This window comes from Zingiber officinale, chromosome 3A (assembly GCF_018446385.1).
Source record: "Zingiber officinale cultivar Zhangliang chromosome 3A, Zo_v1.1, whole genome shotgun sequence".
Taxonomy (NCBI): domain Eukaryota; kingdom Viridiplantae; phylum Streptophyta; class Magnoliopsida; order Zingiberales; family Zingiberaceae; genus Zingiber; species Zingiber officinale.
The window spans coordinates 2,991,567-3,132,216 of NC_055990.1; the positions used below are offsets into that span (position 1 = coordinate 2,991,567).

At 40.2% G+C, this 140,650-nt stretch overlaps 7 protein-coding genes across 16 annotated transcripts; 5 read left to right on the top strand and 2 right to left on the bottom strand.

Moving 5' to 3' along the window:
* The first annotated feature begins 37,899 nt into the window (after window positions 1-37,899).
* Window positions 37,900-44,522, top strand: LOC122051039 (crooked neck-like protein 1). 3 transcript variants are annotated; one of them, XM_042611951.1, is made up of 3 exons: window positions 37,900-38,083; window positions 38,168-38,244; window positions 43,203-44,522. In XM_042611951.1, exon 3 carries the CDS (start codon window positions 43,230-43,232, stop codon window positions 44,331-44,333), a length of 1,104 nt encoding a protein of 367 aa, XP_042467885.1. In that variant the 5' UTR covers window positions 37,900-38,083; window positions 38,168-38,244; window positions 43,203-43,229; the 3' UTR covers window positions 44,334-44,522. The 3 variants fall into 3 exon arrangements, 2 of the variants coding, with proteins under 2 accessions (XP_042467885.1, XP_042467886.1); XM_042611952.1 differs by having other exon boundaries at window positions 43,228-44,522; XR_006131303.1 differs by lacking the exon at window positions 43,203-44,522 and adding an exon at window positions 41,191-41,530 and having other exon boundaries at window positions 37,914-38,083.
* Window positions 44,523-46,831: 2,309 nt separating this feature from the next.
* LOC122053511 lies at window positions 46,832-47,938 on the top strand. Its single transcript, XM_042615567.1, has one exon. The coding sequence runs from the start codon at window positions 46,841-46,843 to the stop codon at window positions 47,648-47,650; it is 810 nt and encodes a 269-aa protein (XP_042471501.1). The 5' UTR covers window positions 46,832-46,840; the 3' UTR covers window positions 47,651-47,938.
* Window positions 47,939-49,896: 1,958 nt separating this feature from the next.
* LOC122053467 (synaptotagmin-3-like) lies at window positions 49,897-55,231 on the top strand. Its single transcript, XM_042615521.1, has 9 exons — window positions 49,897-50,007; window positions 50,809-50,907; window positions 53,519-53,569; window positions 53,685-53,808; window positions 54,523-54,641; window positions 54,713-54,814; window positions 54,900-54,974; window positions 55,021-55,080; window positions 55,145-55,231. The coding sequence occupies exons 1-9, from the start codon at window positions 49,897-49,899 to the stop codon at window positions 55,229-55,231; spliced, it is 828 nt and encodes a 275-aa protein (XP_042471455.1).
* LOC122051040 (synaptotagmin-3-like) lies at window positions 50,002-57,389 on the top strand. Of its 6 annotated transcripts, XM_042611957.1 has the most exons (7): window positions 50,002-50,907; window positions 53,237-53,413; window positions 53,519-53,569; window positions 53,685-54,814; window positions 54,900-54,974; window positions 55,145-56,250; window positions 57,216-57,389. In XM_042611957.1, exons 6-7 carry the CDS (start codon window positions 55,679-55,681, stop codon window positions 57,217-57,219), a joined length of 576 nt encoding a protein of 191 aa, XP_042467891.1. In that variant the 5' UTR covers window positions 50,002-50,907; window positions 53,237-53,413; window positions 53,519-53,569; window positions 53,685-54,814; window positions 54,900-54,974; window positions 55,145-55,678; the 3' UTR covers window positions 57,220-57,389. The 6 variants fall into 6 exon arrangements, 5 of the variants coding, with proteins under 5 accessions (XP_042467891.1, XP_042467889.1, XP_042467890.1 ...); XR_006131304.1 differs by adding an exon at window positions 56,872-57,028 and having other exon boundaries at window positions 53,685-56,250; XM_042611955.1 differs by having other exon boundaries at window positions 53,685-54,974.
* Window positions 57,390-58,187: 798 nt separating this feature from the next.
* On the top strand, window positions 58,188-60,825 carry LOC122051041 (ubiquitin-like protein 5). Of its 2 annotated transcripts, none has more exons than XM_042611959.1 (2): window positions 58,188-58,533; window positions 60,574-60,825. In XM_042611959.1, exon 1 carries the CDS (start codon window positions 58,300-58,302, stop codon window positions 58,519-58,521), a length of 222 nt encoding a protein of 73 aa, XP_042467893.1. In that variant the 5' UTR covers window positions 58,188-58,299; the 3' UTR covers window positions 58,522-58,533; window positions 60,574-60,825. The 2 variants fall into 2 exon arrangements, with proteins under 2 accessions (XP_042467893.1, XP_042467892.1); XM_042611958.1 differs by having other exon boundaries at window positions 58,189-58,527.
* A 12,662-nt stretch (window positions 60,826-73,487) lies between these two features.
* Window positions 73,488-78,372, bottom strand: LOC122051044 (auxin response factor 18-like). Of its 2 annotated transcripts, XM_042611960.1 has the most exons (7): window positions 78,105-78,372; window positions 77,886-77,999; window positions 77,614-77,661; window positions 76,325-77,473; window positions 74,681-75,591; window positions 74,152-74,217; window positions 73,488-73,826 (listed from the first exon to the last, which is right to left on the bottom strand). In XM_042611960.1, the coding sequence occupies exons 4-7, from the start codon at window positions 77,441-77,443 to the stop codon at window positions 73,778-73,780; spliced, it is 2,145 nt and encodes a 714-aa protein (XP_042467894.1). In that variant the 5' UTR covers window positions 77,444-77,473; window positions 77,614-77,661; window positions 77,886-77,999; window positions 78,105-78,372; the 3' UTR covers window positions 73,488-73,777. The 2 variants fall into 2 exon arrangements, with proteins under 2 accessions (XP_042467894.1, XP_042467895.1); XM_042611961.1 differs by lacking the exon at window positions 77,614-77,661.
* A 42,994-nt stretch (window positions 78,373-121,366) lies between these two features.
* On the bottom strand, window positions 121,367-125,360 carry LOC122053512 (beta-galactosidase 6-like). The gene is made up of 18 exons (XM_042615568.1): window positions 125,184-125,360; window positions 125,008-125,103; window positions 124,813-124,925; window positions 124,671-124,737; window positions 124,489-124,581; window positions 124,258-124,401; window positions 124,098-124,186; window positions 123,899-124,004; window positions 123,742-123,829; window positions 123,550-123,668; window positions 123,301-123,465; window positions 123,047-123,234; window positions 122,866-122,975; window positions 122,565-122,782; window positions 122,384-122,488; window positions 122,116-122,324; window positions 121,714-122,035; window positions 121,367-121,637 (listed from the first exon to the last, which is right to left on the bottom strand). Exons 1-18 carry the CDS (start codon window positions 125,358-125,360, stop codon window positions 121,530-121,532), a joined length of 2,517 nt encoding a protein of 838 aa, XP_042471502.1. The 3' UTR covers window positions 121,367-121,529.
* Between the last annotated feature and the right edge of the window lie 15,290 nt (window positions 125,361-140,650).

The window sequence follows — 140,650 nt, forward strand, 5'->3', positions numbered from 1 at the left end:
GTTAATCATTCCTAGTCGAGTATTAACATTCAGGGACAATTTTAATGCAATAAGACTAGCATGTGGGTCAACTCGATGACTTGATTTCACAAGTCATGGATATAGAGATATCAAGTTGACACATGGGTATGCATTGGAGAATGTATACTGAATAACCCGCCATGAGAAAGTATCATGGATCGTTATATGAGTGTCATATACTTTCTAATGTGGCTATTAGTATGACTATTAGTCCTTAGACCTGAAGTCACCATGGTTCCCTACATAAGGAGTTATGTACTTTGGTTTCGTCAAACGTCACCCGTAACTGGGTGGACTATAAAGGAAATTACTGGGTATGTAACAAATTATACGGAGGGATGTAAGTGATGTAGATGGGATCTATCCCTCCTATATGACGGGAGAGACATCGATATTCTTGATAGAGTGAGACCACGAAGTGCATGGTCATGCCCAAATGAGTCAATATAGGATATTGAGCTCATTTGATTTAGTGAGTCTACTTGGAGTTCAAGATTTAGATTGATTAGAGAATGACACGGTCTATGCCTCGTATTGATCAATCTAGATGTCTAGGATAGAAGGACACTTGTCATATATTGTGAGGAGTCACAATTAGTAGTCACAAGGTGATGTTGGATCTCAACATTCTTGTAACTTGGGTAGTAATGATGTGTTGCTAGATACCGCTCATTACTTATGCTCCTAAATGAGTTTAGGGGCATTGCCAACGTTACAAGAACCTATAGGGTCACACACTAAGGACAATTAGATGGAGATTAGGTTCATATGATGAATCAAGAGGATTAGATTCATTTGATGAATCAAATTGGATTAAGAGTAATCCTAATTGGGTTAATTGAGTTGGACTCAAGTTGATTCATGTGTTTAATGAGTCTAATTTAGATTATGACTCATTGAATCAATTTAATTAAATGAATTAGATTCATTATATTAAATTGGCTTGAATTAAATGGTTGGATTAGATCAACCATGAGAGAGATTAAGTCAAGTTTGACTTGACTTGAGAGGAAGATGAAGAGTCAAGTTTGACTTGACTTTATGCCACCTCATTGGTGAGTTGACATTAAGTGACCAATGATGAAGTGTCACATCATCATGTTTAGCACATGTGTGTGCCACCTTATGGAGGTTACAAATCTCTTAATGGCCACACTTAATGCAAAAATGGGGGTTACACTTTGGGAAAGTGGCCGACCACTTTTGTTGTGAATGAGAATTCATTTTCTCATTCAAGGCACATTCACTTCATCTCCTTCCTCTAGCTCTCCCTCTCCCTCTCCTCCTCAACTTGGCTGAATCATCAAAAGGTGCTAGCACATCTTTTGTGTGATTTTTCCATCTACGTGTTCGTGTGGATATGTATAGAGAGTTGTCTACGTTGACAACTTCGAGATCCGGCACCGTTTGGACGAGCGGGATACGCGAAGGGCGCGCATCAAGGGTAATAAATCTCTTCATGTAGATCTAGGAGTAGATCTAGGTAGAAACTCGTACTCGTATGTTTTTCAAAATTTTCTTCGCACGGATCCGTTGGCTAGGGAGTTTCGGGGTTTCCGCGATGCGAAAAAGCGGTTTTCGCAGGCCGAAAAACCCAACACTAAGGGCGCAAGGCTGATGAAAGATGTTTGGAGGCATAAAGTCTGAGCTAAGGAGATAATCTAAGTATGTAAATGTGATGTAAAACTCAAGCTGTAAAATTGATGTAATTCTAAAAACTATAAGGTACCAGTCGACTGGTACCCACACCAGTCGACTGGTACTAGGTAAACAAAACATACAGAAAGGAGCAGCGGGATTGCAATCGAGTACCAGTCGACTGATAAGTGACCGTTGCAGTATGACGACAGATAATCTTACGAAATCTTAAGTGTCGTTGAAGCGCATCAGTCGACTGATGTGCACATCAGTCGACTGATGTCGGAAAAAACTATAAAAATAATTCTTGGAGCTGGAATAAAAGATAGAACTACTGTGCTAACAAAAGTACTCCAAAGTGACTCCTAAGCTGCCAGATTTTCAGTCTCCTCCTTCAAAGCTCAACTCTTATTTTGTAAAAGGAAGAAACAATCGTGTAAAGGTTTCTCCACCTTCGCTCTTGTTTCGAAAAGGAGAAAGTCTTAGTGAAGCTTGATAGTGTGGGTGTGTGCCTTGGATTAGTCACCTCAAGGAGGTGGAGACCAAGTAAATCAAGAAGTTAGCATTGTTCTCTTTGTTTTTAATTATTTTTATTCTACTCTATTTGCTTCCACTAACAAGTTGTAGGTGAAAATCAAAGAAAGGCTATTCACCCCCCCTCTAGCCAAACACAAAGGTCCTATCAATTGGTATCAGAGCTAAGTTTGCATCGAACACACCGTCAACCGAAGCATCAAGATGACATTTCAAGAGGGATCTAGTACCGCTAAACCATCTTTCTTTGATGGAAACGATTTCGCATATTGGAAAGGTAGAATAGAATATTACTTAATGAATGATATTGAAAATTGGTTTAGTGTTGTAGATGGATTTGAGAAGTCAAAAGATGGGTCGGGGGCATCTCTTCCAACTAAGGATTGGACAAAAGAAATGGCAAAGAAGGCCCAAGCAAATGCAAAGGCTATAACAACCCTACAATGTGGACTTTCAAAGGAACAATTGAGTAAAGTAGGACCATTCAATTCCGCCAAAGAGCTTTGGAAAAAGCCCATTGAGTTAAATGAAGGATCAAGCGAATCAAAGAGGGCTAAGAGAGATCTTTTGTTGGGGCAACTTCAAACCTTTACCATGAAGACCAATGAGTCCGTAAGTCAAATGCATGGTAGATTCAAGGAGATAGTCAATGGGCTTCATGTAATAGGTGAAAAAATTGATAATCAGGATCTAATAGGGTATGTTCTTCAATCCTTTTCTAGAACCACCTTATGGGCATCAATGATTGATGCATGTAAGGTTTCTAGATATCTTTCCTTAGTCAAGCTTAATGAATTATTTTGCGAGTTTGAACTTCATGAACAAGCTAATATGTCTTCAAAAGAGAAGGATATAACTCTCATTGTAGAAAGGAAGGAGAAGAAAAAAAAGAAAGAAAAGAAAGTAGAATCCTCATCATCCGAATCCGAGCAAGAGTCATCAGATAGTGATGATGAGTTATTCAAAATTACCAAATTCGTATTGGGGATACGCTCTGGAAATGACAGCGCATATTCTGAACTTAGTACCTTCTAAATCAGTATCTTCTACTCCCACAGAATTGTGGAATGGACGAAACCCCAGTCTAAGACATATTCGAATTTGGGGTAGTCCAGCACATGTGCTGAAACAAGATGTTGATAAGTTAGAATCTCGTACAGAAGTTCGCGTGTTTGTGGGTTATCCCAGAGGAACGAAAGGTGGTTTATTTTATAGTCCTAAAGACCAGAAGGTCATTGTTAGCACCAATGCCAATTTTTTAGAAGAAGACTATATAATGGATCATAAGCCCAGTAGCAAAATTATTTTAGAAGAACTTAGAGAGGACACGTCTACTTTAGTACCAACAGTACAAGATGAAGTACCACAAGAGACTGCAAAACGTGTCACACATGATACACAACCACAGACTGTGCCTCGTCGTAGTGGGAGAGTTGTGAGGGAACCTGAGAGATTCTTGTTCTTAGGAGAGTCTTCGGACTTGATCCCAGGTAAACATGAACCTGATCCCCGAACATATGACGAAACACTCCAAGATATAGATACAGTATCTTGGCAAAAGGCAATGAATTCTGAAATAGAGTCTATCTACTCTAATAAGGTCTGGGAGCTAGTAGAACCACCTGATGGTGTAAAAGCCATTGGATGCAAGTGGATCTACAAGAGGAAAAGAGGGATAGACGGGAAGGTAGAAACTTTCAAAGCAAGGCTTGTTGTGAAAAGGTACACTCAAAAAGAGAGAATCGATTATGAGAAAACCTTTTCACCGGTAGCCATGCTTAAGTCTATTCAGATACTCTTGTCCATTGCTGCTCATATGGATTATGAGATTTGACAAATGGATGTCAAGACAACTTTTCTTAATGGAAGTCTTGAAGAAAACATCATATGAAGCAACCAGAAGGGTTCATTGAAAAAGACAAAGAGCATCTAGTGTGCAAGCTCAATCGGTCTATTTATGGACTGAAACAAGCTTCAAGGTCTTGGAACATCCGGTTTAATGAAGTAATCCAGTCATATGGATTTATTCAGTGTCCGGATGAGTCTTGTGTATACAAGAAGTGTAATGGAAACGTGGTGGCATTTCTTGTACTATACGTAGATGATATTTTGTTAATTAGCAATAATGTCAAGGTATTGTCGGACGTAATGGTATGGTTGTCAAAACAATTTGATATGAAGGACTTAGAAGATTGTGCACACATTTTTGGGATCAAAGTTATAAAGGATTGTAAGAAAAGAATGTTGTGTCTGTCCCAAGCTTTATATATAGACACAATCTTTGCTCGTTTTAGCATGCAGAATTCCAAGAAAGGTTTCTTACCTTTTAGGCATGGAGTAGCTCTATCTAAAGAGATGTCTCCGAAGACATCAAAGGAGATAGAGGACATGAAAGAAATTCCTTATACTTCGGCTGTAGAAAGCCTTATATATGCAATGCTGTGTACGAGACCTAATATCTGTTTTGTCGTAGGCATGGTTAGCAGATATCAGAGTAACCCTGGACAAGGACATTTGACTGCGGTAAAGCATATATTAAAGTACCTGAGAAGGACTAGAGATTATATGCTAGTTTACCAAGCAGATGATTTGCTCCCTGTGAGTTACACAGATTCAGATTTCCAATCGGATAGGGACAACAGTAAGTCTACGTCAGGCTATGTGTTTACTTTAGGAGGTGGAGTCATTGCATGGAGGAGTGTTAAGCAGAAATGCGTTTCGGACTCAACTATGGAAGCTGAGTATATAGCAGCCTCTGAGGCAGCTAAAGAAGCAGTATGACTTAGGAACTTTCTAATGGACTTAGATGTGATTCCTGGTTAGCACAAAATCATCACAATTTATTGTGATAATAGCGGTGCAGTTGCAAACTCGAAGGAACCACGAGCTCATAAGGCAAGTAAACATATAGAGCGCAAGTACCACCTGATACGAGATATCGTGAAGTGAGGAGAACTTGTCATCGCCAAGATTGCATCAGCAGATAACCTGGCATATCCTTTCACTAAGGCTTTTTCAGCAAAAGCTTTTGATCGGCATGTGGAGGGGATGAGAATCAGATGTATGGCAGCAGATATGACAGCTTAATCATTAGTATAAGTGGGAGATAGAGCATTGTTAGAGTGTATTCTGAAAGCCTAAGCTTTTGTAAACATTTATTTTGAATATAGAATCACATTTGGTCAAATTATCTACATTTGTTTGTAGTTGTTCAATTAGTTTATATTGTAGATAACATAGTATGTGGTATCACATACAGAAGATAATGTTATCAGTACCTTATAAATTATAAACAGTAGCTCATGACCAAAATGGAAAGGAACAAACCATTGGAAGGTCATAGTGTAATTAGGTATTAGTTTATCTTAACTATATAATTACACTAGTACACTTAGAGTGTATTGAGTAGGACCATCAGAGGTCGTTTCTTTTATACTGATTTTATAAAGGAACAAAGACCTCAATTATTATGGAAGTGTGTGCTCTTAATCCTAATATAATAACAAGCACATATATTTGATATTTATTTCTTTAATTTATCAATGGGTGAGATTTAGTTTGATAAATCAATAAGCCCGATAAGTTGGGAAATGATGTCACTTATAGTGTGTGTTGCTGATTATAAAAGGAAACTGTGCCTAGTGATCTAGGTTGATAATATCCCCAAGAGGAGCTCATAAGGATTGTCATGTTAAACCCTGCAGGTGTACTTAGTCCGACATGACGATAAGGTTGAGTGGTACTACTCTTGGACTAAGATATTAATTAAATGAGTTGTCAGTAACTCACTTAATTAGTGGGCATTCGACATCTTAAACACAGGGAGACTAACACACTCATAATAAGAAGGAGCTCAAAAATGTAATTTGGGATTGGTGCGGTAGTTCAATAATAGTTCTCTAGTGGAATGAATTATTATTGATAAAATTAAGTTGTGTGTTCGGGGCGAACACGGGATGCTTAATTTTATCGGGAGACCAAAATCAATTCCTCCTCTCGGTCCCTATCGTAGCCTCTTAATTATAAAGTACTATACCCACCTATACCCACCTTCATACCCATGTTGTAGGGGCCGACCAAGCTAGCTTGAGAACCAAGCTAGGGCCGACCAAGCCTTGGTCCATGGGTGGTCGGCCCTAGCTTGAACCCAAGTCTAGGTGGCTGGCCATTAAAAATACAAAAGGAATTTTAAATTTAAATTTTTTCTTATGTGGAATACATGATTTAAAAGAGAGTTTAAAAATTAAAATATTTTCTTTTATAAGATTCTACAAAAGATTAAGAGAAGAGTTAAATCTCTTTCCTTATTTGTAGATTAAAAGGATGTTTTTAATTTTGATAAAAACTTTACTTATTTATCATCCACATGTTGAAAAGTTAAAATTATAGAAATTTCTTTTTATAGCATCAATCATGAAGGGATTATTAAAGAGAAATTTTATTTTAAAATTTCTCCGAAAACAAATTAGAAAGCTTTAATTTTTATAGTGAAAAATTTCCTTGTTTGCTTCCTTGGTGTGGCCGGTCATATACACTAAGAAAAGAATTTTAATTTTAATTAATTAAAATTTTCCTTTTCAATGACAATAGAATTAAGGAAGGTTTTATTAAATTTTTCTTATTTGCCAAGGCTAAAGGATTATAAAAGAGGGGGTTTTGGGTGCTTTTGTGACACAACCTTTATTCTATTTCTCCCTCTTTTCTTCCTTGGTGTGGCCGGTTCTTCCCTTTCTCTTCTCTCCATCCTTGTGGTTGAAACTCTCTTCTCTCTTGGAGATCAAGTGGTGGCCGGATCTTAGCTTGGAGAATGAGAGAAAGCTTGCATCCCTTGGAGCTTGGTTGGTGGAAAAAGATCTTCATCCTTTGGAAGTCTTGCTTGGCCGAAACTTGAAGGAAGAAGAAGAAGGTGCTAGGTGGTTCTCGTCTCGGAAGATCGTTGCCCACACAACACCCGAGATTAGAAGAGGAATACGGTAGAAGATCAATAAGTCATTTTCTACTAAGAAAGGTATAACTAATGTTGTTTTTCCGCATCATGTTAGTTTTATCTCCATGTAAAAATACCAAATACAAGAGACATGTGATTCTAGTATTTCGAATTAGTTTTCGATGTTGTGTTCTTTTATTTTTCTTTTCCTTGTGATTCAATTGTTCCTTTTGGTTGACCTAGAGTTATTTAAGGAAATTAAATATTAGCTTTCCTTAAAAGGCTTTGTCTAAGCGGTGGTGGTTGCTCCCATATCCAAGAAGGTCATGTGCCTCGCCATGCACCTCGCCATGCAGTCCTGGAAGCCAATTTTAGAAATTAATATTTAATAGAATTAATAACATAGGTAGATTTGGATCAAACGTGTTAAGTTCCGCAGGAGATCCAAGTCTAAACCTAAAAGAACAAATAAGTTAAATTTTGGATCAAACGTGTAAAGTTCCGCAGACGATCCAAGTTTAATTTAAAAGAACACATGATAACTAGGAAAAAGTTCAGACTTTTGTACAAAAATTTTTGTACAGTGGAATCGTTAGGCTTTCCGAGTAGCAACCAACAATTGGTATCAGAGCTAGGGTTTTGCCTCTGTGTATTTGGTATTAGTTTAATTATGCACATGTCATACATAATTTAGGCAGAATAATAGTAGGATATGCTAACTTTGTGGATGCAGGATCCAACTATTATGGCTTATAGTTATTATGTGTGTGATTGGACCCTTGGACATGTCAAGGGCATTTATTGTGTGTGCATGATTGTATTATAAAATACAGCAGGAGCTGTATTTAGTTTTATTAGGAAATATATGCTGCTGGAACCCTAAGTTGCTGCCTTCCTTACCGTTTCAGGCAGTGAAGCTTGGAGCTTTGGCTGGAAATCAAGGAACGTGATGAATGCTCGGAAAGACCCAAACTCAAATCCCTATTGAGACGCCATTGCTTTCTTCACCGTGTCCGACAGCAGCTCGATCAAAAGGGGGAAAGCTCGGAAGGAAGAAATAAACCAAAGGATGAAAGCTCTAGTTGGTGCAAGGAGAGGAAGTGGTGTCGAAGGAGAACCGAAGCTCGCTGCCCATCGGTGAGTCGGTGCCTTCTTCACCGTGCCCGACAGGGATCCTGACTGGAATGCGAGATGGATGAAGGACTGCGCTGAAGATACCACACTGACATTGTCCGATGATCGCCGTCTCTTCAGCTTCGCTAGCAGTGCCACCGTCGTCCTCGTGTCTTCGATCGGGAGAAGTAGAATCGGGGGCGTCGGGGGAGAAGAAACACAAACCCTAGCCGCCCCTCATTGTTCATCCGCGTGAAGGTTGAAGAGAAGGATTCTTAACGGGTTCGAGTTTTGGTTTTGGGTAAAGGAAAAGGGATCCGATCCGAATCCAATAAGAAAAGGAGAAATTGGGTTATGAAATTGGGCTTCAAGTTTGGGCTTTAAAAGTGGGCTTTAAGGATTGAGCTTCTCTCTTTGAAATGAAATGAATCTCAACTTTAGCTTTGGGTCCAATTAATTTGACTTAGCTCATGTTTATGTCATCTCTTTAATTCCCTACAAAATCATGAAATAATGCCAAAATTAGAGAGAAATTATAATAAGCTCACAAATATATCCTAACTTATGAATCATGATATAAAACAAAATTTAAATGAATGAGAGGATAAAAATACTAAGTATGAGAGCTAAAATATCACATAAAAATACCCATTATCAACTCCCCCACACTTATTCTTGCTCGTCTCGAGCAAGTAAAATAGAAAAAAAAAATAACTAAGACGCATTCCCCTAGCAATTCTCAACCATACATAGAAAATAGTGAAAAGAGAGTTATCTAAGATTGTCAAATTCAAATGACCAAAGCATTCATGTATTCAATTCATACACTAATTAACAAACATGATAACTTCAATCATAATCAATAAATTGAGGATGATAACAAATTAACCTCACAAGGCAAGTAATAGTGGCTCTCTTATCATATACATGTAATAGTGGAGCTCACTCAAGCTACTCATGATGTATGCACTACCATAAGTTTGCTTTACTTTTAATATCCACCACTATATACATAAGAGTGCACAATAAAATAATGAAGGCATTATTGAAATGTATGTTGGTTGCTATTCGGAAAACCTATAGGTTCCACTGTACAAAAATTTTGTACAAAGGTCTGAACCTTTTCCTAGCTACCATGTGTTCTTTTAAATTAAATTTTGGATCGCCTGCGGAACTTAACACGTTTGATCCAAAACTTAATCTATTTGTTCTTTTAGGTTTTGACTTGGATCTCCTGAGGAACTTTACACGTTCGACCCAAGTCTCCTTAAGTTATTAATTCCATTAAATATTAATTTCCATAATTGGTTCCCAGTACTGACATGGCGAGGCACATGGCCTTCTTGGATATGGGAGCAACCACCACCGACTAGACAAAACCTTTTATAGAAAGCTAATATTTAATTTCCTAAAATAACTTTAGGTTAACCAAAGAGAACAATCAAATCACAAGGAAAAGAAAAAATAAAAGAACACAATATCAAAAAACATATTTGAAATTCTAGAACGTAAGCCTCTTGTATTTGGTATTATTTCCATAAATAACTAGAATGATGCGGAAATAAAAATTACTAGTTATATCTTGTAGAAAAACCTCTTGATCTTCTACCGTATTCCTCTTCTAACCTCGGACGTTGTGTGGGCAACGATCTACCGAGATGAGAAACCACCAACCACCTTCTTCTCCTCCAAGCAAGGTTCGGCCACAAAGGAAGAACTTCACCAAAGAAGAAAACCAAAATACTAACCAAGCTCCAAGAGATGCTAGCTTCCTCTCCTTCTTCTTCTTCTTCTCCAAGTAGTATCCGGCCACCACAAGAGCTCCAAGGAAGGGAGAGAGGTTCGGCCACCACAAGAGGAAGAGAGGAAGAGGATGGCCGGCCACACCAAGAAACAAAAAGGGGAGAAAAAATAATAGAGGTTGTGTCTTATGAAGGCACCCTCACCCCTTCTTTTATATTCCTTGGCCTAGGCAAATTAGGAAATTTAATTACAATAAAATTTCCTTAATTTTCCTTGACATGAATTAATAAAATAAAATTTCCCAATCAACTTGTGATGGCCGGCCACAATCAAAAGAGCAAATTAGGAGAGTTTCAATCAACAAATTAAAACTTCCTAATTTGTTTCCGGAAATTTTAAAAAATAAAATTTCTCTTTAAAAATCTCTTCATGGTTAATAAAAGGAAATTTCTATAATTTTAATTTTATCAACATGTGAATAATTTTTAAAGAGAAAATAAAACATCTCTCCAATCTACAAATAAGGAAAGAGATCTAATCTCTTTCTTTAATCTTTTGTAGATCTTTTACAAGAGAGATATTTTAATTTTAATTCTCTTTAAATTATATCTTCCACATAATAATAAAAATTAAAATTAATTTTTTTTTTAATTTAATTTGGCCGGCCCTACTAGCTTGGGTTCAAGCTAGGGCCGGCCACCTAGGCCGGCCCTAGCTTGTTCCCAAGCTAGCTTGGCCGGCCCCAATTGGGTGGGAATAGAAGGTGGGTATAGGTGGGTATAGAACTCTACAAATAAGAGGCTACGATAGGGACCGAGAGGAGGAATTGGTTTTGCTCTCCCGATAAAATTAAGCATCCCGTGTTCGCCCCGAACACACAACTTAATTTTATCAATGATAATTCATTCCACTAGAGAACTATCATTGAACTACTGCACCAATCCCAAATTACATTTTTGGGCTCCTTCTTATTATGAGTGTGTTAGTCTCCCTGTGTTTAAGATATCGAATGTCCACTAATTAAGTGAGTTACTGACAACTCATTTAATTAATATCTTAGTCCAAGAGTAGTACCACTCAACCTTATCGTCATGTCGGACTAAGTCCACCTGCAGGGTTTAACATGACAATCCTTATGAGCTCCTCTTGGGGACATTCTCAACCTAGTATCTCTAGGACACAGTTTTCTTCTATAATCAACAACACACACTATAAGTGATACCATTTCCCAACTTATCGGGCTTATTGATTCATCGAACTAAATCTCACCCATTGATAAATTAAAGAAATAAATATCAAATATATGTGCTTGTTATTATATTAGGATTAAGAGCACACACTTCCATAATAATTGAGGTCTTTGTTCCTTTATAAAGTCAGTATAAAAGAAACGACCTCTGATGGTCCTACTCAATACACTCTAAGTGTACTAGTGTAATTATACAGTCAAGATAAACTGATACCTAATTACACTACGACCTTCTAATGGTTTGTTCCTTTCCATTTTGGTCGTGAGCTACTGTTTATAATTTATAAGGTACTGATAACATTATCTTCTGCATATGACACCACATGCTATGTTATCTACAATATAAATTAATTGAATAACTACAAACAAATGTAGACAATTTGACCAAATGTGATTCTTAATTCATAATGAATGTTTACAAAGCTTAGGCTTTCAGTATACACTCCAACAATCTCCCACTTATACTAATGACTAAGCTGCCATATCTTCTACCATACATCTGATTCCCATTCCCTCCACATGCCGATCGAAAGATTTCGCCGGAAGGGCCTTAGTGAAAGGATCTGCCAGGTTATCCGCTGATGCAATATTGGCGATGACAAGTTCTCCTCACTTCACGATATCTCGTATCAGGTGGTACTTGCGCTCTATATGTTTACTTGCCTTATGAGCTCGTGGTTCCTTCGAGTTTGCAACTGCACCGCTATTATCACAATAAATTGTGATGATTTTGGGCAAACCAGGAATCACATCTAAGTCCATTAGAAAGTTCCTGAGCCATACTGCTTCTTTAGCTGCCTCAGAGGTGCCACATACTCACTTCCATGGTTGAGTCGAAACATTTCCGCTTAACACTCCTCCATGAAATGGCTCCACCTCCTAAAGTAAACACATAGCTGATGTGACTTACTGTTATCCCTATCCGATTGGAAATCAAAATCTACCACAGGGAGTAGATCGTCTGCTGGTAAACTAGCATATAATCTCTAGTCCTTCTCGGTACTTCAATATATGCTTTACTGCATCCAATGTCCTTGTCCGGTTACTCGATATCTGTCAACATGCCCACGACAAAACAAATATCGGTCTCGTACATAGCATTGCATACATTAGGCTTCCTACAAAGGAAGAGGAACTGCTTTCATGTCCTCTATCTCTTTCGACGCTCTTTGGAGACATCTCTTTAGATAGAGCTACCCCATGTCTAAAAGGTAAGAAACCTTTCTTGGAATCCTGCATGCTAAAACGAGCAAGGATTGTATCTATATATGAAGCTTGGGATGACACAACATTCTTTTCTTACGATCCCTTATAACTTTGATCCCAAGAATGTATGCACAATCTCCTAAGTCCTTCATATCAAATTGTTTGGACAACCATACCCTTACGTCGATAATACCTTGACATTGTTGCCAATTAACAAAATATCATCTACGATAGTACAAGAAATACCACCACGTTTCCGTTACACTTCTTATATACACAAGACTCATCCGGACTTTGAATAAATCCATATTACCGGATTACTTCATTAAACCGGATGTTCCAAGACCTTGAAGCTTGCTTCACCATAAATAGACCGATTGAGCTTGCACACTAGATGCTCTTTGCCTTTTTCAATGAACCCTTCGGTTGCTTCATATGGATGTTCTCTTCAAGACTTCCATTAAGGAAAGTCTTGACATCCATTTGCCAAATCTCATAATCCATATGAGCAGAATGGATAAGAGTATCCGGATAGACTTAAGCATGGCTACGGTGAAAAGGTTTCCTCATAATCGATTCCCTCTTTCGAGTGTACCCTTTCGCAACAAGCCTAGCTTTGAAGGTTTCTACCTTCCGTCATCCCTCTTTTCCTTTTGTAGATTCACTTACATCCAACGGCTTTTACACCATCGTGGTTCTACAAGCTCCCGGACCTTATTAGAGTACATTGACTCTATTTCGTAATTCATCGCCTTTTGCCAAGACGCCGATCAGTATCTTGGAGTGCTTCGTCATATGTCCGGGATCGGTTTATGTTTACAGGATCAAATCCAAGACTCTCCCAAAAACATGAATCTTTCAGGTTGCCTTACAACCTCCCACTACGACGAGGCACGTCCGTGGTTGTGTATCATGTGTGACACGTGTTGCGGTCTCTTGTGGTACTTCATCTTGTCCTGAAGTAGACGTGTCCTCTAAGTTCTTCTAAAACAACTTTGCTCGGGCTTGTGATCCATTATATAGTCTTCTTCTAAAAACGGGCATTGGTGCTAACAATGACCTTCCGGTCTTAGGACTATAAAATAAACCACCTTCGTTCCTTTGGGATATCCTACAAACACGCCAACTTCAGACGGATTCTAACTTATCAAGATCTGGTTTCAGCACATGTGCTGGACTACCCCAAATCGAATATGTCTTAGATCGGGCTTTCGCCCATTCCACAATTCTATGGGAGTAGAAGAAACTGATTTAGAAGGTACTAAGTTCGGAACATACTCTGCTGTTTCCGGCATATCCCCAAAACGAATTTGGTAATTCTGAATAACTCATCATTGATCTAACCATCTCCATAAGAGTCCTATTCCTTCATTCTGCTACACCATTCTGTTGGGGTGTTCCAGGTGCAGACAATTGTGATTGAATCCCAGCCTCTGATAAGTAATTCCTAAACTCTCCTAAGAGGTATTCGCCACCACGATCTGACCGTAGTGTCTTGATACTTTTACCTAGTCGTTTCTCCACATCAGCCTTGTATTCTTTGAACTTATCAAAGCACTCGGACTTGCAGCGCATTAGGTAAATGTATCCATATCTTGAATAATCGTCTATGAAAGAGACAAAATATTCAAAACCTCCTCTTGCCTGGACAGACATAGGACCACACAAATCAGAGTGAACCAATTCTAACACTTCTTTGGCTCTATACCCCTTGGCCTTGAATGGCCTCTTGGTCATTTTACCTTCCAAGCAAGATTCACAAGTTGAAAAATTTTCCAACTCAAATGAACTCAAAAGTCCATCGGCTATAAGCCTCTGAATCCTACTTAAGTTAATATGACCAAGCCTTAGATGCCAAAGATATGCTTGGTTCATTTCCGAAGGTTCTTTTCTCTTATTAGAGTTAGAAGATGAGTTATAAATTTCCATGTTTTGCTTTGTGGAAGAAATTGGATTTAAAGTATACAAATTGCCAACTAATGCACCAGAACAGATAATCACTTTATTTCTTTTAATAACTACATCGTTACTGAAAGAAACTGAATATCCATCTAAAAACAGTTTTGAAACTGAAATTAAATTCTTTCTAAAACTGGGTACATAAAGACAATTTCTTAAAATCAAATTTCTATTTCTACTAAAAGATAAGTAGAGCGTCTCCCCGCAATTTGTCACCTTAGTAGCAAGCCCATGTGAGCGTAATTTCTCCTTCGAGATAGTCGTCGGGTTTCTGGAACCCTGCAAGGAATTGCAGACATGATCGATGGCTCCCGTATCTACACACCAGGTTTTGGTAGATAACACCGCTAAACATGTTTCAACAACTAGAGTATGAGATATACCTTTGTTTTGGTTCCTACGAGGACGGTCAGCCTTCCAATGTCCCCTACTTACAGATGAAGCACTTGCCCTTCTTCTTCTTAAATCCCGTAGACTGAGATTTATTCACTTTCTTTCCTAACCGACTTGTTTCTTCTTCTTCTTTCCTTTCGGTTTAGAAGTAGAACCATTTTCAAGATAGTGAATTTGAGCATTGTGACGAAATAATCCTTCTGCGCTTGAAGTTCCATCAGGAGTTCCGCTAATGAATAAACCCTCTTATTCATATTATAGTTCAAGCGAAACTGCTCAAAACTTCTAGGTAGCGTTTGGAGGATCATATCGATCTGGGTTTCCCCATCAATTTCTCCTCCAAGGATCTGTATCTCGTTCAGATAAGTCATCATCTTTAGGATATGATCCCTTACAGGAGTACCCTCTTGCATGGTGGCTGTCATTATCTTTCTCATGGCTTCTTGCCTAGAAGCCCTATCCTGATGACCAAAGAGTTCCTTGAGATTGTTCATAATATCATAGGCTGTTGGTAAATCTTGATGCTGATGTTGCAATACATTTGACATTGAAGCCAAAATGTAACACCGCGCCATCTCATCTGCTTTTACCCATTTCCTATGATATTCAATCTCCTCTTGGGTAGATTCACCAGTAGGTGCATCAGGGCAACGCTCAGTCAGTACATATTTATAGCTTTCAGCCGTAAGAACAATGTCCAGGTTTCTTTTCCAATCTATGTAGTTTGGTAAGTCTATTCTGTCAAGTATGATGGACAGTGGGTTGAAAGACATCCTAAGAATCACAAATAACTTTTGGTCAGAACTCTAAATTTAGAATAATATTGATTCCTCAAACAATACTATTTTAAATTAACCAACACCTTATAACACCGTGAATTTTGTATGCCACGTTAGTGTGGACGTATACAAAATCAACATTTGTAAAAGGAGGGTTTTTAACCCATTAATTTTATTATCTTGTCAACCTAACTTTTTGACAAATAAAATTAATAGTTGGTATCATTTGGTCACACAAATAATAGCAGTGACTCCGTTGGGGAGGATACTATTAGATGTGTCTAAGTGTATACCATTACTTGACACTAAGTCCATTAATAAGATTATGCCCCTTCCGTTGGGGAAGATCACACGCTCTTAATTAACTTCCTATAGTCATCCAAAAATGGAAGTCTGTTCTAGTGATTCGCAAACAAGCTCATCCGTTATGGAGGAAGGCACTCAGAGCCAACGCGCAAGCTTGTTTGCATCACTTACAAACCAGTAATGGAGACCATGGGATTTTTAAAAATCCCTCTCCCACTTAGTTATTTATAAATGAGGAATTTTAACTATGCTAGCCTACTTTACTTGTAAACTAACATGCACACACAGATAATATAAAAGCAATAGAAAACTAATTTTCAACTATTATGGCTTTTATCTCTAGTTGTCCTCCGTGTTGTCATCCCAAGCTTTGCCATATTTGGCCACCGCCACCGGGTCTAGCTGTCGCATCCATCTTGCTCCTTGTTCCATGCGCCTCTGGTCCTTAGAAGGTTCCACGCTTTGCAAGATTCGATCCACGACATAAATAGAATTTTACATTTTGATCCTATATTCCATAAAAGAAATGTACATGTATCTAGATCAAAAATAAAATCCTAATAAAACTAAATACAGCTCCTGCTGTATTTGAATACAATCATGCACACACATATAAATGCCCTTGACATGTCCAAGGGTCCAATCACACACATAATAACTAAAAGCCATAATAGTTGGATCCTGCATCCACAAAGTTAGCACATCCTACTATTAACCTGCCTAAATTATGTATGACATGTGCATAATTAAACTAATACCAAATACACAGAGGCAAAACCCTAGCTCTGATACCAATTGTTGGTTGCTACTCGGAAAACCTATAGGTTCCACTGTACAAAAATTTTGTACAAAGGTCTGAACCTTTTCCTAGCTACCATGTGTTCTTTTAAATTAAATTTTGGATCGCCTACGGAACTTAACACGTTTGATCCAAAACTTAATCTATTTGTTCTTTTAGGTTTTGACTTGGATCTCCTGCGGAACTTTACACGTTCGACCCAAGTCTCCTTAAGTTATTAATTCCATTAAATATTAATTTCCATAATTGGTTCCCAGTACTGACGTGGCGAGGCACATGACCTTCTTGGATATGGGAGCAACCACCACCGACTAGACAAAACCTTTTATAGAAAGCTAATATTTAATTTCCTAAAATAACTTTAGGTTAACCAAAGAGAACAATCAAATCACAAGGAAAAGAAAAAAATAAAAGAACACAATATCGAAAAACATATTCGAAATTCTAGAACGTAAGCCTCTTGTATTTGGTATTATTTCCATAAATAACTAGCATGATGCGGAAATAAAAATTACTAGTTATACCTTGTAGAAAAACCTCTTGATCTTCTACCGTATTCCTCTTCTAACCTCGGACGTTGTGTGGGCAACGATCTACCGAGATGAGAAACCACCAACCACCTTCTTCTCCTCCAAGCAAGGTTCGGCCACAAAGGAAGAACTTCACCAAAGAAGAAAACCAAAATACTAACCAAGCTCCAAGAGATGCTAGTTTCCTCTCCTTCTTCTGCTTCTTCTTCTTCTCCAAGTAGTATCCGGCCACCACAAGAGCTCCAAGGAAGGGAGAGAGGTTTGGCCACCACAAGAGGAAGAGAGGAAGAGGATGGCCGGCCACACCAAGAAACAAAAAGGGGAGAGAAAATAATAGAGGTTGTGTCTCATGAAGGCACCCTCACCCCTTCTTTTATATTCCTTGGCCTAGGCAAATTAGGAAATTTAATTACAATAAAATTTCCTTAATTTTTCTTGACATGAATTAATAAAATAAAATTTCCCAATCAACTTGTGATGACCGGCCACAATCAAAAGAGCAAATTAGGAGAGTTTCAATCAACAAATTAAAACTTCCTAATTTGTTTCCGGAAATTTTAAAAAATAAAATTTCTCTTTAAAAATCTCTTCATGGTTAATAAAAGGAAATTTCTATAATTTTAATTTTATCAACATGTGAATAATTTTTAAAGAGAAAATAAAACATCTCTCCAATCTACAAATAAGGAAAGAGATCTAATCTCTTTCTTTAATCTTTTGTAGATCTTTTACAAGAGAGATATTTTAATTTTAATTCTCTTTAAATTATATCTTCCACATAATAATAAAAATTAAAATTAAAATTTTTTTTTAATTTAATTTGGCCGGCCCCCACTAGCTTGGGTTCAAGCTAGGGCCGGCCACCCAAATTCATACCTAGGCCGACCCTAGCTTGTTCCCAAGCTAGCTTGGCCGGCCCCAATTGGGTGGAAATAGAAGGTGGGTATAGGTGGGTATAGAACTCTACAAATAAGAGGCTACGATAGGGACCGAGAGGAGGAATTGGTTTTGCTCTCCCGATAAAATTAAGCATCCCGTGTTCGCCCCGAACACACAACTTATAATTCATTCCACTAGAGAACTATCATTGAACTATCGCACCAATCCCAAATTACATTTTTGGGCTCCTTCTTATTATGAGTGTGTTAGTCTCCCTGTGTTTAAGATATCGAATGTCCACTAATTAAGTGAGTTACTGACAACTCATTTAATTAATATCTTAGTCCAAGAGTAGTACCACTCAACCTTATCGTCATGTCGGACTAAGTCCACTGCAGGGTTTAACATGACAATCCTTATGAGCTCCTCTTGGGGACATTCTCAACCTAGTATCTCTAGGACACTTTTTTCTATAATCAACAACACACACTATAAGTGATACCATTTCCCAACTTATCGGGCTTATTGATTCATCGAACTAAATCTCACCCATTGATAAATTAAAGAAATAAATATCAAATATATGTGCTTGTTATTATATTAGGATTAAGAGCACACACTTCCATAATAACCGAGGTCTTTGTTTCTTTATAAAATCAGTATAAAAGAAACGACCTCAAATGGTCCTACTCAATACACTCTAAGTGTACTAGTGTAATTATACAGTCAAGATAAACTGATACCTAATTACACTACGACCTTCTAATGGTTTGTTCCTTTCCATTTTGGTCGTGAGCTACTGTTTATAATTTATAAGGTACTGATAACATTATCTTCTGCATATGACACCACATGCTATGTTATCTACAATATAAATTAATTGAACAACTACAAACAAATGTAGACAATTTGACCAAATATGATTCTTAATTCATAATGAATGTTTACAAAGCTTAGGCTTTCAGTATATACTCCAACAATGTAAGGGAAATATAATCAAGGCAAATGATAGTGGTAAGAAAAGAAATGAAGAAGATAAAGCAAGATTATGGTGGAAGACATGGATATATTGGAATGTTACATAGATGAGTACAAGAAAACAATGCTCAAAAATATATCTCATCCAAACTTCCAAGTTAGCTCTAAAAACTCAATAAAAATGTGAACAATCTCTACGATAGCTTTTCAATACACATTCACTCATGATCTACAATAAAATCCAAATTTTGCTACTATAAAGATTGTTACTTACAAAAAATTCTATCACCTTTCACCAATACAATAAAAATGTGAACAACTTCTACTCTAGCATTTCACACTAAAAATCTACACATGGTATACAATAATATCTCAATATCGCTAAAGTAAAAATTATCACTCACAAAAATTATACCACAAATGAATACAAAATATCACATGTCAAAGTTTTTCTTATAAATCCAATAAACATATAGACAATCTCTACTATAGCTTTTCAATGAAAATATAGTAATGATATGCAATAAAATTTCAATGCCACTATAATAAAGATTATCACTAACAAAAAGTTCTACCACATATGAATAAAAAATAACACAACATGTCAAAGCTCTTTTTTTTTTCTTTTCTATTCATGTTTTTTTTTCCAACATGTTGTGCATCACTATACAACATCAACAATAGCTCAAATACAATGATAAATAACATGGTTTACCTATGGTGATCAAGCATGGTTCACCTATGCTTCCACTAAGCTATTTCTCTCCTCCACACTTAAACTTTTGACCGTCCCGGGCAAAACACTCATTATGCAACATCCAAAAATATCCACATCCATAAGAAGGTAATAGAAGGAAATAAATGGAAGAGAGAAAGAATGAAATGACAAATGATATGAATTTATTCAAGAAGCATGTGATAATAAAAGGGATGAATAAAAACAAGTGAGATAGATAACCTTCATAAAAATCATGCAAACCTATGATAATGTGGTCTAAAAAGAATTAAACAAGTTCTAGAATAGCATTAATCACAAGTGCATTACACATCAATAGGAATAATAGGCTTAAAAATATCCTCACTAGGTATATAAAATTATCATCTCAATCTACCAACATGAAATCCATTACCAAGTTGTCACCACATGCAATCCAAGAATCCAATCATGACAATAAATCATCAAACTTGACAATCAAATTTAACTGACTTTCACAATTTCTAAGATGATAAAAAGAATGCATAGGGAATTTATTATGAAAGATGACTAGACAAGCTAAAAATGAACTACCTAGCAAAAACAAACCAAGCAAACACAACAAAGAAATAGATACAAGCAGAAAGATAAAGAAAAAATGAGATGGAACAGACTCCCCTGAAATTTTGGAGGTCGGAGTCGATTCAGTTTAACAGCCAATCTGGAAGTGGTAAGAGATGGTTCATTTGAAATATCCATTCCAGAAGCTTGCTTATTGCATAGAGAGTTAGAGCTTTCTTCAAGTGGTAGAATGCATCCTTGCATGATTGACTATAAATAAAATATCTGAAGAAATCCTGTGCAATAAAAAGAGGATGCAAATCCTGCACACATGCTGAGTAAGATATACTAGAAATAATAACAAAATCAACAGAGCATGAATCACAAAATGTATCACATCCACTACAATTAAATAGAATTATCTCCATGGAATTTTCTAAGAATTCAGAAGAAATATTTTCCTTACCATCCTGAAAGGTACATGGAGAGTCGAGATTAGTGAATGTGGCATCATCTTGGTCAGGTAAAAGTACTGGCTCTGGATCAGGTTCAATCAACGGAAGTGATTCTTGAGACGTCCCTACACTTCCATTGTCACTGAGTAGAATAACAGGCTCAACTGGTGGTAGAATAATCAAAGGAAGCGATTCTTGGGTTTCCCCTACACTTCCATAATCATCAATAATACTTGCAACATCAAGAATATCTGGAACAAGAACATCATCAACAATAATATTATCAGAATCAACAACAACATCACGATATAAAAAACTAGAAGAGTCAAGTAGAGTAGCTGAAACAAGGTTAGGAATATCACAAACTCTACAATCCATCTTCTCAGAAGTTGATGTAGTAGGTTGATCTGATTGCAACTGTAATTGTGTCGATGATCGTGTTCTTTCCTGGAATTATGTTTCTTGATGTTGTCCAAATTATTGCAACTGCTCCCTAAAATGTTGCTCAGGCTGATGCTGAAGATATGACTGATAATGTTGAGACCACTCATAATTCCTTTGTTATGTGCTCCTATACTCGAATCCTGCTATTGAATTATACCTATCCTGCTGATGGATCTGATAAAACTGAGGATCAGGCTAATAATACTGGTTCCTGGTAAGGAGTACACTAGCAAAGGAATGAACATCCTCGGTAATCGTCGGTCTAGTCTCATATTGCTGATAATTTACAGACATAATCTCAATAAGTTCTCTGGCTTGAGCAGATGTCTTGTTAACTAGAGCCCCTCCACTAGCTGCATCAACCATACTCCTGCCCATGGGAAGCAATCCCTCATAGAAGTATACAATCAGTAGTTGATCGCTAATATGGTGTTGAGGGCAATTAGCAACAAGTCTTTTAAACCTATCCCAATATTCTTGAAATGGTTCTCCTGTGAATTGTTGGATTCCACAAATACTTCTCTAAATAGCTACAATCCTAGAAGCAGGAGAGAACCTCGCCAGAAATAATTTCTTCATCTCGATCCAGCTGGTGATTGAATTAGGTGGAAGACAGTACAACCAATCCTTTGTTGAATCCGCCAATGAGAATGGAAATGCTCTAAGCTTGACATCTTCATCTGATATGCCACATGGATTCCATGTAGAGCAAATCATATCCAATTCTTGCAAATGTCTGTTGGGATCTTCACCAGATAGTCCACGAAACTTCGGTAATAAATGTGTAATTTTCCATAACTCGAAGTCCGCGTCCAAATCAGAATAATGAATGCAAAAAGAATCCTTTGACAAATCTGGTGCCCAAAGGTCTCTCAGAGTCTTTTCAGTGTTGTTCTCCATATTACTTAATAGATCTGAAGTCCGGAACACACTGAAACTGATGACACAAAAAAAGATTCCCTGGTCTAACCTGAAACACTTATGCAAAGAATATCAAAAGACACAGGAAAATATACAAGATAACACACATACATACAAGCAATGAATAATGAAGCTCTAACAACATTTTTAAATTTTTGCAACCACCAAAGAAATAGAAATAAGAGAGAATAAAATCGGAAAAAAAAATTGAAATGCAAAATATAGAAAAATTGAAATGGTGGTCTAAATGATGAAATTGACCAAAATAGGTCTTTATTTACAGTGTAACTGCTAGTATTCTCCCCTTACCCTTTTCCTTCAACCTACAAAGTTCAAGAGCAAAAGAGAGATATTGGTCGTTACATCGAAAGAAAAATAAAATAACAAAGTAGAAAACCAAGAACAAGATAAAGATAAAACTATGTACAGTCTAAAAACAAACGAACATCACTAGATTCCCCGGCAACGACGCCAAAATTTGGTAGCGAGTCTGTCACACCCACAAATCAAATTAATTCATTTATAAACAACCAAACCCCTTAACCTACACTAAGGTAGTATAGTAGAGGACCGGGTCATCTCTCCAGGGAACTAATGGCAGGACATTTGTTTTCAGACAAAATCGAACCAAGGTGTTTGTTTGGGGGGTTTTGTTCTCTAAACCTAATGCAATAATTGAAATCCTAATTAACCAGCAAAGATGAACCTATAGGGCAGTGTCACTCTACGCTACGAGCTACACCTTGTACAGGCATACTGCATAAAAGAACTAACATTGCATAAATGAAAACTAACAAGTGACATAAAACATGCATAAATGAAAGAGTATCATCTAAGCAACAAAATTAAGCATGAAAACAAAGTAGATCCTAATTATCCAACTCAAATATGAGAAAACAACTACAAACTCAAACATGAACAAATAAAACCTAATTAACCAATCCACTTCTCCACAATCAAACACACAAAGTATTCTGTCTGTCACTACAAAATCATCGAGGAAGAAGACCGCTGTCACTCGGAAATCCCCTGAATTCGGTGGACGATAACGCTGCTAGTCGGAACTACAAGTGACGTCCGTGGAAGCGCGAAATCCTCGAAGAAATCTCTCCTTGGAAAGCTACTGGAAACGAAGGAAATCTTCCAAGAACTGTCAACCCTACGCTGCCATCTTCACCGTGTCCGGCAGGTACGAGTTGTGTGGTATCAGAGCTTGGAAGAAGTCCGGTTGGAAATTCTCCGGCGAAGGGGAAATATATGCTGCTGGAACCCTAAGTCGCTGCCTTCCTCACCGTTTCAGGCAGTGAAGCTTGGAGTTCTGGCTGGAAATCAAGGAACGTGATGAATGCTCGGAAAGACCCAAACTCGAATCCCTATTGAGACGACACTGCTTTCTTCACCGTGTTCGACAGCAGCTCTATCAAAAGGGGGAAAGCTCGGAAGGAAGAAATAAACCAAAGGGTGAAAGCTCTAGTTGGTGCAAGGAGAGGAAATGGTGCCGGAGGAGAACCGAAGCTCCCTGCTCGTCGGTGAGTCACTGCCTTCTTCACCGTGCCCGGCAGGGATCCTGACTAGAATGCGAGATGGATGAAGGACTGCGCCGAAGATACCACACCGACGTTGTCCGATGATCGCTGTCTCTTCAGCTTCGCCAGCAGTGCCACCGTCGTCCTCGTGTCTTCGATCGGGAGAAGTAGAATTGGGGGCGTCAGGGGAGAAGAAATGCAAACCCTAGCCGCCCCTCACTGTTCATCCGCGTGAAGGTTGAAGAGAAGGATTCTTAACGGGTTCGGGTTTTGGTTTTGGGTAAAGGAAAAGGGATCCGATCCGAATCCAATAAGAAAAGGAGAAATTGGGTTATGAAATTGGGCTTCAAGTTTGGGCTTTAAAAGTGGGCTTTGAGGATTGAGCTTCTCTCTTTGAAATGAAATGAATCTCAACTTTAGCTTTGGGTCTAATTAATTTGACTTAGCTCATGTTTATGTCATCTCTTTAATTCCCTACAAAATCATGAAATAATGCCAAAATTAGAGAGAAATTATAATAAGCTCGCAAATATATCCTAACTCATGAATCATGATATAAAACAAAATTTAAATGAATGAGAGGATAAAAATACTAAGTATGAGAGCTAAAATATCACATAAAAATACCCATTATCACCGACCCATCGCCTTGGCCGACCCATTGCCTCGGTTCGACATCGATCCAACGCCCTTGCCCTTAGGTTCGATGCCATTCTAGCCCCCGATCCATGTTGTCATGCGCTGTTGATACGATCCAACCTCCCCTGAGCTACCGCCGTAGTGCACCTTGCTATTGTGTTCAAGTTTCGTGCCAATGTGGTGTTTCAGCCTTCGTGTCATTATTACTATCCGACCTGTGTGTCGTTATTATATTTTGGCCTATGTGCCGTTGTCACAGCTGGCCCTGCGTGCCGCATCATCTCCCAACCTGCGTACCGATATCATATCCCGGTCTGCGTGTCATCTTCTAGATCTAGGTCATGCTAAACTATGTGTTGTTGGATCTAGCTCTTCAGCCTGCTTAGAGTCATCTACTCTTCCGGGTCATGACAACTCGAGTAGCGTCCCGACCAAATCACCGACCCGCCAGAGGGTGCCCTCTGAGCCAACGTACGTTACCATACCTGTTGGTGTAATATCCCTAGGTCAAGGTTGACCTAGTTGACTAAGCTTGGGTTGGCTCAAACTTGAGTCTTGATGTTTAAGTTTCGATGTTTGACAATATATGGAGATTGCAGATGCAATCATCCGATTAGGGAAATTGTTGATACAATTCCCCTCTGGTCAATGACCAGTTAGATATGAAGAATGTTAGGACCAAAAGTAGCTAGAGGGGGGGGGTGAATAGCTCGTTGCGTTCGCTCGGTGCTTGGCGTTGCTCGGCGTTGATTGTTTCTTCAAGGATATGCAGCGGAAAATATAGAAACAAACAACGAACGCTAACACGGTTGGTTTTACTTGGTATCCACCTCCAAAGGAGGTGACTAATCCAAGGATCCACACCACGCACACACCCTCCACTAAATAAAACTCTCCTTTATGGTAACTACCAAGGGCGGAGAAGCCCTACAAGACTCAATACAAGAAGAGAGGGAAAGGATACAAGAAATACAAGCTTACAAGCTTACAATGAGTATAAACCCTAACCCTAGCTTCTCTTCTTGACTTTGATCCGCCTCTTGACTTGGAAACCTTCCAAGATCCTTCAAGAACTGGCGATCTGAGCTTTGTGAGTGTTGTGGAGGAGCTGGCGAGAAATCTGGAGTGAATCGGAGAAGAGATGCCGAAGGAAATGAACGCCTGCGGCCTTTATCGACGCCAACGGTCGGATCCCGATCGATTCGAATGTTCCCAATCGACGGGAGGCTTGGATCGATCCACGGATCGATCCGAGCCTTGTGCGAAAGCGCTGGATCGATCCACGGATCGATCCAGCTTATCGAGCAACAGCGTCCCAATCGATCCACCGATCGATTGGAACATCGGATCGATCCAGGGATCAGACTCCTGGTCGCTTAGAAAGCTCGATCGATCCACCGATCGATTGCCTCTGGATCGATCCAGCGATCGATCCAACACTTGGTTTTTGCCCAAAACCAAGTTCCAAGCCTCTCAAACCAACATCCGGTCAACCTTGACCTGTTGGTACATCATGCCTAGCATCCGGTCCTCCTTTGACCCGCTAGGACTTCCCACCAAGTGTCCGGTCAACCTTTGACCCACTTAGACTTTTCTATTCATGCCAAGTATCCGTCACTCCCTTGACCTACTTGGACTTCCATCGATGTCCGGTCAATCCTTTGACCCACTCATATTTCCTCGTGCAAGTATCGAGTCAATCCTTCGACCTACTTGGACTTCCCAACACCGGATGTCCGATCATCCTCGATCCATCTGGATTTTCCCTTGCCCGGCTTCACTCACGGGACTTTCACCCAGCTTCACTCACTAGGGTTTTCCATCTGCCTAGCTTCACTCACTAGGGCTTTCACCTGGCTTCACTCACCAGGACTTTCACCTAGCTTCACTCACTAGGGTTTTCCTTCTGCCTAGCTTCACTCACTAGGGCTTTCACCTGGCTTCACTCACCAGGACTTTCATCTAGCTTCACTCACTAGGGTTTTCACCTGGTTTCACTCACCAGGACTTTCACCTAGCTTCACTCACTAGGACTTTCACCTAGCTTCACTCACTAGGGTTTTCCTTCTGCCTGGCTTCACTCACCAGGACTTCCTTGTCAAGTATCCGGTCAACCTTGACCTACTTGACTCTTCTTCAATCAATTTCTTATTGTCAAACATCTAAACTCAAACCAAGACTCAGCTTGGTCACCCAGGTCAACCTTGACCTGAGGGATATTGCACCAACAATCTCCCCCTTTTTGATGTTTGACAATACCACAATAACACTTACAATACCACATGTAAGTTAGGCTAATTCTATAGCCTCAATCTTCATGCCACTAGGTAATGAACATATAAATTAAGCTCTTCATTCTCCCCCTACGAGGGCACACTCCCTCTAGGTAATGAAAGCCTAACTTACACCCATTCATAGGTCCTTTCATTCTCCCCCTATTGGCACACATCAACCCATTTTTGGGCACACATCAAGCCATGCCCCAATTTTGGGTACACATCAACAAATCCATTTGTTGACGACTCTCCCCCTGAAGAGTTACTCATCATTGTTCACAACATCACTCGTTGTGATCAACACGATAATGAAGGTCCCATACCCTTCATTTATCCTTAACTTCTCCCTCAATGTAGACAAATACCCAACCTTGAGCATTATCTAACCACTTGAGTTCCCACTTGAAATAATGAGGATATCCACTCCTTATTTCAAGTTCAAAAGCTCATACATGAGCATTTTCTTTAAAGAAGGTTAACCACCTTCCAAGGTTCATGAAAAGTAAATGTTCATGTCTTTAAAGAGTCCCTCCCCCTAAAGACATGGCGGTGACTTCTGTCATTGCACCAACAATGACTTGGAATCCCTAAACCTTTAGGAAACCCAAATTTAGAAGTTTTGAGGTTCAAATACTCAAAATTTGAAACAAACCTCAACCTAAACTTCAATGAAGCCTTCCTTAACCAATCCATCCTTGTTTTCACATGAAAACACCCTTTGAATGTATACAAATGTATTTTAGGGGTTTGGAATGGTTACCTAGACTCAAAGAGGTTCAAAGATGCTGAAATCAAGCCTTCCCAGCCAAAATCAGCAACTTGGATCGATTGGAGTTGGGTTCCAATCGATTGAACCTTTCTGAATCGATCCACTGATCGATTCAGACTACCTGGATCGATCGGCTGATCAATCCAGCGAGCTTCTGCTCGCGGGAGACTTGCCTTCTGAATCGATCCACGGATCGTTTCGGGCACTCTAATCGATCCATGGATCGATCTGAGCTCTGATAGTTGCTGAAATTCCATTTCAGTCAACTTCAGAAACCCCTAGAAAATTCTACAAAAATCCAAAAATCCAAAAATCATGAAATTTCGTGTAGACATTATTTAGTGCATATACTATCAAAGAAAAATAGTTTTCTATGAAAATACATCATATTTTCAAAGATTGACACAAACTTGAAAACTTACAAAAACTTTAGTGTTTTTCTTCAAGTTTGTGTCTAACTATTCAATGGTGATTACTATCAAAAGATAGCCTTCACCAAGGTTTTCCAAAAACATTTTAAAAATATTTTCAAAACCAATATCCCATCATGTTCCTTGGGCATAATGCACATGACTTGTACATTAGCTTTCCCAATGATGGGAAAACACATAACTATGTGTTTTGATGAACCTAAAAACTCAAAAGAATGCACTAAATCAACATTTTGAGTTTTGTTCATCATCCTAACATCTCACTTGTATCTAATGTGCACTAATCACATACAAGTCACCTTATAGTCTTTGTGAGATGTAGATTTTGGTTTTTGCCCTAATCTAGGGATCATGCATATCTATCTAAGCATTCTAGAGATATTAGACATCCACCTAGGATGTCACTTGTCAATAAGTGTCGTTAAATGCCATTCGTCCTTAATTACAAGGAATTAAACTTAATGCATGATTATGTTATGACATACATCAAAAGAAAATAATTTTCAAAAGAAAATATCCTATTACTACATGATGTATGAATGTCATGACATGATATTTTTGGATTTTCATAATAAGGTATGAGTGCAAAAATAAACATGATGTCATGACATATAATGGGCAAATAATCATGGCAAGGTTTAGCATAAGTAAAATATACCTAGATTACCTATCTAAGTATCCTTAACCACTTAGCTAACCCAAAATATATCACTTGTTTTAACTTAAAATGTTAAACCTAGATTGCCCTAAATGCTTTAAAGAAACGTCAAAACCTAAATTGACATTTCTATTTCTCTTGATTTGTTTATGCCACTTAAACATTAAGCATATCCTCAAATGTTGGCATATTCTATTTTTCCTCAAGAATAACCACATAAATCAAGGCCCAGATTGTCTTAAATTTCTAAGAGAATACCAAAATCCCAACTTGGTATTTCTCTAGGTTTTCCCAATTTGTGCCATTTTTAAGATAAAATCAATTTTTCCACCATTAGGCACATTTTACTCTTCCATAAGAGTAAATAATAATTCCATTTCATTTTCAAAGGTTAACAAAAACCTTGAAAATGCTCCTTGAGTGTCAATTTCCTCAAAGTTGGGTTAACTACCCTTCTAATCGGAGTTGACACTCTCTAACCCATCTATGGGGTAGAGAAGATGCTCCTAGGAACCCAAAACCTATTGGTGCTCCTTTGATGCTCTAGGTATTCACTAGGGATAACTTCCCTAGATACCTTCCTAGTGACCTTGTTGGGCTTCTTAGAAGACTTGGTCACATTTTCTAGGTCAACTCTAGGGATAACCTCCCTTGTGACCTTGTTTGTGACTTTCTTAGACTTCTTAGAAGTCTTAGTCACATTTATTGCAAAAATACTCTTAGGGATGACTTCCCTAGTATTTTTGGCTTGACCACTAGACCTAGGGTTTGTTCCATAACTATATGGAACTCTATGGTAAGAGGGCACATCCTTCTTAGCCTTTGGTTTGTATCCCAAACCTCTATGGCCATTGGATGGCTTTTGTACCCCTAAACCTAGGTTATGCTCATTTTGCCCTAATAGGATATTTTCCATCCTTTTTAGGGTCTTTTCCATTTTATCAAGTCTTGACCTCAAGACTTGATTTTCTATCACTAATTCCTTAGTTTTAGATTTTTCATTTGATTCATGAACATATTTGTTCTTGGGCTTGTATCTAAAATCTTTAGAGTTATTGCCCAAGTGTCTATCTACCTTCCTAACCTTAGGTTGGGTAGTTTTGGCATGTAGGGCCACATGTTTTTCCTTAAAGCCCTCATGCTTTCTATTCTTATGGTAAATTACATTAAAATGATAAAAGTTAGAACTATCATGCTTTTCACCATAATGTAAGGGGGTAGGCTCAATAAATGTTACATTCTTCTTTACTTTGGAGGCTCCCCCTTGACGAATGCCTCCTTGAGCCTTGACCATCTTCTTCCCCTTGAGGCATTGACTTCGGTAATGCCCTTTTTGATTGCAAGAGAAGCACACAATGTGCTCCTTGTTCTTCTTTGTTCCGGGGATGGTCTCCTTGAGCTTCTCCTTTCCTTTTTGTGCCATTTGGCCCTTTTTCTTGGCCAATTTGGGGCACTTGCTCTTGTAGTGCCCATGTTCCCTACATTCAAAGCATATAATATGATTTTTATTATTAATTGAAATGTTTATACCTTCGCTTGTAGAGATGGCATCTTTTCCTTTTGATCCGGAGGTGGAAGCTTCCTCTTGATCGAACCTTGATCCCCCTCCATTTGATTTTTCTTGACTTGTGGAGGTAGAAGCTTCTTCATCCTCTTCTTCTCTTGACCCGGATGTAGAGGATTCTCCTTCTTCTTGATCCGGCGTCACCAAGGATTGCTCCCCCTCAATCCTAGAGGTGGAGGCTTCATCATCTTGAATATGAAACAAGGAGTATGCACCCTCCTTGTTCCCTTCGTTGCATTCCCTTGAGGATGAAGCTTCTTGGATTTCTTCTTCTTCGGAGGTTGAGCATCTCTCAACCTTGGAGTCCTCCTCTTGATCTTGCTCCAAAGAGTCACCCTCTCCGGATTCTTCATGATCTTGTACAGTGGAGGGGATCTCTTCATGAAGCTTGGCCAATTTGCTCCATAGTTCCTTTGCATCTTCAAATTCTCCAATTTTGCAAAGGATGGTGCTTGACAATAAGTTGACCAAAAGCTTGGTCACTTTGTCATTGGCCTCACACCTTTGGACTTGCTCTTGGCTCCACTTGCTCCTTTTGAGAACTTTGCCCTTTGAGTTTGTTGGAGTCTTGAAGCCTTCCATAAGAGCAAACCATTGCTCTATCTCCATCATAAGAAAATTTTCGATTCTTGATTTCCAAGAATCGAAGCTCGTGGAAGTGTATGGAGGAGCCACCCTCGTGTCGAATCCGAGCCCATTTCGGAATTCCATTGTAGAAGTTGAGCTTTTGAATTTCTTTGACTTTGACAACTTTGCTTCAACTTCTTCACCCTCTAGCTCTTCTTGTTATGCTTGACCCTTCCGGCGATGATTCCGGTGAAGAGCGGCCTGACTCTGATACCACTTGTTAGAACCAAAAGTAGCTAGAGGGGGGGGTGAATAGCTCGTCGCGTTCGCTCGGTGCTTGGCGTTGCTCGGCGTTGATTGTTTCTTCAAGAATATGCAGCGGAAAATACAGAAACAAACAACGAACGCTAACACGGTTGGTTTTACTTGGTATCCACCTCCAAAGGAGGTGACTAATCCAAGGATCCACACCACGCACACACCCTCCACTAAATAAAACTCTCCTTTATGGTAACTACCAAGGGCGGAGAAGCCCTACAAGACTCAATACAAGAAGAGAGGGAAAAGATACAAGAAATACAAGCTTACAATGAGTATAAACCCTAACCCTAGCTTCTCTTCTTGACTTTGATCCGCCTCTTGACTTGGAAACCTTCCAAGATCCTTCAAGAACTGGCGATCTGAGCTTTGTGAGTGTTGTGGAGGAGCTGGCGAGAAATCTGGAGTGAATCGGAGAAGAAATGCCGAAGGAAATGAACGCCTGCGGCCTTTATCGACGCCAACGGTCGGATCCCGATCGATTCGAATGTTCCCAATCGATCGGGGAGGCTTTGGATCGATCCACGGATCGATCCAGAGCGCCTCTGTGCTCTAGAAAAGCGCCTGGATCGATCCACGGATCGATCCAGCACTTATCGCGCGAAGCAGCCGCGTCCCAATCGATCCACTGATCGATTGGAACATCTGGATCGATCCACGGATCGATCCAGAGGCTCTCTGTTCGCTTAGGAGAAGCCTGGATCGATCCACTGATCGATCCAGCTCCTGGATTGATTCACTGATCGATCCAACACTTGGTTTTTGCCCAAACCAAGTTCCAAGCCTCTCAAACCAACATCCGGTCAACCTTGACCTATTGGTACATCATGCCTAGCATCCGGTCACCCTTGACCTGCTAGGACTTCCCACCAAGTGTCTGGTCAATCCCTTTGACCCACTTAGACTTTTCTATTCATGCCAAGTATCTGGTCACTCCCTTGACCTACTTGGACTTCCATCAGATGTCTGGTCAATCCCTTTGACCTATCTGTATTTCCTCGTGCCAAGTATCGAGTCAATCCTTTGACCTACTTGGACTTCCCAACACCAGATGTCCGATCATCCTTGATCCATCTGGATTTTCCCTTGCCTGGCTTCACTCACCAGGACTTTCACCTAGCTTCACTCACTAGGGTTTTCCATCTGCCTAGCTTCACTCACTAGGGCTTTCACCTGGCTTCACTCACCAGGACTTTCACCTAGCTTCACTCACTAGGGTTTTCCTTCTGCCTAGCTTCACTCACTAGGGCTTTCACCTGGCTTCACTCACCAGGACTTTCACCTAGCTTCACTCACTAGGGTTTTCACCTGGTTTCACTCACCAGGACTTTCACCTAGCTTCACTCACTAGGACTTTCACCTAGCTTCACTCACTAGGGTTTTCCTTCTGCCTGGCTTCACTCACCAGGACTTCCTTGTCAAGTATCCGGTCAACCTTGACCTACTTGACTCTTCTTCAATCAATTTCTTATTGTCAAACATCTAAACTCAAACCAAGACTCAGCTTGGTCACCCAGGTCAACCTTGACTTGAGGGATATTGCACCAACAAAGAAGAGTCAAGTGTAACGCCCAAAAATTCTCAAAACTATTTTAGAAATATTCTATGATTTTTCTGGAATTTTAGGATATTTTTATGGAATTTTTAGAATAGCGGAAGTAGCAAAAATAAATAGAGAACGAAAATAGCCTACGCGGGAATTGAACCCGAGACCTATTGGGTCCTACGACTTATAGATAGCTTTAGTAACCAGATGAACCCAGCAGGGTCGTGCTAAAAGGAAAGGGAAACAATTTTATTTAAATTAGAGTAGGGGGAATTAATCCCTTAATATAAATAGGAATTAATAAATGGGGAGATAGGATTTTAATCAGCAACTTCTCTTTTCCTCACCCTAGCCACGCCGCAACCCTCCCTTCTCCTCTCCTTCTCTCGGCGCCAACCACAAGAACAAGCAAGGGTTCCGTCCCAAGGGTTCCAAGGGCAAATTCCGACGACGACTTCGACACGTGGACGCTCCCCTCCGCGAGAGGAACACATAGACACGAGAAGATCGTCGAAAGGATCGTCTCCTCCGAAAATCTAGCGATTAGAATCGTAAGAAAATCCGAACAGGAGGTAAGAAACCCCTCACCTGCAGTATAAGTAGCTTTCGTGTGAATTCCATGTCTTAGTTTAGTAATATGTAGACTATCGACACAAAGGATGCGAACTAGCGCATACCAAGTGTCTGATTAAATGTTTAGCACAGAAAAATACAATTTAGACATTTTAGTAACTTAGATAAATGCAATAGAAGCATTTTATAGCTTATTTAGTCTTGCTCCAGCTTTTACAGGACTAGATGTCCAATGGGTGGGCTCCCACAGTCGCCTCTAGGTTTAGATAACCTAGTTCTGGGTTTAGACAACCTAGTAAAAGCAAGACAAGAATTTATTAGCTTATGTTCAGTATTTTACTTTTCAGTGGCACTGTACTGGATTAGATATCCTTTGGGTTGGGCTCCCACAGTCGTCCCTAGGTTCAGATAACCTAGTAAACCCTACTAAATTCGAGACTTGCAAACCCGGGTTTAGTTAGGGATGCGCGCATAGCACGTACAGTTGTCGGGCCCAAACAGCAGCATGATTATGTATTTTCACCTATTATATGTATATAGTTTTCAGACTCTCACCAAATAGCTAGGTGAATTCAGTACAGCTTTAGTATTAGTTTAGTTTAACTCAGTTCATGCTTCAGCTCAGCTCACTTTTATGATTATGTATGATAGCTCTATGTTCAGTTCATGTTACACATGCTTTAGATGATAGTATGCCATGACTAGCTTTTGATTGCTATGTATTGTATGATAGCATGCCATGTTTTAGTTCAATCAGTACATGTTTTAAATAGCATGTTTTCAAAGCATGATTTGCATCGATTGCATGTTTTAGTGAGATAGATGGTTTCTTACTAAGCGAAAGCTTACAGATACTTTCTTTTCCTTATACTGCAGATAAAGGTAAAGGAAAGATGGACTAGCGGAGGCTGAAGGGAAATGCTACGAAGATGTGTGTGGATGGAACTTGGAATAAGGATCTAGGGAACTTCAGCAAGCTTGTTTTAAGCATTAGAACTTTTAGCTTTTCGATATTTTGCACTTCAGTATCTTAAATGTTATGAATTAGTTAACCATGCATCCTGTCATGTTTAGAACACCATTTTGTGATGTTAGAATGTTTTGTATTTGGTTTAGAATTGTTATAGGTGATTTTGGCACGAACAAGTGCTGAAATCAGACCTTTGGTCGAAATCAGAAACTCGAATCGATCAGCTGATCGATTCGAGGGTTCCCAATCGATCAGCTGATCGATTGGGCCAATTGTTCCGCGAACAGTAGGCTTCTGGATCGATCAGTCGATCGATCCAGCAATTTCTGTCGCGAACAGAAGACTCTGGGATCGATCACTGGATTGATTGGCCAGTCTGGATCGATCAGCTGATCGATCCAGAATATCGTCCCGGGCACAGTAGCGTGCTGGATCGATCACTGGATCGATCCAACCTATGTCCCGCATACAGTAGCCGGCTGAATCGATCACTGGATCGATCCGACTATTCCAATCGATCTGTGGATCGATTGGGAGGTCTGATAACAGCTGGAAAATATTTATTTCAGTTCCGTGACCATAGGGGACGTAGTATATGCTAGGTATGCTTTAGATGACACCCCTTAGCACATATAGAATAAAGAGATGATAATAGTTTAGCAAGATTTTGATTAGTACAGCTTCCGCATCTAGATTTAATGATGGTCATGGATTAGTTAGCACAACATAATGTGATGATCGACCTTACAGCCTAGTTAGTAGAAGGCGGGTCATTACATCAAGTATGTCAAAGGGTTGACCGGATACTTGACTGGGAAAGTCCTAGCTGGAAGTTAGATAAGGAGAAGTCCTAGTGAGTAAAACCATACAGTTGAAAATTCTGGTGAGTGAAGCCAAGTGAAAGGCCTAGTGAGTGAAGCTAGGCAGTTGGAAAATCCTGGTATATGAAGCCAGGTGAAAGACCTAGTGAGTGAAACTAGGCAGGTGAAAGTCCATGTGAGTGAAGCCGGGCAATGGAAAAATCCTAATGAGTGAAGGTAGGTGAAAGTCCTGGTGAGTGAATCCAGGCAAATGGAAAGTCCTGGTGAGTGAAGCCAGACAGATGAAAATCCTAGTGAGTGAAGCTAAGTGAAAGTACTAGTGAGTGAAGTCAGGCAGATGGAAAGTCTTGGTGAGTGAAGCCAGGCAAATGGAAAGACCTGGTCAGTGAAGCCAGACACGTGAAGATCTAGGTGGGTCAAGGTTGACTGGACACCTGGTGTTGGGAATCCCAAGTAGGTCAAAGGATTAACCGGATACTTGGCATAAGGAAATCCAGATGGGTCAAGGGTGACCGGATATTTGGTGGAAGTCCAAGTGGGTTATGGAGGACCGAACACTTGGCACAAGATGATAAGTCCAAGTGGGTCAAGGTTGATCGAACACTTGGCACGAGGAGAAAAGTCCAAGTGGGTTAAAGGTTTGACCGGGCACTTGGCGAAGAAGTCCCGGCATGTTAAGGTTGACCTGATGCTAGACATGAGGAGTTCCAACAGGTCACGGTTGATCAGATGTTGGATTAGGGGACCTTAGACTTGGTTCAAGCAAGTCAAAGGGAAGTTAATCGATCAATCGATCAATTGAACTGTGATTCAATCGATCAGCCGATCAATTGAAGGTGTGCCGCGAGTGAAGGCTAGTTCAATCGATCAACCGATCGATTAAGAGCCTGAATCACGGGCACAGAAGCTTCCTCAATCGATCAGCCGATCGATTGGGCACCGCCAATCGAGGCCGATCAATTGGCAACTGGAAATTACGCGCGACGCGATGAAGGTTGAATCGGTCAGGCGATCGATTGAAGCCTTTTCCGGTAGAGCACAGAGGTGATCTGAATCGATAGATTGATCAGTTCAAACCTCCCCAATCGATTAGTCAATTGATTGAGATGTGACCATTGCAAAAGAAGCGTCGAGTTTAATGCCGTCTTCTTTATAGCGATTCAACATCTCTTCCTCTCTACTTCTTACGATCGTTCTCACAGGTTCACGCCAGTTCTTGAAACTTTCTTGGAGAAAAGTGTTGTTGCACTTCCAAAGTCAAGAGACGTTTCATACAAGAAAGAGAAGCAAGCTAGGGTTTTGCATATCTTGTAAGATTTGATATTGTATTAGCTTGTTTTTTGTTCCTCTTGTATATCTATGTGTGTAAGTTTGTATAAGGCTTCTCTGCCTTCGGTAGTTATCATAAATGAGTGTTTTCATAGTGGATGAGTGAGTGAGGGTCAGATCCTTGGACTAGTCATCTCTTCTCAAGGTGGATACCAAATAAATTCATATTGTTAGCATTGGAGCTTGCTTCAAGAGTATTCCGCTACGCATCATCATCATGAAGCAAGTCCACGAAGCGCGATGAGCTATTCATCCTCCCTCTAGCTACAAATCGACCCTAACAGTACCCACTCTACATTTATTTCATCATTTTACTATTAGTCTGTTTTTTATATATTCATTGGATCTGCCTTGAGTATCGAGGTACCAGAGACCGGGGTAACCTGGTTGTTGGCTGCAGGTAGCGTTGACCAGAGGACTTCTGACGATTTGTTCAACATAGAAGTCATCTCAGCATACCCTCCCTCTAGGTCATAATGATTCGATTAACATTCCATTCACCTCACCCGATAGTTCGTCTGATGACTCAGTTTCCATATATGATCAATTACAATATGTAAAAGCTATTTAGTAGTTGTCACAATATATTTAGGGTAAATTTAAAATTTAGGATTTACAATTTACATCGCGTAGAAGTTATCAAATAACTGTTACCATTTATAGGAGTTACCCAATAGTTGTCACAATAAGTTTAGAGTTGTAGTAGCTACATGATATCTTCCACAACCATTCTAAAGTGATTTTAATGAACCTTAAATAATTTTCATCACGTTGATAAATAATATTTTGACACAATAGTATTTAGATTTTAAATCCTAAATACAATCTAAACATATTGTAGTACCTATTAGCTAACTTATATATATTATAATAGCTACTAGATAGCTTCTATACGATAGAAAATCCTAAATTTTTCATAAACAAGTTATAGCAACTTTATCGTAACTTTTACAATAATTATGGCTAATCGTGACATTTATAGTCATATTTTTTTTAAAAAAATTATAGTTATGTTAATAAGTTTTTATTTTTAAGATTTAAAGGTTAAGTTATAGTGTTAAGTATATTTTTTTAAAAATAAAAAAAATTGAATGGGTACAAGGTGTGCTATATATTAAATAATAAATAAATTCTTAGAACATCTATATCAATTTCTTTATTACTATATCTAAAATTTAGGATAAATGATCAACTTTATTAAATTTAGATAATCATTTTTCACTACACATTACATCAAATACCATAAAATTTCTATCATCCTTAATTTTTTATTATTTTATTCTCTTTTTTTCTATTTTTTATTATTATATTTATGAAATCAGTGAAAGGAGAGAGATTATATTGATGGGAAGAAGAAAGATTAGAAAGAAATATTATTTTATTTTTAGGATATAGATTTATTCTCTAAATTTAGAGAATCATTATTTATCAAATCTAAATTTAAGGAATATAATTGATATAGAAAATTTTTAATTAATCTATCTAAAATTTATAAATTTTTTGAATAAAATAATTGATACGGATGTTCTTCACAGTTAAATCTTTAATTCATTTACGGCCGACTTTACTTGGACTTTCATTTTTTTGTCACTTTCTTGAGGTGGTTCCGTAAATTCTACTATTCTTTTTTAGTCCAACTTTTTTTTAAAGTATTTTTTTGTCACTTTCTTGAGGTGGTTCCGTAAATTCTACTATTCTTTTTTTTTTATTATTAATTTGCTAAAAGTATTTTTTTTACCAAAAAAAATTATTTAAAATTTATTTTACTATCAGAGGGGTACGGCGGTGAGCATGACCATAAACGAGCCCTTGTTTCCCCTCCCCCTCCTCACTCTCTGTTCTATTATTTCTATCGGTTTCTCCTTTCCATGCCGAGCCATCAGCAGCCGATCCCGCGGCCGTGGTTCCTCGATTTGATCCTCCCTGCTCTTGTCGTTCTCCTCATCACCTCCCATGTCTTGGCTTTGGTATGCCCTCCGTTTCCTTCTCTTATCTTCTGTCACTCTCTTTCGATCTTTTCCTGAGATTGTTTCTTTCCCATGTTCCTTTAGGTCTATTGGATCTACAGATTAGCCACCGAAAAGCAACCGCAGGTTGGCACGCAGAGGAGCAAGGCCCATTGATCTCCGTAAGTTTGCTCACTCCATGTCTGACGATCACGATATTTGTTTTTCTCTTCCTTTCTTTTTGATATACAGTGGAACTTTAATTTTTTGATTTTGTACATAGATGAGCTGATCATTTATGTACATGTTTTGCGTCTTAAGAAATGCTTTCTTTTGAGGATGCCGGTTCGCAGAAGTGAATTTTGCTACCTACTTTGCAATTAGAATAAAATTTAGCAAGTTACATATGATTGAGTTATTTGAGTTGTTAGCTGTTCCAAAAAGTCAGTCAAATTGTTTACGTCTTTAGGTATCCTTGTTCACCCATGCATGTGGCTTAGGGAGAATTTAACCTTAGATCATAGTTATAAAGATAGAACTGGCTCAGCTTTAGTCGAATCATTGGATCAATTGGTCGAACCACATGTGGACTTATACTCAGCTGAGTTCATTAGCCATACCGATCTAGATCCACTAGTTAAACCTCAAATTTATTGTTTTTTTTTTTAATTTTGAACTATAAATTTAGATGATAAAAATCTATCACATGAATAAATTTCACATCACCAAGAAACACATTTTTTTATCATATTATAATTTTATTCGTATTAATAAAAATATCTGAAAATTAATCTAGTCAAGCTCCATATTGTTACTAGTATATATAGCAGACATAATATAAACTATATAATTTATTAACACATACAAAGTAATTGTTCATGTAAAATTAAAATAATGAGCTTATATTTTAAATGGATGATTATATATATAAAGTGTTTCTAGATTATGCAAGAAGTTGGATATAGATAGTATTCATACTCTAGCTTGAGGGAGTGCAGTGAAGAAAAATAAAATATAGCCTAATCTAAGGCATAACTAGTCTTACACCAATGTTTTAGATGGAATTAGTTATTTAGATAGTGGTATCTATGTTTATGATTTTTATGATAAGTACCTATGTGAATGGCTTCTAATACATTTCATTCCATTCTTCTACCTTACCTCCATTCCCAAGTAAATGGTGGTAGGATTTTTTTTAAAAACTTTTTCTAAGTAAACAATATGATATGTAATTGCATTCTGTTCATTATTATCTTTCTCTTTTCTAAAGTTAATTCCTTTGTTTGCTTTTTTTGTTCTTTCCGAGTAATTAGATAAGAGCATAAGTACCTTCTTAGCAAAATTCTTACTAGTGTGTTTTGGCACTCTGTGCTTGTTGATAGTTAGACCTTTTCAAATTTTAGTTTGTTTCATCAAAGTGTAAGTTTTCCCGATAATGAAGATAAGAAAAAAATAAATTCTGAAAGAAATATAAGTGGTTAAATGACCTAATATAAATTGACTAATGTGACCGATAGATAAAAGTGTCCTTATGACAGACCCTTGGTGAATTGAAAATGGTGCTTCAAAATAGCAACGTGGGCATTGCACTAAAACTCTGACGATGGATCAATAGTTATACATAATGAATACAACAAATTAGAGTGTCCTTATGACAACACATTCTTACATAGAGGCTCTTATCCTGGCTCAGTAAAGAAAAGACAGGTCCAAATGTGAATTTATCTTAACTTGCTCACTAAAATATATAAGATAACATGCACGAAATTGTCTATTTGAATTGTATGACAATAAAAAGATACATAAATATATTTTAAAACTTCTGTGCATGTTAAACCATGCATTGATCAACCAATTTCCTCAGTGGAGTTAAGAATAACTTACAGAAAAATCACTCCAAAATAGCCATTGCTCTATATGATCACTTAAAGCAGTTGGTAAGTCAGTCGCTCCAAGAACAACAGCAGTCAGAGGTGGTTCATGTTGCCCACTTTCCAATTCCCATAGGTAATAGTTTGGGCAAATGTTTTCCTTCCTTTTTCCACTGAAAAGAGCACAAATCTGATGCTGCTGATCTATGCACTTACTCGATTGGACCCACTGTGAGGATGCATTAATGAATTAAGCATTAGTGAATTGGTATAAAAAAAAGGAAAACTAGTTTTGATCAATAAAAAAAGGGAAAAGTTGTAAACTATTAAAAAGGAAAGATCCTTACTGACTCAGATTGAGCATCTGTTTTAGCATAATTTAACTTCCTCTCCTAATTAGTCTTTTGAATAGTCTCCTTCACAACTTTGATTCTCCCACAGGAGGCAGCAAAGCACTTGGCACAGGAAGAGATCTTTTCACTGCACTCATGCTTTGTACTACTCGAACTGCTCATGACATAGTAAATTCCTTTAGGATTGATTTCCTCATCACATGAGGAGCAATATCTAGGTGGAACATAAAAAAAAGCTTCCCCATCCCACACAAACTGCATGTGCTCTTTTCTGTTTCATATCGTGAGGGGAATGCTTGTTTGCTTCCTCCCAAGTAAGAAGGAACATTTGCAGGATTATATGAGGAAATTTGGATCTAAGAAAACAAAGGTGATAGATGTAACTTCAATCAAAATACTGCTCATGCAATGGCTCTAGATTAACTACTTATACTAGTCAATTATAAAGCACAATATGTCATTTCATGCAAAATGAAACAACTAGACAAATTGTAAGATACACTTGGCAGAATATATGTGCCAAATTGTGAATTGTTAGAGTAAAAAAGAAATGTTTAAATTATAGTAGAAGCCTCGATGTGGAAATTAGGTATTCTGAAAATAACATGAATTTGCTAAGTGGTTTTCGAGAGGGCATTTAACTACTTCAGAATGAATGTGCCATAGTTAAAGGAGGAAAGAGCAATGCTTTTGGAGGAGTGGTTGAACTTGGAGAGCAGTTTTGGTAGTCTCGGGGACATTAGCATAGTACAGAGTAAACTGCCAAGGAAGGTGAAAAGGAAGAGATCTATTTCATCAAAAGATGGAACTCCCACTGCTTATGCACATCCTCTCATCTTTTGCATTTGTTTTTTGACTGTGGTGTGTGAAATTGAAATAACAAAAGGTGATGATTCTGATACAGGTTTGAGGGGTGCATTGATTACATCTTCCCGGACGAATTAGCTTTAGAGCCTAATACAAATGGAAAAAGCAGAAAATCGCTGCAGATGAAAATTGAATATTATCATTCCTGTAGGAAGGACCTGATTATGATGCCATTCTGCTATGTATCATCCTATAGGAAGAACTATGTATAAATATGACAGTATTCTCTATACCATGTGCTAAGCCTCACTGTCCCAAGGTAAATGTGGCTGCCTTGCGAACTAACTAGTTGTTATATTTGTGCTAGGGAACATGGAACTCAATAGTGGCTTTTGTATTCTTTTTCTTTCTTGCTATTTTCATTTCACTTTACAGTCGTTTCATTTTTATCTTTACCGTGGTATTTATTTATTTTAATTTTATTAAAAGTAATTAGTGATCCTCCATTTCTAATAGACAACCGAAGATCTTTTTATTTCCCTCATTTGCAAATGTTGACAGTGTAGAGCTTTCGCTCACGTACGAGGATGTAGAATACTATATTAAAGAGGGGTTTCGATATCATTTCCATAAAAAACAATGCAAATCAACCTCAACAACTCCTAAAGCTTCCTCTTCTCACATCATTTTTAAGAGCAAATATTTCAAAATTCAATAGATGAAGTTGAACTCATTCCAACAATGTTGTTAAGCAAATTCAAACCTTTACATGTTTGGCCATCACCCTTCCTCTCCTTTAATGAATGAGAAGTTCAAATCCTTGAATGCCTTCCTTACATGTAGAATCAACTTCCCTTTTGTCCATGGTCCCTCCTTGCAATGCAGTTATATTCCAACCAAAATTGTACCGTCAGCATAACCTAATGACAAGTAAGTTGTCATTCTTCGAAACACATTGATCTTAGCCTACCAAGCTCAATGCCACTTATTTGAGCATGGAAGAAGGTGTTAGGATTTAGAGATGGAAACCTAGTAACAGACGTCGCTCTAAATTCAACTCAACCTCACCCAAAATACAAAGAAGATGACCTTAGTGCCAAGTATAAGTGCAACAAAAAAAAGGTAAATCTAAAACACATTAATGTTGTGCTTCAAATACCCCACTCTTACTCTATGATCATAATCCACCCGACGGGCACTCTTAAAATTTTGCTACAACCACCTCTTGATAAGGGGCCACGGGGCAAGTCAATGCACACTCAAAAATAACAAAAGAAAACTTCGAGTAGATTACTGGGAGCTCGAGTTAAAGCTTTTAACCTTAATTTAAATCCTTAGATGATGATAAAAAATGAATACATTCGTCCCAACGTTAATTTAAATCCTTAGAGTTCATTGAGCACTTGATGCAAAAGAATTAGATATTGTTCAATAAATGTCAAGTGCTAAAAGCTCTACAAGAATTTTTATATTAGAGGTTCGACAACAAAATAGAAAATACACTAGTCCAGTCTCTAATTAATTAATCAGTACAATAGATTATTATTTAAATAAAAAAATATTTTATTCATCAACACTTAAATTGAATCAAGTTGATCAACATGTTCCAGTCTGTCACACATTTATTCAGCATAAATTATAGTAAATCTAAGTGGTCGGCAGAATATGAATTAAGATGAATAATTTCCTTGTTGAAGATTTTACAATCGACAACCCATTTCATAGGCTACTACATCGGAAAACAATTTCATTTATAAATGATTTTTACCTAAAAGCAAATATTCCAAGGTCATACTCGATCTAATAATCTTTCATGGTTCTCATATTACCTAACTCCTTCAATCTAGGCCATAGAGTGTGCACCAAACTCACTTCTCAAGGAAATTAAAATGATTTTCTATTAGAATGTAAAAAAGGAAATTTTAGAATGTAAAAAAGGAAATAAATAAAAAAATGAAATTAAAATGATTTTTTTAAAGGTAAAAAAGGAAGTTTTAGAATGTAAAAAAGAAATTAAAATGAAATTTTCGAATGTTCTCTTTTCTGTTAGATATATATATGCCTATATTAACACCGCACTACATGTTATCTCATTCCCTGTTTCACTAGGGTTCCCGCTTCCCATTCTTGGCAGAGATGTCGCCGGCTTCCCATCCGCTCCTAACCCTAGGCCTCCTCACGAGACGCGACACCGAGGTCAAGCTTCCGCGCTCTACCCGCGTGAAGAACAAGACGGCAGCACCCATCCAGATTACCGCCGAGCAGATCCTGCGCGAGGCCCGCCAGAGGCAAGAAAATCACCGGCCGCCGAAGCAGAAAATCACCGACTCCGACGAACTAGCGGATTACCGGCTCCGCAAGAGAAAAGAATTCGAAGATGTCATCCGGCGCGCTCGCCGGAACACCGGCACCTGGGTTAAGTATGCCTCCTGGGAGGAGTCCCAGGGGGACTTGGCTCGCGCTCGATCCATCTGGGAGCGCCTCCTCGACGTCGACTATCGCAACCCTACCTTATGGCTCAAATATGCCGAAATGGAGATGCGTCACCGCTTTATTAATCACGCGCGGAATGTCTGGGACCGCGCCGTCGCCCTCCTCCCCCGCGTCGACCAACTTTGGTACAAGTACATACACATGGTAGAGATTCTCGGCGATGTTGCAGCCGCACGCCAGATATTCGAACGCTGGATGGACTGGAAGCCCGACACTCAGGGCTGGCTTTCCTACATCAAGTTTGAGCTTCGGTACGACGAGGTCGATCGTGCACGTGCTATCTACGAACGGTTGGTTGTTTGCCACCCTCGTCCTTCCTATTTCATCAAGTACGCCAAGTTCGAGGCCAAGCGCCGCGAAATTGCTCGTGCCCGTGCGGTGTATGAGCGAGCCATCGATCTTAATCTTTCCGAAGACGACGTGGAAGCAGAGCAGCTGTTCGTTGCCTTTGCAGGCTTCGAGATGTGGTGCAAGGAGACGGAACGAGCGCGTTGCATATACCGATACGCCCTGGACCACGTCCCCAAGGGGAGGGCCAAAGATTTGTACCACGAGTACGATGCTTTCGAGAAGCAGTATGGAGACACGGCTGCTATGGAAGATGCTATAATTGTCAGAAAAAGGAAATTAAAGTCTGATGATGATGAGGAGGAGGAGGAGCAGGTGAGGAGGAAGCCTTTGAATTATGACTCACTACTCGAAGCGGCATACATATGGAAAAAGCAGAAACTCGCCGCAGATATATGAAGATCGACTGAGAACTTGAATTGAGAAGCGAAGGATCTATTCGTATTTCTTATGATTTCAGGTTTTAGAATATTAGCCTCACTACCTTTGGTAAATGTTGCTGCATTGTGGATTGAATAGTTGTTATGTTTGTGCTGGAACGTAATAGTTGTATTGTTTGTGCTAGCTAGTAAGAATAATTTCCCTTAATTCAACGGTAACAATGATATTGAGATCTTTTAAAAAGGTAATCTAATATCTACGATATATGATGTCTTTAAAATAAAATCAATTGAATGGATTGCCCCTTTGTGTTCTTTTAAGTCGAGGCAAGCACGTTATCTCCTTTTTATCTCACTTAATATATAATAAAATTTTATAGAGTTTTATAATGGTGGGATGAATTCTTGCTCTCCCATGCCTAAGACCATCTCCAACCACAAACTCTATTTTGGTGCACTTTCAACACCAATTTGGTGTCATTTGAGCACCAAAATTTTTTCCAACTCCAACCATGAGACACCATTTCCTACACTAAAAGGAATATTCTTTAGAATATTTTATTTTTTCATCTTATAATTTATTATTCAACATACATATTAATTTGTTAAATATTTTTATTACGATAATAATTACTATTAATTTTTATGACATCATGTTTTTAGTTACAAGAAAATTAAAATTAATTGTTATGTATTTTGAAATTTAAATATTTAATTGTGTGTTTGTTATGAAATTACCAATATTATAAATTTTAATATATTTATAATCTTAGCAACATAACCAATATTAAAATTTATAATATATATTTAATTGAAATTTATAATATATAAAATTTATATAATAAATTCAATTAAATTAAATCATATTAATTTATAATATTTAAAAATATTTTAAATATAACTTGTCTATTATGATATTTTATATTAAAAAAATCTCTACTTGCACCAAAATGGTGCAAGTGAACAGTGCGGCACCAAGATGGTGCTGCACTGTTTACTTACACCATTTTGGTGTAATTTTTGGGGTCACCATTGGAGAGGATATGGTGCCCTTTTTACACCAAAATGGTGTAAAAGGGCACCGGTTGGAGATACTCTAACTCCCCCACTAAAAAACAACAAAGGTGGGAAGATAACGGCTAGGAAAAGATTTTCTCATAACTCATTCCGTCGTCTACTAAATGTTAGATAATCTTCCACGAAGATTGCTGGTCGAAATTACAGGGAGATACTGAATTGACATAAATTCAAAGTTCAATTTCAAATAGATTGAGACGATCTAAACGGATAATCTCAGACAGAAAGAAAGAATAAGACTAAGCCAAGTTGAGCTGGCTTGAGACCGAGCTAATCTATTTGAGGCCGAACTCAGTTGTCCAAATCCAAACTGGGTTGTCTGAGTCTGAGTGTCTAGTCAGCAAAGTACGGAGTCAACTGAGTGTCAAGGGCAAGTGCTAACTCAGTGTTGAGGCCAAGTCATCGAGTGTCGAGTCATCGAGTGCCAAGGTCAAATGCTCCAGTCAAGTTTGAGTACTCTTGTTGAGTCCAAATACTCTTGAGTCAGCTGAGCCGAAAACTCCTATTGAGTTTGAAAAGAAGATGCTAAGGCATGTATTTGACGTAATTTCTCCTATTGTGCTTCGAGGTTATTATGAGTTGTCTGTTTCTTAATATACAATAGTACATCGCAAACATCACCAAGTATTTGTGGTCATTGTGAACTGAGTTTGTACCTGAATACTACCAACCAGATCCATCAAGCAAAGTGCTCAACTAAGAGAAAGGAATAGGGAAATGAGGTAACCAGATTTCTTTGCTAGTGGCTCCCTACTTTAGCTATCACAACCTTCTTATATAAGAATTTAGATATTTATAGTATACAAATGATCGAATAAAAGTTATGTACTGCCATTAACTCATCCGATTGAAAATGTGTTTATTAGTTACGGATCTAACATTTAATATGTGTAAGTCATGCTCACACACAAATCAACTTAATTCAATACAATTTAGACCTTAAATTTATACCCTGCACATTCACACATAAGATAAAGTCTCTTCCCAATATTAATACATGTAATACAATATAAACTAACAATAAAGTCGTCAGGCTTGAATTAAAAACTTATACACAATGGAATATTCGTCATCCACCTCTTATTGTTTTGATGCAACTTTCCAGCGCTAAATTATCGCACCGTAGGATGATCTATCGAAGAGTTAAATGAATTCCCTGTCTCTTCTCACTCGGTTGCCATCCAAGTGATGCGAGACTTGTCTTCTCCTTATGCAGCAGGAAACCCATAATCAGCCGTCACCTATCCCACCGCATGCTCCTTAGGCACCACAGTCAGCAGTAAAAGGAGAAAGCCTGTCAATTTAGATATGAAAACGAGGTCCAGAGTGGGACATCACAACCGACACCCATCTTGTTCCTACAACCGGCCGACGCCAATGCATAAATTATTCTTCAAATGCTATAGAACATGTTACATATGGCAGAAGATAAAACAAATGCTTTGTTAAATGTCAATGGCTTCTTGTTACGTTAACTGGCCGAATAACTTTGTCTGTCCACGACTTGTCTACCTAGTTGTTACGCGACTCGGCACAAGCTTGAGTTGGCACAAGCTTGGTTTGGTTCGGGCCCATGCACGACCGCGACCAGCCTGTCCAATTAGCTGCCTACTAAAAAGCCACCCCACAACAGGAGCAGGGGCCAAGAGGCAAGAACAAGAGAGGAGGGCAAGAGCGGCAGCAGATCGTCTTGCTCCCGCCACAGATCTGCTGCTCCTCCTCGCCATGGGCTCGCTGCTGGAGAACCTCCAGAAGAAGCGGCTGTTCCCTACCATGCCCTACAAGGACGACCTCCCCACCTTCCGCCCCAACCAGCAGAGCGCGCAGCAGCAGCAGCCGGACGCTCACCTCATCGGCCTCCGCAAGCGGATCTCCTCCTTCTCCGTCAAGATCCAGCCCCTCTCCGCCGACTGGGCCGCCGACTGGGCCGCCTTCCGCCGCTCCCAGTCCGCACCCTCCTTCGGCGACCTCGCCGGCGTCCGCCGCTGGTGGGGCCAGTGCTGGGGCTGGATCCTGTCGCGCAAGCCGGCGTTCGCCCAGGACATCGAGATGAACGAGGAGGAGACCGCGATGCTGGGCTTCCAGTTCAGGGGCAGCTGGCGCCACATCCTCCACCGGGTCCGATCCGAGATCCGGAAGCTGATCCGCTCCAACAGCCTCCCCACCACCGACCCCCACGGCTTCAGGTACGATTCCTTCGCCTACGCCCCAAATTTCGACGGCGTCTCCAACCCCGGCGCCGCAGCGAAATCGACCTAATCGACCGATCCCAAGCTCAAGAAGCTATACGTGTTGTTATTATTGTTTGCCTGTCTTCCAAATATTAGTCCTTAAGCTCCTATTCTTCATTGAGTTCTTTACATATGAATCTATCGCTCAGATCAGAAAATGTGATGAGGGGGCAACTTAATTAAACCTCTTCCCTCTGCCTGCATTAATTGTGACTCTATCTGTGGACGCTATGTTCTTTTTTATTCTTTTTTGAAGCTATAAATCAAATAAGCGATGTAAATTACATTGTGGAATACATACGGCTCTTTGTGGATCTATCTATCTACGTTCTGCATTCCCTTGTTTTTCAAAAGTGATCAGATCTTTAATTTCCCATGCAAAGAACATGAACCCCGTTTGATTTCACAGCTCAGTATGATAATGACCATTACAACATGTGATCCAGCATTGCCGCCGACGGTGTTTCTGAAAATTAAATGTATATTAATTTGTCATGTTGTCGGTGTGTTCATAATTGTAATGTAGATATGCGAGAAAGAATGTTAGAGCATCGATGTTGTAGTGGCTGCGCAGTCCTTGTTTCATTTACGAACGTCTTGAGATTCTTGTGGCTTTAGTAAATGGGTGGTTGGTATGGAGTTTTCTTGGCAGCTGAATGTTCCATTCCAAGAGCACCACCCTAGGGGTTTGAACCCAATTCAAAACTCAAAAATATAAATAATTTTAACGATTCAAATTCGATTCAAATTTAAGGGTATAAATGAGCCGAGCCGTTCGTGAGCCGCTCGCGAGTAGCTTGGTCAAAGCTTGACTCGAGCTCGAATTTGATTGAGCTCGAGCCGGCTCGTTTAACATTCGAGCTGAGCTCGAGCTCATTTAACACTGGCTCGAGGGCTCGTCGAGCCTTATCGAGTCAGGTTAATTTAATATTTTAATAATTAAAATTATTACTTTTAAAATAAAGAATAAGTTAAGGAGGAGTTTGTGGCTAGAGCATATCATTTGGTGTAATTTTTAATTTATTTTTCCAAGTCAAGCTCGAGTCGACTCGAGCTCGACTCGAGCTCGAGCTTAAACTCACAAGTTCGATCAAGCTTGAGCTGAGCTCGAGCCTATACAGTTTTCTCGAACTCGACTCGACTCGATTACAACCCTATTCGAATTGTTGAAACTTGTTTCAAGTATATTCAAACTATAATTCAAAATTTAAATTATTCACTATAAATTCAAAATTTAAATTATCGGAACTATATTTAAATTAAAATTGTATAAAAAAAATAATTAGAATTCGATTCGAGTTCGGTTCTATGAGCTAGACTCGACTCGATTATAGCCCTATTCGAATTGTTGAAACTTGTTTCAAGTATATTCAAACTATAATTCAAAATTTAAATTATTCACTATAAATTCAAAATTTAAATTATCGGAACTATATTTAAATTAAAATTATATAAAAATAATTAGAATTTGATCCGAGTTCGGTTCTATGAGCTCGACTCGACTCGATTATAGCCCTATTCGAATTGTTGAAACTTGCTTCAAGTATATTCAAATTATAATTCAAAATTTAAATTATTCACTATAAATTCAAATTTTAAATTATCAGAACTATATTTAAATTAAAATTGTATAAAAATAATTAGAATTCGATTCGAGTTCGATTCTGAACGGTTGGTGAATAATCGAATAAAATATTATAAATTTAAATCCACTTTAAAAAAATTATCAAATATATTTGAATTTGATATTTTTAAATACTTTTAAATATTTTTTTGAACTAATTCGAAAAGTTTATGAACCGGCTCTATTCATTTGCACTCCTACCATCTCCAGAGAATCCATGGACCATCCATAATAAGTCTTATAGAGAATGGTTCTTTTTATAAAATATGTAATATTTGATTAAGCCAATTAACTAAACAAAGCTTTTTTCATTTAAAATATTTAAATTTATATATTATTTTGTTTTAAAAAAATTTGTCCCGAGTACTATGGGCAATAATCTTACATTTTTTTTGCTATAAAGAAGAAAAATTACTCAATTATGACAATTTATTACACATGATATTTTTTGACGATTCATTATGAAGTAATTTTATTTATTCAATTAATTAGATGTTCATTAAAGTCTTATAAAGAAATGTATCGTATTTTAAATTTGTTCATTATTAATTCGACATTTCGAGGAAGTTTGCTCGAGTTTCTAATTAACGCTGACGCTCCTCTACCCATCTGCTTCTCCGCCGATTCGATGCAGTTCGCCATCGCCGGCGATGGGGCTGGTGAGCGCTCTCTTGGGCGTCCTGGGCTTCGGAATCGGCATTGCAATGGGCCTTGTGGTCGGCTATTTCTTCTACGTTTACTTCCAGCCCAAAGACGTGAAGGTGAAAGCAATCCTTTGTTTTCGCCTTTCTTCCTTTTTTGTTGGCCGCTACGACTGTTCGATCGGAAGTCTTGTTTCAATGATTTCTTGTCTCCTTTCCGGGTTGGGGTGTTGGAGATGTTTGCTTCTCGACGGTTTCGGGCGGATGGGATTGGCACTTCCGGATATTTGTACAGGAGGATTTGTCGATTTCAAATCTTTCTTAGTCGGTTGAATATCTTAGATTGTTAAGTGCCATTTAGAAAACGTTTCCTTATTGGGAAATACGACCTTTTTTATCTTCTCTTTTTGAAACTAGGTGTGGGCTTGATCAAATTCCGGGCTATCTTTTGGTGTTAATGGAAAGCATCCAGTTTGTTCATTAACCTGGTGTTCAAGCGGTTTCTTTTTCCTAGCATCTACTTTTTGTGATGCCAGTTACCTAATTTACCTAGTTTTTCATGCATTATCTCTTAGTTCTGTTTTCTGGAAGGTTTCATGACAAATTTGTGGTGGAATGGCTCACTTCTATCTCACATTTTCCTATCAGTTTAACTCTTTTCTACGTGACTCATTGATCAAGCATTGACATTTACTTTGATTCTACGCTCCGACATGTAGTGATCCAACATATTAGTTTTTTATTTTTTTTAGTTGTTCTCTCTATTCTTGTTTCCCATGCTTGCATGATTCTTGTGGCTTTGACATATGGCATGAGCAGGATGTTCAATTAAAGTCAACGTAGTTTTCAACAAAGGAAAATAGCTTGACGTAATTTATGAGCGTTGGGAACATATATCATAGTTATTGAGGTTTCTCACAGGATCCAATTGTCAGGCCCTTGCATGAGCTAGACTCAAAGGCCTTGCATTCACTTATACCTGAGATTCTGTATTGGATGAAAAATCCAAACTGTGAACGAGTGAGTTTTCTAGCTTACTTTCTGTTGCAAATTGTTGACATGCATATATAGTCTGTCATCAGAAGATTATCCTTTTTGTACAAGTTCTTCTAGGCTGTAGCAATTATTAGACCCTTGTATGTGAAGAATCTTTGTCAACTATAAAATTATAAGATCAATTTTATTCTGTCAGATGATTTTCCTATTGGTTTTAGTTTTTCTAGCTATTGCATTTATGTAGAATGTTCTCAAATATATAGCCAACAGGTTAATTTTTCCCCATCCGATGACTATCATGCTGGTACTAATTATTTTAGCAATTCTATGTGAAGAATCATCAAGGACTATAATGCTGCAAATTGATTTTCAGTTTATACATGATGCTGCTTAACAAATTAGCTGTTTTAAGCATATGTAATATTTCTCTTCCAAAAATTCTGAAACTTGACAGTTGTTAATCTAATTCTGTGGAGAATTGAACACATTCATTAGAATGTCTACTGTTTGTTTGTAGTTGAATTTGTAGTCCTTGCAAACCAAAAAATAAGAATAATGTAATGGTCAAATGATAATGCATATGAGTGCCATATGAAGAAAATGTTGGTGCATTGGGGCCGGCAAGAGGGGGGTGAATTGCCTGCACAATTAAAATACCCTCCTCGTTTCTTTCAACTCAAAAATTATAGCAACAATAATCAAAAAATAAAATAACAGAAATAACAGAAAAGAAAGAAGACTTAGCGATTTTGACTTGGTTACAACCAAGAAGGTTGTTAATCCAAGGCGGTTGGAAAGCGCACTAGAAAAGTCTCCTTCTCTGAAGGCGGAGAAGCCTTTTACACACTAAAAGCTCTTACAAGTTGCTAGGAAGTTGTTACAGCATTGATTGATTAATTTTCTAGCTCCAGGGGCCTTTATATAGCTCATGAAAATCTTATCCCGAGTGTTGAAGGCGCCTCCAAGAGGGTTGAGGGCGCCTCCAAGCAGTTTGACCGGATAAAGCTTTATTCGGTTGCAAACGGTCACGAAGATTGGGTCTGAGGCGCCTCCAATTCTCTTGAAGGCGCCTCGCATTGGTCTGAGGCGCCTTCAAGGTGATGGAGGCGCCTTGGATTGGTCTGAGGCACCTCAGACTGCATGGTATAAATAGTTTCTAGCTTCTCTTTTTCCTCTTCTTCCGAAGCTCTGATCGCTTGGGTGATTTCGGCTAACAAAAATAGGGCTCACCCGAAACCAATTTCCGGCCTTCTCCTCGAGCAGGCTTCCAACCCGGCTTCTCGTCCCTCGAATGCCGCACACGTTCTTCTCGTCCACCTGTGTACTCTTCCGTAGCTCTTTCGTCCTTCGGACACACCGAGCTCGTCGGCTCTCTTCCCGTGCCGTTCTTCTCACTAGCTGCGTCTTCCGCTCGACTTCCTGCGTTCCTAAGTTCCTGCACACTTAGACACAGGGATCAAATAACAAACAGGACCTAACCTAACTTGGTTGATCACATCAAAACAATCACGGGGTCCAACAGAAAACAATGGATTTTTCAATTGACCATACTAATTAAAATTGAAATTATCGCAAAAAATATATTTAATTTGTCTTTGTTTTTGGTGGTGTTTTAAAAATCGGCCTAGGCACCGCTTAGGCGCTAAACATTAACCAGCCACACCAAAAACATGCTAGTCAGTCAGCCTAGGTGGCCTTAGCACCGAGGCGGGTAAGCATTGACTAATCGATCGAATTGTCTAGGCGCCGCGAAAATAGTGCAGGGTTTTCATGATTTTTTTTTTTAGTTTGGACTTTTAAATTTAAGGCCCAATTAAAAAAAACTAAAAAAAAGAAACTGAAATGAAACAGTTTTATAAGTCCTAAACTTTGGTCCAATAAGAAAATCAATTTGTTAGCTTGCCCTAGCGGCTAGCACCAAACTTCATTTTCATCGTACTAAGTTTGTGTCTGATGATTTTGCATCCGAAGCAAAAGAGGAGGATCACAATAATGAAATTGAGTTTGTGTCCGATGAAGAATAAGTTGTTGAAAATTATGGAGAAGAAGTAGAATAAATTTGTGATATTTTATTAATTGTGTAATTTTGAACTCATTTTAAATTTGATATTATTGTGGAGTTATAGAATGTGATTTATTATTTAATTTATGTTGATACCGTGGAATTCGCCTCGCGGCACCTAGTCCTCGCTCAAGTGGCCGAGGCGCTAGGTGTTGGTCTGGTACCCCACTAGTGCCTAGCGAATTTTAGAACCTTGGTTTGGTTTTTGGTAAGAACAATCTTTCATGTTTAATTCTATAAGATAATTTCTTATGTTATAATTTTTAAATAATTTCATTTTTGTTGTTGAAGGGGAGCCTTGGTGCAACGGTAAAGTTATTGCTTTGCGACTAAAAGGTCATGGGTTCGAATCCTGGAAACAACTTCTTGCAAAAAAGCAGGGTAAAACTGCGTAGAATGAATCCTTCCCTGGAACCACACATGGCGGGAGCTTTGTGCACCGGGTTGCCCCTTTTTTTTTTCATTCTGGTTGTTCAACTAATTCCAACCTACTCTAATAACAACCTCATAGTTATACTTGAAACCAAATTTTCATTTTTAAATTTGGGTTCTTGATATTTGGCCTGTTTGCAGGTTGACTGGCTGTATAAATTCATTCTTGACATGTGGCCTTGCTTGCATAAGGTTCTAACTTTTTGAATGTTGAATATGAAAGTTTAAACAATAACAACTTTGAAATTGCAGTATGTTACTACGAATTTGTTATGTACTTCTGTCATTAATTTTCCTATTGATGCAGGCAATATGCAATACAATTCAGAGTGCAGTGAGGCCAATATTTGATCAGTACACTGGAAAGTACTGGATCAAGTCAATTGAATTTGATCATCTAACTCTTGGTTCACTTCCACCTACAATTCACGGTTTGTATCGTAAGTTCTCCATGTAGAGCTAAGTGCTAACTATAACCTTTGAACATGTAGGTAAAGGACAATGAAGTGTTTCTTGGAACTCTTATGTAGGTACTAATGATTTACACATAAATGATTCGTGTCAAGCTGGTCAAAGTAATTTTTTCTCCTAGTTCTCACTGACTAGTATTCCAGCCTAAATTCATCAGGCGTTTGATTATCTTTCTGACAACAAACAATCATGTAGAGACTATATACATTGTTAGGAATGCTTTACAACTTATGTTTATTTTACAAGATTGTGGGACAATGAGGTCATAAGGGAACTTCTGCGAAAACACAAATGTAGTAGTTGTCTATGACAAGATTTCCAATTAGTCGGGTAAGCAAAAAATTGTCTATACAATACACCCCTTGACACATTCTTGGTTTACCCATGCCAAGCTTGCTAGTACTCAATATTCTTGAAGTTTTAGGATTTACCAGACAGATGATTTTTAGGGTTCTCTGTTAAGTTTTAATAAGCTAATTTCAGATTAAAAGTTTATTATATGCTTGCAAATATGTTTAGTTTGATTGTTGATATCTTTAAGGGGGAATGATATAGCATTTTGTATGTTTGTAGCATCTGTTTTTTCTATAGTACCATTTAGAGAGAATCTATTGAACATTAAGTTTATAAGGATTGAACTTAAGCTAAATTGTATTTTGTTCTCGTTTATATAGGTGTTAAAGTTTATGAAACACAAGAGAAAGAATTAGTTGTTCAACTAGCAGTAAGATGGGCTGGTAATACAAATGTGGCTTTAGTGATTAAGTTGTCTTTCTTCAAAATAACAATACAGGTCAGAAGTTTTATACAAATATTAAAGTAGCCTCTACTCCATGATACCAATTGGACAGATTTTTATTTTAGCTGTTGGATTTACAAATATCTTTGATGCCACGTGTTATTTTGAAACCACTAGTTCCAAGTTTCCCCTGCTTTGCCAACTTGTCTATATCTTTGATGGAAAAGGTAACAATATTCATCTCTTTGGACATATTAAGTGTTCTTGGGAAACATATACTGATATTTCTCTTTTTGTTATATAAAATTGCAGCCAAATGTTGACTTTGAATTCAAAATTTTTGGTGGAGATATAATGGTGGTACCTGGGTTATATAGGTTTATACAGGTCTTAAGTTTGTCTCTGGATAGTTAATTGAACTTTGGTTTTACAGACAGCTACTAGATTATCTGCCTTAATGCCATTTGGCATATATAATCATGTTAATTTGATTGTTAGAAATTTACAATTAGTTTTATATCCAGCCAACTACTTATTGTAACACTCTTTTGAAACAGGATACAATTGCAACACAAGTCTCAGACATTTATCATTGGCCAAATCTTTTAGAGATACCTATTCTTATTCTAGATGGTTCAAGATAATCTTGATGTTAATGTTGCTAATAAGAGTGTGGATACTTCCATTGTATCATTGTGTTCCAGCTTTCCTGCTTCCTAGAATTGTATTCTAGAGGGTTCAAAGTAATCTTTTCATTCCGCATAGTTATGGCTATTCTCTTTCTTTTAATGTTGTTCATGTTACTCCTAGAATGTTGTATGCTCACCATCCGACAATAGGAAACAGAGTGAAACATATGCTAGATCTCCTAATTCCACAATGGAAATGAGTTTATTGTTCATTTAGCATGCCCAAAAGTATAGCTTCATTACTAAATAGTGCATAATTCTCAATATCTTGATTTTATTGACAATATCATTTTGAAAGTACTTCTAATCAGCCTAGCCTATTGTGCATTCACCTAATTTGTTAATCATTTTTGTCATCAGTTTGCTGTAGTTAAGATTTAGCTAAAAGGATTTGCCAAGTACATGATGTCTTCTCATTGCAGTGCTGCAGTAAAGAAACCTGTGAGAATATTGAATGTAAATGTTGTTTGTGCATATGATCTTCTCAAGATGGATATTCTTGGTAAATCAGATCCCTATGTTAAACTCAGTTTAAGTGGAGAGGGACTGCCTTCAAAGAAGACCTCAATCAAGATGCGTAACTTAAATCCTGAATGGAATGAGCAATTCAAACTTATTGTAAAAGATCCAGAGACTCTAGATGTGCTTTTTCCTCATGAGACAAAAGAGTTCACTGTTGATCTTCTGAAGAACATGAACCCTAATGACCCACAAAATAAGCGAAACAGAGGGAAAATTGTATTACACTTGACATTTGATCCTTTTAAAGAAGACACTGGCACTTTCAGTAAGGTTTTAGAAGAGAAGCTTAGTAGCATTGACAGTGGGATTCAGGATGCATCTGGTAATGGTGGGCTTTTGTTGGTTATTGTTGAAGCTGCAGAAGATGTCGAAGGAAAGCATCATACTAACCCTTATGCAGTGGTTCTTTTAAGAGGCGAAAAGAAGAAAACTAAAGTCCAAGTTACTGTCTGGTGATTTTCTCTTTAATAAAAATAGTATATGGTGATATATAATTTTCTTCTTTTTTTCCCTAGCATATTCACTTTCTACTACTTTGTTGTCCAAGTGATTCAATCATTACAATTTGATATCCATGACCTACAACTAACTCTTTTTTCACTTATCTCGTTTGGTCCAAGTTCCTGTATCTTTTTTTATACAAGTAAACATCAACTCCTTCCTAGTTCTTTACATTGTACGAGAGGAATGCGGCACCATTTTCCCTTTCATTTTCAGACGTCCAAAATTTGAGTATCCTATTGTCAACATTAGAAGAACCTGAGTCAATTATGTTCTGTTTACTTTGGTTGAACTAGGGTGGAAAAGAAATAAAATAATCAAATGTTCTTGTTTATGTGGAAGGAAGTAGAAAGGTGGAAGAAATTTAATTCACTCTGTTTCCTCTATATATTATTTTCACCTAAATAACAGAGCTCAACTAGTTGCAGTAGCATAGTTGATGACGATGACAAATATTCTAATACTTGTGCTGCTCCTTTGTCTGGGCTTTCATGTTCAAATTTGATACTCATGTCTTTTAATTTCTTTTCTTTCTATGCCATATAAACTTATTCAAGTGTCACTTTGATCAGAGGCATTTCTATGAATTTGGATGTGAAACCAAAAAGGTGACAAAAAACAGACTGTTTGAGTGATATTGAAGCATGTGGGATAAATAGCAAGAAAGTTGTTTGAAGCAGACACTTTCTCATACTTTTTCAAAAAGCAATAGGAAGATCTAAATCAAAGGCAAGAACTGAGACTAAATAGAATTCTTTTTGGGTCGAAGTAGGTTGAAATATTTAGAAATATTTCTTTGATGAGTGGTCATTTCTTTGATGAGTGTTTAATACTGCATTAGATAAACTGTTTGTTTTCGGTTGAGATCCATTAGCCTCACAAACATTATATTGGCTTGCTCATCCACTGTTCTCAGGTAATCAGGAGAAGTAGGGATCCAAGATGGAACGAGGACTTCCAGTTTATGCTAGAAGAGGCACCCAAAGGTGAGAAACTTCACGTGGAAGTACTACTATACATTTATATTGTAACCCAGGGCAGTTTAATAATAGTTCTTGATTGTGTAGCTATTATGTGACTACCATACATTTTGGAGTTGTTGATTTATTAAAAAAAAATTTAGGTACTTTATATCCTAAAATAAACTACTTGGGGCATTTTTGAAAGATAACAATGAATTTAGAAAACAATAGCAAGAAATTTACCTATATTTTTCTGTATTGCTTCAATGTTTTTTTTTTTAATTTAAATTCTAAAAAAAAAAGAATCGAATGTTACAATCATATCCTTATAGTTAGGATAATCACAAATTCTTTATTATCCTATTATTCAAAAAATTATATTTTCTCTCTCATAGTTTTATTTAATGAAAAAATTAATTTCCACTGCTAATTTGTTTATTTTTTTTACTCTATTTTATTTTTTTTATCTTCATCATAAATTATATATTCAAGGAATGAGAAAGTAAAGATTTCTTAATATTATTATCGTATAAGTTTAAAACCGTCACTTTGGAACAAAAACTTACCAAATCTAACTCATATTATTAATTTTTATACATTTTATTATGGGACCTTAATCTTTATCGCAAACTTTGTATATATCTAGTCTGCTATAAATTAATTTCATATTTTATCTTTCTTCATATAATTTTAAAAAGGACGGTGAGAATATCAAATATTTTTTAATATTTTAATTGTTTATTATCAGTAAAATTTGGTTGATATATATTTTTTTAATGAATTTTACGTTTTTTAACTCGGGGCGCAGTGCAAGTTAAAATCTGAAAAATGAATAATTGTTAAATTTTGGCGGGGAAGAAAAAATTAATTTTTTAATCATTTTGGACCGAAGGGAATAATGTCGTCATTTATTAAGAAGTAAAGAACCTTCGTAGTTCGTACGCGTATTTTAGATTCCTCAGCGTCTTTGGCGAGCAAAGAGAGAAACCCTAACAGCGGCAGGGGAGGCGAAGAGGGCAACCAGAAGAGAAGGCGAAGATGATCGAGGTAGTTCTCAACGATCGGCTCGGGAAGAAGGTCCGGGTGAAATGCAACGAAGATGACACCATCGGCGACCTCAAGAAGCTGGTGGCGGCGCAGACCGGCACCCGAGCTGACAAGATCCGCATCCAGAAGTGGTACAACATCTACAAGGATCACATCACCCTCAAGGACTACGAGATCCACGACGGCATGGGTCTCGAGCTCTACTACAACTAAGCTACGGTAAAGGTGCCCTCTTCGTTTGTTTTTGTTGTTGTTGTTGTTTTAGGATTGCTAATAATTCTTACCTGTTTATCTAACTGTGGTATCGAAACTATGATTTGATCATTAGAATTAAAGAAATACATGTGATTTTTTGCACAGATTGACTGATGGTTTGTACTATTAGGACTTTGCTTTGTATAGCGGATAATTCCAAATTTAGGGTTGCTTAGGGACTAGAGGTAGGCATTATTAAAAATTAATCGATTGAAAAATTCTATAAGTTTTAATTTAGTATTCTATTTGGTATTACTATTATCTAATGCCTTTGTTATCTTTATCTTAAACTTCCTGTTTGCCATGGATGTTATGCACTTCATGTCCATCTCCATGAGTTTAAGCCACTAGTTAGGTATCATTTTCCCCCATAGATGTACGCCATGAAATTGTGATTGGAAGGGGAAAACTGTGAAGTGATGATTTGTTTTATACTTGAATAAAGAAACTAGTTAGACAAGCCCTTGTTAATTCACATTTTTAGATTAACATGACATTTGAGGTTTAGTTTTTGTTTCTCCAAGCTTCCATTTTTTTATGGTGTAAAAGTACCTCAGGAGTTTCTAACTAAGTTAATAAACAAGGTTTAGTTGTTTGTGATCTTCTCCGAGCTTCCATTTTTTTTATGGTGTAAAAGTGCCTCAGGAGTTTTCTAAGTTAATAAACAGGCACCTTCTTTTCAAACTTCGAAACATGCTAATGCCTATTGTTTAGGTTTCTTAGTTTTGCCACCAACATCCAAGATGTTCTGACCTATGTCTACCTAGGCTTGCAAGAACTTGGCAGCATCTCTCTATGCATATGATTGAGTTCTTCTATTTTTGTAAACTTAATTGCAGAAGTAGTGATTATTTTTTACTTGTTGCTGGATCTTAATTTCCTTGCCATGGCTCTTCTTTGGCTAGAAATCTCTTCAATATGCAACCCATGCTATTGTATGTCGTCTAGTACTCAAAGACTCAAAGTAGAGCTTAACTTCTGCATTTCATGCTCCTTGATGGGCCTAGATTTCTTGTGCTGGTAATCCATCACTGAGATGGGCCAAACTTAAATCTTTTCACTCCATTGAATTGCATTTCTGACTGTAACACATCTTTATGCACATTTTTTTTTGCCTACAACAGTGCAAAAATCCATTGCACCGTTGCATCACACCCAGGCGTTTACTAGAATATCATATACTATTCGGCTTTTAACAAATGTATCATATCATGCCAGGTTTAACATATCTATCATAAACTATCATAAGTTATATCAAATATTCAAATCTGTCACACTGTTGTGTTTTCTCTCCATTGAGTGTCGAATGATGACATGGAAATATTATTAATTCAATCAAAACGATATCCATCACATCAAAATTAAATAAACAATATTCAATGACTTGTGAGATGTGACTCAACTTCTTGCTTTGTTGCTATGTATTGTAGAGAATAGCAGCTAAATAATAGGAAGTCTAGATCATTTCTCTTGATGTTCCACCCCAAATAGTTAACATAAATATGACTTGATGAGGATGCATCATGGTCCAGTACTGGTAGATGTGATTGAAAAGGGCGATAGCTTTTGGCTGCTAAATTAGATGCTGCCTGGCCTGTGCTTTGGAGTTAGCTTTCCTGATTCTCTCAATTTGTTGAAATCTAGCAAATCAATTGCCTTGGCTCTCTCATCTGAGGGGATCTGTCTATAAATGAGACTCCTAACAAAATTATATATGGAGCTCTATCATGTTGTACATCTTTTGTGTCACTATTCTTTTTTTTCCCTCCATATTTTCCATCCACTTAAACAGATTTTTATTGATTTAGTGAAGTGATGATGCTTCTGAATGTTTTCAAGTTTTTGAATTATTGGCTTACTCTTTCTTTGTGAACTCAGCAGCTAATTGTCTCAATTTTAAGATGATTTATGTAATTTATACTTTTCAGATAAAATATATTGTTTGTTTCTTCTTCTCTTTCTCCTTTTTTGTAGCTTGATCCTATGTCCTAACAAGTGCTTTCAACGCAGGTTACTATATGAATATGGATCCGAACCATTGGCTGGATCAATGATATGATCTTTAGCACAACTATATGATGCCAATACACTTTCATCTCCATAACTAACTGCTATAGTGCCACACCATCTGCTAGCGTGCAAAAAACTCATCCTGTATGGAATAATATTAGACATTGAAACCAATGCTTGATATTTGGATTTCTTTGTGACCTTTACTGCAATTTGTGCAATGTATTAGAGCGCCTGCTGTGTCACTGTTTAGATCTTGTTCATCGTATTAATGAAGTAAAAGATGATAATCTCCTCCACTATCCGCCCTAATGATATGTGAAAGGGAGCTAAATCATGGTTCAAGGCCACCGTTCTAATCAATCTGCATTGAATGAGAACGTTTCAGGAATATGATACTATCAATCACCGTTCTAATAGATGATGATGTGCAAGTTAAATATCCAAAAAAAGAATAATTGTGAAATATGAAAATCTTAATCTGAAATTTAAATTTGTAACTGGGGCTCCGTGCAATTATATCTGAAATCTTAATAATTGTGAATTTTTTAGGGAAGAAAAAAAGATACACTTTTTAGAATAAATTACTAATTTATTATTAATTTTCTCCTTTTTTTTTGTGTTAGAATAGTTAGCTAATTTTGTTATTAGTTTTTTTTTCTCTTTGTTAACATAGGTTGTAAGATTTATTATTAATTAGTCTTTTCTGTTAAAATTATTATTAATTTTTATATTAAAAGTATTCTGATCCGGTGGTAAGATAGGGCCTCCGCCCGACATAGGGTGGGCCCCCGCTCGGTAGAGGGTGTTAGGCCACATATGACGTCAAAGACAACAGTCAAGCTAAAAGTCAACGGGCATCACCTCACCTCGGCTTAGCTCGGGTCTGAGCTCCCCACGTCCGACGGGTGATTAGCACGGCTTAGCAGCGGGGGACGAGGGCTGAACGGTTTTCGTCTCGACCGAGCGGGAACCATGGCCATCGAGGTTCTCCCGTTCGTCCGGGCAGCGCCGGGGCCGCCGTATAATTGACTGAGCGGATGTCCCGTTCGACCGACCGCGACGTTAGCCGAACGGTTCTTCCGTCCGGCTTGGTACAAGACAAAAGGAGTAGGTAACTCTATCTTCCTCGAGACAAGCGTCGCCGACAGGCAACATGGTCGGTGGCCAGATCAGACAGAGAATCGTACGACGGAAGTTTCCACTGTCACGTCAGGGATATGCTCGTACTATTGAGGTATGACGTCAGACACGCTTTTCTGACACGTCCATTTCAGGTATGCTTTGAGGGCTGTGCACGCCTCGAGGAGCATGCGCGCCCCTGAGAAGCCCTATATAAGGGTCTCCAGACTCCAACGGAGGTATGTGCTATTCATCACTGTAGCTACAGTTCTCTTCACTCTCTTTCGATTTCTTGCCGCCGGGAGCTGACTTGAGCGTCGGAGGGCCGCCGCCGGGAACCCTTTCCCGGCTTGGTTTTGTGCTTGCAGGTTCTCGCCGGAGGTCTACGTCACTCAGAGGACCACGCGGAGTCAACGAGAGCGCCACGTCCCCAGCGACCATCAGCTCAGCACTCGGACAGGATCAAATTGGCGTCGTCTGTGGGAACACACCTGAATCCGAGTCTAGTAGAAGATGGAGGAAGCTGGAAGACCTCACACCGTGACACTCTCTCAAGAGGAGCTCGATGCGCTCATCCAGGCACGGGTGGCAAAAATCGTGGAGTAGCAGCAGCAAAAGGCATTAGCCGAACGGATGGCACAGCAAGCGACTTCGGCGTCGGGAGGCCGAGCGGCGCATGAGGATCGGCCAGAGAAACTCTCCATATGGGGACAAAACAAAGGCCCGACCGACACTCAGGCGGAAGCGTCGCCCGCCCCGATACCGTTTCATAGGGCTCTGTTCCAGACGCCCTCAGAAATTGCACAAGCTCATCAAGACCAAGGGTCTTCGTCAGATGAAGCTCTAGCTCGGGATGCAAGGAAGGGGAAAGCTCCCCAAGCCGATTTGTTGCCCGATCGGATCAACCGCCAATTCTCTGAGGCAATTTTGTAGAATCCGCTACCCAGGCATTATGCTCCTCTGGCGATCAAGGAGTATAATGGATCAACGGACCTGGACGACCACTTGGGCAAGTTCGACAATACTACAATTCTTCATCAATACACGGATGGAGTCAAATGCAGGGTCTTCCTCACAACGTTATCAGGCTCGGCACAACGCTAGTTCTGGAGGCTGCCGGACGGATCGATCAAAAGCTTCAAAGACTTCCGAACGACCTTCCTCCACCGCTTCGCTAGCAACAGACGTTATCAGAAGACAAGTGTCGGCCTGTTTTCTATGAAGCAAGGGCCAAGAGAGACCCTTCGAGCCTACATTCAACGCTTCAACCAGGCGGCAATGGACATCCCCACGGTCTTCTCCGAAACCATGATGCATGCCTTCACCCAAGTGCTTACCGACGGTGACTTCTTCCGTTCGCTCATCCGGAAGCCACCTCGCGATTATGATCATATGCTAAAGAAGGCAAGCGAGTATATCAATGTAGAGGAGGCACAAGCAGCCCGAAGGAAGGAGGCCCCGACCGATCCTGCTGCGACGACCGAGCGGAGGCAGCAGATTAATCATCAACCACCCAAAGGACCTCGAACCGAAGGGATAAGGCCCCATCAAGAAGCTAGGTCACACGTCGTTCAGCATGTGGCTTCCGAGCGACCAAAGCCGAGGGGAAAGGTATGGACTCTCATATTTTGTTCTTTCCACCAGTCTGCCAGTCACAACACACGAGACTGTCGAGGGTTCGCCCCGGGCGTCCAGCCAACTCCAAGGAACTATCGTCGTCGATCAGCGGCACCCAGATACCGGGCATCGAACGGTTAGACGGTCGCCCGATCGGAAGCACCATCGTTCGCCCAGGAGTGGCGATTGACCCCGGGCCTCGCACGAGCGAGCTAGGCCCTCCGTTTGGGAAGAGGAAAATAGGAGCAACGCCGCTCGGGGGGAGATCAACATCATAGCTGGAGGACCGACCGACGAAGACTCCAACCGAGCCCGCAAGTCACACGCCCGACGGATAGAGATCCATGCCATCGGTTGCAGCCAGGAGAAGGCGAGCGGACCCGAGATTAATTTCGACCCCAGGGATCTCGAAGGAGTCTAAGTGTTGCACGATGATGCCCTCATCATCCGAGCGGTAATAGCGAATTATACTATTCATCGCATCTTCATTGACACAGGGAGTTCAGTCAACATCATCTTCAAGAAGGCGTTCAACCAACTCCAGATCGATCGCGCCGAGCTGCTGCCAATGACAACCCCCCTGTACGAGTTCACAGGCAACGAGGTCCAACCACTTGGCCAGATCAAATTGGCCGTGTCGCTCGGAGAGGAGCCCCTCCGGAGGACAAGAGTAACTAACTTCATCGTAGTGGAGGCCCTCTCAGCATATAACGTCATTTTGGGCCGGCCGACCCTCAATGAGTTCCGTGCGGTCGTCTCGACTCCTTGCCAGAAGATCAAATTCCCGGTCAAGGATCGAGTAGGAGAAGTGAAGGGGGACCAGCTGGCGGCTTGGCGATGCTACGTCGAGATGGTCAGGACGGAGGCTAGGTCTACCTAGAAGACCCTGTGAATCGAGGTAAACACCATAACGGAGAAAACTCCTACCTTAGTTTATGAAGAAAAGGAGGAAGTGTAGATACATCCTTGCCGACCAGAGGCTACGACTTTCATAGCATCTGATCTGGGAGCCGATCAGAAAGTCGAGCTGATCAGCTGCCTCTAGCAGAACCATGATGTCTTCGCGTGGTCAACACACGAGCTGCCTGGCATCTCCCCTAGTGTCGCGCAGCATGAGCTTCATGTTCGATCAGATCCCCGACCGATAAAGCAAAGAAAGAGAGATTTCTGCGCCGAGCAGAATCAGATTATCTGGGCGGAGGTCGAGAAGCTGTTGGAGGCCGACCACATACGGGAGGTCCAATTCCCGAGCTGGTTAACGAACGTAGTACTCGTCTCCAAGCCGAACAACAAGTGGAGGGTCTGCATCGACTTTAGGGACCTGAACAAAGAGTGGCTGAAGGACTTCTATCCCCTACCCAGAATCGATTAGATGATGGACTCGACCGCTGGGTGCGAGCTGATATGCATGCTGGATGCATACCAAGGATACCATCAGGCGTCGCTCGCCCAGGAAGATCAGGAGAAGGTGAGCTTCATCACGGCGGACGACACCTATTGCTACAACGTAATGCCGTTCGGACTGAAAAATGCGGGAGCTACCTACCAGCGACTCATAAACAAGGTGTTCAGGAGGCAGATCGGCCGCAATATGGAGGTATACGTCGATGATATCCTAATTAAATCCTCCGAGCTGCTGATCTTTGTGTAGATATCAAGGAGACTTGTCAGACCCTCCGAACGTATGGAATCAAGCTGAATCCCCATAAGTGTCTGTTCGGCGTGAGGAGCGGGCGTTTCTTGGGATAAATAGTCACAGAGCGGGGGATTGAGGCCAACCCCAGCAAAGTAAAGACACTCCAAGATATGCTGCCTCCGAGAAATATGAAAGAAGCCCAACGTCTTACCAGACGGATAATAGCTTTATCGAGGTTCATTTCAAAATCTGTCGATCGGAGCTTGCCCTTTTTCAAAATCCTACGCCGAGCCACAAAGTTTCAATGGGACGAAGAATGTGATCGGGCGTTCGAAGAACTCAAGTCTTATCTCAATTATTTGCATGTGCTCGCCAAGCCGGTTGCTGGTGAGCCCCTAAGGATTTACCTACCTCGACCGAGCATGCAGTCGGCTCGGCTCTTGTAAGGTCGGACGGCGAGGAGCAGCCTGTATACTTCTTGAGCCATATATTGAAAGACGCTGAATCTTGTTACACCGGTCTCGAAAAGCTCGTATTTGCGTTAATACTAGCCGCTCAGAGGCTTCGCTCATACTTCCTCGCGCACACTATCATAGTAAGGACCAACAGTCCTCTGGGACGAGTCCTCCTCAACCCAGAAGCGTCCAGACGGTTGATCAAGTGGACAACAAAGCTTAGCGAATTCGATATTCAGTATTAGTCCCGAACGACAATTAAGGCACAGTCTTTGGCAGATTTCGTCATCGAAGTGCAAAACCCTGAGCCTGAGGCCACGTGGCAGATATATGTGGGCGGCTCGTCCACTCGGTGAGGAGGTGGAATTGGTGTACTTCTAGTTTCTCCTCAGGACGAACGAATTCATCAGGCCATCCGGCTAGACTATCGGGCAACCAATAATGAGGCCGAGTATGAGGCCCTCATAGCCGGCTAACAGGCCGCTCGGCACGTGGGAGCCATTAAGGTTTTGATCCACTCAGATTCTCAGCTAGCCACTCAACAACTTGCCGAAAACTTTGAGATAAGCAACCCAAGACTCAGACTCTACACCGAGGCATTTGAGAGGCTAAAGGGTAATTTTGAGAAAGTGATCATACAGAAGATTCCCTGATCAGAAAATCAAGCTGCTGATGATTTAGCCAAGCTCGCCAGTTCCATATCATCGGTCGTCATTCAGCAACTGGTCGAACAGGTAGCCCTAGTAGCTCACGTAGACAGGATGGAAGGGCTCACCTTATCCCATGACTCGCGGACGGCCATAACGGAGTTCTTGAAGTCTAGGGCCACACTCTCCGATCGGGAGGAAGCGCATCTGCTTCGAAGAAGGGCTGGTCGTTTCGTCCTGATCGGAGAATAGCTTTATAAGAAAGCATTCTCCAGGCCTTTACTTAAGTGTGTCTGTCCGGAAGATGTTGACTATATACTAGAAGAGGTGCATCAAGGGTCCTGCGGAGGACATTCGGGCGGCCGCTCATTAGCAAGAAAGGTCCTTTTAGCCGGGTACTTTTGGCCGACACTCCAAGAAGATGCCGCTCGAATAGTCAGCATGTGCCTGTCTTGCCAAAAATACCATAGCTTCTCGCATTGACCGACGGAAGAGATGAAGGCCTCCACCGTGTCTTGCCCGTTCGACCAATGGGGTATGGACATTGTAGGGTCGTTTCCTATGGCACCCGGGCAGCCAAAATTCTTATTGGTGGCGGTTGACTACTTCTCCAAGTGGGTCGAGACTGAGCCGTTAGCAAAAATAACAGAACAGATGATCAGGAAGTTTATCTGGCAGCATATCATCTGTCGGTTCGACATTCCCCGTCGGCTCATTTCGGACAACGAGAGGCAGTTCTCAGGTCAACAACTAAAGGAACGGTGCGAGGGATACGACATCCAGCAGGCCTTCACCTCTGTAGCATACCCGCAGAGTAACGGGCAAGCCGAGGTAGCGAATCGGGAAATCTTACGGATTCTTTGAGCTTGGCTTGATCATGAAGGGGGAAGCTGGGTGGACGAGTTTCTGGGTGTATTGTGGGCAATCCGCACAACATCTAAGGAAGGGACGAGGGTTACCCCATTCCACTTGGTATACGGAGGAGAAGCCGTCATTCCGGTCGAAGTCGGAATAGAGTTCGACCGGATCCAACGCTACAGCGAGGACAACGTCGAACGGAGGCAATTGGAGCTAGACATGGTGGACGAGACGCAAGCCAAGGCGACCGTCCGATTGATGGCGTATCGACAAAGAATGAAACAGAACTACAATAGGCGAGTGATACTTAGATCATTTCAGGTCGGTGACTTCGTTTGGAAGAAAGTTAAGCCGGTCGGCGACGTCACCAAGCTGGAGGCCCCATGGGCTGGACCATTCAAGGTTGTGGAAAAGCTCCGCTCGGGGGCATATTATCTGGAAGACGAGAACGGGCGGCGACTAGAGCACCCGTGGAGTGCTAACCACCTGCAGCCATACCGAGCTGGATGAAAGGTGCGATAATGTAACTAATATCTTATACCTTTGCATTCTCCTACGCCATTTCATTACAGGCTGAAAACCAAAAGCGCAATGTTCGCTGAATTTATCGCCGAACGGCTAACCCCTTACCTCAAGACCTCACCACCATTGAGCGGCGACGTTAAACCCAGAGTCGACACAGCGACTATAAAAACCCCGCTCGGAAGATCGTCAAGTGGCGACGTTAAACCCTAGAGTCGAGCGGCGACTATAAACCCCAGGGTCAGAGCGGTGACCATAAATATCCCGCCTTGAAGACCGTCGAGCGACGACGTTAAACCCTAGAGTCGAGCGGCGACTATAAATCCTAGGGTTGGAGCGGCGACCATAAATACCCCGCCTTGAAGACCGTCGAGCGGCAACTATAAACCCTAGGGTAGGAGCGACGACCATAAATACCTCGCCTTGAAGACCATCGAGCGGCGACGTTAAACCCTAGAGTCGAGCAGCGACTATAAAACCCCGCCATGAATCGTTTAAATCAAACGTGAACTTGTGCCCTCCAAATGAGAGGGGGTAATCCTAAACTCGAAAGACCGAGCGGCTAACCAAAGCGCTCACGAATATAGTAGCGATCAGAGGATCAAGAAGCCCGCTCGGGCATACACAACAAAGGAACAAACAGGGGGCCGAAAAATGAAAGTTCATTAGTTAAAATATGCCGAACGACAAGTATATATCATCGACTTCATTCCAGATAATCAAAGACCTCATCGGGGATCTTGGTGAGGAGCCCGACATGGTCTTGGACAGGGATGCTGAAGTCTTCAGGGAGACTGCCCTTGGTCTTCAGATGATTGACCGTTGCAATGACGGCCAACTCGAACGTATGGACAAACCGAGCACAGGCCTTCTCTACAAATTCTTCCGAGCGGATATACTTCTGCCTCATAGCAGCGAACCAGCTTGGCGCCCTGATATTCCTTTAAGGCGGCATGGGAGGCCTCGAGAGTAGTTTGAGAGGTTTTCATCTCCTCTCGCAGAGCAGTCACCTCAACCAAGCGGCCATTCCGTTCGGCATTAAGAAGATCGGCCAGCTCCTTGACTTTTAGCTCCAGGGCCCGAGCCTCGACATTTTTCGCATCCAGGTCAGCTATGGCCCTAAGCTTTCTGGTGGTGTCCAGATCGATCTTGCGATCATAAGATTTTACCTTAGTTTCCAGCTACTCCACCATGCTTTGCCGATCGGATGAGATCTTCCGCTCGTCCTCCAGGAGTCTCTGGGTCTGGGCTAGGTCCTCCTACAGCTCAGCGTATGAGGGCCCCTGAGCGAGAGCTCCTCCAGAGAGTTTGAGTTTCTTGAGCTCATCTTCCAAAAGTACCAGGCGGTTGCACACCGCCACACTCTCCACCCAGTACTACAAGAAGTCAAGGACATGTTAATACTGAATGGAAGTAAGATTTAGATAAGCAAAGGGGAAAACTTACTCCTGTAGCGTAGAACATATGGCTATTGCCGAGCAACCCTGGGGGCACGGTCGCAACCTGAGCGCGAGCATCCTCCCAAATCTTGGCCAGTGGCCCGCGAATAACTATTTGGTGTTCAAGAGCCGTGGGTTGATCGGCGGGCGACAAGAGCTCCCTAGCCGGGAGGTGCAAGAGGGCCTTTATGGATCGTCGACCGCTCAGGGTCGACTGAGTAGAGGCCGACGAACCAGAGGATTGGTCGGTTGGAGTAGACTGGATTCCTGATCGCCAAATTCTCTTGCGGGTTGGGGGTAGAACTCTGATGGGTTGTACGACGATCGGGTCGAAAGGCAGGTCGCATTGCGAGGGGGTCTGATCGGAGGAGACCGCTTCCACCATGCTCGGAACGGCTGTAGAAGAAGGGACGCCCACTTGTTCGGGAGCGCTGATGGCCGAAGCAGTTGACCGAGAGGGGGCGTTCGATTGGCGGCGTTTACGGGTGGCCAAGGTTTCTTCATTGCCTTCCGACGACGAGCTCGCCGCTCGGACAGTGGGGTGCGTTTTTGAGGGGGCGTCCACTGCCTCTTTACCTTTGGCCCGAGTGTTGGATCCCTCATCAACAGTTGGCACTTCTTCGCTTTCGCCCTCATGTGAGCAGACCGGCGCGATGCCGAGCCGCTCTATTTCTTTGGCCGCAGCTGCCTCGGCCTCAGCAGCCTTGTGCTTCATCAAGCCGATCACTACCAACTTCATTAGGACGTTACCTACAAAAGAAAAAGGTTAAATCAGTTAGGCCCAAAGAAAATGGTAATGTGAAATCCCTTACCAATGCCGCCCGGGAGGCCCGTTCGGATCGGGCTCAACCCGAACATATACAAAACGCCCTCAGGCAGCAGCTTGTGGATATTGAACTTCAAATCGGCCAGCATGTTGGCCGTGTGGAGGTACTCCGACCGGATCTTGTATCTCGTCAACTCGGGTGGAGGCGGAACGACAGTCTACTATTGGGTTTGGAAGCGGGGCCGCTCGGGAAGACGCAGGTAGAAAAAATATTCCTTCCAATGTTTATTGGAGGAAGACATCTTATCAAAGAAAACCAAGCTGATCCGAGATTGAAAAAGAAAAGTACCAAATTCAGACGCCTTAGGATAATAGAAATAGTGGAAAATTTGGGGCCTAAGGGGAATGTTATGCATTCGGAACAGGATCACTACACCACACAACAAACAGAAAGAGTTAGGGACGAGTTGGACGAGCGGGATGCGGAAGTACTTGCAAACTTTAATAAAGAACGAATAGATAGGAAAGCGCAAGCCGACAACAAATTGGTCTTGGAAAAAACACACTGTGCCGGCCTGCGGTGTATGAGGCAGGTCGGACGGTCTGGCCAGAATGATTTCGTGGTCGGACGGGATGCCGAAAGCATTGATCAAGCTCACCGCGTTGTCCTTGTCAAACCTGGTCTCCATGGTGGTGTACCAGAGACCAGGGGCGGGATCAACCGACTGAGAAGAACTTGCCATGATTGAGAAAGAAAAGAACAGAGAATCTGATGAAAAGGTCACCGGGGAAATTGAGGAACAAAGTCGACGCGGAACACTGGAAAACACGAGAGATAGAACAAAAAGGAAAGGAGGAGGCTTACGAGAAAAGGGAAGCTAAAGATCACCGGAGCGCTCAACACAGGATTGCCGGAGCACTTGACGCAGAATCGCTGGAGCACGCGAGCAAGCAGCAGCAGCAGCAATAAGACAGAGGTCGGCGTATTGGGCTTATAAAGGGCAAGCTCGGCTGAGCGGAGTCGTCCGATCTAGGTCGCGGAGACCAACGAGCACATCCGACCGTTGATTTTGAACGCCCACCTGTCACATCATCACAGACCCTTCGATCGCAGGGCAAAGGCGGTGGCGATACATGACATCTGCCCATTGGGCGCATTTAATGAACGCCATAACTCGCGTGCTCGGCCTTAATGACAAGGATTTGCACGAATTTTGAGGTGATTTGGATATTGTCAGCTTTGACCACCTGAGGACCAGGATGCGAAGCAACAAAAGTAGTAGGTGCCAGTGTGTGAGTCGTCGCTCGGCATATAGGAGCACGGTCTGGGATGTTCGCCACTTTTGAATGAGCCGATCGGAGCATCTTTTAGCATCCTTGTCGATCGACCAACTGGACACTAGGCTACTTGTATAGTCAGTCCGACTTTCAGTCTCCTTCGATTAGACTTGAGGGGGAGGCAGGTGATCTGGCGGTAAGATAGGGCCCCCCGCCCGGCAGAGGGTGGGCCCTCGCCCAGCAGAGGGTCTTAGGCCACGTATGACGTCAAAGACAACAGTCAAGGTAAAAGTCAATGTAACGGGCATCACCTCAGCTCGGCTCGGCTCGGGTCCGAGCTCCCGATGCCCGGCGGGTGACTAGCACAACTTAGCAGCGGGGGACGAGGGCTGAGCGGTTTTCGTTTCGGCTGAGCGGGAACCATGGCCATCAAGGTTCTCCCGTTCGTCCGGGCAACGCCGGGGCTGTCGTATGATTGGCTGAGCGGATGTCCCGCTTGGCCGACCATGACGTTAGCCGAATGGTTCTTCCGTCCGGCTTGGTACAAGACAAGAGGAGCAGGTAACTCTATCTTCCTCGATACAAGCGTCGCCGACAGGCAGCATGGTCGACGGTCGGATTAAACAGAGAATCGTACGACAACAGTTTCTACTGTCACGTCAGGGATATGCTCGTACTATTGAGGTATGACGTCAGACACGCTTTTCTGATACACCCATTCCATATATGCTTTGAGGGTCGTGCATGCCTCGGGGAGCGTGCACGCGCCCCTGAGAAATCCTATATAAGGGCCTCCAGATTCCAACGGAGGTATGTGCTATTCATCACTGTAACTACAGTTCTCTTCACTCTCTTTCGATTTCTTGCCGCCAGGAGTTGACTTGAGTGTCGGAGAGCCGCCGCCGAGAACCTCTTCTTGGCTCGGTTTTGTGCTTGCAGGTTCTAGCCGGAGGTCTACGTCACTCAGAGGGCCACGCGGAGTTAACGAGAGCACCACATCCCAGCGACCATCAGCTTAACACTCGGATAGGATCATATTCTTATATAGACATATATATAATCTTTAAAGGTCAGCAATATAATTAGGTGATTAAATTACTTTTATTATTAGAAGATAAATTACCATCTTATCATTATTTTATCACCCTAATAGCAACAGGGAAGTGAAGAGAGCCTTAAGGAAGGTGAAGATGCTCGAGAATTTTGTCACTTCACCCGAACAATTTTAGCCTACTTATACTTGCCCTTTACCACTTTCATTATTTGACACTCAAAAAGGCCCAGTGAATGTTGACTTGCACTTGCTTGAACTGAACCTGTCACTGACAACACATTTTCTGATGTCCTTGCACTTAGAGATCTTCAGATCCAACATCGCAAGTCAAGGCGAATAAATGTCCAGTGGTGCAAGTTCCAGTTTGGTCAACTCCTCCAACCTCCATCCAAAAACCACGGCCAAACATAGTCAAAAACAAGCTCCTCGAGCCGACGACCCGACTTATCTGATCCGGCGAACCAGGCCCGGCAACGCTCCATCCCACCGCGTCCGAGGCATTGACTGGCGGGACGTCGCATTATGAAACCCCCCAGTTCCCGAAGAGAGAAACGGCAAATGTGGCAGATTCCGCGGACCGAACCGGAAATCCGGTCGGCCGGGAGCGAAGCCCGACCCGGACAGCGCTGGCGTCACCCTTCTCCCCCTTTCCTCGGGAGCCGGCGCCTCGTGTCCCTGCCTGTTTATTGGATCCTCAAACGCACCCAGTCGCGTGCGTTGCCTGTCTTCGCCAAATCTTCGTGTTTGTTTAATTAATTAATTAAGGCACTGAAAGCAATGCGGTAATAGTGCTTAACAGGAATCTAAAATTTAATTAATGCTTTCTTGCTTCATGTGCCATGATATAAATGGCGACGTCGATCTCCATTTGGGCGATCACGAGGGGACTTCAAGCGGAGGCCCGGACCGGCGGGCCACACAAGACGGCGCCAACATTGCGCGACGCTGACCTGTCTCTCACGTCCGCCTCCATTATTTTAATCCTCCCGACCCGACCGGCCCGGCCCGGCCGGTCAAAACCCCACTCGGTAAACACGCAATCCCTAATATTTAATATTAATATTAAACTAAACTCGTACTTAATATTATTATTTTTTCAATCCCGAGATATGCATTAATCCATTTCCTACCCCCACGCATGCGGCGCGGGGGATGGCAATTTCTTTAAACTTAGGGAAAAAATTATTTTTTTATTATTTAAAATTATATTCGAAATGCACCTAGAATTTGACTATCATCAAATATTTAACACCTTCACGTAATCAATTGTTTGATCTCAAATTCTCAACCTGATTAAACCATTGGATTATTGTCAGTTTGGCACATAAATTATATTTTATTTTACAAAAAAGGAGCATCAAACAAGCCCCCGAGGGTGTGGATTCTTGCAAAACCAAGTTGCCTTGCGTGTGATCTACACTGTCTTGTGCAGCAGTCGGCAACAACAGTGACTTGGTGGTGACTGGCAATTAGATTAATCAAATGGTTAGAAGGCAATCATACTCTGGAGTACAGAAAACTCAACCACCTAGCCAATTTGTACTATATAATTAAGAAACAATTCAGTGGTCAGCATCTTAACTGGGTAGATATTATTACATTGTCAACAATCCCTGCACTAGTGTGCAATCGAAGCACCTTGAGGTGTACATTTGTTTTTTTTTTTCCTAAAGTAAACTAAGTCATGGAATTGCCACATGAGCAGAGAGGAGAATCCTGGCATCTGCTCGACTTGTTTTTTTTCCCACCCACGACGAACAGACAGAGATTCAACGGGATCGCTTCGTGCAGCTCTGGAGAGTTTTGTGAATCAACTGCAGCACTGCAAGTTTGCGTTGAGTGGTCCAGGTACTACCAATCTGAAAAGAAACGTGCAAAATGACAAATATAATCAATCGGATAGTGGCTTGGTTCTGGTTGAGTGAGTATTTCCATAACAACTCTAATGCCATTGGCATTCAAGATAAAAAAATTTTGATATTTACACTAGTGCACACATTATGATAGCTATTAAGGATCATGTTAGTAAGCTAATGTGGTGTGCACAATCTCTCATTATGGAATTGAAATGGTGGATAAGACAACCTTCATTAAAGGTAAATTAACTCGATTAGAAAAGACTTCACAAAGTAGCAGTAACACGAGGTTTATTATTTACATATAACGTTACAGAAACTTTCCAACCTTCCAATGTTGTCGCTGCCTGAATCTGTCAATATTGTGAGCCTTCTTGCTGCTTTCATGAAGTCACTGCAATAATATGATAAGAAGATCAACACAAACCAGCTTAGGCTAGAAACACATATACAATCCTTGAGGAAACAAACACAGTTGCCACATAACAGCAGACTAAATGTAGCGTCAATAGGAATCTCCAACAAATTAACAAATGTGTAATGCGCAGTCTCATAAAACTATAGAAATAAGTGGTAACCAATTAGATAATTAGCTCTATGTTAATAGGGGAAGCAAATGCCACTTCAAGCACAAAGTGGAGAATTTGACAAGGCTAACTAATCTAGTAAAGAAGCTTATTCAAAATCAACTATAAGCTTCTTAACTAGATGCACAGAAGAACAATGAGCAAAAGTCAGAAATTTGTAACCGAATTAGAAAACCTTCGAGTTGATAAAGCTATTGGAAAGTATTACCAAGAGAAATAAAAGACATTCTAAAACGTTGACTCGTCTGGGACTAAGCCCATGCTACTAACCTGAAGGGTTCATCTCCTGTGTGTTTAACTGCACCAGCAGCGTCCTTGTAAATCACATGGCTCATCATCTCAGTTTTTTCAATTCCAAACATATCAGCTAGCCTTCCATAAAGTTCTTCGTACGAACCAAATATGGAAAGATCGAGGGTGCGGCCGACATCGTCTGACTCAATGAAAACCTTGCAATGCCCAGTTTTCAGGCCAAGCTCTGACACACGATGGTCTTTGTACCATTGGAATCCATCACAGGATGAATTGACAGGAACCACATTCTTATTTGTAGCAAAGTCATTACTATCTGATGCATTCGACGATTTCTCTATATTCTGATCAGAACTGTTTACGGTGGCCTTAGGTGACACAATTTCTCCTGAGTTGCTCAGAGATATCTGCTCCTCAGTCAGTATTGGCTGCCCAAAAAGCACTAGTTGTGGAGGTTTAGTGTTCAAGGAGCTTCTTGTGCTCTTGGAATTACTTCCAATCGTTAGCAAACAAGAGATATTGTTGTCAGTGGCAGGAGTATTAACAATGAGTCCAGTCGAAATTCTAGGAACCGAGGTGGTGCGATCAAGGTGGTGAAAGCCAGCATGGAATAATCCTGTCTGCAGTTTGTTAATGTGGAGATCTGATAAAGATATACCAAATTGGGCATGCCTGGCTCCCTGTATGCCTGCAGGGGTACTGTCTCGGAAACAGCATAAAGGACTTGTGCTGTGACCAAAAGAGTTCCCGGGGTACATGGGTGTTGAAAGTTGGCCCTCTAGAGGAAAATCAGGATGTTGGGGAATGCGGAGCTTTTTCCTTGGAGAGAAAGGTGCCAGATGAATGGAAGGCATGTTTGAGACCAGTTCAACCAACCATGGGTTTACACGGTTTACATTTTGTAACAAATCTGGTTCATCCCATGTCACCTGCAAGCCAATGTGAATGGCGGTCAGCATCTAAGAAAAATGGTAAAAGCATTTACAGCTGAGAACATAATAGAAAACATGGAGAAGTTGCAAGCTATCAGACAAGTCAATTCAAATACTCAAAATTAAGACAAACACTTGGACCAAAGATGATGATGGATCAATTCTCCATCCAGAAGAAACAAGTTGTAGTCAAGAAAAACTATGTGCATACTATATGAAACAAAAAACGAAAACTTAGGAAAGCATAATATGTTTTATTGAAACTTGGGCATCTCAATTTTCGGAAATTTAAATATAGATTGCATGAGAAAGTGGATTGTTATTTTACTTCGAGTCTTTCATTTTAATGAGATCATCTAACCAAGGACTAACTACCTATTAGGAAGCATAAGATAAATCCTGAAATTCAAATAGCAATCATGCATTTTGAAAGGAGAGAATGAAAACAAAAGTATACAACTATCAATCAGCTTCGGGTACAGTGTACAAGTAAAACTATTGCCTAGCCTTTCATGCATCACACGGAAATGAATTTCCAGAACATATTGAAACTACAAATAATATTTGTCACAGAGGATAAAGATTCAGAACACAAAACTGTCAAGCATGAAAGCTATGAAAATGTGGTAACAAAAGATGAAAGTTCATTGATCATATTAAACCACTAAAAAACAAACTTGTCAATATGTATGCCTACAAAGGGTTCATACTCATTGCATAAGAAGGTTACCTGTAGAAGTCTCCAAAGCGAATTAGGCCATCGTATGGGATCTACAATCTGAACAGCAGATATAGATCCCATGAACCAACTAATCCTAGAAGAATCCTCAGTTTCAAAGGCCATCTTAAATCTCATACCAGGACACCACTGGATCCTCATTGCTGCTTTTACTGATGCAGCTTTCACACAAAACTCTGGTGTGCTTGCTCTGGGATAGTACACAACCTCAAAAGGTTGTCCACTAGCTGCAAGAGTTGCTGCTTCAGTTACAGAATCAGTTCTCACCCTTCCACTCATCCTCATACCACCACTATTCACATTTCCCCTCATTAATTTACCTTCATCCTCCCTGAGAAAGATAGAGAAACCTCCGTAGTTGGATGCTGAACTCCCATTTGGTGGATTCCATCCTGAATGGATCTCTGAACCTCCACCAATCCCACCCCTTTTAGCTCGGCGTATTCCCACACAAAGATCCCCTTTCTCTGTTCTCAAGAACACAATTGAATCCCCTGCAACTAATTTCTTTTGGTTGACAAAAGTACTCCACCCAGTAGTGAGCAGATGCCTGCGAGGCGTGCCCCTGTATATGTGCCTAAATTTCCAAATTACGCCATGCACATCCTTTGCAAGGACAGTCTGCACAGGGGGCTCAGCTGAATAGTCCAAACGTGGGAAGATTGTCTCAGCACAATAGCGAGGAACAGAGAAGCCGCCACCATTGTTGGCATCCGATTGAGTTAGTGTTTTCGCGAAAGACGCCGGTTTTTCTTGTGAGTCAACACCATTGATACCAAGACCTAAGTCATCATCTTCAGCATAATCTGATTCGTTTGGCCTCAGAGGAACCATGCAGATCTTAGCAAATACCTCATCAGTGTCTGAATCAGCCATGAATTTAACAGCGGTCACACGGCAAGGTATAAGGGGTGGAATCCGCTGGGAGTTGCCAAACTCAGAAAATTCCTGGGCGTGCTCAGCGTGACCCTGAGGAAAATAGTAGACCTTGGAGTTCACCACTGGCATCTGAACCATACCACCAGCACAGGCATGCCATAATTGGGAGTCCAGGCACTTGTCCGTTTGCTTCATGGACGATTCTTTCATCAAATTGTCAAATGTGAGCATGAGCAAGACAATTCCAGATGGCCTCCAAATCTAATAAAGAGGAGAAAATAATAATTTAAAAGAACTACTTCCATCAGGAAAATTCTCTACATTAAGTAGTGCATTAGTAAAAGACAAGGAAAAGTTAAAAAGGGGCGAAAACAATCCAGTAGGATTCTGAAGATCCTAACCTCTCGATCAACAAATTTAAAGATCCAAACGAACTTCTGCCCTGTGCACTGTTGAAGATAAGGAATCAGAAAAAAGACAAGCCAATGAGCTAAAAGAACAAAGTGTAAAAAAAAAAAAAAGCAAAAAAAAAGTATGTTTTTGATACCTAAAGAAAAAAAAAATCAGTAATCAACAAAACAACGAAGAATCAGCATGGCAAACGCCTAGAAGACAGAACAAATCTCCAGAAACATGGAATCAACAGAATCAATGAAAAGATTAACTTTCTAACCTTCTTTGTGCACAGAACTGTCACAATCAAACAATGAAGAGAACTACACAGCAAGGCGCAACCAGAAGATAGGAGCTCAATTCGACACCCAGACAGATACTACACCCCCGAACCCTACAAAACCCGCACCTTTAGCATCAAAGCCCTCTTCTACGTAGAAAAAACAAAAGGAAAAAAAAGGGGAGAAAAAAATCTCAGATTTCGAGAGAGAAGCAACACCAGCTGGTTCCCTGCTGATCCAATTGTAGAAATAGGGTAAGCAAATCTATCACAACAAAACCTCCAAATGCATTTCTTCTCGCTCCAGGATCGGCAGAGAACGATGCAACAGGTTCTAGCCTCGCTCTTCTAGCTTCCGTCCCAGACTAAGATCCACCCTTTTCCCGCATGAACGCAGTCGGCATCGCCCTCGCACTCGCTGGTGATCACACGGAGGGAGAGCGCAGCGCTCGCCAAAGGGGCTTCTCTCGCTACTGCCAACACCTCTCAGATCATGAAAGAAAGATGGCTCTCCGGTTAAAAAGAGCTTTACGATGAGACTTTCCGATATAGTCCTCTTGACATCATAAAATTTATTTTCACCCCTTCAAAAATCGGGTTCAAGGGTGTCTATGAGAATAAGATAAATCGTACGGGGGTACAAGAAAGAATGGATTAGCCAAAAAGGGATTAAAAAGTAGGCAAAGCAAACCATGGAAGGGAAGATAATTATTATTGACGTCATGTCGCTGTCACTGGCTCTGCGGTAGTCGCATGGATCCGCTGTTTTCTACGCTGCATCGATCATTTTAGGAGACCAAAAGTCTTAGGGGGCAAAAGAAAAAAAAAGGCCCTTTTATTGAATGTCAAAAAGGTGTCTTTTATTAATCACTTTATCCTATTTTTTATATCTAAATTATCCTTTTTTTTATTGAGGCGATCAAATACATAAAAATTTAATTATTTATGCATATATTATAGTAATTATCGGACAAAAGAACGCACTTAAAATTATAAAAACTTTAAAAAGCGTATTAATTTTTAGATTTTTTTAAAGGATTAATGAATTAATATGATATTGAATAATGCGTGGTTTAAATTTAAAAAAACAATATCACTTTTATGTTACATTTTAAAAATCAATACTACGGTTCTGTGTTAGTTTTCAAAAATCAACCCATAATAATGTTACATTACACTATTTTATGTTGCATAATTCTTAAAATTAAGACAACTGTGTTATTGTTTTTTAAAACTAGCGATATGTTCTTTGAAAATCAATATCATTATAGTACTATTCTTTGAAATTACAGTACTATTCTTTGAATGTTGCATGATCCAGTTTAGAAGTTGAGTTAAACGGAGGGGTTGATGACGAGGGCAGAACGTTGACGGAGAGGAGACTTGGAGTTAGGATTTGAAGAGGGGACTTGGAGTTGGGACTCGAAGATGCGCTGCAAACTTCAGATTTTCGTGCAAGGCAAGGAAAGACAGTCGAAAGTGGTACTTGCGGGTCTACACACATCACAAAGAGATCACACAAGAGCATTAGGACGAGAACCAAAAAAGAAGCCCTTGGTACAGACACTCCGACGTAAAAGTCAGAATGAGAGCGGAACGAAAAGTGTAGGAAGAAGATAAATAGTAGAATAGTAATAAATGTGTGTTGTAGGATCAGTGCGCACATGGGGAGAGGGTAAATCACGTGTAAAAAACATAGTTCTTTTCTAAAACTTAAAGAAAAGTACAACGGAACAAATAAATAAAAGCAAAAAACACGACTCGATTGATTACTATTAAGAGGTGACTCATATTTAGATAAAGGTTAATATGAGAGATATTATGAAAGAAAAATCTGTTAAGATTTTTCTTAATTAAATTTTGTTAAGATTTTATATAATAGAATTTTATTGTGATTTTTCATAACAAAATTCTGTTACGATTTTATCTGTTGGATGTTTAGGCGTTACTGGAGACGAAAGGGTTCGTCCCTTTCGCTGCTGCAAACTGATGTTTGCTGCAAACGCCAGGGAGACGAAGAGGTGTCCTTTCCCCTTCGTCTTCCTTAGTCTTCTTATTAAAGGTGCGTCCAAGCACAGATCCGAATGGGTGAAGGTGAACAGCGAGCAAGCGATCGAGGTGATCAGAGGAGCAGCGGAGGTAATCGTGTGTGAGCAAAAGGAGAACATCTGTAGATCGGGATTTGGCTCGTGAACCTTGAAGCGCTTTCCGGCAACTCCGTGATCGTGTTTCCGACAGCGACAATCTCTTCATCGATCGGCATCTTCAGTTGCGGTTCTTCGGGAGATCAATGTGAGTGTTTATGGTTTCCGCATTATTATTTTAATTACTTCGTTTTAGTTTTCATACTCTCAAAACTACCAACAATGGTATCAGAGCATGTACAGTTTTGACAGCATGAAAAATGACGCCGAAAAGCTCGTGTTTTTCCTTCTTCTGTTGCGAAGAAGAAGATGAACAGTGAATTGAATCGATTGAAATTTCGTTTCAATCGATTCAAAAATCACGAACAACATGTATTTTTTGTTTGAATCGATTGTTCAATCGATTCAAATATTTGAATCGATTGAATAAGGAATTGAATCGATTCAATTGATGACACAGTGCTTTGTTGAATCGATTCGTCAATCGATTAAAAATCATGCACAGTAATATTTTCGATATTTGAATCGATTCATTTCAAAATCTGAATCGATTAAAGATCGAATGAAAAAGGAATGAACAGTTTTGAAGCACAGTGCATGCATGTGCATATATATATTTTTTCTTCACATTAATAAACCGTAGATGTGAATATTAATTAAATATATTTATTAATTAATTAAATGTATATAGTTATGTATTATTAATTAATAAATAGATATTTAATTTCTGGTTCAATTTACTGAAAATTGAATCAGACCAACTTATCCGATCAAACCCCAGTCTGGTTTAAATTATTAGTTAATTTAAACAGACCAATTTGATTCAATAATATCTAAAGCTGATTCAAATTATTTATTGGTTTAACCAGCTCAGTTTATTATTGAATTAATAAGGGTGATCTTTACTACAGAAGTTGGGCTGATCAAATGTGACCGGATTAGTTCCGTTGTGTCAAAATTTGATCAGAAACATTGGATTTGTTCTAATGAGTCAGACTTAATCCAATGGGCAATTGGACGAGTCAAACGAACCTGAGTTTGATTAATAAGTCTATGATTGACTCAAATGGGCTTAAACGAGAACAGAACATAGGTCCAATTAGATTAGTTCTAATAAGGACAATAGACTAAGTTTAACATCCAGACTCCTGATTGACCGGTCTAATGGGTCAGTCGACTTAAACTCCTGAAAATCGAGAAGATTTGTTTTTCTTGATTTATAATGATGGTATGCCTGTATAAATTGAATTAAACTGGTTTTGTACTGGTTAGTCGGTTTTGTACTGACTTATTTAAATTCAATTTTTCAGATGGCACGGACGATTACCACATTGACTCGTCGCGAAGTGCGGCGAAACCAGCTTCGAGAGGAGATTCAGGAGATAGAGTATAAGTCTGCTTATGGAGTTGACGGACATGTTAGACGGCTGAATAGACTATTTTGGAAACTTGAACAAGAAGAGTTTCCAGTCCTAGACAGTTATAGAATTTGGGCATTGATGCATTCATTGCCAGAGTATCCCAGGATAATAGCAGACTATGTATGGGGGCGTCATCAAGGGCGTGTCACATATTCAGTACTGTGTGAGGAACTACTTCACCATATGGGTGAAGAAGAGCCTGAAGAGTTTGAAGAGGACCAGGAGATGCTCAAGGAAGATCCAGAAATGGATCTAATGGAGAATCCTGAAGCTACCCCATCTGAGATTATCCCAAATGAGTCCAGGTTAATAGGGATAGTGTTGGCTGCTATACTAGTGTTTGTCCTAGTGGGAGCAGTGCTGGCCTATCTAGTTTATTAGTGTTCTGTTTGCTGTCGTTATGTATGAGCAGTGTTAGCTCATCTAGTTTTTGAGTCATGTAATAATTTCTGTTATTTTGTACGAACAGAATTATATAATAAAAGTTATGTTATATGTTAACTAACTTGGAAATGATTAGTTCATTTCATAATATGATCAGTTCATATAAATATGATTTGTTCATATAAAATGATTTGTTCATTAGTTCGGATATGTGTAATATAATTGATTAGTGTTAATTAGATTAGAATAAACAAATGATGAGTGGAAACAATGTTATCACTTGATTTTGTAAACTAACTCTAATTTACACTGAGTCAATAAATAGTTGCACATATATGAATTACACTGAAATAATAAATAATTTGTTTATTTATGTAGATCATGACAACTAAAAACATCATAGCTGAACTCAATAAGGGTGAGAAATTATATGGGGATAACTACAAAATTTGGCACCTCAAGATACAATATGTTCTTGAGGAACAAGAAGTTCTGGAGGCTGTAAACCAAATTATGGAGGAACCGGTTGATGGTTCTTCAGCACAGCACAGATGTGACCTTGATGCCTATAAGGCATGGAAAAGGAAGGACTCCATTGCTAAGGGTATATTGATTAGTTCAATGGTGGATGACCTGGTATTTGAGTATGAGCCATTAACATCGGCTCATGCTGTCTGGGTAGCCTTTAGAGAGAAGTACAGTGGAGTCAGTATGAGTAAGCTCCGTCAGCTGACTATCAAGTTTGATAGTTGTAAGAAGCGCTCGAATGTTACCATGGCCCAACATCTCAGGGAGATCAGTAACATGATTCGAGAGCTGAAGACTGCAGGTTATACGTTGACCGATGAACAACAGGTTCAGGCAGTTATCCGTTCCCTTCCTGATTCTTGGGAAATGATGAAACAGAACCTGACCCATAGTGAGAGTATCAAGACTTTCATTGATGTCTCACGCCATGTGGAACTTGAGGCGGAGAGGATTGAATCCGTAAGGATTTCGGGTCAAACTTTTGTAGCTGAAGGTTTTGGTTCCAAGAATAAGAACAAGTGGTTCAAGAAAGGAAAGGGGAAAGGAAAGGAGGTTAATGTTGTTGCTGCGAAGAACCAAATCAAGAAGAAAGGAAAGAAAAATGGACAAAAACCTAGGAGCAAGTTGACCTGCTTCAACTGTGGCAAGAAGGGCCATTTTGCTCGGGATTGTACTGAGCCTAAAAAGGTAAATCCATTTTTGTCTTCTTTCCACAAGCAATATGTTGCAAGTACAGTGTTGTTAGCTGATTCGTATCCTTTGTGGATTGTAGATTCAGGAACAACGAACCACGTAGCTCGTGATCGAGCTACATATGTGGAGTACCGTCGGGTACCAGCTGGCAACAAATGGATATATGTAGGAAACAATGCAAGAATAGAAGTCAAAGGAATTGGCACTTGCAAGCTCAACCTACGTGGTGGAGGCACCTTGTTTCTACATGATGTTCTGTACGCTCCTGAGATTCGACGGAATCTGGTTTTCGTTATTTGTCTTCTTGATTTAGGTTACAATGTAAATTTTTATAGCCGTTGTGTGGAACTTCGAATTAACTCTGTGTTAATTGGATATGGTTATGTAACAAATGGTTTTATGGTTCTTGATGTAGAACCAAATAATAATAGTTGTTTTTCAAACATTGCTCTTACTAGTAATGCTGATGTAAATGATGAAATTTGGCATGCTAGATTGGGACATATAGGACAAGAACGAATGAATAGATTAGCTAAGGAGGGCCTATTATGCACTCATACTAAGATTAACTTGTCTATATGTGAGCATTGTCTTGCTGGAAAGGCGACTAGAAAACCATTTGGTAAGGCTATTAGGGCTGAATCACCATTGCAATTAATTCATTCGGATATTTGTGTTCCAATGAATGTGAAGGCTAGAAATGGGAGTTCTTATTTCATTACATTTATCAATGATTTCACACGTTTTGGTCATGTGTATTTGATTTCTCACAAATCTAAAGCATTGGATTGCTTTATTCGTTACTTGAACAAAGTTGAGAATCAATTGGAACGTAAGGTTAAAACCTTGCGCACTGACCGTGGAGGAGAATATTTGTCTGATCAGTTCAAGACAATGTGTAATGAGAAAGGGATTATTAGACAGCTTACTGTCCCTGGAACTCCACAGCAAAATGGGGTTGCTGAAAGAAGAAATATAACTCTTCTTGAAATGGTTAGGTTTATGATAGCGCAAGCTAATTTGCCAATCTTCTATTGGGGAGATGCATTACTAGTAGCGACCTATATACTTAACAAAGTGCCTTCAAAGTCAGTTCCATCTACCCCACATGAACGTTGGACAGGCAGAAAGCCGGATTCGAGTAATATGAGACCTTGGGGGTCAGCTGCCTACGTTCATGATAAGACTCACGAATATGAAAAATTAGGACCGAGAGGTAAGAAGTGTATCTTTATAAGGTACTCTGAGACTTCTAAGGGTTATGTTTTTATTGGTGAGCGACAAGATGGAACTATCTCTGAGATAGAGTCAAGAGATGCTACTTTTCTAGAAACTGAGTTCCCAACACGAGGTGAAATTGATAAGACAATTCCTCTATATGAGATACAGGAGGAGGATAATGTTCCTTTATCAACGAATCAGGAAATGCCTGAATCTAGTCAACCGAGTGGGAGTAATTTGCCACTGAATGAGTCAGTTTCTCAATAGTCTAACCTTCAAAGAAGTAGTCGTCAGATTATTCCTCGAAGAAGGTTTGATATTGAGAATGAGGCATTAATGGTTCTCCCAGTTGACAATGAGGAACCTCGAACAGTTGAGGAAGCTATGAGCAGCTCAGTTAGAAAAGAATGGAAAGTTGCAATGGATGAAGAAATGAAGTCAATGAGAAAGAATCAGATTTGGGATTTAGTCGATCTTCCTCCGGGCCGAAGGGCTATTGGGAATAAGTGGATTCTCAAAGTAAAGAGGAAAGCAGATGGATCGATTAATCGATACAAAGCTCGATTAGTTGCAAAAGGATATACCCAAATGGAGGGTATTGACTTTGAAGAGACATTCTCCCCAGTTGTGAAGTTTGTGTCAGTACGTGTCATCCTAGCTATAGTAGCACAATATGACATGGAATTACATCAGATGGATGTAAAAACGGCTTTCCTTAATGGTAATCTTGACGAAGAAAGCTATATGGTACAACTAGAAGGTTATGTTGCTGAAGGCCAAGAGAAAAGAGTATGTAGACTTCGGAAGTCTATATATGGGCTAAAGCAAGCGTCAAGACAATGGAACATAAGATTTAATGAAGTAATATTATCTTATGGTTTCGAAATGATCAATGAGGATCATTGTGTTTACCTAAGAAAGGAAAAAGGAAAGCTTGTCATTTTATCATTATATGTTGATGATATGCTAATAGCTGGAAGTGACATAAAGTGTGTGATAGAAGTCAAAAGTTGGCTTTCATCACAATTTGACATAATAGATATGGGAGAAGCAGAGTACATCTTAGGAGTGAAGATCGTTAGAGATCGATCAAAGAGGCTTTTGGGTTTGTCTCAAGAAGCTTATATCACTAAGATGCTGCAACACTTCAATATGTCAGATTGCAACATTGAACAGACGCCTATTGCGAAAGGTACTGTCTTGAGCAAAAGTATGTATTCCAAGACTCCTGAGGAAATAGCCGAAATGAAGAAGAAACCATATGCCAGTGCTATTGGTAGTTTGATGTACACTATGTTGTGTACTCGTCCCGATATAAGCTATGTTGTTGGCTTAGTTAGTCGTTTCCAGTCAAACCCAGGATCGAGACACTGGAAAGTGGTGAAGAGGATATTTAGATATCTTAAAGGAATAGCTGATTATTGCCTCTGTTTCCAAGGATCAGATATGAGCCTAAGTGGCTACTCAGATGCAGATTGGGCAGGGGACCTTGATGACAGAAAATCCACATCTGGCTATATCTTCTTGCTGAATGATGGCGCCATCTCATGGAACAGCAAGAAGCAGGCTTTTGTAGCCTTGTTGACAATGGAAGCTGAGTATGTGGCTTGTGCAGCGGCTGTGCAAGAGGCTGTCTGGCTAAGAAGGTTCCTGAAGCATCTGAGGATTGTTGAGGATAGTGGGAGTCCTGTTACTGTGTACTGTGATAGTCAAACTGCGATAGCTTTTTCCAAGGATCCCAAATATCACAGCAAAGGCAAGCATATAGAAATTAAGTATAATTTTATAAGGGATATTGTTGACAAGAAAAAGATTATTCTTGAGTACATCCCTACACGGAATATGCTTGCTGATCCTTTTACTAAGCCATTGACTAAAGAGTCATTTCATGGGCATATGAAGTCTTTGGGACTTCGGAGAATGTAACAATTGTAAAGACATTTTGATAAATAAAAAATTCCATGATCTATTCAGTGTATATGTCTTGGTTACATTCGAATAAAAGTCTCGATAAGCATGTTGGCAGATTGGGATTGGTCCACTCACATGGACAATCATCTCTATTTGTTGAGTATGAATAGAGGTAAGATCGTTGCTTATGGGACAGCTTTTGTAGTTGTGAATAGAGACATACCCATAAGTTAAGGTCGCCTTGATACTTGTGTCAAGATGAGATCATTTGTATAATGATTGGAGTAAATGTACCCACCATTTAATGAATCTGCTTGAAGCCATATTAGAATTCATATGTTGAATTTAGGATTAGACATTGGGAATGTCTAGATCGAAATCTGTACGATGTTAAATTTGGGAAAAACATACGCTCTTTTTGGTAAAGAGAATAACATCGTAGCATGTGATTCATACCACATGTGGTATGGAGACAAGAAGGGTTGTAGGAGAATGGATCCCTGCTTCTCTACTATGTGAGACCCTTGAGATTATAAGTTAATCTCGATTTTACCCTAAGTGACTATTTAGCTGTCTACTTGAAGTTCTGATCAGTGTCTGCTACTTTAGCATGTTTCCTATTGGCTATGGATGATTCGGTCTATGGAGCATAACTAGGAAAGCAACTGATCAGAATGAATGGATTCTAGCTATAAAGGAAGATTAAGATTGATTTACATCTGCAACATTTATTCACTGGTACCGGTTACATTTTTAGTTCAGTACATAAAATGTAATTGTGAATAATTTGTTTGATTGGAGGTGTTGAACATGCTCTTGACATATGGTCAATATGAGGGATTAGAGATGTTCATGATGATGTAAATAATTTAATCTGGGGTAAAGGTAAGCCATTTATGTCAATGATTTGTTCTATGGACATTTATGTCTCTGATTTGTTCTATGGAGCAGCTAAGTAAGGTGTGACAATCTTCTTAGCAATTGAATGCTCACTGTGCTTGCTGTCGCACGAACCATTTTCCCTAATGTATGGAATGGATGTTCTGATCTGGTCTTTGTGACTTGATTCTCACAAAGTCTGTGTGACTTATTTGGTCTTTGTGACTAAATTTTGCTCTGGTCTTCATGACTTGATCCTCATAAAGTCTTCGTGACTTATTTGGTCTTTGTGACTAAATTTTGCTCTGGTCTTCATGACTTGATCCTCATAAAGTCTTCGTAACTTATTTGGTCTTTGTGACTAATTTCGCTCCGGTCTTCGTGACTTGATCACCTTGTAGTCTATGTGACTGACATGGTCTATGTGACCATATGGATTGACTTGGATGAGTGGGAGATGTTGGACGTTTAGGCGTTACTGGAGACGAAAGGGTTTGTCCCTTTCGCTGCTGCAAACTGATGTTTGCTGCAAACGCCAGGGAGACGAAGGGGTGTCCTTTCCCCTTCGTCTTCCTCAGCCTTCTTATTAAAGGTGCGTCCAAGCACAGATCCGAATGGGTGAAGGTGAACAGCGAGCAAGCGATCGAGGTGATCAGAGGAGCAGCGGAGGTAATCGTGTGTGAGCAAAGGGAGAACATCTGTAGATCGGGATTTGGCTCGTGAACCTTGAAGCGCTTTCCGGCAACTCGGTGATCGTGCTTCCGACAGCGGCAATCTCTTCATCGATCGGCGTCTTCGGTGGCGGTTCTTCGAGAGATCAATGTGAGTGTTTATGGTTTCTGCATTATTATTTTAATTACTTCGTTTTAATTTTCATGCTCTCAAAACTACCAACATTATCAGGTCTGGGGTTTAGTATTATTTATAGGGATTATTGTAAGCCTATTGTATAAAAAAACAAACACACGAATCATTATTAGATGTGATTTTCTTGTGTAGAGAGAATTCTAATAAAGCTTCGGCCGTTTTGTGGAGTAGGCACGTCGTCGAACCATGGTAACTCTTCTTCTTTCTTTTCTTCTCCTTCCTCGTGTTTGCTCTCCTTTTTGTGCATCTTTTGTCTTATTTCTCTGCGCGATCTCTTTTCTCTCTTCCTCTTCTTCCGCAGTTTAGAGGTTGAGAGGTGTTTCCCTCTTTTTGCGCAACAATTGATATCAGAGCTATAGGTTTTTTATGGATTTCTTCAACATGTCGGGGGCAACTTCTGCGAAATTTGATATGATGAAGTTTGACGGAATCAGAAACTTTAGATTATGACAGAGAAGGGTCAAGAACTTGTTGGTGCAACAAGACATGGTGAAGGCGCTAGGAGAAAGAAAATCGAAAAGCATGGAGAAATCAAATTGGGAAGAACTTCAGGCGAATGTAGTATCAACAATCATGCTTTGTCTTATGGATGACATGATGTGCCATGTTATGGATGACGAGTCACCGATGGCAATTTGACAAAAATTGGAAAGTCGGTACATGTCAAAGTCATTGACAAATAAGCTGTATCTCAAGCAGAAATTATTCGGGCTGAAGATTGTTGGTCCCCGTGGGTATTTTGATGTAATCAACCAAGTTGGTTAGGTCTTGCTTTGTGTTTTGATCCCTATGTCTGAGTGTGCAGGAGCTTAGGAGCGCAGGAAGTCGAGCGGAAGACGCAGCTAGCGAGAAGGACGGCACGGGAAGGGAGCCGATGGGCTCGGTGCGTCTGAAGGATGAGAGAGCTACGGAAGAGTACACCGGTGGGCGAGAAGAACGTGCGCGGCGTTCGAGAGACGTTAAGCCGGGGAGGAAGGCTGCTCGATGAGAAGGCCGGAAATTGGGTTCGGGTGATCCCTATTTCGGTTGGCCGGAATCACCCAAAAGAACGGAACTTTGGAAGACGAAGCAAAGAAGCAAGCAAGCTGGAAAAGCTGCTAGCCAGCTTGGAGGCGCCTCCATCAGGCTTGGAGGCGCCTCCAACATGAGGGCGCCTTCAACCCCGTTGAAGGCGCCTCGGACCTGGCAGAAGTGAACGTTGAGTTATTTTTGGATAAAATTTTATCCTCTCTCTCGTTGGAGGCGCCATGGACCTTGTTGAAGGCGCCTTGGACCCTGGGGATAGACTTTCCAGGAGCTATATAAAGGTCCCTAGAGCTAGGAAATAAACAACTACTCAAGCAATCAATTTTATAGTCATTCCTAGCAACTAGTGAGCGTTCTAAGTGTGTAAAAAGACTTCTCCGCCTACAGTGAAGGAGACTCTGCTAGTGTGATCTTCGACTGTCTTGGATTAACAACCATCTTGGTTGTAACCAAGTTAAAATTCTGTCTCTTTTTATTTTTGCTTTCAATATTATTATAGTTGCTTTATTTTTAAGTTGAAAGATCCGAGGAGCGCAGTTTTATTTTTCAGAAGCAATTCACTTCCTTCTTGCCGGCCTCCGCTGCACCTACAATTGGTATCAGAGCCAGACCGTCGCAGAAGGACTAACCGCCGACTGAAGTACAATGATCAAGGCGATGGCTGGAGCAAATATTCATCCCTCGAAGTTCGATGGAGACTTCACGACGTGGAAACACCGGATTGAGGGGTTCTTTAAAACCGACTTCGATATGTTACTAACTATGAAATATGGTTTTGAAGTTCCGAAAGACAAAGAAGAGCATCAATGGAGCAAGAAGGAGCAGGCCGAGTTTGTTGCCAACGGAAAGGCAGAATTCCACTTGCTGAGCGTGCTGCCACCACAAAAGGTAATTCGAATCGGAAGCTACTCCTCCGCGAAAAACCTCAGGGAAAAATTCCTAGAGCTTCACGAAGGTACCTCGGAAGCTAAGCTAGCGAGGCGCGACATCCTCCGGACCCAGTTAACGAACCTTCGGATGAACCAAGGCGAGAAGGTAACGCAACTCCAAGCAAGGATCAAAGAGCTGATCACGCAACTAACCCATCTTGGAGAAGAAGTAACGAACCAGGACTCGATCCGATACACGCTCAACGCCTTCCCGAGAACTCAAGAATGAGCGTCCTTAGTAGATGCGTACTACATCTCTAAGGACTTCGAGATAAGTACTCTAGAAAATCTATTATCAACTTTTGAACTTCACGAATCTCAAATTGCAGAGCCCATTGGAGTAGAAAAGACAAGTCAGAACATTGTTTTGAAGGCAAGAGCAAACGGTTCTGACTCCGAAGCCTCGATTGACGAAAACGAGGCTGCATTTATGGTAAGACAATTTAATAAATTTTTTAAATCTAACAAATTTAGATCGCAGAAGCATGAGCGAAAAAAGAGAACGATTTGGTGCTACAACTGCAACGAAGAAGGGCACATCAAGGATGATTGCCTGAAATTAAAGAGCAAACAGAAAGAAAAGGTCAAGTATAAGAAGCCAAAATCCTCCAAGCACAAGAACCTGAAGGCCACTTGGTCAGACTCGTCGTCTTCTGAATCAGACATCGAAGCCTTCTCGGGGTTAGCGCTAATGGCTAACCATCATATAGAAGAAGAGTCAAGCTCAGAGATGAGTATAGATGAAGGAGGAGGAACATCAGAAGAGGAAAGCTGTAGTGAAGGGGAAGCTTCACCAAGTTAGGTAAGTAAGGTACGTAATCTAACCCCGACTCAGTCTTTTTGCTTTATTAAGTCTCTTTCTAAAGACTTATTCAAATTAGAAAAAGAAAATACTGAATTGAAAATGAAATTAGCAAAAACATGTCCACTTGAGATGTACGTTAATCTAAAATCAGAAAATGATAATCTAAAATTAGAAATTTAAAATTTAAAAACTGATGCATGCTTAAATAGATTTCCAAAATAAAAAATTAGAATTTATGGAAAATTGAATTGGTACATTAGAAACCATCAGGGTCAACTTAGAAGAGTGCCCAAGAACTATGTACCCCCTAAATTTTTGAATAACCTTGTAGGAAGGAACCTCTATTGGGTTCCGAAATCTGTGCTAAATTAATTAAAAGCTTATAGTGAGAAAATTAAATTGTGAGTTTCTTTATGGAAGCTTTGTCTAAGGAAGTGGTTGTTGCTCCAATAACCAAGAAGGCTTAGTGCTTCGCCACAACCTGGAAGCCAAAATATCGAAATAAAAATATTTAATTAACTTTCTGATAAAAACATTCAAATTAGAATTAAATAATACTTTGAAAAGTTTTTAAACATTTCCTTAGAAATTTTTTTAATTAATTATCTAGAAAAATGTCTCTTGAAAGTTTTACTTAGAATTTTTTTAAAAAAAATTCTAAAAATCAATTTTTTATAAATTATTTTGAAAAAAAAAATATTCAAACAAATCATTTTAGTTAGAATTCTTTTGTCACTTAGAAATTTTACTTAGATTTTTTTTTTCAAAAATTTCATTTTACTTAGAATTTTTTTTTCTATTTTTGAAAATTCTATAAATTCAGTTTACTTAGACATTTTTTCATTTTAAATTAGAAATTTTTCTAACTTAAAAATTTTTGCTAAAATGTTTTCTGTTACCCCATTTTTGCTGTGATCAAAGGGGGAGGGAAATGTACAAGTTTAGAGAAGTACATGTTTAGGGGGAGAGAATTTTTTAAAATTAAAAATATTTTTTCTGATTAACTCTTAAGTTAGAAGTTACAATTTTATTTATTGCAAACTAATGCTTAACATGTTAGTTTAGTAATTTTCTTTTAAAATTATTTTTCTGTCTATTTTAACCCTAACTTGAACTTGGATTGATGCACATCAAAAAGGGGGAGATTGTTGGTCCCCGTGGGTGTTTTGATGTGATCAACCAAGTTGGTTAGGTCCTGCTTTGTGTTTTGATCCCTGTGTCTGAGTGTGCAGAAGCTTAGGAGCGCAGGAAGTCGAGCGAAAGACGCAGCTAGAGAGAAGGACGACACGGGAAGGGAGCCGACGGGCTCGGTGCGTCCGAAGAACGAGAGAGCTACGGAAGAGTACACCGGTGGGCGAGAAGAACGTGCGCGGCGTAGAGGGACGTTAAGAAGGAATTGATCTGAGCTAACACATCAACGTTTCAACCAGATTGTAAGTGATCTGAAGCGGGTTGATGTGAAGATTGAAGACGAAGACAAAACGCTGATGTTGTTGAATTCTCTACCTTTATCTCCTACGTACGAGAATTTGGTTACTACTTTGATGTGGGGTAAGGAAACTCTTAAATTGGAGGAGATCACAAGTGCGCTGCTAGGTTTTCACCAAAGGAAGAAAATAAGTGATGAAATTTCTCAAGGAGAAAGACTTGTGGTAAATAGCAACTAAGAGCGTGATAGGAGTAAATCTCGACATGGAACGGGTAACAACAACAAGACTCGTTCTAAATCGAGAAGGAAGAAGGTGATCACGTGCTACAAGTGTGAAGGCAAAGGTCATATCAAGAGAAATTGTCCAGAGATAAGGAAACATATTGCAGAGAACAAAGGTAGTTCGGCAAAATCTACAAATATAGTTGAAGAAGAAAATTCAGAGAGCGGTGATGGAGATATACTATTAGTTATGTCAAGTTCGGACTAACTGACGGATGCATGGATTTTAGACTCTGCATGTTCATATCACATGACTCCAAACATGGATTGGTTTGGCACCTATAGAGCAATGGATTCTGGTTCAGTGTTAATGGGAAACGACGTATCATGTAAAGTTATCGACATAGGGAATGTCACAATCAAGATGTTTGATAGTGTGATGAGAACTTTATGTGATGTCAGATATATACCAGAGCTAAGAAAGAACTTGATCTCACTAGGCACACCGAATGATATTGGTTGTAATTACAAATCAGTGAGCGGGGTGATGAAGGTCAGCAAGGGAGCTCTGACGGTAATGAAAGGACAAAAGGTATCAGGAAATATCTACAAGTTGATAGGGACTACAGTTGTAGGTGGAGCCGCCTCAGTGGAGTCTAAATCAGACAATACTGTCTTGTGGTATATACGACTAGGGCATATGGGTGAACGTGGGATGCTAGAACTTCACAAGAGAGATTTGTTGAAGGGTGTCAAGACGTGTAAGCTTAAATTCTACAAATTCTGTGTTCTTGGGAAATAGAGCAAAGTGCAATTCAAGACGACAGCAAATAAGACGGAGGGGATTCTGGACTACGTACATACGGATCTCTGGGGACCAGCCAGTGTAGCATCACGTGGAGGGCACTTGTATTTTGTGAGTTTTACTAATGATTTTTCACAAAAGGTCTGGGTATACTTTATGTGTCACAAGTCGGAAACTTTTGCAAAGTTTAAATTATGGAAAATTGAAGTGGAGAACCAGACCGGAAGAAAGATCAAATGCCTTAGGTCAGACAATGGGACTGAGTACACAGATTCAAAATTTTAGGAATTTTGTGAGCAATATGGGAAAATGAGGCATTTCTCGGTTCGCAGGACACCTCAGCAGAACGGGATAGCGGAAAGGTTGAACAGGACAATCATTGAGAAGACAAGAAGTCTCAGGATGAATGCAGGGCTTGCAAAGAATTTCTGGGCGGAAGCGGTTAATATGACATGTTATCTCATTAATAAATCAATAAGGGAAGCACTAGAAGACAAAGTATCAAAGGAAGTATGGACAGGGAATCAAGTAAATTACTCTCATTTTCGAGTTTTTGGATGTCTAGCCTATATGCACATATCTAGTGAGGAAAGATCGAAGCTGGATGCGAAGTCAAAGCAGTGCATTTTTCTAGGGTATCAAAAAGGAGTTAAAGACTTCAAGCTTTGGGATCCTAAGGCAAATAAGATGGTGATTAGCAGAGATGTGGTGTTTGACGAGAAAGCTATGTTACAACGTACTCAGGAAGAAGAAAATGAAACACTACAAAGCAACATGGAGAAAGATATTATGCAGGTGGAGCTAAAGACTCATGACTCTGATGATTCTAGCTTAGAGCATACTTAGCATCACACTATAGCTAGTGGTAGAATGAGACGAGTTGTAAAATCACCCACTAGATACGGATTTGAAGACTTGGTATCTTATGTGCTTATCACTAGTAGCGGAGACCCTACATCTTTTCAGGAGACGATACACAGTTCTGAGAAGGACAGGTGGACGGATGCTATGACGAGGAGATGGAGTCGTTGCATAAGAACCAAACGTGGGATCTAGTGGAATTTCTTGAACGAGAGAAAGCTATAGGGTGCAAGTGGATATTCAAGAAGAAAGAAGCAATGTCAGAGGGAGAAGAAGTGATGTTTAAGGCTCGGTTGGTAGCAAAGGGGTATTCACAGAGAAAGGGGATAGACTATGAAGAAATTTTATCTCCGGTGGTAAGACATACGTCAATTAGAGTGGTGTTGGCTTTAGTGGCACATCACGATTTGCAACTTGAGCAGATGGATGTGAAGACGACATTTCTTCATAGAAATTTAGAGGAGTAGATTTTTATGTCACACCTCGAAGGATTTAGTCAGCCCGAACAAGATCGGTTGGTTTGCAAGTTGAAGAAATCATTGTATGGATTAAAACAATCTCCTAGGTAATGGTATAAACGTTTTGATTCATACATGATTCAAAACAGATATAGGAGATGTGAGTATGACTGCTGCATATATGTGAAGAGCCTTGAAGATGAATCACTGGTTTTCTTACTACTATACGTAGATGACATGCTCATTGTTGCGAAGAAGATGAAAGAGGTTAACAAATTGAAGAGGCTACTGAGCAAGGAATTTGACATGAAAGATTTGGGAAAGACCAAGAAGATTTTTGGGATGGAGATTCACAGAGATAAAGTTGTAGGGAGATTATGGTTGTCTCAACATAGCTATGTGGAGAAGGTGCTGGATAGGTTCAACATGAAGAATGCAAAGTCGGTGAGCACACCCCTGGCGCGTCACTTCAAGTTATCCAGTACACAGTGTCCAAAGATGGATGACAAGATCCAAGAGATGTTAAAGGTTCCTTATGCCAGTGCAATTGGTTGTCTGATGTATGCCATGGTTTGCACGAGACCAGATTTGGCGCAAGCAATTAATATGGTAAGCAAGTTTCTCTCAAATCCTGGTTGACCACTATGGGATGCAGTGAAATGGATTTTCAGATACTTAAGAAATACAACTGATTATGACATCATGTTCAGTAGACAATCGGAAGATCCTTCAGTTGTTGGGTACGTAGATGCAGACTATGCAGGAGATTTAGATAACAGGAAGTCTACTACATGATACGTGTTCACTGTAGCAGAAGGACCTATTTGTTGAAAATTTATGATACAATCTATTATTGCATTGTTTACTACGGAGTCTGAGTACATGGCAGCGGTTGAAATACATGGCAGCGGTTGAAATACATGGCAGCAGTTGAAGCAGCGAATGAAGCTTTATGACTTACAGGGTTGGTCAGAGAAATGGGTGTTCGGCAAAGTGGAGTCAAGTTGTTATACGATAGTCAGAGTGTTATCTATTTAGTGAAAAATCAAGTGTATCATGCGAGAACCAAACACATTGATGTGAGGTTTCACAAGATCAGAGAGTTGATTGCTTCTGAGAAAATTCAACTTGAGAAAGTTCACACTACAGACAATGCTGTAAATATGCTGACAAAGCCAGTAACCACAGAGAAGTTTAAGCATTGCTTGAACTTGATCCATATCTCTAGATGCAAGAGGAAGAAAGCTCAGGCCCAAAGATCCAGATGGAGTTTTGTTCAGATACTCGTGTTCTTCGAAGGGATGAATATTCGCCAAGGTGGAGATTGTTAAGGGGTGGCTCATATTTGGATAAAGGTTAATATGAGGGATGTTATGAAAGAAAAATCTGTTAAGATTTTTCTTAATAAAATTCTATTAAGATTTTATATAATAGAATTTTGTTGTGATTTTTCATAACAAAATTTTGTTACGATTTTATCAGGTCTAGGGTTTAGCATTATTTATAAGGATTATTGTAGGCCTATTGTATAAAAAAACAAACACAAGAATCATTAGATGTGATTCTCCTGTGTAGAGAGAATTCTAATAAAGCTTCGGCCGTTTTGTGGAGTAGGCACGTCGTCGAACCACGATAACTCTTCTTCTTTATCTTTTTCTCCTTCCTCGTGTTTGCTCTCCTTTTTGTGCGTCTTTTGTCTTGTTGCTCTGCGCAATCTCTTTTCTCTCTTCCTCTTCTTCCGCGGTTTAGAGGTTGAGAGGTGTTGCCCTCTCTTTGCACAACAATTACTTAGTTCAGAGCGTTCGGCGACTCCTACTCCAAGACTCATGATCCCTCAGACTGTATCGATGGGAAATCCACTAAAACCCTCTTTCGAAATTGCCGAATGAGTGAATTGAGTACAATAATAACGAATGACAATATAACAGACTATGCTACCTTAGAAATAAAGTAAATGATAGTAATCTAAAGTTACCAACACGTGATTATTAAAGTTGAGAGCCCGTGTGTTGGTGTTGGTCGGATGTAGCAGTAACACGGTAGCAATGCGAAGACATAGCAGCAAAAAGGCCATAGTAGCTCGTATGGAAGTTGATGCTTTGGCTGTAGCTCAACACTGTCTTTTATAGATGATCCGAGGTACCTCCTTCCCTTGGAAGAGCTTCCGGTCAATCTAATCTTTGCTGAAGATAGCGGATCTTATCCGCGCGGAGGTGCCTCATTCCCACTAGAGGAGCCTTGATTTGTCGAGTATTCATCCTTCGCGACCGTAATCCTTATCCGCGCGGGGAGGCACCTCCTTCCACCTGAGGCACCTCCGCACCTTCTACTATAAGGCGCCTCCACGCCTCTAGTGTAGAGGCTTCGGTCAGCTACTCCAAGATGCCTCCAACCCATCTGAGATGCCTTGGGTGAACATTATTCGAGGCTTCTTTTGCTTCTAACTCTTGTAGAGACATATTAGTGTAATAAAAATAATGGAATATGAAAATAGAGTTAGCACAATTTAAAAGCATTATTAATTAAATCTTGACTTGCCAATACCAGGATTTAGTCATGATTTCAGCTTAGACTTCCAAAATCAATCTAAGCTGGATCAGCGCCTACAACCCCACTAGGCTCAACCTCACCGAATCGCTCTCCTTTAGTGCTTACCTCCACTTACTTACCAAATATCTGGTCCTCCATACCTGTTTGGACTTTCTCAATTTTTACTTAGTATCTGACCAAACTGATCTACTAAAACTTACCTGAACACTGAGTTAGCATAGTAGATATAAAATAGTAAAATAGTGTTAGCAGTAGTATGAATTCGCTGGTCCGGTCGACCATGTGCGGTCGACCGGAAACCAGTTGGTCACACATGCTTAGAGTTTATTCCTTTAAGATTTCTCATTACCTAGGTTACCTCCTCTAGGATTGCCTAGCTTTACTCACTAGGACTTCTAGTACTTGGCTTCACTCACCAGGACTTCCCTCCACCTACCTTTACTCATTAAGATCTGGCTTCACTCACTAGAACTTCCCTCCACCTACCTTCACTCATTAGGACCCGACTTCACTCACTAGCACTTCCACTACCTATTTTCATTCACTAAGGCCTAACTTCACTCACTAAAACTTCCACCACCTATCTTCACTCACTTGGGCCTAGCTTTACTTAACATGACTTCCACTACCTAGCTTCACTTACTAGAATCTGTCTTCACTCACTAGAACTTCCATCACCTAGCTTCACTCACTAGAACTTTCCACCTACTTAACCTTTAATTATGACTTACCAGTGCCTAACCTCCAGTTAGGACTAGTGACTTAGTAGACTTCTCACCTATCTAACCTTCGGTTAGACTTACCCTTACTAATCATCTAGTCTTGACTATACTTTACGCTTTCAAATATCAAATTCTGTTTGGATTAACCCTTAATCAACTACATTAGTATATTGTCAAACATCGAAACCCTAGAGGTCGATTACACCAACACGTGTGTACGCGCGTACCTAGCCAACAGAGAGGACCGCTTTTTATACTGCCTCTCATAATCTCCGTAATAATGAAGCGTAAGAGAATGTATGGTATCGAAGTATGTTGGGTGATGGAGAATGTACGATAGATTTTCATTAGGTAAAGGAAGGTTCCATAGCATGCCTGTGGCAGAGTATCAGAATATTCCTTGATGAATAGCCGTTATTCCCTGGTAGTATTGTCTCCTAGTGATAGTCCGACTGACACTGGGGTCGACTGGGAATAGACTGGGAGTCATGTCCATGAGAAGTGAGGGGATGAGCGCTGGGGTTCGACCGGCTCGGGGGCCGACCAAAAGTGGACTAGGAGTCATGCCCATGAGAAAGTAGGGGTTGAGCCTTGGGGTTCGACCAGAATGGGGTCAAATGGATGTGAACTGATAGAAGTAACCATGAGGCATGGGGAGCTGAGTCTTAGAAGATCTAACCAGATCTGGGGCTGACCGGGAGTAGACTAGAGTCAGACGCGGGAGGGGGAGGGGGGTGGGTGAATTACTTGTACAAAATAAAGTTACACCCTTTTAGATCTTAAAACTTAGATTAGTAGCATACTTATAAAATAAAATTGAACAACTAATAAAATAAAAGAGACTAATGAATTACTTGGTTACAACCTAGGTGATTATTAATCTAAGACAAAAGAAAACACTAAAAAGATCTCCTTCGTGTAAGTGGAGAAGCCTATTACACTCGTTGAACGCTCATAAATGTGCTAGGAAATGAATACAAGAATTGTTAAATATTTCCTAGATCCAGGGGTCTTTTTATAGCTCATGGAAAATATTATCTGCAGCTTGAAGGTTCCTTCAAAGTGGTCCAAGATGCCTTCTATCAGATAAATTCTATCTCTGAAGGATAAACCTTTATCCTCGGGTAATGACTAGCGAAGGTGCCTTCCATGGGCTGGAAGGTCCCTTCATACTATTCATCATAGGCGCCTCCCAGGCCATGAAAGATGCCTTCCACAAGGCATTCTTCGCAGAGCAGACTTCCAGCCCATTAAGCATTTGAAGTTGCCTTATCTTCTTCGCATGGGTGATGCTCCGGTTACCAGAGTTGAGCTCACCCGAACTCAACTCCGAGTTTCTTCTCAAGCAGGCTTCCTTCTCGGCTTCTCGTCCACTAGTGTACTCTTCCACAATATTTCATCCCTCGGATGTACCAAACTCGTTGGCTCTTTTTTTCGTACCATCCTTCTCGCTAGCTACGTCTTCAACTCGACTTTTTGTGTTCTCAAGCTCCTGTACACTTAGACACAAAGATCAAATATGCAGAACTTAATTTAACTTAGTTGAGCATATAAAAACTATCACCGGGTACTTACAATCTTTCCTTTTTTGATGTACATTAACTCAAGTTAAAGTTAGGGTTAAACAAAAAGTAATAACATCAAACAAAGTCTATTTGTACAAGTTAAGCAAGTTAATAAAATTGTAAAATTTGTACAAAGATAAATGTCTTACTCTCCCTTAACTTGCTTATTTCTTCCCCTTTGATCACATTAAAAAAATTAAAAAAATAAAATAAACTATTAGAAAATATTGAATTATTTTTCTGATAATGCATAACAAGAATTATCAGTAAATTAATATTTTTCTAATTTTTTTAAAAAAATATTTTTTTTTACTAATTAATCTTCTATTTTGACAAAAATAATTTCAAAATTAGTTATCTATTTTAAAAAATCCTAAATTTTTTTTATCTAATTTAAACAGATTGATCTATATTTGTAGACAAATTTTTATAGAAAAAAGAATTAGTTTAATAAACATAATTAATTTATTTTATCAGAATAATCAATTTTGCGAAGATAAATCTTAAAAATATTTTTTAACTCTGAAAATTCTTCTAAAATTTTCTGGATATTAAAAATAGATTGTCAAATACTTAAAAAATTAAAGTTCCTGAATATCTATTTACCTGAATTTTTAATATTAAAAATTAACTTTTTTTAAAAAATAATTCATAATAATTCAGATAAATTTTGAAAAACATCAAAAATTTTTATTATGATAAAAACATCACAAAAAGATAAAAATGTTCAAAAATAGGTCTATAGAGTATTTTTAATTTTTAAAATACTATTTTTGTTAAAATAAAGCATAGAAAATATTTTAACGAAAACAAAATTTTAAAAAATTTCCATTTGTAGATTAAATCATCCGATAGCATTGAAAAAAATTTCCAACTTAAAATAATAATAGTAGGCATTTAAATAATTTTTTTAAACACTATGAAAGATAAAATATCTTAAAATTTAAAACATGTATAAGATTAACTTTAAATTATACTAGGTATGATTTGAGAATCCAATATAAAGTATTTACTACTAGATTAATCAAAAAATTTGGTGAAACATAATTTTTAGGGATTTTTCTAATTTGACCCCTGTGGTTCCTAATATACTAGTTTAGTCATTTTTAATTTCTAAAATTTAAATTTCGTATATCTTTTGGAGTTGAACATGCATAGTCATTTTTCAAGTATTCTATTTGTTCTTTTAATTTAATATTCTCATTTTTGAGTTTATCAAATAATTCTAGTGGATATGCATTAGCTAATTTTCTTTTAAAATCCATAATTTCCCTTTTTAAATTATTATTTTTAGATTTTAGTTTACATAAAGATCTAGTCATAAAGTTAATCCCAAATAAAGTTGATCAGGGGTAGAAGGCATACCTCACTTATCATATCATGTTCGAAGTTGGATGCTCTCCCTTCGTTGTTACTTTCCTCAGATGTAACTTCTCTTTCATTGATACTTTCTTCTTGGTGACTCGCCATGAGTACTAATATAGCATATTCCTCCAATTTAAACTTTGATGATGACTTGTCCCACGTTGTCTTCAGATTTTTGTGCTTTGGTTTGCTTGGCCCTTTGTTCTTCTCCTTCTTCTTCACTTTCGAGCAGTCATCCTTAATGCGCCCTTCTTCTTAACAATTGTAGCACCTCACTTTCCATTTTCCCGGAACAAACTTCTTGGCCTGTGACTTTTTAAATTTATTAGATTTAAAAAACTTTGAGAATTTTCTTACCATGAAGGCTGCTTCGTCTTCGCCAATTGATGAGTCTGAATCTGGTCCACTCTTCTGGGCTTATAGTGTTAGGTTCAGATTTGGTCTCTTTCTTTGTCCTGCACACAAAGACTCATGTAATTTAAAAGAAGAAAATAGGTTTTCTAGTGTACTTACTTTTGGAGATATAGTAGGAATCTACTATTGATATCCATTCCAGTGTTCTTGGAAACTCATTTAAAGTATACCTTTACGCGTCCCTATTAGTTACCATTTCTCCGAGGTTTGTTAATCTAGTGATTAGCTCCTTGATTTTTCCATGAATATGAACAAAAGATTCGCCTTCTTCCATCCGGAGGTTGCTGATTTAGTTTCGCAGCAGGTCCCATCTCGCGAGTTTTGCTTCGAAAGTTCCTTTGTGTAGCTCCAGGAACTTCTCCTAAAGATCTTTTGCTAATTCGTAGGTTCCGATTCGACTGACTTCCTAGAGTGGAAGTACGCTGAGCAGGTGGAACTTGGCTCATTCGTTCGCTACGAAATCGGCTTATTCTTTTTTGGTCCACTAGTATTCCTCCTTTTCAGCTCCTTGTTGGTCTTTGGGGGCTACAAAATCATATTTGATTATTAACAATAATTCAAAATTAATTAAAAAAAATATCTCTATTCGTTTCTTCCATATCGTGAACTCTCCCTTAAACTTAGGCAGGTAGATGCTGGGTCCAACCATCGTTTTTGTACTTCAGTTGGCGGTTAGTTGTTCTGAAGCGATTGGGCTCTGATACCACTTGTAGGTATAGTGGGGCCGACAAGAGGGGGGTGAATTGCCGGCACAAAACAAAGTTGCACCCTTCTTGATCTTTCAACTCAGATTAGTAGCACACTTATAAAAGTTTATTGAACAACTAATAAAATAAAAGAGACTGAGCAATTACTTGGTTACAACCTAGGTGTTTGTTAATTCAAAGTAAAAGAAAGTACTAAAAAGATCTCCTTCGTGTAAGTAAAGAAGTCTATTACACTCGTTGAATGCTCATAAATGTGCTAGGAAATGAATATAAGAGTTATTAAATATTTCTTAGGTCCAGGGGACTTTTTATAGCTTCTGAAAAATGTTATACGTAGATTGAAGGCGCCTTCAAAGTGGTCTAAAGCGCCTTCCATCAGATAAATTCTATCTCCCGAGGATAAAACTTTATCCTCGGGTAATGGATAGGGAAGGTACCTTCGCACTGTTCATCGAGCAGTCTTCATAGAGCAGACTTCAAGCGCATTAAGCATTTGAAGTCACCTTATCTTTTTTGTATGAGTGATGCTCTGGTTATCGAAGTTGAGCTGACCCGAACCCAACTCCGACCTTCTCCTCGAGCAGGCTTCCTTCCCTGCTTCTCATCCCTCGAGCACCGCGCACATCGTTCTCATCTACCGATGTACTATTTTATAGTATTTCATCCCTCGAATGCACCAAGCCCATCAACTCATTTTTCCGTGTCATCCTTCTTGCTAGCTATGTCTTCTGCTCAATTTCTTGTGTTCCTAAGATCCTGCACATTTAGATACAAGGATTAAATACACAGGACCTAACTTAACTTGGTTGATCACATCAAAACTACCACGGGTACTTACAGGTTGAGCCCTGGGGTCCGATCGGTGCGGGGGCTGATCGGAAGTAGATTGGGAGCCATGCCCATGAAAAGTGAGAACTGAGCCCTATGAGTCCGACCAGCGTGGAGCCGACCGTGAGTGAATTGGGAGTTGTGTCCCTGAGAAGTGAGGGGCTGAGCATTGGGGGGGGGTTCGACTGACGTGGGGGCTTACTGGGAGTAGAATGGGAGTCATGCCCATGAGAAGTGAGGGGTTGAGCCTTGGAGGTCTGACTGGCGAGGGGGGGGGCGACCGGGAGTAGATAGTAGTGCAAACGAGCCAAGTCACTCACGAGCTATTCGGGTCCCGATTTGAAAAAAAGTTCATTCGAGTTTGTTCGATTAAGTTAACGAGCTGAGCTCAAGCCTGATTTCGAGCTCGAAAATATTATTGAACCGAGTTTGAGCTTAATAGTGTTTGGTTCATGAGCTCGCAAACATGTTCATTTAGAGGCTCGCGAGCGTGTTCGTTAAGATGCTCGCGAACATATTTGTTAAGAGGTTCGTTTATCATATATTTATATATATAATTATTATAGTTAATTGTCTTAAACGAGCTTGAACTAAGCTTGTTTAATTTTTAAATGAGCTTTTTTCGAGTCGAGCTTGAGCCGAACTCGAGCTATTCAATTTTATTATGAGCAAAACTCAAGCTTAAGAAGTAAAGCTCGAATTGAACTTGAGCTGAGCTCGAAATTAGGGATAATAAACTGAGCCCAAACTCGAGCCTTTTACTGTTTAGCTTAGTTTGGCTCGTTTACAACCCTAGGAGTAGACTGAGAGTTATGCCTATGAGAAGTGAGGGGTTGAGCCCTAGGATCAGACCGACGCGGGACTGACCGGGAGTGAAATGGGAGTTGTGCCCATGAAAAGTGAGAGACTGAGTTCTGAGGAACTGGCGTAAGGGCCAATCGGGAGTAGTCTGGGAGCCATGCATATGAGAAGTAAGGGGTTGACCTCTAGGGGTCCGACTAGCGCGGTGCCGACCAGGAGTGGACTGGGAGCCGTGTCCATGAGAAACGAGGAGCTGAGCTATGGGGTCCGACTAGTGTGGGGGTCGACCGGGAGTAAACTTAGAGTCATATCCATGAGAAGTGAGGGGCTGAGCCTTGGGATCCGACCGGGCAGGTCCAACCGACGTAGGGTCGATCGAGAGTGGACTAGGAGATGTGTCAATGAGAAGTGAGGGGCTGAGTACTGTGGTCTGACTAGTGTGGGAATTGATCAGGAGTGAACTAAGAATAGTAGCTACAAGGCACAAGGAGGAGAGCTAACTTCCGAGAAAAATGGTCCATTCCGATAGCCCACATTATCTTGGGCCATCCAGTATATTGCATGATATAGTGCATAAAGGTGGGGCTCGATAAGGCCAGGTAGTAAGAAGTCAAGGGGACATGACAGTCAAGAACAGTCCAAAGTTAAGGGGACGTGGCAATCAAGGACAGTCCAAAGTCAAGGGGACGTGACAGTCAAGAATAGTCCAAAGTCAAGGGGATGTAGCGGTCAGAAGTCAGAGGGACGTGACAGTCAATAGTTAGGAGTTAGGACAAAGGAGTTAGACCGCCTCAATAGGGATGGCAATGGGTCGGGTTCGGGTCGGATTCTATATCCTCCGTACCCATACCCATCGGGTATAGGATATCCAATGGGTATACCCATACCCATTAAATGACCGAATATATTCTATACGTGTAATTTTTCTTCTTTCTATCGAGCTATTATCATTCAACAAAAACATATTAAAATTAACATCATATTAATATATATATATATAATTAAAAAAATAGATTAAATATCTATATAGGCCTACTAATATCAACAAAAAATAGTAAGTTGATTTTAGAAAAAGAAAATTTTCTTTAATATATGTATATATATTATTTAATCGGGTATTCGGGTCGGGTATCGGGTATTGATAGTCCCTCCATACCCTCCTCCATTCGAGTCGGATGTCGGATCCTCCATCGGGTTCGGGTGGAATTGCCATCCCTACGCCTCATGTCACCAGTCGCATAATTCTTAGTCAAGTACAGACAGAGTAGGGTTCCGATCTGAGACATAAGACGTAACCTGAAGTAGTGCTTGACTTGCCCCAACTGGTTGGGCTCCCTCAACTCGAGCTGCATAACTAGGTTTGGTACTTTCAATAAGACAACTCTCAATCGGTCCTTTAGCGATCCAAGCGTGAAAGATAGGGCCCTTGCCACAACTCGTCCCCCTCATCAAGACTCAAGTCAGGTGGCACACTTGAACGATCATCCCGAGCTGACTGTAGCTAAATCCAGGTGGGGCAGAAGCACTAAGTGACAAACAATGTCAGGGAATCGTAACCTCCGGTTAAAGAATAACAACCATGCGTTAAGAAATATCCAGTGGTCTGCTATCATTTGTGAATGGAACCTTCCTTCCATCAATAGGAGGCCACCGTACATCCTCTTTCACCCGACAGAGCCTGACACTCAACATTCTCTAACAACATATAGGCTCTGAAAGTACGCAGCGTCATATAAAAAGGGAGGTCCTCTTCCTTAGCCAGTTACGTGCACATTCGCACTCATTTTCTACAGTTCTTTTTTTCTTCGTTCACTGTTCTTCTAGGAAAAAATACCTGACTTAAGCGTCAGAGAGCCTGCGCCGATGACTTTTTCCCTGATTTCTGGTCTCTAACGTTTTGTGTGCTTGTCTGAGTGTGCACAGAGCCAAAGTACCGTCGATTTCGTTACTACTGTCCAGGAGTACTACGTGAGAGTTTGTCACGCCCCCAAAGGAGTCTCTGTCCGAAGAAATTTCGACAGCATCTCCCCTGTACGGGTGACAATCTGAAACATTACTACATACAAAATATACATCAGCCACACTCGGCTGGAATATATACACAATAGAAATAATATAACCACGCAATTGATATACATAGCCTACCCGGCTGGACATAAATGAATAAAAATAACCATACAGTTAACAACAGCTCACACGGCTGAAAACATGCACAGCGGAAGACACAAAATAATACGAACGTAAAACCAACAACGACACTAACAAAAATACCTGTCATCACAGACTTGACCCAAAATTCATAGCGACTTATCGAAAACAAAATACATAAAATCAATATACCACCCCAAACGATAACAAAACCAAAACGAAACCTATCCTCGAGTGTGACGTAGGACCCAGGACTGGCAGCCGACATCTCTCCAAGCATCCATGACTCATCTATCTGTTACCTGGTGAAAGAAAATCATTTTGTGGGGTGGTGAGTATTGGAACTCAGCGGGTAAGGAAAGGGATAGTGCATGAACATAACATGTAAGTAGAGAGTGTCAACAGTATACAGTCTAATAAGAGGAAATAGCAGATACTAAAATAGAATCAAAACAAATGCTCATACCTGAAACCATATCCTAGGCTAGGTATAGTAGGTTAGAACTGGTACTAATCTGCTACAGTACTGCTCATAACTACAGAGGTAATAAGCAAGGTATATACAAATTTCTAATGACTAAACATTGACAACGAGAATATATCTCAACACAAGCATATCAGCATATGCGACCAACAGCAGTAAGTAAGCAATAACAACATATATAAACAGCAGCAGGCATAACAAATATAATAACAGCGTATGCACGGATGGTCACTCCCGCCCACCTCTCTGCACCATGACCCCTGTATGGTCGAGAGGCCGGGTCAGTGACAGACTGTACACCACTCCAGCTACCACTCACACGAGTGGCCGAGGGGACAGTTGCATAGTAGCTAACTAGCTACATCTGCAATAGGGTCCCTGCTGCTCGTACTCCAGCTACCACTCACACAAGTGGCCGAGTGCGGCACGACAGGACAAGCGGCATCAACTCCAGCTACCACTCTCACGAGTGGCCGAGGATGCGGCATGCATGCAATGACATGATGCGAACAATGCAACAGTCATCATATATATATATATATATATATAAGCAGAAACAGGTATGCTACATGAAGCCAGCATGCTCAATATCGTACATAAATAAGCAACAGTCAAAACATACAAACATGGTATTTAGTATCTGCTACTGATCATGGACAACAACAAGAGACTGTATGGATATAAAAACGAGTAACTCAAATATTTTGAGTGGAAGTATCAAGCACAAGAAAGTAAGAGTGGAGTCAAGGTAAACAGTCCTTATCCAAAATAATTCATGCACTAAGGTCAAAGTACTAAAAGAAACAAAGCAAGAAGTACCCGCCTTAAATGTAGACCGAGCTAAACAGTCTCCACGTCGAAGTGCTCGTCTCGAATTACAGCCCTGTAAATCACATAAGGTACAATTTAACTAATTGCATAAACCACAACTAGCTAATCCCAAACCTAATTTAATAGGCTGCAGTAAAACACGATTTCTCACCGCACCAACCTAACCCGATCTATTCTGCGTTTCAAAAGAAGTAGAAAAAAAATTACATTCTATAGTACCACCAATCCAGATCTTAGCATGAGAAACCTGTACAAATCCAGAGCAAGGAAACTCAAGAATAAAACCCCTCTGTTAAAGAACATCACAAAACCTTGATTTGAATCAAGAACCTCACGGAATACAACTGCATCACCATGAACACAACCGATCATGAAATCTTTGCGCTGAAACCATACCGCTAAGTCACAATTCCTCAATTCACCAGGAAGGCCCGATCCAATCCAGTACCAAATCATGAGCGCCCAAATCCGAATAGAAAACCAGGACAACTCAAAACAAAACGAGGTCATTTCGGAAGAATCGCATCACAATTCATTCATCTATTGAGCATCTCGTTTAGGCATTTAAACAAACATATAATCCGCAGGAACACAGAACACTAACACCACGGAACAACAATCAAAACGAACCCAATTCCAATCACAATCCATCAAGCTTCGGAAGCAAACAATCAACTTCTACTAGTCCCTAAACCGTACCTCACAGGAGCCATGCCCACATAATAGAAGTACTTGCCGGATCAATTAGGGCACAACGCGAAGAGAGAAGGTTGGCGGCTGCTGTGGGGGTGCTCGAGCGAGGGAAGGAAGGAGAGGCCGCCGGTGAAGATGGTGCCTGCGCGTGAAGAGGGGAAGAGGAGATCGCCGGCTAGGGTTCGTCGCAACCGGCGGTGGTGCGGCGGATCGCGAGGTGAGAACTCGGGGGAAGGAGTTCGGCGCGAGAAGAATTGGCCGCGTGAGGGGTTTTTGAGGAGGAATGGTTCGGCCGGGGAAAATTTATAACTTAGGATCTTCCATCAAACTATAGACCAATTCCTCAATCAATTCTCAACTTCGGATATTTCAAACAGACTTTTCTTAAATCCATTAATGTATCCCCTCTGATTAATTCATACGAGCTCCAAATAAATCCCAGAAATTTTTTAAAAATTTCTAAAAAATCTAATAAGATTATTTGTCTATTAAACCTTATTATTTAATTATTATTTGTTGCCGTATTTTACAGAGTTCATTTTTTCGATGCACATATGCTAGATGTGCCCATATCACCTCTTCATCAACGTCATCATCATCTCAACTGATCTTCGTCTGATACTGAATATGATCATTATACTACTGTGATAGTGTTACCATTATGATAGTATTCTTTAAATGTAACTTTATAGTGATGGATAGGAACATGTAAAATCTAAAAATTAATTGAGTCTTTTAAAAAATTCCTCTTTTGATTATTTACCGTAGTAATTATGAATTATAATTAAATAATATCGATACATAAATTATAACAATTTATATTTAATGATTATTAAAAGGGTACTTATTCAAATATTTTTAATATTTTTTTAAATTTTTTTAGCGGTGAATCTGTTGATTTTTTCTCCTCAAGTTATTAAAAAAACACTTTTAAATATCATTTTTATTAAAAAAGAGTTCTTTAAATTAAAATTGTGCTCTTTAATAATTTTTATTTTAAATATATTTCACACAGTCAAGCTCGACTCAGTGACAGACATACAAATATACAATTCGGCCGCCTTCCCACAGCCATTGTCGTGGCCTCGCATTAATTAACAGATTTTTTTTTTTGAGAGTTTTATTAATTAAAAGATTATTTATGACAACTCATACAAAATTGGAAAACATAAGAATCAGGCCAAAGTATTTTAACTTTTGGTTTGTTTTCTTCAATTATTCAGATCGTTGATAGAACAAGAAGAATAAAAATCCAAAACGCACGAGACAATATGTCTTGTTATTTTAAAGCTTTCATTTTTTTTTTGTTCCTTTTCCGTTTTGTATATTACAGAATTTCATAGGAGGGGCCATATATCCGTAGGAGGGGCCATATATTCTAGTCTTTGATATAACTCCACTTATTAACCTGTTAGCCAAAAGGATGTTAATGAGAGTAGCAGAGTACAAAGATTGGAGGGGTTATAATCCAAGGGATATCTTTGCAAATAGGGAGGCTCTTGTAGCTTGAGTTTCTTGACGTCCAGGGGAGATCTCTAAAGGTATGGAGGCTGCCCAGGGGAGATCTCTAAAGGTATGGAGGCTCTCGTAGCCTGGGCTGGTTGAGATCCATATGAGATTTCCACAGGTAGAGAGGTTCTTATAGCCTGGGTTGGTTGAGGTCATATTTCCACAAGTAAGGAGACTTTTGGAGCCCGGATTAGTTGAGGTCCAATAGAGATCTCCACGGGTATAGAGGCTCTAGCAGCTTGGTCTAATTAAGATCCAGGAGAGATCTCTGTAGGTGGAGAGGCTCCCGTGTTGGTTGAACAAGATGGGTGGATCGCCACTTCTTCACTTGAGCAATTTGCTACTAGATTAGTTTAGGGATGTTCCCAAATCGTACATTTCTGGCCTGATCACATATCTAGTGAGCACGCTTAGATCCATCCGAGTATCTATGTGTGGGTGGGGATTGTGAGGTGCATCACCTGACTCCCCTCAATTAAGTTGATCAAGAAAGAATGACTGATGAAGTTTGGATGCTGACGTGATCAAACTAAAATAGCACGGGCTAATGCATCCACTTACTAGTAGTAGCAAGTTGCAAGTCTGTGTGGTATTTCTAGGATTTTCTTAGATCATGTACCTTTCAAGTCATTTAGTTTGTCCAATGATTTACCTAAAGAAGTTGTTTCCAAACTATGAACTGTTGGTGCAACGGGGCCGACAAGAGGGGGGAGGGGTGAATTGCCTGTCAAAATAAAAGTATTCCCTCCTCAGATTTTCAACTCAAAATAAGTAGCAACTATTAAAGTAAAGGCATAATAAAAATAAGAGACAAGAAGTTAACTTAGTTACAACCAAGACGGTTGTTAATCCAAGACGATTGAATAACTCTTCTAGAATGTCTCCTTCACTGTAGGCAGAGAAGCCTTTTTACACACTAAATGAGTTCACAAGTTGCTAGGAATTGAATGCTTGAATGAATGAATATTTCCTAGCTCTAGGGGCCTTTATATAGCTCCTGGAAAGTCTATCCCGAGGGTCCAAGACGCCTCCAACCAAGTCAAGCGGATAAAGTTCTATCCGCACACAAACGGTCGAGTTGACTCGGGCTGAGGCGCCTTAAACAAGCTTGAAGGCGCCTCAAAGGTTTGAGGCACCTCCAATGCTTGATTGAGGCGCCTCAAAGGTGGAGGCGCCTCCAATCTTGATGAGGGTGCCTTGAGATGTATTTTCAGCTCGCTTTCTCCTTTGCTTTGACTTCCGAAGCTCCGTTTGCTTGGGTGATTTCGGCCAACCGAAATAGGGCTCACCCGAACCCAATTTTCGACCTTCTTCTCGAGCAGTCTTCCGTCCCGGCTTTACGCCCCTCGAACGACGCACACGTTCTTCTCGCCCACCGGTGTACTCTTCCACAACTCTCTCGTCCTTTGGATGCACCGAGCCTATCGGCTCCCTCTCGTGCCGTCCTTCTCGCTAGCTGCGTCTTCCGTTCAACTTCTTGCGCTTCTAAGCTCCTACACACTTAGACACATGGATCAACAACAAACAGGACCTAACTAACTTGATTGATCACATCAAAATAACCACGGGGTTCAACAATCTTCTCCTTTTTGATGTGCATCAACCCAAGTTCAAGTTAGGGTAAAAACAAACAAATAGTAATTTTAAGAAAATTACTAAACTAACATTTTAGGTACATAAATTGCAATAATAGAATTTGCATAAGTTAGAATAATAAAAAATAATTAAAAATTTAATTTTCCTAACTCCTCTAAACTTTTTACCTAAACTCTCCCCATTTGATTACAGAAAAAATGGGGAAAAATTTCTAAGTCATGTAAAACAACTTTCTGAGAATTTTGAAAGAATTTTTTATGTTAAAACTTAGGCAAAAAAAGAAATTTCTAATTTAGTTCAGATGAAATTTTTAACTTAGGTAAAAAAATATTATAGAGAATTTTCTTAAGTAAAAAAATTTTATGCAAGAAATATTTTGTTGAAAAAATATGTTAAAGAGAAACTTTCTAAAGCATTATATAATTTCAATTTTAATGCTTTACCAGAAAGTTAATTAAACATTTTATTTCAATATTTTGGTTCCCAGGTCGTGGCGAGGCACTAGGCCTTCTTGGTTATTGGAGCAACAACCACTTCCTTAGATATAACCTCATAAAGAAATTGTAATGTTTAATTTTCTTGCTGTAAGCCCTAATTTAAAAATAATTTAAACTAGCAAAGATTTTGGAACCCAGTATAGGTTCCTTCCTACAGGATTGTTTAAGAACTTAGGGGGTATATAGTTTTTTGGAATTCGTCTAAGTTGTCCCTGATGCTTTCTTATATACCAGTTTAATTTTCCATAGGTTTTGATTTTTAATTTTTGAAAAACATTAATGTTTAAACATGCATCATATTTTAAACTTTCAATTTGAAGTTTCAATTTATCATTTTCAGATTTCAAACTATCTAACATTTTATTTAAGTTAGCAATTTTTTTTCCTGATTCAGCTAAGTCTTTAGAAAGAGCTTTAATAAATTGAAACGACTGTTTAAAGTTTAGAGCACGTACCTTACTTACCTTACTTTGTGATGCTCCCCCTTCATCATAGCTTTCCTCTTCTGATGTTCCTCCTCCTTCATCTATGCTCATTTCTAAACTTGACTCTTCATTTAGCTGGTGGTTCGCCATCAGGGCTAGTCCCGAGAAGGCTTCGACTTCATATTCGGAGGATGTTGAATCGTCCCACGTGGCCTTTAGGATTTTGTGCTTGGAGGTGTTTGACTTGTGCTTTACCTTCTCCTTATCTTTTGTCTTTTCCTTTATTTTTGGGCCGTCATCCTTGACGTGCTCTTCTTTGTTGCAATTGTAGCACCGGACCATCCTTCTGTTGCGCTGATGCTTTCTCGACTGTGACTGGAATTTATTAGTTTTAAGAAATTTATTAAAATGTCGTACCAGTAGCGCTGCTTCGGTTTCTTCGATTGAAGCTTCGGAGTCGGGATCATCTAACTTGTATTGTAAGGCAATGTCGAGGTTTGACCTCACTATTTCTTTAGGCTCTGCAATTCGAGACTCTTGAAGTTCGAAGGTAGAGAATAAACTTTCTAAACTACTTACCTCAAAGTCCTTAAAGATATAGTAAGCATCTACTAAGGAAGCTCATTCTGGAGTTCTGGGGAAGGCGTTTAGTGCATACCGGATGGAATCTCAGTTTGTTACCGTTTCGCCGAGATTTGTCAGTTGCGTTATCAGCTCCTTGATCCTCGCTTGGAGTTGCACAACCTTCTTATCGTTGTTCATCCGGATATTTGTTAGTTGTGTTTGGAGGACGTCGCGCCTTGCTAGTTTCCCTTCTGAGGTGCCCTCGTGGAGCTCCAGGAATTTATCCCAGTGGTCTTTGGTGGAGTCGTAGATTCCGATCCGACTTACCTCCTGAGGCGGTAGAACACTAAGCAGGTGAAATTCTACCTTTCTGTTGGCCACGCAATCAACCTGCTCCTTCTTTGTCCGGTTGCATTCTTCTTTGTCTTTTGGCGCTCTATATCCATATTTCATTATTAAAAGAATATCGAATTCAGTCTTAAAAAATACCTCCATTTTGCATTTCCATGTAGCGAAGTCTCCGTCGAACTTTAGGGGATGAATGTTCGCTTCGGCCATTGTCCTGATCTTTGTACTTCAGTTGACGGTTAGTCCTTCTGAGGCAGCCGGGCTCTGATACCACTTGTTGGTGTAGCGGAGTCGGCAAGAGGGGGTGAATTGCCTGTCAAAATAAAAGTATACCCTCATCGAATTTTCAACTCAAAATAAGTAGCAACTATTAAAATAAAGGCAGAATAAAAATAAGAGACAAGAAGTTAACTTGGTTACAATAAAGATGGTTGTTAATCCAAGGCGGTTGAACAACTCTTCTAGAATGTCTCATTCACTGTAGGCGGAGAAGCCTTTTTACACACTAAACGAGTTCACAAGTTGCTAGGAATTGAATGCTTGAATGAATGAATATTTTCTAACTCCAGGAGCCTTTGTATAGCTCATGAAAAGTCTATCCTGAGGGTCCAAGGTGCCTCCAACAAGGTTCAAGGCGCCTCCAACTAAGTCAAGTGGATAAAGTTCTATCCGCGCACAAACGGTCGAGTTGACCCGGGCTGAGGCACCTCAAACAAGCTTGAAGGCGCCTCAAAGGTTTGAGGTGCCTTCAATGCTTGATTGAGGCGCCTCAAAGGTGGAGGCACCTCCAATCTTGATGAGGGCGCCTTGAGCTGCATTTCCAGCTCGCTTTCTCCTTTGCTTTGACTTCTGAAACTCCGTTTGCTTGGGTGATTTTGGTTAACCGAAATAGGGCTCACCTGAAGCTAATTTCCGGCCTTCTCCTCGAGCAGTCTTCCGTCCTGGCTTTACGCCCCTCAAACGTCGTGCACGTTCTTCTCGCCCACCGGTGTACTCTTCCGCAACTCTCTCGTCATCCGGACCCCGTCGGCTCCCTCTCGTGTCGTCCTTCTTGCTAGCTGTGTATTCCGCTTGACTTCCTGCGCTCCTACACTCCTACACACTTAGACACAAGGATCAACAACAAACATGACCTAACTAACTTGGTTGATCACATCAAAACAACCATGGGGTCCAACATGAACTTCATCGATCCGGAGATATATCCAAAAAGGTTGTTCACGAGCTGTTAACTTGACCATTCTGGGAATGTGCCCAAGGGATTGTTCCCAAGTTGTGGTCTTGACTGTTTTAGAGATGTGCCCAGGGGGTTGTTCCCAAACTGTTGACTTGATCATTCAAGGGATGTATCTAAGGGATTGTTCCCAAGCTGAGGACTTGACCATTCCGGGAATGTGTGCAAGGGGTTGTTCTCAAGCCATGTTGATGGATCGGGGATGTACAGAGAGGGGTTGTTCCCAAGCTGTATTGATGGATAGGGGATGCGCCCAAGAGGTTGTTGTCAGGTTATGCTGATGGATCGTGGATGTACCCAGATGAGTTATTCCCAAGCGGTGTTAATAGACCGAGGATGTACCCAAGAGGTTATTCTCAAGCTATGTTAATGGATCATAGATGTACCCAGAAGGTTTGTTCCCAAGTTGTGTTGATGGATCGAGGATGTACCTAGAGTTATTCTTAAGCTGCGGATTTCCTAAGTTGTGAAGACTTGAGTCATTCTAGGGATGTGCCCAAGGGATTGTTTCCAAGCTCTAGATTTCTCAAGCCATGAAGACTTGAATTGTTCTAGGGATATGTCCAAGGGATTGTTTTCTAATTGTAGATTTTCTAAGCCGCGAACACTCGAATAGTCCCGAAGATATGCCCAAAAGGTTATGCCCAAGGAGCTGTTTCTAAGCTATAAAACTTCGAGTCATCCCGGGGATGTGCCCAAGATTGTTCCTAGGCTGTAAACTTGATCATTTAGGGAATGTGCCTAAGGATTGTTCCCAAGCTGGGGACTTGATCATTTCAGGGATTTACCTAAGGGACTATTGACATGTTGTGGATTTCCCAAGCTATAAAAACTCGAGTCATCCTAGGGACGTGCTTAAGAGACTATTCCCAAGCTATGAAAATTTGTCTCATCCTGGGATGTACCTAAGAGGCTATTCCCAAGTTGTGTATTTCCCAAGCTGTGAAGACTTGAGTTGCTCAGGAATGTGCTCAAGGGACTATTCCCAAGGTGTAGTGTCTTCTTCAAGTGAGAATGACTTAAGGAGTAAAGAACATGCAGAATAAAAAAATATTACTGGTCACCCCCAAACATAAATATAAAAGATATTTCCAAATGAATTTTATCAAGATATTGACCTGATCGTGCTAACTCAGAGTCGAAGAGAGAATAAGAATACCAAGCTGTTGACTTGCCCATGTCAACTCGGAGTCAGGGAAGAATAAGAGCACCAATTTGTTGATATGTCCAGAAATGTACCAAATAGGGTTGTTGCCAAACTGCTATTTTCTAAGTCATGGAGGCTTGAGTGTTTTTGAAAATATACTGGGTTATTTCCAAACTGCTACTTTCCAAGCAATGGAGGCTTGAATCTTTCTAGAGGTGTAACCAATGAGGTTGCTCCTAAACTACAATAAATCTTTCCGGGGATGTATCTAATGAGATTGTTTTCAAGATGCTATTTCGAGAGAAGGGCTTGTGTGCCTTCTACAAAAGGGAGAAGGGCCTTCTTACACGTGTGCCTTCTTTAACAAAAGGTCTTGAAAATAAATGTATGTCTTCTACGAGAGAAGGGCTTGTGTGCCTTTGCAGGAGGAAGAAGGGATTTTGTGCATGTGCGTTTTTTTACTGGATAATGTCTTTAGCAAAACTATAGAAAATGAAGCTGTAAAATATTAATGTCGAACAGAAATGATACAAATACTAGACCTACAGAAAGTTGGTTCTGAACAAGGATGATAAAAACACAAAATTATAGTAAATTGGTGTGAAATGGGGATGATAGAAGTACCAGATCTATATAAATTAGAGCTACAGAGAGTTGACCGTAAATAGGGATGATATAAGTAACATACTTGCAATAAGTGGAGCTATAGAGAGTTGATCCCGAACTGGGATGATAGAACTACTAGAACTATAGAAAATTAATCCCCACATACACCAGAATACTATAGAGCCAATCTTTACCCATTTAGGAAGAATAGAAAACCAATACATCCAAACACCAGAATAGAAAGACTAGAATCCGGACTTAATCCATCTAGGGAGAGGGACTTGATCCCATAGAGCTGAGGAGGTAGTAGCAATACAAAAAATCAAAATACTATGTTCGACCCACCTTGGGAGAGAACTCGATCCCATAGGGTTGGGGAGATAGTAGCAATGTAGAAAACCAGAATACCATGCTTGACCCTAACCTGGGAGAGATACTCAATTTGACAAGACTAGGGAAATAACAGAAATGTAGAAAATTCAAATACCATACTTGACTCACCCTGGGAGACAAACTCATTCCATAGAGTTAGAGAGATAGCAACAATGCAGAAAACTAAAATACCACGCTTGACCCACCCTTGGAGAGAGATTCAATCCCACGGGACTGGAGAGATAAGAGAAGTTGGTTGTGTGGTCGCACGACCTAGCAGTAAAGTGTCTCTAACACCATCAAATGAGATTGCTCAATCTTGGTCATTTGACCAGGAGAGAATGACATATTGGCTTACTGTCTTCGACACCACCAAGTAAAGTAACTTGATCATAGTCAAATGATCAGGAGAGATTGGTTGTGTGGTAGTATGGCCAAACAGTAAAATATCTCTGACACTACTAAGTGAGATAACTTGATCTTTGGCAAGTGATCAGGAGAGATAGCTCAATCCCAGTTCAAACTCTATGAGAGAGTGGTCGATGACTAAGTGTCTCTAACACAATCAAATAAGATAATTAAACATAATTGAGAGGCTAAGAGAGAGTGTTACCATCCATAGGCTATCTGACTTAGGAGGGATGGTTGACCCGAGCAGGTTTTCATGGGCACACCAAACTTCTTGACTTTCCCTTCTATTCAAATTAGACTTTGATGGTAAGTGGAAGAAAAACTTTGAAATCGATGAACTATTGTTTGAGCCCATACGGTGCATCAGGAGATAAATTTGATCACTTCCTTAATAGTGAAAGTAGTTGGGTCACTGCCAATAACTACTTTGCCCATGCTATCATAATTCTTCAAGTGCACTTCAAACTGACTTGAGTGTGCTTTGTACAGTGATGTAGATGATCTCATTATTGTGATGGTGTGGACGATCATTTAATCTTTTTGATGTAGAGTTTACTAGAATTAATTGATGTCTTTGCTTCAGAACACTCAATCTTTAAATTTCTCAACGTCTTTGCTCATGTTCCTACATATGGTGTCAAAATGATGTGTATAGAATCAACTTCTTCGAGGCTTCAGACCTCTTGATCTACTGTATCACTTAAATCAGGTTTGCACTGGTAGTGCTTCTTCTATTAAGAACAGTAGTGGAGCCGGTTAACTACTGCATAGACTGAAAAATACTCAAAAAGTTTGCATTCGGGAGAGAGCAAAGAAGGGATAACCTTTTTCTTGGTGAACTTCTTTTGACTTATATAGACTTTAAAGCTTCCTCCCCCATGGACTCTCCCATGCCTCAACCATCAACTCACATGTTTGTTGTTGTCAACTCTTGTATGGGGAAAAGTATGGTGGCTGTCCTCTCCTCTCTGGGATAGCTTTTGAGATGTTTGTCAAATATTGGTTAGGGTCCATGGACCTATCCTTACAGTACTATGTTTCCTGTTGGCCCAATTAGCTGGTACTATTTGTTGGCGCAGCGGGGTCGACAAGAGGGGGTGAATTGTTTGAAAAAATAAATAAAAACTTTTCTCGTTCTTTTAACTCTAATTAAAAGTAACTGTAAATGAAAATAACAACTTAAAGACGAGGCACCAGATTTACTTGGTTACAGCCTAAGTGGTTGTTAATCCAAGACCAATGAAAACACTAAAAGAAAATCTTCTTTGCTGAAGGCGGAGAAGCCTCTTACACTCATTGAAAAGCTCAAACAGTTGCTAGAAAATAATTCCAAGAGTTATTTTCTATTTCCTAGGTCTAGGGGTCTTTTTATAGCCCTTGAAAAATCTATCCGTGGCTTGAAGGTGCCTTCCATAGGGTTGGACGGCGCCTCCAGCGAGACAAAGGATAAAGCCTTATCCTTTGGCAAAGGCTAAAATCAGCCTGGTCAAAGGCGCTTTCCATAGGGTTGGAATGCGCCTTTGTACTGTTCATAGAAGGCGCCTTCTGTTGGAACGGAAGGCGCCTTCCACGGTGAAGGTGTGGGGGACGCCTTCAATTCACTTTGAAGGCGCCTCCAGCAACAATTCCAGCCTCCTTTCACTCTTTTGCTGTTCCGATCGCCTGGGTAATCGGGACCATCCGAAATAGGGCTCACTCGGACTCATTTTTCGGCCTTCTTCTCGAGCAGACTTTTGCTCAGGCTTCTAGTCCCTCGGAACGTCGCACACGTCCTACTCATCAATCAGTGTACTCTTCCGCAACATCTCATCCATCGGATGCACTGAGCCCGTCGGCTCCCTTCCCATTCCATCCTTCTCGCCAACTGCGTCTTCTGCTCGACTTCTTGTGTTCCTAAGCTCCTGCACACTTAGACACAATGGTCAAACACAACAGGACCTAACCTAATCTGGTTGATCACATCAAAACTACCAGAGGATTTCAACACTATTTGTTGGTGCAATAACCCTTGGGTCAAGGTTGATAAAGTTGACTAATCTTGAGTTGGCTCAGGTTTGAGTCTTGATGTTTGAGTTTCGATATTTGACAATATATAGAAATTTTATGTGCAATCGTCCGTTTGGGAAGACTGTTAGAACAATTCCCCTTCAGTCAATGTTTGACCAGGTTGATAGTAAGAAGAATCAAGTAGATCAAGGTTGACCGGATACTTGACTGAAAAAGTCCTAACTAGAGGTTAGGTAAAGGAAGTCCAACGAGAAGATTGGTAGAAGATGAAAATCTAAGTAGATCAGTATTTGACTAAACACATGGCGGGAAAGTCCTGGTGAGTGAAGCAAGGCAGAAGGAAAGTCCTGGTGAGTGAAACTAGGCAGATGGAAATCCTGATGATGAAACCAAGTGAAAGCCCTAGTGAGTGAAACTAGGTAGTAAGAAAGTCTTGGTGAGTGAAGCCAGACAATGGAAATCCAGGTGGATCAAGGATGACCAGACATCTGGTGATTGGAAGTTCAAGTAGATCAAAGAATTGACTAGATACTTAGCATAAGGAAAAAAGTCCAAGTGGGTCAAGTGATTGATGGGATATTTAGTGAAGAAGTCTCAGTAGGTCAATCGGATGCTAGGCAATGAGAAGTCCCAACAAGTCAAAGTTGACTGGATGTTGGATTTGGGAATCCTAGACTTGAGTTAGGCAAGTTATGATTGGTCAATCGATCATGTGATCAATTGAACCAGAGTACAATTGATCAACTGATCGATTGTGAGTGTGCTGCTAGTGAAGACAGCCCAATCGATCAGCCGATCGATTGGGGAGATTTTCTCGCGAGCATAGAAAAGTTCTTAATCGATCAGCCAATTGATTGGGCATCGATCGACCAATCGATTGGGGTTGGATTTCTTGCAAAGATGCGAGAAAGTCTGAATCGATCGATCAATCAATTTAGGTCTTTTTCCAGCGAAAGCACAGAGGCGCTCTGAATCAATCGCCTCCCCAATCTATTGGTCAATTGATTGGGATATGACTGTTGCGCAGGTTGCAAGCTTTGAACGACTTAGATCACTGGGATTTGACATGACAATCGATTGGGAGCATGCTCAATCGATTGAGAGCCCTAGATCGTGAAGTATAAAGGCAACAATGAGATTCAAACTTGACAACACTTACATGAAGATCTTCTCCATCGAGGTCACGATTCTTCCGTCAATTCTTAGAGCATCTTGAGGACAAGTGTTGCTGCACTTCCAAGATTCAAGAGGCATCGACAAGCTACACGAGATCGAACAAGAGAGGTTATTCATTGTATGGTTTTCATTTACTTCTTGTTTTGAGTTGTATGCTTATGTGAGTTTGTACGAGGTTTCTCTACCTCCGGGTTGTTCCAAGAAGGAGTGTTTTTCTTCGTAGAGAGTGCTCGTGTGTGTGGATCTTTGGATTAGTCACCTCTTCTCGAGATGGATACCAAGTAAATCTTGGTGCTAGCATTATGTGCTTGTTGTGAGGTTTTTAGCTGCATCATCATCATCTTCGAAGCAAGCAAACAAGTGTGATGAGCTATTCACCCCCTCTAGCACCGAAGTGACCCAACAAGTGGTATTAGAGCGAAACCGCTCTAAAGGTTAAAGAAGTTGAAGCCCCAAATTTCAACAAGTTAAAGACTTCACCAAGACGAGCTTAACTTCAAAATGGATTTCCTAGATGAACTCAGATATGGCACAAGGATGCCTCCGCCATTTACATCAACGAGCTTCGATTCTTGGAAATCAAGGATTGAAAATTTTCTTATAATGGAAATAGTGCAATGGTTTACTCTAATGGAAGACTTTCAAACTCCAAGAGATTCAAAAGGCAAACTCATCAAAAGGAGCAAATAGAGTCAAGAGTAAGTCCAAAGATGTGAGACCAATGATAAAGTGACCAATCTTTAGGTCTATTTATTGCCTAGTAACATCTTGAAGAAGATAGGATAATTTGAAAATGCCAAAGAGTTTTAGAGCAAATTAGCAAAGATTTATGAAGAACCCTCCACTACACCAAATCAAGACAAATCCAAAGAGGGCAACTCATTGGATCAAGAAGAAGAGAAGTCCGAAGTTGAGAGATGCTCAACATCGGAAGAAGAAGATCAAGAAACCTCATCCTCAATGGAGTGCAACGAAAAAGGCAAAGAGGGAGCATACTCTTTGTTTCATATGCAAGAGGATGAAGATGAAGAGGCCTCCACCTCTAGGATTGAGGGGGAGCATCATTCATTGACATTGGAGCAAGAAGAAGTTTTTACCTCCTGGTCAAATGGAGAGGACCTTCATAAGTCAAGAAAAATCAAATGGAGGATCATGTGCCACCCCTACAAGCAAAGGTATAGAAATTTCAATTAACAAAAATAAAAATCATATTATTTGCTTTGAGTGTAGGGAGAAAGGATATTACAAAAGCAAGTGTCCTAAGTTGACTGAGAAAAAATGTCAAGTGGCACCAAAGGGCATGAAGAAGCTCAAGAAGGTCAGTCCCATAATAAGGAAAAGTAAGAAATACATTGTATGTTTCTTGTGCTATCAGAGAGGGTATTATCGGAGTCAATGTCCTAAGGAGAGGAAACCGACCAAAATCAAAGGAGGAAGCTCAAGTCAAGAGAGAGTTTCAAAGGGAAAATTCAATGTATCATTTATTGAGCCAATTCTTTTGACCCATGATAAAAAATATGTTAGAAATAATTTATATCATTTTAATATTATTTATTATGAAAAAAAATTTGATAGAATTAAAGAAAAATATATAGTTTATCTTGCGAAAATTACGGTACCGAAAGCTAGGAAGATAGATAACTTCTTAGATTGAGCTAGTTGAGGTTTAGGAAAGATCTTCGTAAGTCCGTAAGTAGAGAGGCTGTCATAGTCAAGACGATGTGTTTGAGACTTTCTCAAACAGGGATGTTACTCCCGAACTAATTGAACAAGTGGCCCATCACTTTTTCACTCAAGCATATCTGGCTACTAGGTCGATTTAGCGATTCTCAAACCGTGCACTTCTAGTCGATCACGTAACGGCATATCAAAATTAAAAGCAAAGGAGACTCAGTGAAGGGTAAAATTGCTACTGTATGATCTTACGATCACGAGTTAGATGTATTTCTTCGAATAATGCTAAACCTAAGAAAAACAAACTTTATTGCTTTCAAAGATTCAAAACATACAATTTTTTTTACTGAAATTTAGTCACTGCGCCGCCGCTGGCTCTCTGCTTCATCAAGAGCATGCAACTTCAACCGCAAGGCTCTTACCGACATGCGCACAAGGATCACCGAACAAGTCGATCGATACTTCCACGTCACAGCTCGTGGCTCCAACGCATGCCTGAATCAGTAACGAGCAGAGTCATTCATTCAATTCCATGAGAGAACAATCAGTGGTTGCATGCACGAAGTTTTACCTGCTTCACAATAGCAAGAGCCCTGGAGCTGCTGCATCCGCCATGGCTGTAGCTCCCACAAGTGCCATAAGGAGTACCAAAGCTTGCAAATGGCACCGAAGATATGACCTGGTCAGGACGAGGGCATTCTAGATGGAGCACTGGTGATTTATTCGTACTGTTCCAAGCTCGCACAGGCGGCGGATGATTCTCAGACACATGCCCACATAGCCGGGCTATCTGTCGCGTGGTGAAAGATATGATCGTCGGATCGCCGCCCATTTCTTCAAAAAGGACCAGCTTGTTTTGGCCCGGCCGGATGAACGAACGGGGAACATGGTACCTGTTCGAAAGATAACGTAATCGATCTCACAATTATGAAACTAACATGTGATGCAGCAAGGTAGAATGCAGATAATTTACAGTGTCTGAGATGGTTGTCCACAGTTCTTCCGGCACTTTTTTGCATCGTAATTGCCTCTGTAGTCGCATGGCTCGCAGCCAGATTCTGGAGCGAGATAGCTCGGCCAATACCGGCCGATGCTTTCCCCATTCACCCATGCCGTTCCCTTTCCCATTCCGGTGAAATCTATCGCGACAGGATCGTTCCCGGCAGGGGCCTCAAACTCTGTCTGCAGGAAACAAGTTTGAGATCGATGGAGAAGAATTAGGAGGAGGATTCAGAACTCACCGTGTACCACACCAAAGGCACATACTTTGGCAAGTCAGCTTGTGAATGCCATACTGATGAATCTCCTGAATCATACAAGCCCGAGTCTTCACCTTGTAGTCCAATCTGATTTAACAACACAAATGGGGAAATCATCGTTCGACACTCTGTTCTTTGACTAAAGCATCAGTAGAAGAGATACCTGGTAAGTCCATTCGCTTAAAGATAGATTTGCACTGGCAGTTTTACCTATTAGCAACACAGGGCTAATTATTCCCGCGCCCTGTTTTTCGTAAAATGCACCGTAGTTTTGAAGACCAACAGTCACGCTCAGGAGATCAATTTTGTTGATTCCTTTGACAAGGGTTATTGTTAGATTCAGAGAGACTTTCGAATCGCCGCCGCTTCCGATCGCGCTGCCTGTGCAATAACTCAGCATTCTTAGTCGAATGTAAATGAAGTCGATCATGTTCGATTGTTCGATAGACAGAGCTGAAAACGACCTGTTGGCTGTCCATTAACAAAAGAATGGAGGACGTGCCCAAGAGACTCCACATGCAGTGTGCACTCACTCCCATCCGAAAGAAATGGTTCATTTCCAGTGATATCGAGACTGTAAAAGTTGTCCATGAGATCCTTTTGAACAAACACTGCACTGCACAAATCACAATACAAGTACAATACCTTGTTGAATACCAAAGATAGTCACTGGCATCAGCAGTAGTGTTTATCTGTTCGAGTATCTCTGCTTTCACAAAAGCACTGGACTTTGAGATGCCCACAGGCTCTTGGACATATTTCCATGCTAACTCGGAGCTCTGATCATCACTGTTTACATATTTCATCTCTGGAAGAGTAGTTTGAGAATTTATCTGTCATTGAAATAGCAGTTAGTGCAAAAATTAGGGCGGCCAGCATCAGCATAAGAAAATTATTACCTGTGCAGTATTGAAGACGACATGCTCACAGTCAGGAAGAATGCTCACAGACCATGCAGGCAAAAAGTAGGTTTTACCATTAAAAATAACAGTGGCATTAGTTTTGTTATCGATATTGGCAAGAAATGCTGCACATTTCCCTGATTCTGCTCGATAAACATCTCCCTAGATCATGAAAAGTTTTGGCAAATAAACAAAATGCAACTGATGTGGATATTTTCACATGTATTGCAAATATTAAGTTCTTACGATCAAGTTTGGCCCGAGATCAATGGACTCTGGATCTGTTGCTACCATTGCTTCTTCACAAAGCTTTATGGCGATGTGTAGATCTCTCAAGTGTCCCCACTTAGGTTGCCTAACAAGACCTGAAATGTGCACCGACTTTGTAGAGGAAAATAAGCAGCAAGCTTAGTGTCCAGGACCAGAACATCAACTTACCATACTCATCGATGGGAGCATCATAATCGTAGCTCGTAGTGATAAATGGCCCACCTGAAGTGCGTCCAAAGTTGGTGCCTCCATGGTACTAGAACAGAAAGAAACACATTCATCTTCTCTTCTTCAAGATTATTTAGCAAAATGTGCAAGGCATTACCATGTAGTAGTTTTGTAAGGTACCGCCACGTTGGTAGAATCGAGCTACAGCAAATGCAAGATCTTCAGCGGGTCTGTATGGCACACTGTCACCGAAGCCGAGAAACCTGCATGCATGCCGAACGTCGTCGTCGTCGTCGACGTCAAGAAGATGGATGCTAATTAGGATAGAATTGCAGCATGAGATCACTAAGCCTTACCAACCGCTCCAATTCTCAGTCCAAAATTTCGGTTTGTGATACGAGTTTGGAGTGTACTGATCACAGTAGAAGCCATTGCAAGTGTCGATCTGTAGAACAGATATAGAGTTAATGCAAGTCGATAAGATCACCAACTGAAAATTTGAAGTGTGGAACTCACAATGGGGTCAGGGGCATCAGCTTGTTGGCACATCACCCATGGTACGCCTGTGTTAAGAGAGGTTGCCATTGATGCTGCCCAGTCGATATAAGTTTTGGCTGCTTTGCCATAAGCATCATCTATGTTTCCATACTCATTCTCAATCTACCATCGGCCATGAACAGTGACAAGTCAGTCATGTTCCGTGCTGAAATTGAACCGAAACTTCATTTCAATTACTAATTACACTACCTGTGACAGGATGATAGGTCCACCTTGCGACGCATAGAGCTTTTCATACTTCATCATGTCCACAATCTTTGTCGTGAAACGTTGCATCTCCTTCTGTGCTTGAGATTTTGAAAATTATAAACAGGACTCGATCCGGAGATTTCCAGTGCATGAAAAATGTTGGAATTAAAGCACAACTAAACCTTGTAGGGCTCGTTGTCAGTCCTAAACTCGATTCCAGGGATGAAGTGCAGCCAAAGAGGGAACCCACTGCAACAGAGGAAGAAGAACAACCAAATGAAGAAGAAGTCAAAGCATAATCGATGATCAGAGTTTCAGTTCTACCCGTAATTCCACTCGGCGCAGACGTAAGGACCGATCCGAAGGTGAACGTAGAGGCCGCCCGCCGCCACCGCCTTCACGAACCGCACCAAATCCTTCCTCCCTTCGAAGTCATACTGTCGAAAGACGAATGGAAAAGCGATAATTAAGTTGAAGGAGAAAGCGCGCAGCTTTTGGTGAGAGAAGAAGAACCGTCACCTCGCCCTGAACGGGCTCGTGGATGTCCCAGAAGACGTAGGTGTCGATGACGTCGAGCCCGCCGCTCTTGGACTTCTCGATGAGGTCGGGCCACATCTGCGACATCTCGAACCGGCGTAAGCACAACCAAACGGTGATCAAAGGGAGAAAAATGCACAGAGGGTGGAGGAAGGGACCTCGGGGGTGCTGCGAGGATAGTGGATAGAGCCGGAGACGAGGACTCTTCGTCTTCCATCGATCACCAACGCCCGGTGGTCGTACGTCACGTTGGCCGCGGCGGAGAGCTCAACGCCGTGACAGAGGATGAGCAAGACCAGCACAAGCAGCGAAGTCGGAGCCATGGCTGCTGCCATTGAAGGGGAGGATGGAGCTGCAAGGGAAGAAAACAGAGTAGTTAATATATACACTAGCGCTCTCTAGATTTTTTTTTTTTAATTCTCTTTCTTTTTTCGAGAAAATAAATCCAGATCAACAATGAGTCAATGCGTTTTCTTCCAACAAGGAAATGCCAGAATTTAAAAAGTTATCCAAATGAAATTTTTTATTTTTTGATAAAAAAATCACGCCCATATTTAACAGTAAATTACTAAATCACGTAGCAATGTTTTTTAAAATATTTAAAACATATATTTAATTTTAAAATTATTAAATCACTTACCTAATTTCATTATCCACTGAACCGATTGCTAAAAAAATATTAAAAAGTTTGATGAGATCAAAATTTGACAATGGTTTATCGAATTGAATATATCAACGGAACGGTTCTATTTCAGTTAAAATTGGTTGATTTTAGATAATTCAGAATGACACAATGCAGTAATTAATTTGGAGGGGTAAAAATAGAATTAGATATCATGATTTAATAATTTTAAAATTAGAGTATGTAATTTTTGTATATTTAATCAAGATAAAGACTAATTGATTGGCCTTCCTTCGTAATTCATCGGTTCTATTGACCTTCCCTTTTTTATCATTTAGTAGATAATTAAATGAATGACTTTTCATTTACCATTTTTAATCGAGTTCGACATTATCTGATTAGGATGAATGATCCTATATATAATATATAGTTACGTACGCAAATTTTCAATTCGTTATTTTGTATTTATTTTCAATTATATTAAAGAATTAAAAGCAATAATAAACGTAATTAATAACTGGCATATTATTATGGTATTAAATTAACATAAATGCCAAACTAAATTATAATTAATTTTGAGATTAATTTGAAGGACGTGGAAAAAAAACTGATTTTACGTTGGAATAATTATTTGGTATATGGTGTATAAAATTAATGTTATGTACAATTTATAAATCAGTTATTTTTCTTTTCTATTCTATATATTTATACTATTTGTTTTTGGATATAGAAGATGATTTCGTATAATAAAACTGTGTGATCAACCAAATAAAAAATTAAAATTTGAAAAGTAAAAAAATTAAACGACCTTGTAAGATGTCAGCTTGGACTTAGCAGATTCTAACTCGGCCTGTATTGATTCCAGTCGAGCTTCTTGTGTGTCCAAGTTGCGTACTTGCGTTGTTGTTTTAAGATTAGTATATCTTTGGTGGATAGTTCTTTGGTTTGCTCGGCTGACCTGGAGGCATAAGAGACTCTTATTCCCTTCAGTAGGACGGTTTTTTATGTCAGGTCGGAGATCACCTTTGCTCTCATGACACTTTTCGCTCGAAGTTTATTTTTGTTGGTCTGCAACACGATTTCTAGTTTTCTTTTGTTGACATGTTAAGACTCTACTAGCTATTGAAACTCCCGCATGACTTGCTCCATACATGATAGGAGTCCGTCCTGATAATCTACTCCCTTTTGTAACTTGACCATCTCCTCGCTTGGGTTGGAAGCAGAAAATTCTAATTCCCCCACGAGCTCCTTCAAAATTTTATTATCTCTCTCCAAGTTCACCACTAGGTGGCTTAATTTAGCCCGGTGGCATAAAACTAATATGAATAGAATAGAGAAATATTATTGGAGAAATTTTACCTGCTAACAGAAGTAATAGTACAAACTTATCGTAGTTACGGTCCGAGAATACTCGTCTGCGCGTTCAGAGGTAGAGAAGTCTCTCAGTCATCTTCTTGCAGTTGCCCATGCTACGACCAATGAGCCTTGTAAATTCACCACCCCGTATGATTGGGGAGTAGAAACCATTCCCTGCTAGGATGACAAACCATAGGTGAATTGAAATTGACGGTCTCAGTCGGCAAGAGAATATGGCTTGGAGCAAAAAGCACCTAGGATAAGGCTCGTTGGTGGGGTCAATCGGATGGAAGATGAGGGTCTTGTATTTATTTCGAATGGTTGGGGAGGTTGCCCGGAGGGCAAAGGCCTAGTTGGTCGAGTAAATTAAGATGATCTAGGAGGCCCTGGAGAGAAACTGAACGACCTTAAAATAATGGGGTTGGCCGGAGGATGATCAGCTACGATCAGCTGTTTTCCAAGAGCGGATGAAACTCGGGGTGTACCGGCAATGATTCACTTGGCCACTGGTCTTTCATCAGACAAAACTGAAACATCAAGTCGACGCCTTTTACGCTGAAAGCTAAGTGGCGTGCTAGAATCCGACGACTGGGGGGGGGGGGGCCGATAGCAGAAGGAGACTGGAAGATGAAGATGCCAACTCTACCTCACGTTTCTTCAAGAGTTTTTGGACTAACTGGTTTAGTGTATCTTCATTTAGCCAGACATCCTTAAAATGGAAAGACTTGAAACTGATTTCTACTATAAAAGTAATGTTGAATACCATGAGCCAAAAAAAGTCTTCATAAGAGCAAGAGGTAAGGGAAAATATTTCTTACTGAAAGATGCGTCTAACTCAAGTTTGATAGGACTTAGACCAAAAAAATATAGCAACTCCTCCTGGAGTAGTAAGGAAACATCGAATTTCAAGCCGGTTGGTTTGTTTAGGGCCTTGCATAAAGACGGTTCCACGTTAAGGCCACCCAATATTGGCATAGGGGAAAGACGTTGCCAATTAGTTGGCCAAGATATGGGAGTAGGGAGTTGGATAAAGAAATACTTGTCCCTCCAATTGATGCCTCGAGATGGGATCCTATTGAAAAAGGTGATCTTGGGCTGGGCATGAAAATGAAATACACCATCGATTACTTGTTGCGGGTAAAAGAAGTAGTGAAACAGGCAAGAGGACAAAGGAGACCTGAATAACTGGAACACAATTGTAGCTCCGCACAATAGCCAAATGAAATTAGGAACTAATTGTTGAATGGGAATGTGGAAGTATTGGCTCACCTCAGTAAAGAAGGAGGGAAGAGGAAAGCGTAACCGACCAAGATTTGCTCCTTAAAAAAGGTTACATAATCTACCGAGGATGGGGGGGAGATGAGGACGTTCTCGCTTAGTTAGTATTATCATATGCATAGAGGTAGGAACATTGTAAGTAATATGTAAGTCATTGAGGTTTACTTCATTGAACTTGGAAACAAGAAATGTATAGCCCAGATCGGAGATGTCAATGATAGGAATCGAAAAGTAAAGGTTAAAGGAGAGTAAACGAGGAAGAAAAGGGTTCACTGGAGTTCCTAAAGGCATAAGGATCAGTGAAAAAAAAGATGAAGATATGAAAACGCTAAGGTTTTTAAAGGGTTTGGGAATAAGACCCTTGAAATCCCCTTTTAAGAAGGGTCGTTGGATCAAGATGACAAAAATGTAGGCTAGCGTCTGTGACCGTCAGATTAGAAGATGAAGTGACGTATGTAGGTGCAGCGGAGGGCGGCAAGAGAGGGGTGAATTGCTGAAAACAAAAATAAACTATACCCTCCTCGTTCTTTCAACTCAATTAGTGTAATAGTAAATAAAGCAGTAAAGTAATTAAAGCAGTAAACAGAAAAGAAACAGAAATTTAACCTGGTTACAACCAAGGAGGTTGTTAATCCAGGGTAATGAGAAGCGCACTAAAAAGAATCTCCTTTGCTGAAGGCGGAGAAGCCTTTTACACTCTAACGGCTCAGAACTATTGCTAGGAATTGCTTACAGAGTTGAATGTAGAAGTTATATTTAATTCCTAGCTCCAGGGGCCTTTAAATAGCCTCTGGAAATTCTATCTCGAGGGTCCAAGGCGCCTCCAACAAGGTCCAAGGTGCCTCCAGCTCGGTGAGTGGATAGAATTCTATCCGATGCTCGAACGGTCATTTTGTCCTGGCTCAAGGCGCCTTCAACAAGCAATGAAGGCGCCTTCAATGTTGAAGGCGCCTTTAATGCATGTTTAAGGCGCCTACAAGTTCCTGCTACTGTAACTTCCTGCTACAGTCATTTCCAGCCTCTTTTGACTCCTTTTCTTCTTCGCTTTGGCTTCCGAAGCTCCGTTCTTTTAGTGATTGCGGCCAACCGAAATAGGGCTCACCCGAACCCAATTTTCGACCTTCTCCTCGAGCAGGTTTCCGTCCGGCTTCTCATCCCTCGAACGCCGCGCACGTTCTTCTCGCTCCACCGAAGTATTCTTCCGCATCTCTCTCGTCCTTCGGACGCACCGAGCCCGTCGGCTCCCTTCCCGTGTCGTCCTTCTCGCTAGCTGCGTCTTCCGCTCGACTTCCTGCGCTCCTAAGCTCCTGCACACTCAGACACAGGGATCAAACACAAAGCAGGACCTAACCAACTTGGTTGATCATATCAAAACTATCACGGGATCCAACAATCTCCCCCTTTTTGACGTGCATCAACCCAAGTTCAAGTTAGGGTAAAAATAGACATAAATAGTAATTTAAAAGGAAATTACTAAACTAACATATTTAGGCATAAATTTACAATAAATAAAATTGTAACACAGTTTAGAAAAAAAAATATTAAAATTTTTAATTTTTAATTTTTAATTTTCCTAACTCCCCCTAAACTTGTACCTTTCTCTCCCCCTTTGATCACAGTAAAAATGGGGTACCAATAAGAGAATATTAAGCAAATTATTAAGGTAGAAAAAATTCTGAGCAAAATGAATTTTTAGAAAAAATTTCTAAGTTAAATTGAATTTCAGAAAAAATTTCTAGGGAAAAATGAATTTTTAGAATTTTACAAAAAAAAATTTCTAAGTTAAACTGAATTTTCCAAAAAAAAATTCTAAGTCAATTAATTAAAAAAAAATTCTAAGTAAACTAAATTTTTGAATGTTCCCAAAAAAATTTTTAAGTCAAATGAAGTCTTTTAGAATTTCTCCAGGAAAAAATTTCTAACTAAAATGGGAAAAAAAATTTTAAGTTAGAATTTTCAAGAAAAATTTCTAAGTAAAAGAAATTTTTTGTTTATTTTAAAAAATGTTTGATAAACTTTCAAAGTATTATTTAATTCTAGTTTTTAATATTTTTTCAAAAAGTTAATTAAATATTTTATTTCAATATTTCAGCTTCCAGGTCGTGGCGAGGCACTAGGCCTTCTTGATTATTGGAGCAACAACCACTTCCTTGACAAAGCCTTCATAAAGAAATTTTAATGTTTAATTTTCTTACTGTAAGCTTTTAACTAAAAGAGAAATTTAAACTAGCAAAGATTTTGAAACCCAATAAAGGTTCCTTCCTATAGGGTTGGTCAAAAACATAGGGGGTACATGATTTTTGGGCACTTTTCTAAGTTGACCCTGGTGTTTTCTAATGTACCAATTTAATTTTCCATAAATTCTTAATTTTGATTTAGAAAATTTATTTAAGCATGCAGCAAATTTCAATTTTTCAATTTCTAATTTTAAACTTTCAATTTCTGATTTAAATTTATCTAAGATATTATTTAATTCAGCATTTTCTTTTTCTAATTAATCTAATTCTTTGGACAGAGACTTGATAAATTTAAAAGATTGAGTCAAGGTTAGATTGCGTACCTTACTTACCTGATCTGGTGACGCTCCCCCTTCACTACTGCTTTCTTCTTCTGATGTTCCTCCCCCTTCATCGATGCTCATCTCTGAGCTAGACGTTTCTTCTAGCTGATGGTTGGCCATCAGTGCTATCCCCGAGAATTCTTCGACTTCTGATTCGGAGGACGACGAATCATCCCGCGTGGCCTTTAGGTTGTGTTTGGGTCGAGCTGAATTCTTGCTCCTTTCCTTATCTTTCTATTTGCTCTTCAATTTTGGGCAGTCCTCCTGATATGCCCTTCTTCGTTGCAGTTGTCGCAACGAATCATTCTTTTCTTTCGTTGATGCCTTTGCGATCTAAACTTATTAGTATTAAAAAAAATTTATTGAAGCGTTTTACCAGTAGTGTTGCATCGGATTCGTCGACCGAGACTTCTGAGTTAGAACCGTTTATTTTTGCCTTTAAGGCAATGTTCTGACTGGTCTTCTCCACTCCATCGGGCTCTGAAAGTCGAGATTCGTGAAGTTCAAAAGTGGAAAATAATTGTTCTAAAGTACTTACCTCGAGGTCGTTAGAGATGTAGTACGCATCTACTAAGGAGGCCCACTCTGGAGTTCTGGGGAAGGCGTTGAGCGCGTACCGGATAGAGTCCCGATTCGTTACCTCTTCTCCAAGATTGGTTAGTTGCGTGATTAGTTCTTTGATCCTTGCTTGGAGCTGCGCTACCTTCTCGCCTTGGTTCATCCGGAGGTTCGTCAACTGGTTCCGGAGGATATCGCGCCTCGCTAGCTTTGCTTCGGAGGTACCTTCGTGAAGCTCCAGGAATTTTTCCCAGAGATCTTTCGCGGAGTCGTAACTTCCGATCCGATTTTCCTCCTGAGACGGCAGAACGCTGAGTAGGTGGAACTCAGCCTTTCCGTTGTCGACGAAATCTGCTTGTTCCTTTTTCGTCCAGGTGTTTTCCTCCTTATCTTTCGGAACTGCATAGCCATATTTCATTATTAAAAGGATGTCAAATTCAGTTTTAAAAAATATCTCCATTTTGCGCTTCCATGTGGCGAAGTCTCCGTCGAACTTCGGGGGATGGACGTTCGCTCCGGTCATCGTCTTGATTGTAGTGCTTTAGTTGGCGGTTAGTCCTTCTGAGGCGATCAGGCTCTGATACCATTTGTAGGTGCAACGGAGGCCGGCAAGAGGGGGTGAATTGCCGAAAACAAAAATAAACTATACCCTACTCGTTCTTTCAACTCAATTAGTGCAATAGTAAATAAAGCAGTAAAGTAATTAAAGCAGTAAACAGAAAAGAAACAGAAATTTAACCTAGTTACAACCAATGAGGTTGTTAATCCAGGGCAATGAGAAGCACACTAAAAAGAATCTCCTTTGCTGAAGGCGGAAAAGCCTTTTATACTCTAACGGCTCAGAACTATTGCTAGGAATTGCTTACAGAGTTGAATGTAGAAGTTATATTTAATTCCTAGCCCCAGGGGCCTTTAAATAGCCTCTGGAAATTCTATCCCGAGGGTCCAAGGTGCCTCCAACAAGGTCCAAGGCACCTCCAGCTCGGTGAGTGGATAGAATTCTATCTGGTGCTTGAACGGTCATTCTGACCTGGCTCAAGGCGCCTTCAACAAGCAATGAAGGCGCCTTCAATGTTGAAGGCGCCTTCAATGCATGTTTAAGGCGCCTTCAAGTTCCTGCTATAGTAACTTCCTGCTACAGTAATTTTCAACCTCTTTTGACTCCTTTTCTTCTTCGCTTTGGCTTCCGAAGCTTCGTTCTTTTGGGTGATTGCGGCCAACCGAAATAGGGCTCACCCGAACCCAATTTCCGACCTTCTCCTCAAGCAGGCTTCCGTCCGGCTTCTCATCCCTCGAACGCCACGCACGTTCTTCTCGCTCCACCGGAGTACTCTTCCGCAGCTCTCTCGTCCTTCGGACGCACCGAGCCCGTCAGCTCCCTTCCCGTGCCATCCTTCTCGCTAGCTGCGTCTTCCGCTCGACTTCATGTGCTCCTAAGCTCCTGCACACTCAGACACAGGGATCAAACACAAAGCAGGACCTAACCAACTTGGTTGATCACATCAAAACTACTACGGGGTCCAACAATGTACACCTAAAAAATTATGCGCTAATTGTTGTGTCAGGAGAATAAAGTTGGTAGACGCGTGTCACTAATAGGAGATGCACATTTATAATAGATATGACAAGTAAATCATTATTTTAAAGAATTAGTACTCTCATCGAGGTAAATTTTCCTTTGTTTCTAGTGTTTAATGCTTAAGGCATCTATTGCTCAACCGAACTAAGCCTGGTCAGGTTTTCAGGACCTCATCACTCCTAATTATTAGGTGGTCTTTAACAAATGACTAGTCGGCTTAAATGCTGGTCAAACCTTAGGGTCTAGTCGATTTTGTCTCCGGGTGATTCTTGATGACTTTACCCTCCGAACATGTCCCCTACCATTTACTCGATTGGTGGTAGGTCAACCAAACTGCCAAAGTTTCATTACTAATTGAGCAGCTCAACAAATAGGGTGGGGATAAGACCCTGTCACTTGGGCGGGGGTACTCTCAAATTAGGGAATAAAAATATAACCACAAGTAAAATAGTTCGGCATAGGTTAACAAATGGACAACAAATATAAACTTAATAAGAAAGGAGGTGACACAAGAGTTGTTTAACAAAGGAAAGGTAAAATATTCGAAACTATTTAAGGTCGGGGAATAGCTGGGCGGTTGCTCATTAATAAGTCTTTGGCGATCTAGGAAGTGAGCTAGGGGTTCAGACGCTAAGTAGCCCCCTCCCTGAGTTGTGCAACTGCACCATCAACCCCGAGGAGAAAAGCTTTGTTAATAGAGTCGACGATGGACACGATGAAATTATGTGACTGGAGGAGGGCTATCTTCCTAGTCTCAAACCGCTCATCCTCCCCTGCCTGATAGGCAGTAAGTTTCGCTCGGACAGTTGTCAGCTCGGAAGATAGACATGTTGATTCATATTTAGAGGCAATGAGAACATTTTGGCCGGCCTCTAAGTCCGCCCAGTGGGATTCTAGTTCTGCTACTTGGGCATCCAACTTTTGTTTCTACTCGGACGCTAGTTGAGTTTGGGTTGCTAGCTTCACCACGTCTGTAGCGTTTGCTTCCTCTAGCTGAGCAGAGAGGCACTAGACTTTTATAATTTTCTTGTCCAGCTCAACCACTATTTTTGCTCAGCGAGTTGTCTTCGAGCGGAGCCTATCTTCGACAATCATTAGGGTGACCTTCGATTTTTGTACCCACTTTGCATCCACCTTACTCGACGCCTGAACCTCTTGTAGTTATTTTTCTAACTAACTTAGCCACTCGAGTTGAATCTGACACTTCTATAGTGAGCAAGCGGGAATATAAAGAGAGCCCGACTTTAACAGGCACTTCTTCATAACATCATTTTTCTGAGCTAGACTGGCCAATTTTTGTGCCACGCCCATCTCGATTAGCTATTGCTACAAAACAAACATCGTCAGGGGTGGTAGGTGTTCAAAGTAAAGGATAAGCGAAGAGTTAAAGCATACCATGGTCAAATAGTATGAATACTCGTCCGCCATCATCGTAAGTTAGGGTTTGTCCAGTCAACTCATAATTAGCTCTCAGGCCTCCATTAACTGGCCTCTCAATAATACTCGACCATTGAGTGGTGGGGGAGTTGAGGGGAGGCTATGGCTTGAGCAAACGGTATATTGTAGGCTGTGGAGAAGTGGCAAAGCCTCTTTGGCTAGGTACTAGGAATTGGAGCAGGCAGAGCCTCTGCAAGCACAATAACTGGAAAGCTAGTAGGTAAACACGAATTGATGACCAGAGAATCTCCTGACCGAGAGGTGACCTCCTGGATTGGACTGCTTGAAGGGAGAGCAGATATCGAGGGACGAGTGGATAGAGTCCGCTCGGAAGATTGCACCAGGGTTTCTTTCTGGACAGGTGCAAGATGAGGTAAAGGTACCATGATGGGGGACGGCCGACCCTCAGGAACTTGGGTATAGAGAATAAGTCGGTGCCTCATGCGCCTCCTCTTCAATGGCACCTTGGCTTCGTCGGACGGAGAATCTTCAGAAGATGGGAGAGGGTCGGTCGGTAATTCTTCCTGCGCAGTTGTATCACCAAATTCAGCTGCCCGACTATCGAATGCCTCGCCAGAGGGGTCAGTTGACTATTGAGCTTGCTCGGCTAATAGTATTTGCTCTTGCTGAAGTAGCTCATTTTCGTCTAGTTGGATACGCTCGACAGCCACAACCTTAAAGAAAGCATCCACTGCATAAAACAAGAAAGAATTTAATTAATGCCAACCTAATGAACAAGTTGATAAGACTTACCAAAGGAACAAGGAAACATCTGTTAGGACCCTTGGCAGTCAGCTAAAGGGGGGTGAATAGTCTTGCAAAATTAAAACAACCTTTCTCGGACTTTACAAGTTAAATTAAATTAACACTTGCATATAAAGAATTAGAAACTAAAAGAAAGAAGGGGTGCAAACGATTTACTTGGTTACAACCGTGGAAGTTGTTAATCTAAGGTAGTTGAAGCTCACTATCAAAGTCTCCTTCAAGCGGAGAAGCCTCTTACAATGTTGATGGCTCACAATAACAAAGTTATAATCAATTACAAGTATTTCTCAAGTCCTATCTAGTTTCTGGAACCAGAGTTGTATTTATAGTCTTGGTAGGGGTGCCTGGAAGGGTTCCAAGTGCATGGAGGAGGATAAAACTTTATCTCCATCGCAACGAATTGCATCAAACATGATCCGGGTAAAGATCTTGGTCCGGGCGCCCAGAGTCTGGTGAGTCCGAGCGCCCGAACTGGGTCCGACCGCCCGGAGTCCGGTGAGTCTGGGCACCCGAACCAAAAAAGTCAACAACCTATTGACTTTCGGTCCCGGTCTTCTGCTCCGATTCTGCTCGCCTTGGTCTGGGTCTTATGTTCCAGCTCCGCTCACTTGGGTGATCTCGACCATCTGAAATAACGTTCACCCGAATCCAACTTCTGACCTTCTTGAGCAACCTTCCGCTCTTGGCTTCTCATCCCTCGAAATCACCGCATGCTCCATTCTCGTCCGTTGGTGTACTCTTCCTCAGCGCCTCATCCCTCGAACACACCGAGCTCGTCGGCTCTCTCCCGTGTCGTCCTTTTTGCTAGCTACGTCTTTTGCTCGTCTCCTCGAGCGACCTTCCACTCCGACTTCTTGTCCCTCGAAAACACCGCACGCTCCCTTCCCGTGCTGTCCTTCTCGCTAGCTGCGTCTTTTGCTTGACTCCTGTTCTCCTAAGTTCCTGCATACTTAGACACAATGTTAAAAAACCAACATGACCTAATCTAATTTGGTTGATCATATCAAAACCACCTTAGGGTACTAACAATCACCCCCTTTTTGATGTGATCAAACCAAAGTTAAGTTAGGGTAAACAAATAGCAGTTATAAAAAAGATTTGCAAGTACACAAATTAAATGCAAAAATATTAAATTTTGCAAGTACAAAAATTAAGTGCAAAAATTAAAATTTAAAATTTTGTACTACCATTCCCCTAGAATTAATCTTTACTACTTCCCCTTTTGATCATATTAAAAGTAGGGTATGTTAAATATATTACTTGGAAGATTTAAAAAGTCTAAGGGTTTAAAAAATATAAAAAAAAAATCAAGTAATTTAAGCAGTTGAAAATCTAGATTTTTAGACTTGGAGAAAAAATCCTGAAAATTTTTATAACAACAGAGCAAAAAAGAAATATAATGTTCAGCAAAAATAACTTCTATTCTACATAAAGTTAGAAAAAAAAATGCTTAAGCATAGTTATTAAAAATTTTGAGGTATTTTCTGAGAATATATAATAGCAAGTGACTTTGCAGAAATATAAAATTTTAATAATTGACTTTTCGAGAGTTTATAGAAAATTCACCAACAAAAAAGTTCAAAAAAAATTTCTTTAAAAAAAATAAGTTCTAATTAATTTCTAACATAAATCATGCAAAGATATTTAATTAAACATGATTTTGGAATCCAATATAAGTTCCTGCCTACTAAATTTATCAAGAATTTTTTAGGAACACGTTTTCTAGACAATTTTATAATTTGCCCCTTGTGAAATTTATAATACCAATTCAACTTTCGATAATATTTGAAATTTCTTTCTAGAGTAAGAGAAACATTTATGCACGAATTATCCTTTTCTAATATTTTTATTTTATCTTTTAATTTTATATTTTTTATCTATTAATTTATCAAATTCTTCTTTTAGACATGCAAATTCTTTCTTTTATTTGATATACTTTGTTCTCTTCTTGTACAATGATTTACTTAGCATTTGCACACATTTATATAATTGCTCTAGAGGAAGTTTACTTAGCTGACTTACCATATCGATTTCTGATGCTTCCCCTATAGTGATGCTATCCTCTGACGATGCTCCCTCTTCATCGATGCTTTCGTTGTTCATTGAGGATGAGCTTGCTTCATCTTTTGGTAGGTACTCAGCTATTAGAGTTGTTCCGACGATTTCCTCAGTTTCAGATTCTTCTGATGATGACTTGGTGTCCATCGAGGAGATGGATTTGGCTTCTTTTAGTTCTTCATAGAGCTTCAAGAGCATTTCCCAAAGTTCTTTTGAACTTTAGTAGTCGTCGATTTTGTCAAGATTTTCAACCAGTAGTACGCTTAAAAGATGAAATTCAGCCTTACCATTTGACGTAGATCGTTGCATTGCTTTTTGGTCAAGAGGTGTTTTTCGATTTCTTCTCCGTTCATGTTCTTCGATGCTTCATAACCATATTTCATTATTAATAAAATATTAAAATTTGTTTTAAGAAATACTTCCATTCGTCGTTTCCAAAACGTGAACTCCCCCTCGAACGTTGGTGGGTAGATGCTAGCTCTGGCCATTTCTCATTTGCTTTAGTCGACGGTTAGTCCTTCTAAGGCGTCTTAGCTCTGATACCAATTGTTAGGACTCTTAGCGGTCGACTAGAAGAGGGTGAATAACCCTACAAAATTAAAACAACTTTTCTCAGACTTTACAAGCTAAATTAAACTAACACTTGCATATAAAGAATTACATACTAAAAGAAAGAAGAGATGCAAACGATTTACTTGGTTACAACCGGAGAGGTTGTTAATCCAAGGTAGTTGAAGCTCACTATCAAAGTCTCTTTCAGGCGAAGAAGCCTCTTACAACATTGATAGTTCATAATAACAAAGCTAGAATCAATTACAAGTGTTTCTCAAGTCCTATCTAGCTTCTGGGACCAGGGCTGTATTTATAGCCTGGTCGGGGCACTTGGAACCCTTCCAGGTGCCCCGACCAGGCTATAAATACAGCTCTGGTCCCAAAAGATAGATAGGACTTGAGAAACACTTGTAATTGATTTTAGCTTTGTTATTGTGAGCCATCAACGTCAAACGTGATCCAGGTAAAGATCTTGGTTTGGGCGCACGGAAGGGTTCTGAGCGCTAGGAGTTTGGTGAGTTCGGGCGCCCAAACCAAGAAAGTCAACAACCTATTGACTTTTAGTCTCAATCTTCTGCTCCGGTTCCACTCGCCTTGGTCCAGGTCTTCTTCTCCTACTCAGCTCGCTTGGGTGATCTCGATCATCCGGAATATGGCTCACCCGAACCCAACTTCCAACTGTTGGTGTAATATTCCCCAGGTCAAGGTTGATCGGGCTGACTGAGTTTGATTGAGTCAAGCTCGAGTCTTGATGTTGTGGTTTCGATGTTTGACAATACATGTAGTCAATACATGAAGATTGCAGGTGCAATCGTTCATATGTGAAAAAGAGTCAAGTAGGTCAAGGTTGACTGGATACTTGACGGGGGAAAATCCTGGTGAGTGAAGCCAGGTGAAAGTCCTAGTGAGTGAAGCTAGGCAGAAGAGAAATCCTGGTGAGTAAAGCCAGGTAAAAGACCTAGTGAGTGAAGCTAGGCAGAAGAGAAATCCTGCTGAGTGAAGCAGGTGAAAGACCTAGTGAGTGAAGCTAGGCAGAAGGAAAAATCCTGGTGAGTGAAGCCAGGTGAAAGTCCTAGTGAGTGAAGTTAGGCAGAAGAGAAATCCTGGTGAGTGAAGCTAGGTAAAAGACCTAGTGATTGAAGCTAGGCAGAAGAGAAATCCTGGTGAGTGAAGCCAGGTGAAAGACCTAGTGAGTGAAGCTAGGCAGAAGGGAAGTCCTGGTGAGTGAAGCCATGCAGACGTAAAGTCCTAGTGGGTGAAGCTAGGCAGAAGGGAAGTCCAAGTAGGTCAAAGGGATTGACCGGATACTTGGCACAAGGAAAATACAGATGGATCAAGGATGATCAGACATCTGGTGTTGGGAAGTCCAAGTAGGTCAAGGAATTGACCGGATGCTAGGCACAATGAACCAATAGGTCATGGTTGACCAGATGTTGGTTGAGGAGGCTTTAGACTTGATTTTAGGGAGAAATCATGAGCTGGATCGATCAGCCGATCGATTGGCTCATGCCCAATCGATCGGCCGATCGATTGGGCGAGTCTTCGCAACAAGCCTCCTCCCAATCGATCAGTGGATCGATTGGGACAAGTGCGCGGTCACACAAAACGGAGTTGGATCGATCAGTCGATCGATCCAGATCCCCCAATCGATTAGTGGATTGATTGGGAGGTGCGATTTCACACGATAAGCCCTGGATCGATCGACCGATCGATCCAGACAATTCCCGAGAGCACAGAGGCGCTCTGGATCGATCGACCAATCGTTCCAAAGCCTCCCCGATCGATTGGGAGCAATCCAATCGATCGGGATCCGACCGTTGGCGTCGATTAAAGTCGTTGTCGAGCTCTTTCTTCGCCAACCCTTACACTGTTGAGCTCCGATCTTCACCAGCGACTCCACAGCATATCTCTGAAGTTTAGATCGTCAGTTCTTGAAGGTTCTTTGAAGTTTTCTAAGTCAAGAGGTGGATCAAAAGCAAGAAGGAGAAACTAGGGTTAGGGTTTTCACTTGTGCAAACTTGTAAGCTTTTGCTTGTATTTGTTTTCCCCTTGTCTTCTTCTTGTACTGAGAGTATTGTAGGGCTTCTCCGCCTTCGGTAATTACCGAAAAGGAGTGTTTTCATAGTGGAGGGTGCGTGAGTGTGTGGATCCTTGGATTAGTCACCTCTTGTGAGGTGGATACCAAGTAAATCCTCTTGTTAGCGTTGTGTATTTTGTTTCTTTGTATTTTCCGCTGCATATCTTGAAGAAACAAGCAATGAAGAGCAAGACGAGAGCACCGAGCTATTCACCCCCCCTCTAGCTACATAATCAGTCCCAACACCAGCCTTCTGAAGCAACCTTCTGCTCCTGGCTTCTCATCCCTCAGAATTGTCATGTGCTTCTTTCTCGTTCGCCGGTGTACTCTTTCGCCTCGTCTCTTGAACACACTAAACTCATCGACTCTCTTCTGTGCTGTCCTTCTCGTTGGATACGTCTTTTGTTCGTCTACTCGAGCAACCTTTCACTTTATTAGTACGATGAGGGTATGATTCTACTATTAAGAATTTAGTCCATCTGAAAGAATTCAGTGATAACTATTATAAAATTGAATGCCATTACATTTTATTACTTATAGAATTTATATGACAAAAGATGATTTATTCATAAGTGTCCTGTTAATTTATTTCTAGACTAACATATAAAAGATAAATCATGGATCACTGTTAGTAATTAGTACAATTACAAGATGTGAAAAAGATACATTTGAATATGTCGAGTTTCAATCAAAACAACTCAGATAACATCTTATATCTTATACATCCCATCGTACTGCCATGAAAGAACTCAATATTATTCATAGAACTTAGCACCATAGTCA

Excerpts from the sequence above, each read along its gene's own strand:
- LOC122051040 (XM_042611955.1), top strand. The coding sequence starts at position 55,679 with ATGATGTCTTCTCATTGCAGTGCTGCAGTAAAGAAACCTGTGAGAATA.
- LOC122051044 (XM_042611961.1), bottom strand. The coding sequence starts at position 77,443 with ATGCTCACATTTGACAATTTGATGAAAGAATCGTCCATGAAGCAAACG. Across the intron at positions 75,592-76,324 it reads CGCTTTGGAGACTTCTACAG|GTGACATGGGATGAACCAGA; the intron begins GTAACCTTCTTA and ends ATTGGCTTGCAG. Across the intron at positions 74,218-74,680 it reads ACAGGAGATGAACCCTTCAG|TGACTTCATGAAAGCAGCAA; the intron begins GTTAGTAGCATG and ends ATATTATTGCAG.
- LOC122053467 (XM_042615521.1), top strand. The coding sequence starts at position 49,897 with ATGGGGCTGGTGAGCGCTCTCTTGGGCGTCCTGGGCTTCGGAATCGGC. Across the intron at positions 53,570-53,684 it reads TGTGGCCTTGCTTGCATAAG|GCAATATGCAATACAATTCA; the intron begins GTTCTAACTTTT and ends CTATTGATGCAG. Across the intron at positions 54,815-54,899 it reads CTATATCTTTGATGGAAAAG|CCAAATGTTGACTTTGAATT; the intron begins GTAACAATATTC and ends ATAAAATTGCAG.
- LOC122051039 (XM_042611951.1), top strand. The coding sequence starts at position 43,230 with ATGTCGCCGGCTTCCCATCCGCTCCTAACCCTAGGCCTCCTCACGAGA.
- LOC122051041 (XM_042611959.1), top strand. The coding sequence starts at position 58,300 with ATGATCGAGGTAGTTCTCAACGATCGGCTCGGGAAGAAGGTCCGGGTG.
- LOC122053511 (XM_042615567.1), top strand. The coding sequence starts at position 46,841 with ATGTCAATGGCTTCTTGTTACGTTAACTGGCCGAATAACTTTGTCTGT.
- LOC122053512 (XM_042615568.1), bottom strand. The coding sequence starts at position 125,360 with ATGGCAGCAGCCATGGCTCCGACTTCGCTGCTTGTGCTGGTCTTGCTC. Across the intron at positions 124,926-125,007 it reads ACGAGCCCGTTCAGGGCGAG|TATGACTTCGAAGGGAGGAA; the intron begins GTGACGGTTCTT and ends GTCTTTCGACAG. Across the intron at positions 122,976-123,046 it reads TATCTTTGGTATTCAACAAG|TCTCGATATCACTGGAAATG; the intron begins GTATTGTACTTG and ends CAACTTTTACAG.